General features: G+C 41.2%; 2 protein-coding genes across 2 annotated transcripts; both read right to left on the bottom strand.

The window, feature by feature from the left end:
- Nucleotides 1–42,693: 42,693 nt before the first annotated feature.
- FMO4 (flavin containing dimethylaniline monoxygenase 4) lies at nt 42,694–74,245 on the bottom strand. The gene is made up of 9 exons (XM_052653900.1): nt 74,114–74,245; nt 68,731–68,919; nt 67,943–68,105; nt 54,647–54,789; nt 53,327–53,526; nt 53,051–53,059; nt 51,850–52,202; nt 49,160–49,229; nt 42,694–43,096 (listed from the first exon to the last, which is right to left on the bottom strand). The coding sequence occupies exons 1-9, from the start codon at nt 74,243–74,245 to the stop codon at nt 42,694–42,696; spliced, it is 1,662 nt and encodes a 553-aa protein (XP_052509860.1).
- A 23,854-nt stretch (nt 74,246–98,099) lies between these two features.
- Nucleotides 98,100–136,978, bottom strand: FMO1 (flavin containing dimethylaniline monoxygenase 1). Its single transcript, XM_052653758.1, has 9 exons — nt 136,908–136,978; nt 126,814–126,951; nt 114,452–114,640; nt 111,271–111,433; nt 106,731–106,873; nt 103,472–103,671; nt 101,361–101,716; nt 100,619–100,691; nt 98,100–98,836 (listed from the first exon to the last, which is right to left on the bottom strand). The coding sequence occupies exons 2-9, from the start codon at nt 126,943–126,945 to the stop codon at nt 98,494–98,496; spliced, it is 1,599 nt and encodes a 532-aa protein (XP_052509718.1). The 5' UTR covers nt 126,946–126,951; nt 136,908–136,978; the 3' UTR covers nt 98,100–98,493.
- Between the last annotated feature and the right edge of the window lie 7,201 nt (nt 136,979–144,179).

Below are 144,179 nucleotides of genomic sequence, written 5' to 3'. Positions count from 1 at the left end.
GATATCACTACTATCATATAGAAAGTTTTCATATACATGTGGGTCTATTTCTGTATTTCTGTATTATTCCATTGATCCATTTGTCTGTTCTTATGCCAGTATTAAATTATTTTTGTTGCTGTGGCTTTGTAGTATGTCAGTATCTGGTAAGAGAAGTCCTCCATCTTTGTTCTTTTTCAAAATTGCCGTAGCTACTTGTGCCTTAGCTGTTCATTGTACTTTTTTTGAATCAATTTGTCACATTCCCCTCAGAATTGGGCTGGAAATTTTGACTGAAAATATATGAAATGTATGTTATTTTTAGAAGAACTTACACATTTTTACTGGTGAACTGTTCTTTATAAACGTTGTATTCTTTCTTTTCTGGCCTTTTATGCTTTAACAGGATTTGTAAGACATTTTTAGAAGTCTTGAGTATGGAATTCATTAGAGATGTATTTAAAGATACACAAGTGTGGCTGTGGTTTTTCCAATGGTCATGTATGGATGTGAGAGTTGGACTGTGAAGGAAGCTGAGCACCGAAGAATTGATGCTTTTGAACTGTGGTGTTGGAGAAGACTCTTGAAAGTCCCTTGGACTGCATGGAGATCCAACCAGTCCATTCTAAAGGAGATCAGCCCTGGATGTTCTTTGGAAGGAATGATGCTAAAGCTGAAACTCCAGTACTTTGGGCACCTCATGCGAAGAGTTGACTCATTGGAAAAGACTCTGATGCTGTGAGGGATTGGGGGCAGGAGCAAAAGGGGACGACAGAGGATGGGATGGCTGGATGGCATCACTGACTCGATGAACATGAGTTTGAGTGAACTCCAGGAGCTGGTGATGGACAGGGAGGCCTGGCGTGCTGTGATTCATGCGGTCGCATAGAGTTGGCCACAACTGAGAGACTGAACTGAACTGAGTATTTAAAAACTACATATTCTATTTGCAATTTTTTAAGGAATCTCCACACTGTTCTCCATAGTGGCTGTACTAGTTTGCATTCCCACCAACAGTGTAAGAGGGTTCCCTTTTCTCCACACCCTCTCCAGCATTTATTGCTTGCAGATTTGTGGATTACAGCCATTCTGACTGGTGTGAAGTGGTACCTCATTGTGGTCTTGATTTGCATTTCTCTAATAATGAGTGATGTTGAGCATCTTTTCATGTGTTTGTTAGCCATCCGTATATCTTCTTTGGAGAAATGTCTGTTTAGTTCTTTGGCCCATTTACTCAGCCATGAAAAAGAATACATTTGAATCAGTTCTAATGAGATGAATGAAACTGGAGCCGATGATACAGAGTGAAGTAAGCAAGAAAGAAAAACACCAATACAGTATACTGACACATATATATGGAATTTAGAAAGATGGTAATGATGACCCTGTATGCGAGACAGCAAAAGAGACACAGATGTGTAGAGCGGACTTTTGGACTCTGAGGGAGAGGGAGAGGGTGGGATGATTTGGGAGAATGGCATTGAAACATGTATACTATCATGTAAGTAACGAATCGCCAATCTATGTTCGATGCAGGATACAGGATGCTTGGGGCTGGTGCATGGGGATGATCCAGAGAGATGATATGGGGTGGGAGGTGGGGGGGTGGTTCATGTTTGGGAACTCATGTACGCTCGTGGCGGATTCATGTCAATGTATGGCAAAACCAATACAGTATTGTAAAGTAAAATAAAATAAAAATTAACATTAAAAAAATAAATATATAAATAAATAATGCCCCAAGGCAGAGTGGGTGGCGGGGGTGGGGTGGGGGAGAACTACATGTTCAGTAATAGAGGAATGGTTAAATAAATTGAAAAGAGTTTAATGTGTTCATTCATAGAAAATTACATCAATAAAAACCATACTTTACAGAATTTTGCTGTTTTCTGTAATGCAATTATCCTTCAATAAAAATAAATTAATTAAAAAAAACTGCTACTGGTTGACAATTGAATAAAAAGATTGTGTTGTAAAAACAAGAAAACATACTTTCAAAGAATCTTTAATGACATGAGAAAATGTTCTTGCTAAATACTACATCATTAGTAAATGACATTATAGGGATTTAAATTGTCTTTATTATGTGTTTCTGAGTATGTCCCAAATTTTCTAAAATGAACAGGCTTTATTTTTGCACTGTTTTCTTTTTTTCCTTTTGAAAGTTGAAAGCAAATAAGGTTTGCATTTGCCATCTGACTGTACAGGAACATTGGGAAAATGGCTTCTGACTCATCTGATGAGCTCATCAAGTAAGAAAGGATAACTCATATGCAAACTTCCTAGCTCGACTGTCAGCTTGCTCCATCTGCTGGGACTTCTCATACTTTGTCAGACCATCTGACTCAGCTATGTGTGAGTAAATATAATTTCACACATTTGCTTTTTCATGTAGCAAATATTTAATAATCTGCTGCTGTGTGCAGAGCACTCTATTAGAACCATTGAAGAAAAGGGATGCATTAAATAGCTTTAGCCCTGAAGGGACTTAGCATGGCATATAAAGATCAAGAATTTGCCAGAGTTTCAGGTCTACCTTTTGTGTTAACTCATAATTCTTTGCTCCAGGCATCCCAGACTTTTTTCACTTTTCTCCTACTGTTCCCTGACTTAGGATGCTTTCCTCTCCTTGCCCACCTATAAAAATTATTCCTACTTATTTCTCACTGATCTGAAAGGACTTCCATGATCCTCTTACTTCCTCTAACATTCCACCAGCACTTTAATAAAGCACAGACTTGGCACACTCTTTGTGTGTTTTTTAAAGCAAAAGTTTAAAATATTATATGTTTATTTTTGGCTGCACTGTGTCTTTGTTGCTGCATGTGGGCTTTCTCTCATTGCAGTGAGTGGGGGCTACTCTCTAATTGTGGTGCACGGGCTTCTCACTGTGGTGTCTTGTCTTGTTGCAGAGCACAGGCTCTAGGGCTCAGGGGCTCAGTAGTTCTGGTGCACGGGCTTAGTTGCCCCATGGCATGTGGGATCTTCCTGGACCAGGGATCAAACCCGTGTGCCCTGCATTGGCAGGAGGATTCTTAACCACTGGGCCACCATCGAAGTGCAAGTGAAGTGAAGTCGCTCAGTCGTGTCTGACTCTTTGCGACCCCATGGACTGTAGCCTACCAGGCTTCTCCGTCCATGGGATTCTCCAGGCAAGAATACTGGAGTGGGTTACCATTTCCTTCTCCAGATCAAAGTCCAAAGCAAAAGTTTTTCCAAAAGCAAAGATAGAGGCAAGATTGTTGTTTGCATTAAGTACTATATTTCTGGTCTTAGGGGCCAGGAAAGATGGAAATTTAAGCAGCTGTGTTTTAGAACAACTCCATAACATTTTTTCCCTTGTGATGTTGGTCAGCAGATAGGAAGAGGAGGGAAAATTGTGCTGGTAATCTTGGGCAAGTATAGGACCTCATTAGCAACAGGCCATCTGTGACTATTTTTATTTAAAAATTTCTATCAAAAAAATTGTCTGATGTCACTGAGTCTGAGGAGATATTTATAGAGATTTGAGGGAAGCAACAGATCTTGATAACTTGAGACTAAAAAGAGTGAATCCATCAAGAGCTGAACAGACAGGGCTTGTGGATGTGCCTGGGGACCTTGTCCTGGGCTCCATCCACTTGGAGAAAGTGTCTTATTCTAATTCCCACAGGTCACCTTCCAGTCACCATGCTTTGCTCCCCAGGGCTGTGTTCACCTGTGAAGATGCCTCTTTGGACTTTTCAGACAGGAGATGTATAGGTTCCAGCTGGCCGTTGAGCAGAGTGGACTCTGCTCAGTCTCATCCAGCAATGTACCCTCCTCTTCCACAGGGAGGAGTGAGTGAGGGGAGTGTTTCTTCCACACTTCTCTCTACTGGGATGTGAAGTTGAAGTCCTTTTCACCTTCCTCCACTATGGAAATATGGAATGCCTTCTAACAATCATCTTAAATCGTTCTTGCAACTACTTGGCAGTATTCTCACCATCCATTTATAAATCTGTGAGAAACTGGAGACAATAAGGATTGACTGATCACTTTGAAATTTTGAATGAAAAGAACAAAAAAGAGTTTGAGGTGCAAAGTCAGGGAACTTTTTTTTGTTTTTTTTGGAAAGTAGAGACTTGTTTACATAAACAGAGAGAGCTTGTTTCTCTTGAGTGTCTATCAGAGTCACCTGGAGGGCTTGTTAAAACAGATTGCTGATTATACTCACAGTTTCTGATTCAGTAGGTCTAGGATGGAGCAGGAAAATTTGCATTTTCAACAAATTCCCATGTGATGCTCTTTCTGTTGGGCCCACACTCCAAGAACCACTCCTATGTAGGCTAAGGCAGAGGTTGGCAAAATATGGCCCATCACCTGTTTTTGTATCACTCATGAGCTAACAGTGGTTTTTACATTTATAAATGGTTGAAAAAAATCCAAGGAATAGTACTGCATGTGAAATACGAAATTCAGATTTCATTGTCCATAAATAAAGTTTTATTGAAACACAGCTCTGCTTATGCATTTTGAATTGTTGAAGGCTCCTTTCATGCTAAAAGAGCAGAGTTGAGTAGTTGTGACAGAGACCATATAGCCTGCAAAACAGAATATTTGCTATCTAGTCCTTTATAGAAAAAGTTTGTTCTCCCATCCTGGCCAGGAGTCCATTGTGATGAAGAGGTTAGTAATAAAAGAAAGAGGTAGCTGATTGAAGGGGCAGCATCCTGCTTGAGGCAAGAGGGAATGCAGTTAAGAAACAAGGATGTCTCATCTGAAACTGGAAGGAAGTGAGGATTAGAGTGAATTTCAGTAAAACTGTAGATGTGCCAATTGGTTGAATTTGATAAACATCAATTGCTGGAAGTGAGGGGGAAGGAGAATTGATAAAATTTGTCAAGGTTTAGAATAACGTTTAAGGGGAAATAATAAAAATCACATGAGACCCAGTTGAGAATGAAGATTAATTTTTAGTGGTCCACTCATATATTGTGTATCATTCTATCCAATTTTGCCTATTGTCCCAATATATTAGTAGCAGAGAAGATAATCCAGAGTGTAAAGATGTGTGCCTTGAAATTAATGATTTCATGAAAGAATTGTGCATATGATAAATTACATGAGTATCACTTCAGGGCAAATAGATAAGGAAAAAAATGGAAACAGTGACAGACTTTATTTTTTTGGGCTCCAAAATCACTGCAGACAGTGACTGCATCCATGAAATTAAAAGATGCTTGCTCCTTGGAAGAAAAGCTATGACAAACCTAGCATATTAAAAAGCTGAGACATTACTTTGCTGCCAAGGGTCCATGTAGTCAAAGCTATGGTTTTTACAGTAGTCATGTACAGATGTGAGAGTTGGACCATAAAGAAGGTTGAGAGCTGAAGGATTTATGCTTTCAAACTGTGGTGCTAGAGAAGACTCTTAAGAATCCCTTGGACTGCAATGAGATCAAACCAGTCCATCCTAAAGGAAATCAGTCCTAAATATTCATTGGAAGGACTGATGCTGAAGCTGAAACCCCAATACTTTGGCCACCTCATGTGAACAGCTGACTCATGGAAAAGACCCTGATGCTGGGAAGGATTGAAGGCAGGAGGAGAAGGGGATGACAGAGGATGAGATGGTTGAATGGCATCACTGACTTAATGGACATGAGCTCCAGGAGATGGTGCAGTACAGGGGAGCCTGGCACGCTGCAGCCCATGGGGTCACAAAGAGTTGGCCATGACTTAGCATCCGAACAACAAGGGGTGCCAGGTTTTTGTGGAGCAGTAACTGTTGAGGGAGGGAGGTGATCCAAGTGTATGAAGACGAGTCAGGAGGTTGAGATCATTCTATAGTGACTGGGAAGCTGCAGGATTGTCTTGGGAGAACACAAGGTAGGTGCTATCACTATTCCCTAAAGGTGCTGAGAGAGAGCAAGGGGCTTGGACTAGGTTGGAAGTTCCCAGTGTGGGAGGAAGGATTCAGTGAATAAATGCAGGGTAGGGAACAGGAGTGGCAGTGATAGCAGAAACCCTGTCCTCCCCACTGTATTAACAAGTTGTTGTGGCCCAGAGGAAAATACATTTTTACACAGTCACAAACTAGAACAGTAGAGAATTATGATTATTGTTTTATTTATATCTAATTTGTATCTAAAATTCTATCATGGCTAATAGAAAAATATGAGGTTTGTGCTCACTCTCATATGGGAGAGGGTAGAAAGGAGGTTTACTTCTAGCTTTTAGAATTAATAATACTAATAGCCAACATTTTAGTGAATCATAAAGAATTTATCGAAGGCCTAGTGCTTTGTGATAAAAAGTAATTTTTTTGCTACTATATTCCCTAGACATAAGGTATTGTACAATATTGGATTGCACACATTAGACCAAAATGCTCTCTTCTTCAAACTTTTATAATTCTGGAGACTTTCTGCAGATTTTATGTAAGTGAAGGAATTTGCTTACAAGTCATTACAAACAACTTGTTCTTTTTCTTCATGAGAAGTATAAAGGGACTATTACTGAAATGCAATAGGATAAATATGAGGAAAAAAGAAGTTGAAAATGTTGATTATTTTACTCAGATGCTAAAATTAGAATATTGAGAAGGCTGAACTTTTCTGCCATAGTATTTTTTGAACACAGTGGTTTATGAAGCAGTTTACTTAAAATGTTATGTGTAGTCATAATTGAACATCTTAATTCATTTTGCTAAATGCATGCATCAGTGTACCCATAACCTGGTCAAGGTATGGAACATTGTACTGGGAAAGATTCTTGTCTGCACTTTTCATTTAGTTTATCTAAAAAGCAATCATTATTCTGATTTCCAGATCGTTGATTAGCTTTGCTCGTTCTTGAACTTTATAATTGACAACCTGCAATAGGTCAAAATAATAATATCCAACATTTATTGAGCCATCACTATTGTCAGGTGCCGCATTTAATTATTAATATTACAGAACTCAAATAGGTACTTCTATATCCTTTTAGAGATGAGAATCTGAGGTTTAGTAAAATATTAACAGCTTGGAAGTGGTTAAGTCAACACTCCAACATTGACCTATGGGTTTCCAAAGACCATGCTCCTAACCACTAGGCTCTGTTGCTTCCTTATGGCTTGTACATCAAGGGCTTCTGTACACATCCTGCTTCAGGTGAGCTCTCATAGAAGGCACTCTGGCTAGGGACACAAGTTTTTGTTGAGGTGGGAAAGAAGAGGAGCTGGGACTGACTCAACACAAGTTCTAGTTAGCTTTGCCCTGAGAAGACCAAGTCCCCTTGCGCATGACAAATGAGCCGGGAGGAAGAAATGTGAGGATTTTGAGAGGACATGAGAAAACCCCAGGTTGTAATTTGGTGAGGGGTGTTTTGTCCTCCCTGCAAATAGTGTTCCTATAAACCCATCTATCTCTAGGGACCCTCTACCTTCATCATGTCAGATTCTTTCCCCCATATACACATTCCAAAATATTGGTCCATGGCATTATGTGAAACGGGAAGGCATTGAAGGATTTTAAGCAGGAGTTTAAATTTTCATTTAAAAGCAATTACTCTGGCAGGCTGAGAGAGAAGCACCTCAACATTTCTTGTAATGAACTGCTTTCCGATCCTCTGTGACCCAGGGGTAAGGAGGGAGAGGAAGAAAGAGTTCGCCACCTCTTCCCTTCCACCAACCCCTTCATTAAAGTTTCAAGATTTCCCAGAAAGCTTCTCTTTTTGCTCACTTCAGCAACTTAACCTGACCCATCCTGGAATGCCAGTCAACTTACCTTCACTGTGCCTCATCAGGGCCCTTTGGACCTTACCAGAAACCTCAGTGCAAAGATAAGTTGTACCTGTGTTTTAAGTCATTTCAGTCATGTCTGACTCTCTGTGACCCATGGCCTGTAGCCCGCCAGGCTCCTCCATCCTTGAGAGTCTCCAGGGAAGAATACTGGAGTGGGTTGCCATTTCCTCCTCCAGGGGATCTTTCTGACCTAGGGATTGAACCCCCATCTGCATTGGCACACAGATTCTTTATCTCTAGCACCACCTGGGAAGCCTGCAAAGAAAAGTCATGCCTTTGTAATGATGTATCACTGAGTAATATCCAGTATCAGTAATTCTAATAAGGGCACAGGCGCACTGGAAGTGGTGCATAGTGCTACAGTTCAGTTCAGTCGCTCAGTCGTGTCCGACTCTGCGACCCCATGAATCGCAGCACGCCAGGCCTCCCTGTCCATCACCAACTCCCAGAGTTCACTCAGACTCACGTCCATCGGGTCCATGATGCCATCCAGCCATCTCATCCTCTGTCGTCCCCTTCTCCTCCTGCCCCCAATACCTCCCAGCATTAGGGTCTTTTCCAATGAGTCAACTCTTTGCATGAGGTGGCCAAAGTACTGGAGTTTCAGCTTCAGCATCATTCCTTCCAAAGAACACCCAGGACTGATCTCCTTTAGAATGGACTGGTTGGATCTCCTTGCAGTCCAAGGGATTCTCAAGAGTCTTCTCCAACACCACAGTTCAAAAGCATCAATTCTTCGATGCTCAGCCTTCTTCACAGTCCAACTCTCACATCCATAGATGACCACTGGAAAACCATAGCCTTGACTAGACGGACCTTAGTCGGTAAAGTAATGTCTCTGCTTTTGAATATGCTATCTAGGTTGGTCATAACTTTTCTTCCAAGGAGTAAGCGTCTTTTAATTTCATGGCTGCAGTCACCATCTGCAGTGATTTTGGAGCCCCAAAAAATAAAGTCTGGCACTGTTTCCACTGTTTCCCCATCTGTTTGCCATGAAGTGATGGGACCGGATGCCATGATCTTCGTTTTCTGAATGTTGAGCTTTAAGCCAACTTTTTCACTCTCCTCTTTCACTTTCATTAAGAGGCTTTTTAGTTCCTCTTCACTTTCTGCCATAAGGCTGGTGTCATCTGCATATCTGAGGTTATTGATATTTCTCCCAGCAATCTTCATTCCAGCTTGTGTTTCTTCCAGCCCAGCATTTCTCATGATGTACTCTGCATAGAAGTTAAATAAGCAGGGTGACAATATACAGCCTTGACATACTCCTTTTCCTATTTGGAACCAGTCTGTTGTTCCATGTCCAGTTCTAACTGTTGCTTCCTGACTTGCATACAGGTCAGGTGATCTGGTATTCCCATCTCTCTCAGAATTTTCCTCAGTTTATTGTGACCCACACAGTCAAAGGCTTTGGTATAGTCAATAAAGCAGAAGTGGATGTTTTTCTGGAACTCTCTTTCTTTTTCAGTGGAGACAAAAGTGGGAATTTTGCTCACAGGCAGTTGGGAGAAGTTTTTTTATTTTTTTGGAGATGTTTCTTTATCTTAGTAATGACTCCTCCGGGTAAACTCAGCAATAACAATGAAAGCTAACACACATATGTACTCCTTATCTCATGATCTTCACTATTTCAGGCACTTAATCTCATTTAGGCACTATTATTGCCCTATTTTATAGATAAAGAAATGGAGGCACAGGTAGGTTTTATAACTTGCCCAGGGTCCAAAGATTATAAATACTCTTGATCACTATGTCATTCAAAGAATATGCCAATATCAAGCAAGTTTAAAAATATATGTGTGTATATATATTTATGGGCTTCCCTGTGGCTCAGCTGGTAAAGAATCCGCCTGCAATGTGGTCTATCCCTGGGTTGGGAATATCCCCTGGAGAAGGGAAAGGCTACTCACTCCAGTATTCTGGCCTGGAGAATTCCATGGACTGTATAGTCTATGGGGTCGCAAAGAGTCAGACACAACTGAGCAACTTTCACTCACTCACTCATATATGTTTATATGGGAATAGATTCTTAAAAAGCGGATATATGTATATATGTAACTAGTTCACTTTGCTGTACAGCAGAAACTAATGCACATTGTAAATCAACTGCACTCCAATAAAAATTAATTATAAATATATACTGCATAATTTAATGTATTATATATATATAGTGATAAGAACACTTAACATGTCATCTTCCTCTTAACAGATTTTTAGTGTACAGTACAGTATCGCTACCTATTAGGCACAGTGTTGTACACAGATCTTTAGAACTCATTCCTCATGTATAACTGAAATTTTATACCCATTGACCGGCAACTCATTTCCCCTTCCCCTAGCTCCTGGTAATCACAGTTTTTTCACTTTATAAGTTTAACTATTTTAGATACCTCATGTAAATGAAATTGCACAGTATTTGTACCCTTGTAGCTGACTTATTTCACTTAGCAAAATGTCTTCAGGGTTCATCCATGTTGTTGCATATGGCAAGATTCTTTCCTTTTTAAGGCTGTATAATATTCTGTTGTGTGTGTGTATCACATTTTAGAAAATCGTTGTCTGTCAATGGTCATTTTACTTGTCTCCACAATTTGGCTGTTGTGGATAGTGCTGCAGTGAACATAGAGTGCTAATATCTCCTCAAGATCCTGATTTGGTCAAGAGCTACATGAGAAGATCCTCAGCATCTCTAATCATCTGGGAAATGCAGTCAAAACCACAATGAGATAGCACCTCACACCTGTTAAAATGGCTGTTATCAAAACTAACAAATAGGACTTCCCTGATGGTACAGTGGATAGGAATACACCTGTCAATGCAGGGGAACGAGTTTGATCCCTGGTCTGGGAAGGTTCCACATGCCTTGGAGCAACTAAGCCCATGCACCACAACTACTGAGCCCAAGTGCAACTACTGAAGCCCATGCTCCTAGAGCCTGTGCTCCATCAGTGAGAGAAGCCACTGCAATGAGAAGCCCGGGCACTGCAAGGGACGGTAGCCACCATTCACTGAAACTAGAGAAAGGTTCCTGGACAGTAATGAAGGTCCAGTGCAATCAAAAGTAACAAATAGATAAACAGTGTTAAAAAACTAAGCTGAGTTATCCAAAGCCCATAAACAACCAGAAAAAACAAAACTCCCAAACCCCCTTAAGTGCTGGCCAGGCTCTGGAGAAATTGGGACACTTGTGCACTGTTGGTAAAAATGCAAAATGATACAGCCACTGTGCAAAACAGCATGGAGGGTCCTCAAAAAATTGAAAATAGGACTACCATATGATCCAGCAACCTCACTTCCAGGATTTTGTTCAAGAGAGTTATTTTAAGGTGAGTGTAATTCTGTCCAACTCTGTATTGCTTTAACCATCTGGGTGGAGCTATTTGAGCATTTCTCACCCCATTTCCTTTTATGGGAAACAGCAGAAACAGAGGAGTCAGAAGTTCTTTAGTCACATAATAAGAACAGATCACGCCAGAGTAAAACGTTGGGTTAAAATACTGGATGAACTGGAAAGTGATGCAGTGTCTTTAGGAGAAATTAATGTCCTGGACAGGAAGTTGGCTTGTTTTCAGGCAACTGTCTCTAGCTCTCACCATAGGTACTTCCTGTTTCTCTTTCATTCTCAGTTACCTGAGGTGAGTCACTCAGATAACTTAGGATTTGGCCTTTACTACCAGAAGGCTCAAGTCAGGAATGAAAGAAACTGAAAGCTGAAAGAGCCTTCAAAAGGAGATCAGCTGCTGAAACTGAAAGCTTTATTCCAAGGAAAGATAAGTAAGAAAATACCATTGAAGTAATCAGTGTGGCATTGTCTGAGCAATCCCACTTTGGGTTTTCTCCTACTAGTCACATACAAAGGTTCCTTAGTCAGTGACCACTGCTATACTGATAGTGATTATGGTCACAACAAAACCCACTCCGTCTTTCTGCTGGCTGTTGCTGTGAGGTGGTAGAGTTGGACTAATGCCACTTGTACGAGTCAACAATTTTAACTTCTTGACATAACTTTAAAGCTGAAATGAAAGGAGTTTTATAAGTCACCTAGGTAAATGATTGTCTTAGCTTGGGCTGCTATAAAATGACTGTAGTTTGGGAAGTTTAGGCAACATTTACTTCTCACAGCTTTGAAGAAAGACACCTGTCAGTGATCTGATGATGACCCTCTTTCTGGTTTGGAGACCACCATCTTCTTGTATCAGAGAGAGGGAGGGGAAGAGGGGGAAGAACAAGAGGGAGAGAGAGAAGAATCTCTTTTTATAAAGGCATTAATCCCATTATGAGGGCACCACCTTCATGACCTAATTACCTCCCCAATTAAAAAGATTTTTAAAAGTTTATTAGTGGATTCCTGTTTTTGTTTAATTTGCCATGCAGCTTGTGGGATCTTAGTTCCCTGACCAAGGACTGAACTGGGCCCTCTACAGTGAGAGCATGGAGTCCTGACCACTGGACTGCTAGGGAACTCCCCAGATTGCTGTTTTAAATAAGACCTTAAATAGACCCTTAATATACAAAGCCCACAATTCATTTTGCCTGGCTTTCCTCCCATCTCCTGAACAGCCTACTGAGGTACATGCACCAAACAGTAGGAGGACTTCTACTTTAGTTTAAATCTCTCATAGTTTGTCTAAAATTATTTAGATTATTAGTGGCAAAGTTGAGGCCATGCACTTGAATGTTTCAGTTCAATTCAGTCACCCAGTTGTGTCCATCTCTGCGACCTCATGGACTGCAGCATGCCAGGCTTCCCTGTCCATCGCCAACATCCGGAGGTTTCTCAAACTCATGTCCACTGAGTAGGTGATGCCGTCCAACGATCTCATCCTCTATCATCCCCTTCTCCTCCTGCCTTCAATCTTTCCCAGCATCAGAGTCTTTTCCAATGAGTCTGTTCTTCGTAACAGGTGGCCAAAGTATTGGATTTTCAGCTTCAGCATCAGTCCTTCCAATGAATATTCAGGACTGATTTCCTTTAATATTGACTGGTTGGATTTCCTTGCAGTCCAGGGGACTCTCAAGAGTCTTCTCCAACACCACAGTTCAAAAGCATAAATTCTTCAGCACTCAGCTTTCTTTATAGTCTCAACTCTCACATCCATACATGACTGGAAAAACCATAGCTTTGACTAGATGGACCTTTATTGGCAAAGTAATGTCTCTGCTTTTTAATGCTTTCTAAGTTGGTCATAGCTTTTCTTCCAAGAAGGAGGCATCTTTTAATTTCATGGCTGCAGTCACCATCTGCAGTGATTTTGGAGCCCCCCAAAATAAAGTCAGCCACTGTTTCCATTGTTTGCCCATCTGTTTGCCATGAAGTGGTGGGGACCAGATGTCATGATCTTAGTTGTTTGAATGTTGAGTTTTAAGACAGCTTTTCACTTTCCTCTTTCACTTTCATCAAGAGGCTCTTCAGTTCCTCTTCACTTTTTGCCAGAAGAGTGGTGTCACCTGCATATGTGAGGTTATTGATATTTCTTCTGGCAATCTTGAGTCCAGCTTGTGCTTCATCCAGCCTGGCATTTCACATGATGTACTCTGCATTTAATTTAAATAAGCATAGTGACAATATATACCCTTGACATACTCCTTTCACAATTTGGAACCAGTCTGTTCCATTTCCAGTTCTAACTGTTGCTTCTTGACCTGCATACAGATTTCTCAGGAGGCAGGTCAGGTGGTCTGGTATTCCCATATCTTTCAGAATTTTCCACAGTTTGTTGTGATCTACACAGTCAAAGGCTTTGGCATAATCAATAAAGCAAAAATAGATGTTTTTCTGGGAGTCTCTTGCTTTTTCTATGATCCAACAGATGTTGACAATTTGATCTCTGGTTCCTCTGGCTTTTCTAAATCCAGCTTGTATATCTCAAAGTTTACGTTTCACTTACTATTGAAGCCTGGCTTGGAGAATTTTGAATATTACTTTGCTATCATGTGAGATGAGTGCAATTGTGCAGTAGTTTGAACATTCTTTAGCATTGCCTTTCTTTGGGATTGAAATGAAAACTGACCTTTTCCAGTCCTGTGGCCACTGCTGAGTTTTCCAAATTTGCTGGCATATTGAGTGTAGCACTTTCACAGCATCATCTTTTAGGATTTGAAATCGCTCAACTGGAATTCTATCACTTCCACTAGTTTTGTTTGTAGTGATGCTTCCTAAAGCCCACTTGACTTTGTATTCCAGGATGTCTGACTCTAAGTGAGTGATCACATCATTGTGGTTATCTGAGTCACAAAGACCTTTTTTGTATATTTCTTCTGTGTATTCTTGCCACTTCTTTTTTTTTTAATTTTTATTTTTACTTTATTTTGCTTTACAATACTGTATTGGTTTTGCCATACATTGACATGAATCCGCCACGAGCGTACATGAGTTCCCAATCCTGAACCCCCTTCTCACCTCCCACCCCATATCATCTCTCTGGATCATCCCCATGCACCAGCCCCAAGCATCCTGTATCCTGTATCGAACATAGACTGGTGATTCGTTTCTTACATGATAGTATACATGTTTCAATGCTATTCTCCCAAATCATCCCACCCTCTCCCTCTCCCACAGAGTCCAAACGTCCATTCTACACATCTGTGTCTCTTTTGCTGTCTTGCATACAGGGTCATCATTACCATCTTTCTAAATTCCATATATATGTGTTAATATACTGTATTGGTGTTTTTCTTTCTTGCTTACTTCACTCTGTATAATCAGCTCCAATTTTTCCACCTCATTAGAATTGATTCAAATGTATTCTTTAATGGCTGAGTAATACTCCATTGTGTATATGTACCACAGCTTTCTTATCCATTCATCTGCTGATGGACATCTAGGTTGTTTCCATGTCCTGGCTATTAAAACAGTGCTGCAATGAACATTGGGGTACACGTGTCTCTTTCAGTTCTGGTTTCCTTGGTGTGTATGCCCAGCAGTGGGATTTCTGGGTCATAATCTTGCCACTTCTTAATATCTTCTGCTTCTGTTAGTTCCATACCATCTCCCTTGAATGTTTAGGGAATGGTATTTATAATCTAGTTATCATGGTCAACAATATTGGAATCATCCTGTATTCTTTTCCTTCTTTCACACTGCACATCATCAAGTGCCTTCAAAATATATCCAGAATCAGCAAATCTCTCCCTTCCTCTGGGCTGCGACTTTGGTCCTAGTTATTATCATTTCTCTTCTGCAGTGGCATCTGGGAGATGGAATTGTTGTTGTTGTTCAGTTGCTAAGTCACGTCAGACTCTTCGTGACCTCATGGACTGCAGCAAATCAGGCTCCTCTGTCCTCCACTATCTCCCAGAGTTTGGTCCAATTCGTGTCCATTGAGTCAGTAATGAGAAATGGAATATTTCCTGCCATATCGGTAAGCAAGGATGTCACCATTATCAGTGATTGCAGCCCTTCAATGTGAGCTGGTGAGCCCTAAGGGAACTCAAGAAGGAGAATACCTGCTTTCTACCAATCACCAGACTATAATCACTCTCTACAGTGAGCCCTGAGGAAGGGAAGTTCAGGATGTGAAAACACAGGATACTGACCCCAGATAGCTGAGGTTCATATGAAAGGAATGATTTCAGTGAGCCCAGGCTCTTGCATCCTTCCATACATAGAAAAGTGCTAATAAATTCCTTAACTTGAGATATCTGGTTTTCTTTAATTCACAATAATCTTTGGAAAAGGAGAAGGAGGTGGCAGAGGATATGATGGTTAGAAAACATCATTGACTCAATAAGACATAAATTTGAGCAAACTCCAGGGAATAGTGGAGGACAGAGGAGCCTTCATTGCAAAAGAGCTGGACTCAATTTAGCGACTGAAGGACAACAGCAACACAACAACCGATCTTTTGATGTTCAGACTACCTGTTCTTGCAAAACTTCTATGTAACCCGGTTCCTCCCCTTGCCTCCTTGGAGCAGTTCTCTTACGGTTATTTGAGATGCTGTCTCTCATGCTTGAAGTCCTAAAAATTCCCTCTGAATAAAACAAAACTCTCAGGTTGTGAATGTTTAAGTCAACATATCCTAACTCATCTCTCTGCTTCTGTTTCTATCCATTGTTGACACTCCATCCCACACTTTACTGGCTTTACTTAACACAGCAACTAAATTGATCTTTTTAAAAACACTGTATTTAGATGGCCAGTGGGCATATGAAAAGATGCTCAATATCAGTAATTACTAGAGAAAAACTACAGTGAAGTATCACCTCACATTGGTCAGAAAGGCCATGTATGTGTGGTATGTAAAAAGTTCACAGAAAATAAATGCTGAGAAGGAGGTGGAGAAAAGGGAAACTTCCTACACTGTTGGTAGGAATGTAAATTGGTTGGCTCTTGGCTTGGTTGTGGAATCAACCAAGAGCGATGACAACAGTTTGGCTAAAAAGAGCATAGAAAAGCCAAGGCTTCCGATCTTCGGAGAACGAGGGTGGGAGATGGGAGGTTGATGGATGGTTGTAAACTAAAGAGTTAATAGACTCTGGAGTCTAACGGTGTGCTCTTTAAAGGGCTGAATTTTTGTTGGCACAGGGAGGGGAATTGGTTTTTACATGAGAAAGAAGAACAAGGATATTTATACCATCTCCAGACATTGTGATATGTTGAATGTGGGAAAAAATATTCACTTGGGAAGGATGCAGAGGCAGCAGTATATTCACAGAGGCTATTGGGAAGCACGGAGTAGGGCATACTCAGAGAATTATTTCAGAAAAAGGAGTTTTATGGGAGTTCCATAGGACAGAACGGGTTGGGAGCCTCAGGAAAACTGGGCCAGTCAGGTACGTACAGTGTCCTATGAGAAGACCCAATGATGATGGGTGATCTGGAAGCTTGGGCTTTTGTGGGTGACTAGGGTAAACAGAGAGGTGAGGCATGTGGACATTTGTCCAGGTGAACTCTAGGGAGAAGGTGAGCTCTCTCAGTTCATTTATAACCTCTTGCTCTGGTTTGGATTCCTAGATGGTTTCCAGTGGTAAGGCTGTAGGAGGAACAATCTTTCCAGGAGCTGGAAACAAATATTCCATAAGCCTCCAGCTTCCTCCTGGTATTATTTCTAGCCTGGATATCCTGATGCCTTACCATCCTGATCACCATCTACTGGTTACATTTTAATTTACCAGCATCATTGTTAGAATGTGTTGTTTAGAACTGAATGTGAGAATTGGACTGTGAAGAAAGCTGAGAGCCGAAGAATTGATGCTTTTGAACTGTGGTGTTGGAGAAGACTCTTGAGAGTCCCTTGGACTGCAAGGAGATCCAACCAGTCCATCCTAAAGGATGGGTGTTCAGTCCTGGGTGTTCTTTGGAAGGACTGATGCTAAAGCTGAAACTTCAGTACTTTGGCCACCTGTTACGAAGAACAGACTCATTGGAAAAGACTCTGATGCTGGAAGAGATTAGGGGCAGGAGGAGAAGGGGACAACAGAGGATGAGATGGCTGGATGGCATCACCAACTGATGGATGTGAGTTTGAGTGAACTGTGGGAGTTGGTGATGGACAGGGAGGCCTGGTGTGCTGCGATTCATGGGGTCACAGAGTTGGACATGATTGAGCGACTGAACTGAACTGATGATATTCTGAAAGTGGGCTGGGAGGTACAGAGTGCTCTTAACTTGTAACCTCCTTTGATTTAGGTGCTATTGTTACATTCATCCACTTGTTTGCATTTCTCAGCTCATAGTGAATAATCATTCTGGGACAGTTTTTCTTCCCCCTCAGAAACTGCTGTTGTGCCTATTCTTCCTACAACTCTATACTTGTAGAATCATATAGTTCTTACGCAAGATGAGTACAAGGTATCATTGACTCTAACATATTTGATACACGAGAAACAGAGTTGTAGTTAGAATAAGTGATGAGCATGATTTCATACATTTTAATCAAATACCGGACTGGTTTAGAAAAATAAAGGATTAATGAAATCATGTGCAACTAGTCTTAGTTTATTAATAGGAGTGTGAGTCCAAATCTCCTCCTCTTAGACAAGTTTAGACTGTTCTTTAGGGGGAAAAGGGTGTTCTCATGGTGTAGGGATTTACCTTTGCAGTATTTCTTTTTTTGCCTGCAGTATTTCTTTCTTTACCTGCAGTATTTCTTTTTTAAAAAATCTTTTGGCCATACTACATCGCATGTGGGATCTTAGTTCCCCAACCAAGGATTGAACCCACAAGTCCCCTGCATTGGCAGCTCAGAATCTTAACTGCTGGACCACCAGGGATGTCCCTACCTTTAGTCTTGATAGCTCAGTTATGTGACTTGGAATCAGGACAACTGATCCAGCTACTTTATGGAAGCTGAACTGCCTTGACATTTTGATTTATTTCCTTTACCCTCTTAGCCCTTTTATTTGAAAGATGAAATGGTCAATTAGACATCCTGAATTTCATCCTGTCTTTTAAAAATTACCCCACTCAACAAAGTACTGCTCTTTTCACTTATTGTGACTTCTAGATTATATTTTTATCGGGGACACTGAGTATTTTTCCTGTGGCCTACTCTGACCCACCTAATCTGACTTGATCTATTCAGCAGATTTGGCTAAAGCCTGCTGCTTATATTAATAATTGCTGCTTATGTAATAACAACCAACTTACACACTGCACTATAGATGTCACCTATCTATAATAACACAAAATAAGAAAACATGCATAAAATGGACTTATTTGGAGCCTATGCCAGCAATAAATAATAATTATTAAAAAGTAACACTTTCTAATTCCAGTTTGAAATTAAATTGAACATTTGATTGTGGTAGGAGGATGAAAATTTTCGCCCAATTGTTGGCAGTGCAGGCTGGCTTAGTGAGCCTGCCTTTTGTTGCACAAGATGAACAACAACAAATTAAAAGTTGTCTAAATTATTAAAGATCAACTTCTTAAACACCACAGCTGTAGGATAATGCATGTACTTTGGTTTATTGAGAATCAACATTGCTTCCTCTATTTTCTCTCTAGAGAAATCAGATAAAATCTCTCTAATAGTCTCCTTGCTACACAAGGATGACAACATACTTATCTCACACCTGTAGCCCTGTTCCTTCCATCTGTTCCCTTTGGGCTGGTATGGTACAATGGTTGAGAACTTACACTCTGGAATCAGCTGGACTGGATTGGAACCATGTCCACGCCATATACTAGTTTTAAGTTACTTAGCTTCTTTGAACTTCAGTTTTCTATAAAAGGGGGACAGTGAGACTTATTTAATGGTGGTGGTGGTTTAGTCACTATGTTGTGTCCGACTCTTGTGTGACCCGATGGACTGTAACCCACCAGGCACCTTTGTCCATCAGATTTCCCAGGCAAGAATACCGGAGTGGGTTGCCATTTCCTTCTCCAGGGGAATCTTCCTGACCCAGGGATCAAACCTGCAACTCCTGCATTGCAGGTGGATTCTTTTACTGCTGAGCCACCAGGGAAGCCCACTTATTTAATAGGATTGTTCTAAATATTAGTGAGAATTAATGTATAACAGGATGCTGACTGGTACATGCAAAGAAATTGCTCAATAAATACTATTTTGATTTCATGGAGTTTGAGAAGCAGGTATCTAGTAAATTGCTCTTGTTTTAATGAGAACATTAGAAGGACAAACTAAAAATCCTCGCTCTTATTTTCTTAGGATTATATCCATAGAGGAAGACCAAGTCAGGAAATCAACTCTGAGTCTTTTCCTGATTGATCACACGTTCACACAGCACAGCCACAAGTAAGCAAAATGTGAGGTGTAAATCTCCTTCCTCTAGGATATTCAAGCCTTGTGGAATAATAGTTTCTCATTTGTAGCAGTTATTTGTATTTTAGCCCTATTTGGAGGTCCCATCTGGTAGGCCTTAAAATGTCTATTCCATTTTTTAAAGGTCATTTCTTCATTCCTCACAGATTATAGACCTTTAATTCATCAGTTGTTAAATCTAAAATGCTTGCCAGTAAGTCTATTCCTGGACAACTCCATTTGAAATCTCTTAGGCAAATAGTTTATAGGACAAGCAGGAGAAAATTTTGCACTGCTCTTCCATTATTGACCATTGTCCTACTCAAGTATCACCTTGTGATGAAATCTCTTAAAAACAGCATAAAATTATGTGCAGCTCTTATTGATCTTTCTTTGGCCTTTGTCTCTGTGGTCAGGAATCTATTCTGAACTTAACTACTTAGCTGCATATAGTCCCCAGAATTGCTGAAGCTAATATAGAACTTGTACTTTAAGAGCATCAAGAGAATCTAGGTCAATAGATATTTAATTCAGTTGGAAGTAAAATGTAGTGTGATGTAGTTTATATTGTGATATAGCCTGATGATTTGTATTGAAAGAAATACAAATGAAGGAAGAAAAAAAGAAAGTGAAAGTTGCTCAGTCATGTCTGAATCGTTGTGACCCCATGGACTAAACAATCCATGGAGTTCTCCAGGCCAGAATACTGGAGCCTTACTCTCCTCCAGGGAACCTTCCCAACCCAGGGATCAAACTCAGGTCTCCCGTACTGCAGGCTGATTCTTTACCAGCTGAGCCACCAAGGAAGCCCATATACCCTCCTTTTAAAGTAGCTCTTCCATAATGTCTTAATATCCTGTCCCTTTGAGCTGGGTACATGATCCCTTGCTTGCTAAGGTGTGCTAAGCACACCTATATGCTGATACTATGATTTTATTATCAGGAATAACTGTAATTCTTATTGTGAAAAAAAAAAAAAACTTAGATCAACTTTGGAGAATCTGGCTTCACTTGTGTATTTATGAAAACTTAGTATATTAAAGGTAATATTTCAAATCAAAGGGGAATAATGCAGTATTGAATAAATGCCATTGACAATATCAGTCATTATTTAGAAAAAGAAAAAGTTTATTTTTATCTGACAGCATATCATAAAATAGTTTCAAATTGTTTAGAGGATTAAGCTTAAGAAACTCTACTATGATGCACTCAAATAAAGCAAAGATTATTTTAGTAATTTGGGAGAGAGAAACACACAAGCAAGACCCCAAGCCCAGAAGCTACAAAGAAACAGAGAAACAAAAGTTCTCTTGTAAAATTAAATGTTTTCATGATGAAAGTTATCATAAACTAAAGATAGAAAAATTGGGAGAAAAAAAGATATGTGCAACATATGTAACAAGCAAGAGGATAATCATAAAAGAGTTCCTATAACCATTAATTATTAAGCAAACAGGAAATAATAGGAATTATGAAACCACAAAGGAAGAAATACAAATGGCTTCTTTACTTAAAAAGTTGCCAAAGTTTCTGCACCCAGTTCCAATGTATGGGACCAATTCCAATATGTATGGAAAGGGGCTTTTTCACACCAGCACCAACTAGCAATTCTCTGACACCAGCTAGGTATAAAATTCGATTCAACCTGACACTGTCTACACAGAGACAGCAGCAGATTCTACAGGTAAGAACTCAGTCCCACAAGACTGCCCCCAATTTCAGATGCCAATCACAAGTCCCAGGTTGTTGCCTGTCTGACCTATTGGTTATAAATAATAGATATCAGAGGTTCCCATAGTCCCTCTCCTTCGGTTAGATTAATTTGCTAGAATGGCACCTTTTACCTACTAGACTATAAGTTTATTATATAAAAGGATATAGTTCAGGAACAGTCAGATGGAAAAGAATCATAGGGCAAGATGTGGGCGAAGAGTGTGGAGCATCATGTCTTCTCCAGGTGAACTACTCTCCCTGAATCTCCACATGCTCATCAACCTGGAAGCTCTCTAAACCACCTCCTTCTGGGTTTTATGGAGGCCTTATTATAGAGGCCATGAAATTAAAAGACGCTTACTCCTTGGAAGAAAAGTTATGACCAACCTAGGTAGCATATTCAAAAGCAGAGACATTACTTTGCCGACTAAGGTCTGTCTAGTCAAGGCTATGATTTTTCCAGTGGTCATATATGGATGTGAGAGTTGGACTGTGAAGAAGGCTGAGAGCCGAAGAATTGATGCTTTTGAACTGTGGTGTTGGAGAAGACTCTTGAGAGTCCCTTGGACTGCAAGGAGATCCAACCAGTCCATTCTGAAGGAGATCAGCCCTGGGATTTCTTTGGAAGGAATGATACTAAAGCTGAAGCTCCAGTACTTGGGCCACCTCATGCAAAGAGTTGACTCATTGGAAAAGACTCTGATGCTGGGAGGGATTGGGGGCAGGAGGAGAAGGGGACGACAGAGGATGAGATGGCTGGATGGCATCACTGACTCAATGGATGTGAATCTGAGTGAACTCTGGGAGTTGGTGATGGACAGGGAGGCCTGGTGTGCTGCGAGTCATGGGGTTGCAAAGAGTTGGACAGGACTGAGCGACTGAACTGAGCGGAACTGAATGCCATAAAGAACAATCTTGTCTGTGTTTCGATGCTAGTTTCTTTTACAGTACATAGATGGGTGGAGGGGTGAGGAAGTAAAGTGAAAAAGCAGTAAGCTGCTGCAGATATTTCCTGGTTCTGACCATACTCCAGAGGAGATGTGCTAGTCTTTCCTGCAGCTATTTACAGGTGGGCCTGGTCAGGATGTTTTTTGTGAGCTAAGCAAAAGTGTTTTAGTATAACACTCAGATTTGGCAGCAGGGTTCCCAGAGATGGATCTTAATGTATGTTTTAAGCTATAGGCAATCTTCCTTTGGTGATTCAGTTCAGTTCAGTCGCTCAGTCGTGTCTGACTCTTTGCGACCCCATGAATTGCAGCACGCCAGGCTTCCCTGTCCATCACCATCTCCCGGAGTTCACTCAGACTCACGTCCATCGAGTCCGTGATGCCATCCAGCCATCTCATCCTATGTCATCTCTTCTCCTCCTGCCCCCAATCCCTCCCAGCATCAGAGTCTTTTCCAATGAGTCAACTCTTTGCATGAGGTGGCCCAAGTACTGGAGCTTCAGCTTTAGTATCATTCCTTCCAAAGAAATCCTAGGGTTGATCTCCTTCAGAATGGACTGGTTGGAACTCCTTGCAGTCCAAGGGACTCTCAAGAGTCTTCTCCAACACCACAGTTCAAAAGCATCAATTCTTCGGCGCTCAGCCTTCTTCGCAGTCCAACTCTCACATCCATACATGACCACAGGAAAAACCATAGCCTTGACTAGAGGGACCTTAGTCGGCAAAGTAATGTCTCTGCTTTTTTAGCTTGCAGTAAAGGCAGTAGAGTATAGTGGTCAAGGTAAAAGAAACATCCAATATGGAGTCAGACTTGTTCTTCCCTATTATAAGAAAATTATCTGATGACCAGCATGCACATGAAAAGGTGCTCAACATCACTAACAGAGAAATGCAAATCTAAACTACAGTGAGGGCTTCCCTGGTGGCTCAGTGGTAAAGAATCTGCCTGCCAATGCAGGAGAACACGGGTTCCATCCCTGATCAGGGAAGATCTCACATGCTGCAGAGCAACTAAGCCCATGTGCCCCAACTGTTAAAACCTCTGCTCTGGAGCCTGGGAGCCACAACTGCTGAAGCCCTCATGCCCTAGAGCCCTTGCTCCCCAACAAGAGAAGCCACTGCAATGAGAAGCCTGAGCGCTGAAAACTAAAGAGTAGCCTCCACTCACCACAACTAGAGAAAAGGCTGTGCAGCAACAAAGACCCAGCACAACCAGAAATAAAACAAATGAGTAAATTTTGAAAAAAAAAAAAACACCACAATGAGATATCACCTCACACCCATCAGATTGGCCATTATTAAAAAGTCTACAAATAACAAATGCTGGAGAGTGTGTAGAGAAAAGGGAACTCTCCTGCACTGTTGGTGAAAGTGTAAATTGGTATAGCCACTATGGAAAACAATATGAAGTTCCCTCAGAAAGCTAAGAAAGCTAAGTTGCCAAGATGGTAAAGAATCTGCCTACAGTGCGGGAGACCTGGGTTTGATCCCTGGGCCGGGAAGATCCCCTGGAGAGGAGGATAGCAACCCACTCCAGTATTCTTGCCTGGAGAATCCCATGGACAGAGAAACCTGGTGGGCTACAGTCCTTGGGACTGCACAGAGTTCAACATGACTGAAGTGACTTACTTGAACTTTACTATGATCCAGCATTTCCGCTCCTGGGCATATATCCAGACAAAACTATAATTAAAAATGAGACGTGCACCCCAGTGTTCGTAGCAACACTATTCATAATAGCCAAGATATGGAAGCAACCTGTCAAAGCTGACCTATTGACAGATGAATGGCTAAAGAAAATTAAATGTTAGATAAATATTATACTGCTTACATGTGGAATCTAAAAATACACAAATTTACAAAACAGAAGAGATTCACAGACATAGAAAGTTATGGTTAGCACAGGGAAAAGGAAAGGGGGAAGGATAAATTAGGAGTATGGGATTCACAGATATACAGTACTATATATACTATATATAAAACAGAAAAACAGCAAGGGTTTACTGTAAAGCCCAGGGAACTGTATTCAGTATCTTGTGATAACCAGTAATGGAAAAGAATCTGAAGCTCTGTGCCTGAAACTTACATGATATTTTAAATCAACTACAGTTACACTGAAAATAAATGAGATATTAAACATCATTATTCATTAGGGACACACAAATTAAAACCACAAGTGATATTAATAGTATTACACACCCACTAGAATGAGTAAGAAGAAAAAGGTCAGACTGTCCACAAAAAAATTAATCAGTCAATTTAAGAAAGAAATGGAAAATTTATTCTAACCAAATTGAGAATGATAACCCAGGAAGAAGTCTTTCAGAAAGCTGAGGACTGTTCTGCCCATTAAAGGTCAAAGCACAGTTATATAGGTTTTTGAGACAGAGGGCTGTACCTTAAAGGATATATTCTTGACAGATTACACAGTCTGGATCTACAGGTACAAAGTAATGGGTCATGGGTCACTGTGGCCTCTTAAAATCAAGGAAGGTTATCTCCTAAGTGGTTGTGACCCTTGAGATTAAGAAGGGATGTTATCTCCTAAGGAGGTCTGTTTAATGCAGAGGCAGGATACCTATGAAATGGGAGGAAGGTGGTTGAAACAGCAAAGAAAATTTTTATATTTCAATTTTTCTTATCTTGCCGTAAAATATGAACTTTATTTCATCAAACAATGGCAAGTGTTGATGAAGATACAGAGAAACTGAAAGTCACATGTATTTCTGATGGGATGGAAAATCATGCAGCCGCTTGGCAGCTTCTTAAAATAGTTAAACAGAACCTTGCCTTAGGACCATGCAGTTCTGCTTCTCTACTTCAGAGAAATAAAACATATTACAAGACCAAGATTAATGAATTTTCACAGCATTCTTATTCATAATAGACACCGCCTGCAGATAATCCAAATGTCCATTGACTGTGAATTGATAAACCTGTTTTATGTACACATTTGAATGCTACTCAGTAATAAAAAGGGACAAACTACAATGACATTGCTGAATCTCAAAAACTGTGCTAGATGAAATAAGCCAGACACAAAAGTCTACATATCATATGATTCTATTTAATAAATCTTCCAGAAAAGAGAAAACTATGGCGACAGTCACTGAAGCTGAACAGGATCCTTTGGGGGCCCTCCTGGGTACAAAAGCCCCTCTGTGTCCCCCATTTCTTATTTGTAGAAGAAGGCTTTAGTCTCTTAGGCCTTCCCTGAGTTCCAAAGAGCATACTCTTTAGAGCAGTTACTAATTAGAGAAATGAGTGAACGTAAAAACAAAAGCAGTCAAGCAAGAAAAGTAATGATAGTTTAAACAATAGTTCAGAGATAAAGCAGAGTCTAGTTTTTCCTCAGGGGATATACATAACAACCTGACACGTGTCTTTGAGTTGTTCTGCAGAAACTAAAGTAGGTGGAAGATAAAGCAGGTAGATCCCAGACTGGTTGGAACCAGAAGGTAAATGATTAAGATTTCTGAGACATCACCCTGTTACTTCACCACCAGCCAATCAGAAACCTATAAGGTGCTCCTGTACCCTACCACCCTCAACCGCAGTGTTGCCTTTAGAAACGCTTCCCTGAAAGCCTCTCGGGAGTTTGGGTCTTTTGAGCATGAACTACCCATTCTCCTTACTTGGTCCCCTGCCTTACACTGTGCTTTCCTTCACCATGATTCAGCATCAGCAAATTGGCTTTGCTGTGCATAAGTTAGGTTCAGTAACAACATCAGATTAGTAGTGGCCTCAGGTAAGGGTGGGAATGAATGGGTGCAAATGGGCACAACTGAACTTTTGGATGATTGCAATAATGGTTGCACAACTGTATAAATGTAATAAAACTCACCAAACTATATGCTTACAGTGGATTAATTGTATGTATGGTGGATCAATTATACCTTAATACATCTGTTGTTCATTGTTTAGTTGCTAAGTCGTGTCCAACTCTTTGCAGTTCCAAGGACTGCAGCACACCAGGCTTCCCTGTCCTTCACCAGCTCCTGGAGCTTGCTCAAACTCATGTCCATCAAGTCGGTGATGCCATCCAACCAGCTCATCCTCTGTCATCCCCTTCTCCTCTTGCCTTCAATCTTTCCCAGCATCAGGGTCTTTTCCAGTGAGTTGGCTCTTCGTATCAGATGGCCAAAGTATTGGAGCTTCAACTTCAGCATCAGTCCTTCCAATGAATATCAGGGTTGATTTCCTTTAGGATTGACTGGTTTAATCTCCTGGCTGTCCAAGGGACTCTCAAGAGTCTTCTCACCACAGTTGAACACCACAGTTCAAAAGCATCAATTCTTTGGCACTCAACCTTCTTTTTGGTCCAGCTGTCACATCTGTACATGACTACTGGAAAACCATAGCTTTGACTAGATGGACTTTGTCGGAAAAGTAAAAAAACCTTTTTGGTACTTAAAATTTTTATTTACTTATTTATTTTTGGCTGTGCTGGGTCTTCGTTGCTTTGAGAGGACTTTCTCTAGTTGACTTTCTCACGGCTACTCTTCATTGCCATGCATGGGCTTCTCATTGTGGTAGCTCCTCTTGTTGCAGCACACAGGCTGTAGACATGCGGGCTTCAGTAGTTGCAGCAGGCAGGCTCAGTAGTTGTGGCACATGGGCTTAGTTGCTCTACAGCATGTGGAATCTTCTCAGACCTGTGCCCCCTGCATTGGCCGGTGGATTCTTATCCACTGCACCATCAAAGAAGTCCAGTAGTACTTTTGTTTACAACACTTATCTGCTGCTGCTCGCACTGCTGCTGCTAAGTCTTGTCAGTCGTGTCCGACTCTGTGCGACCCCATAGATGGCAGCCCACCAGGCTCCGCCATCCCTGGGATTCTCCAGGCAAGAACACCGGAGTGGGTTGCCATTTCCTTCTCCAATGCATGAAAGTGAAAAGTGAAAGTGAAGTCACTCAGTTGTGTCCTACTGTTAGCAGCCCCATGGACTGCAGCCTATCAGGCTCCTCCGTCCATGGGATTTTCCAGGCAAGAGTACTGGAGTGGGGTACCATTGCCTTCTCCGAACACTTACCTAGGTAAAAGCAAATATCCTTCCCATGACCTGTAAGGTCTTGCTTTGTTTGGTTTGTTTAGTTTTACCTCCTGGCCAGTTACCTTGCTTACTGATTTCCAGCAGCACTATGCCATCTTCTGCCTCAAGGACTTCCTGCCTGCTGGCCTTTGCCTGAGATGCCCTTAATCCTCCAGTCTTTAGCTGGAAAGTTATTACTAATTTTTTACATTTTAGTTTAAATGTCACTTCCTTAGATAGCTTCCCTGATAACATTCCTTCACAGTTTAAATTAGGTCACTCTGTCATTTTCCTTTTATTAGGCTGCTCCTTCAAAACTTCTTTCAGTCTATAGTCACATATTTACTTATGATTTGTTTAATTTCTATCTCTCCACTTGAATGTAAGCTCGAAAAGGGCAGGAACTACACCTATTTTGTATATCACTTTATATATCATTTTTAGGAAGTATGTTCTAGTGTTAATTCATATGAAATGAACAGATTAATTCATTTAATTACCCAGGATTACATATCGCAACTGTAATATCTTGAAGGGTTCACTGCAAAATGCACTGCTAAATTTAAAATAAAAACATTTCATTGAAATATTCTTTTCCTTTTTTTACCAGTTGGGCAATTGGTAATATGAGCAAGAAGGTTTTTTTGTTTTTTTTTTTTGGCTAAAGTTATTGCAGGTATAGAGGACTGAGTTCTCAGAGTTGTGTAAATGTTTCTGTATACATTGGTAGAGTTGATTGTCAAAGTGCAGAGAATTACTCCCTTAATTTGCCACATATCTGTAAGGAGCTAAACCCTTGCCAAAAGCTCATTTGAGGGGAAAATAATATTCAAGGAAGATTTCTAAAGGATAGGTAGTCCTTCCAGACTGTCTGGTGCCTCTTACTCGTACTTGGCTCTTTTGGTCCCTCCTAAAATTACTTTTAGTGACTTATGCCATCAACTAATATAACAGCATTATAAGAAATGCTCCTCCTGAATTTATCACAGAAATGCAGTGTTCTATATTATTCAGTGCTTTTCTTTGAATGAGAACCCACTGTCTTTTGGGGGCTTCAAACTTGAATATCCACCTACTTCCTGGGCATCTCCACTTGGATCCAGGACTAGGGATGAGAGTAAGCTGACTGAGTATAATGTTTTTACACAGAATCCTTTTCTGTGTAATCCTTTGAATTAGTAGGAATGAGTGGCCTCTAAATTTTTTGCTGTTGTTCAGGTGCTAAGTGGTATCTGACTCTTTGCCACCCCATGGACCACAGCACACCAGGCTTCTCTGTCCTCTGTTATCTCCTGGAGTTTGGGGAAATTCATGTCCATTAAGCAATATAACCATCTCAGCCTCTGCTGTCACCTTTTCCTTTTGTCCTTCTCCTGCTGTCACCTTCAGTCTTTCCCAGCATCAGGGTCTTTTCCAAAGAGTCGACTCTTTGCATCAGGTGGCTAAAGTATTGGAGCTTCAGCTTCAATAACAGCCCTTCCAACGAATATTCAGGGTTGATTTCCTTTAGGACTGACTGATTCGATCTCGTTGCAGTCTAAGAGACTCTCAAGAGTCTTCTCCAGGGTATAATAGTCCCTCAAAAAATATTACTGTGTACCCCAATATATAAAGCAGATGAAAAAGCAGGGGTGTGGGTTGAGTTGAGGGCAAGCCATGTTTTAATTTTGCCTCCCACCCAGTTATCTTTGATCTCCCGGAGGAGATAACAGGAAAGTTAAAAACCACTGACCTAGTCGAATCCCTTCATTTGGGACAGTTGTGACTCTCACTGAAAAACAGGCATATAATTCATTTAATGGAATGCAAACATAGTAAGTGACTTCTCAGAAAGCTATAGGGGAGAATTTCCTCAAATATTTAGCAGACATTAATACAGTATACAGTGACAGGAGGCTATCCAGGGTTAGCAGTATGTGAGCTGGACCCAACAATGGTCCAGGGGATTCACCAAATGTGCCCTGGCTTGTCAGCAATCTTGTCTCCTGAAGCGTGACTTTTGTTTCTTTTTTTCAAAAACCTGACTTTTCATATTTCACCCCAAATGCTTTTTTTTAATTTTTATTTTATATTGGAGCATGCTTGATTAGCAATATTGTGTCAGTTTCAGGTGTACAGCACATAATTGAAATATAAATACATATTTATCTATTCTTTTTCAAATTCTCTTCCTATTCAGGTTATTACAGAATATTGATCAGTGTTCTCTGTGCTATACAATAGATTCTTGTTGATTATCTGTTGATATTTTCAATATAACAGTGTCACTTTTGAAGGCTTCTCTAAAAATTGAGTCACCAGTAGGAGTCATTTGTTAATGCATTCATGTTTTGGGTGGGGCTTCTCAAACTTTCCCATAGAATTATTTTATTTATTTATTTTTGACCTCAGTGGATCTTTGTTGCCAGGCATGGGCTTTCTCTAGTTGTGGCCAGTTGGGGCTACTCTTCCTTTGGTTTGTGGCTTTCTCACTGCAGTGGCTTCTCTTGTTGCAGAGCATGGATTCTAGGTGAGTGGGCTCAGGAGTTGTGGCTCACAGGCTCAGTTACCCCAACGCATGTGGGATCTTAGTTCACCCCTGACCAGGGATCAAACCCATGTCCCCTGCATTGGCAGACAGGTTCTTAACCACTGGACCAGCAGGGAAGTCCTCCCATAGAAGTATTAACATATTAATATTACTAGGTCTGGGCATCCCTGGGTGCTGAGCAAAATACTTCTGTGAGGTTTGGGAGAGAAGGACCATATGGCAGCAAAGCCCTCACATGGCCCAGTTTCTCTGAAGTCTCCTAATTTATTTCAGAAATTAATGTAAATACTGTATTCTGTTCCATAAATTGTCCACATTTATTTTAATATCTAAACAATGTTTTATATTATTTGGCACTTAAATTGTTAATATCCTACATCTTTCCCTATCCTACCATGTTGTTGTTGAGTTGCTAGGTTGTGTCTGACTCTTTGAGACCCTATGGACTATAGCCTGCCAGGCTCCTCTGTGGGATTTCCCAGGCAGGAATACTGGAGTGGGTTGCCATTTCCTTCTCCATTATCCCACCATACTCTGACTGTAATCTTTGAAAAAATCAATGCTTCTAAAAGATGTGCAGTTCTTACTAAGATGACTGGTGCTCTCCAATCAGTAAATACAAGAATTAAATCTCCTCTGTTTCCCTCCATTGTGGTTGCCTATGATACAGTTGATTTTGCTCATCATCTGAAGTACTCTTTTCTCTGGTTCTCTGAGACATTGTATTTATCTCCTCTGCAGGACTTTGCTCTGAGCTCTAGTCTCTTCCCTTCTCTCTTTTCTGTTTCTCCTTTCTATTTAACTCTCTGTAGGTTATCTAATCCAATATTTTGGCTTCAAATACTTGTTTTTTAACAAGCTAATGGATTCCTATTTGTATCTCTAAACTTGATTTCTCCCCTAAGCTCTGGGTTCCTATATTGAACTATTTATGTGATATCTTTTCACTATTATTTGTAACAGCAGCTCAAAACTCCCATGTCTAAAACAACTCCACCATGCTTTTTTCATTCATTATGCTGAATGAAATGAGTGGGCTTTTCCACTGGGTCTTCAGTTGAGGGAGGGGAGGTTGTATTATTTCTTTAATCATGTTGGGGAGGAAAAATTTCCTCTACTCCTTTAGGTTCTTCTGGCTGGTATGAGAATTACACTGACATGAGACAGATAGAAGAAAATTGAACAGAAGTTTAATAACATAGATACATGGGAGAGACCCAGGAAAACTGAGTAACTCATCAAAATGGCTGAAGCCCTCACATTAAATACCATCTTCAGCTGAAAACCAAACAGGATTGAAGTAGTAGTTTGAGGAGGCAATTGAGTAGTTGAAGGTAATTGACATGGAGATGGAAAAGACAGTGTTTGGTAAATAGATGTTTGCTGGGCCAGGCAGAGACAACAGGACACTGAGTGGGCTCTGATATCTGGGCCCTGCCAAGTCTCCCCCACCAGCCCAGCCCATGTTTTATGTGGATGTCTTTGGTTGGAGAAGGAAATGGCAACCCACTCCAGTACTCATGCCTGGAAAATTCAATGGATGGAGAAGCCTGGTGGGCTACAGTCCATGGGGTCACAAAGAGTCAGACACAACTGAGCGACTTCACTCACTTCACTGGTGATAGCTCAGTTCCAGGAACAGACCCTTTATCTATTTTTTAAGCAACTAAAGGGAGAGAGAAAAACAAAAACTTCTTGAGACTTCTGTTTCTTAAAAATAATCAGCCTAAAATAATCTTCATGCCAAAGAGACCCATTTTGGGTGGCAAACTTTACTTCTCCACAATAATTTAATCATGCTTAATCTCTTCTGAAAGTCCTATTATTCAGATGTTAAATTTCCTAGATGGGTCCTTACATTTTCTTTGCTTTTGTATTGTCCATCATTTTATTTGTCAGCCCCACTTTCTGTGAGAATTCCTGAACTTTATCTTCCATTCTTTTTTTTCTTACAAACTCCTTGTTCTATTGTTCTTCTTACAATAATATTGTGTTCTTGTTTCACGGGCCCAATACTATCTTTTATATCTCCGAGAAGATGGATTATAATTTTTTTTTGGCCATGCCTCACAGCGTGTGGGATGATGGTTCCCTGACCAGGAACTGAACCCAGACCCTCAGCAGTGAGAGTGAGGAATCCTAACCACCGGACTGCCAGGGCATTCCCTGGATTGTAATTCTTTTGATGATAACTCATACATTATTTTTATTCCTCCAAGTTCTTTTCTTCTGTGTTTGTTTTGGCCCCGGCCTTCTGTATTAGATGATTTCCTGAAACGTATATTGGCCCTTGTCTTTTGTTCACATTTCAGAGAACAGAATCAAACTGTTAATTTGTGACTTTGTATGCTTAGGCAACAGTTAGAACTGGACATGAAACAACAGACTGGTTCCAAATAGAAAACGGAGTATGTCAAGGCTGTATATTGTCACCCTGCTTATTTAACTTATATGCAGAGTACATCATGAGAAACGCTGGGCTGGAAGAAGCACAAGCTGGAATCAAGATTGCTGGGAAAAATATCAATAACCTCAGATATGCAGATGACACCACCCTTATGGCAGAAAGTGCAGAGGAACTAAAAAGCCTCTTGATGAAAGTGAAAGAAGAGAGTGAAAAAGTTGGCTTAAAGCTCAACATTCAGAAAACGAAGATCATGGCATCCGGTCCCATCACTTCATGGGAAATAGATGGGGAAAGAGTGGAAACAGTGTCAGCCTTTATTTTTATGGGCTCCAAAATCACTGCAGATGGTGATTGCAGCCATGAAATTAAAAGACACTCCTTGGAAGGAAAGTTATGACCAACCTAGATAGCATATTCAAAAGCAGAGACGTTACTTTGCCAACAAAGGTCCATCTAGTCAAGGCTATGGTTTTTCCAGTGGTCATGTATGGATGTGAGAGTTGGACTGTGAGGAAAGCTGAGCGCTGAAGAATGGATGCTTTTGAACTGTGGTGTTTTGAACTTTTGGGAGTCCCTTGGACTGCAAGGAGATCCAACCAGTCCATTCTGAAGGAGATCAGCCCTGGGTATTCTTTGGAAGGACTGATGCTAAAGCTGAAACTCCAATACTTTGGCCACCTCATGCGAAGAGTTGACTCATTGGAAAAGACTCTGATGCTGGGAGGGATTGGGGGCAGGAGGAGAAGGGAACGACCAAGGATGAGATGGCTGGATGGCATCACTGACTTAATGGACGTGAGTTTGAGTGAACTCCAGGAGTTGGTGATGGACAGAGAAGCCTGGCGTGCTGCAATTCATGGGGTCACAAAGAGTAGGACACGACTGAGCGACTGAACTGAACCGATGCTTGTGCAGGACTTCTTTACTAGTGGGACTGATTAGGATGTGATCAGGCTGGGATTTTAGGCACTCCACTTTTTTTGCTGAGGTCCCCTGAAAGTTAGAATCCAGATATTTTTTGCTAAAGCCATTCCGGAGAAGTGAGTGCCACACTTATGAAGGGCAGGAAGATAGGATCTGGGGCTTCTCCTTTAAAATACAGACTTTACCTCACCTGGTTTTATCTAATTGCCCCATCCCCGTCCTTTGCCACGCTAGATGCCTTTATGTTAATTTAAGCTATAAAGTTCCTCTACTTTGCTAGTCAGTTGCTTACCTTCCATATGCTTTTTGTGTTTTGTGTGTGTGTATGTGTGTTTGTTTTTCTGGTTGCACTGTGCTGCATGTGGGATCTTAGTTCTCCGACCAGGGATCGAACCAATCCCTGCAGTAGAAGCACAGTCTTAACCACTGGACCACCAGGGGAGTCTCTTCCATATGCTTTTTTCTTTTTTTTTTTAATGGATAGTTTTTTAAATTTACATCTTTTTTTTTTTTTGGCTGCCAGACCTTCGTTGCTGTGTGAAGGCCTTCTTTAGTTTGTTGAGTGTGGCTGCCCTCCAGTTGCAGGGCTCTGGCTTCTCATTGGGGTGCATGGGCTTCAGTAGTTGCAGCCTGTGGCTCTAGAGCTCAGGCTCAGTACTTGTGGCATCTGGGCTTAGTTGCCTGGCTGGATGTGGAATCTTTCTGGAACAGGGATCGAACTCATGTCCCCTGCGTTGGCAGGGAGATTCTTTAACCACTGGACCACTAGGGAAGGCCCTTCCATATGCTTTTTATTTGCTGAAAATGTGATGACATCGCCCATCTGCTGTTGTCTTTTTTTCCCCTTTATTGTTGTTTTAAAAAGATGACATAAAAATTATCATGTGTTCTGCCATTAACCAGGAGTTTTAAAAAGACATTTTTTATACAACACTCTAGAAAGTACTTCAAAATAAGTGTTTCTTTTTTGGGGGGGTATACTTAGTTTAACTATGTTGCCTTTGAATAGTGAAGATGATAATTTTGAATATAGAAAAATACTTCTAGTTATGAATGAAAATTATTTCTCTGGAACAAAGTCAAGCTGAGTAAATGTTGATCTTAATCTATAACTTGGATAGAAGGCATTTTGTATGAGTAGTGGTAAGAAATGTTGGACCTAAAGCAAAGAGACTGCCAGATATTTCTGCAGCAGAGATGAATTTGTTTGGGGTCAGTGTGCATGTGTGTGTGCTAAGTCCCTTCAGTCCTGTCTGCCTCTTTGAGACCCTGTGGACTGTAGCCCACTAGATTCCTCTGTCCATGAGATTCTCCAGGCAAGAATATTAGAGTGGGTTTCCATTTCCTTCTCCAGGGGATCTTCCAGACCCAGGGATCAACCATGTCTCTTGTGTCTCCTGCACTGGCCAGCGGATTCTTTACCACTAGCACCACCAGAAACCCAGCAGGAAATGGAAATTCTGGGTCTGCAACCATGGTAAGCCACATGAAGGTTCCCACGTCAAGGGAGGAAGAACATTTTTATAGTGGGGAAAAGGGCAATAGTAAAAGTGAGTCCATGGCTTTTCATCACCAGTCCTTACCAGGGAAGAAGAGAAGTCTTTCTTCCTGTTGAGTTCTGCTATAATCGAAGGACAAGAGAGCTCCCTTTCCTGGTTTTCTGACTCTATTTAATTGAAGGCTCTACTTACTATTATCCTATTTATTAATTTTTTATTTTTACATAAATATATGAAGAAGAGAAGGAAATTGGATGTGGACTCAAGTTCTGAAGTGGACTCTGGAGAACAGTCTCAATCACAGAGACATTACAGGTGACTGCCATTCAGAAAGTTTGCCACTGTCTTGCACTTCTCTAACCATCAGAAAATTCTTTACTTCCTAAGAGGATTTATCTGACCAACTTTGTGCCTAAATATTTAGAGGAGGACTGAGCATCTGTTAGAGGGGAAATAACTACATAAAATTTGGACAAGGGACAAAAAACTCAGTTCTGTCTATCCATCCATCCATGCATCTATCAATGCATTCACCTATCCATCTTCAGTTGTTTGGTTGCTTGATTCATTCAACAGATATTTATTGAGGTGAGTCCCTTTTTTTGGTACCAGCTTTGAACTAGATGCTGAGGAAATAATGGAGAGCAAAACAGATATATTCTCTGTCTTTCTGGCTCTTACAGTCTAATCAATGTGATAGAGGTTAATTAACTAATAGTTATAAATGTGTAATTACAAATTGTGAGAAGAGTTCTGAACTAAAGGCACACAGCACTATGAGGAAAAATAATAGGAGACGTGACTTAACTTGGGAGTCAGGGCATCTCCTCTGATGAAGAAGTGTTTGAATTGAGATATGAAAGAGGAGAAAGAATTGCAGAGGTGGAGAACAGAAGGAGAAAGAGCCAGCTCATATAGCAGTGTGAGGGCCAATTGTATGTTTATTTCCAACTCTGTGTTCAGGCTGATGGGTTGAAACCAGTCATGGTGGGAGTGTTTATACTGTGAGAATCTGCACGCACTACATTTTCTTTAGACATTTGCCAGCATCCCCTTGGGAGAAGGGGAAGGTGATGTGTGTACTAACCATCCACTAGGACTCAGACACTATGTTAAATGCAGGATGGATTATTTCATTTAGCACTAACAGTAACATTCTGTAGGAGAAATATGTATCCTCATTTCATGAACATAGAGTAGAACTAAGAGAAAAAGAGTGAATTTCCCCAAATTGCTGAGCTAGAAAGTGGCAGTTGTTGTTCACTTGCTAAGTCATGTCTGACTCTTTCAACCCCATAGACTGTAGTACGCCAGGCTCCTTCCTCCAATATCTCCCAGAGTTTGCTAAAATTCATGTCCATTGATCATATATGAGCTCAGATCTGACTTTGAAGTTCATGTCCTTTGCCTCATATCATGCTGCTCATGACCTGAGCAGTAGTAGGTGCCAAGAAAGCACTTCCGTACCAGATTTCATTGTGAAAAAGACTTACTTAGATGAGTTCTCATCAGTGGCTCACTCACTTCTACAATGTGAAAGTGTGATTTTCAGAAGTTAAAATCATAACCTTTTTTTTTTTGGAGATGTAAACTGTGAACCCATGTCAGAAATTTAATTATCTCATTAATTGGTGAGGGAATCAGTGTGTAAAGCTGGTTCAAAGAGCATTTAAGGAGCTGAGTATTTATAGGCAGCTTAATAAAGAGAAGTTAGAATAAATTACTTAGATTAGAAACAAGCTGATTCATGTTTAGCAGGGCATTAGACCGTAGCCTTTGGGATTATCTCTTTTGCTAGGGAGGAATCATTTTATCTTTATTAAACATAAATCTACAAATTAACTTTACAGAGTCTGAGTCTCTAATAGTTAATTAGAACATTCAGACTTCTCTTAGAAAATAAAATAATCCTTGAGAGGATTGTTAGACAATGCTTCAGTGTGACATTGAAAGGACAGGCAGGTATCATCTTGGCCTTGTTACCTTCTTTTGTGTGATTTTGCTTAGGAAGTGTGAGCAGGAAATTTTGCTGGATCCTGGGTCCTTGTGGTGGTCTAACTTTTTGTGGTACAAAGTATGATGACAGGGTTCAGGGCATGCTAGCCCAAAATATGGCACTTAGGCATATTGAATGGGCTTCCCTGGTGGCTCAGATGGTAAAAAATCCACCTGCAATGTTGGAGACCTGAGTTCAGTCTCTGGGTTAGGAAGACCCCCTGGAGGAAGGCATGGCAACCCACTCCAGTTTTCTTGCCTGGATTTTGATTTCTTGATTTTCTACTAAAGCCCCGCAGTGCTTAATAATCAAAACAGCAAATATCATGGGATAAAGAAGACTCTAAGTCAGGGAGGGATTTTCTTAACAGCTTCTCAGAGGAAGGAGTTTTTGTGTAGCGAAAGCAGAACTGGCTGGAAGTGAGGAAGCCTGAGGTTTAGGTTTAGTTCTGTGAAAAGCCAGATCTGTGAATCTATAGGACTTACGGCTCTTTAGTTTCCCTCTTGGCTTCAGTTTCCTATCTTACAAAATAACTAATTTTAGAATATTTTACAATTGACAATTATTGAGGACACAACTTTTTAACCTTGTCAAATAAGGACGAAGAAAAGCGAACAAATAAACTGCAAAACCAAAAACTGTCATCAAACTCCATCATCATTTCACAAATGAAATGACACACTAGCACCAAAAATGCAAGGACACAATCTCACATTTTAAAAAATTAGTTTTGTGTAAAAAACTCTCAACATTTGCTCTTGTTTGTTTCTTTCCTCCATGGGCAAGTACACATTTGCCTTGGACTCACTTGGGAACCTCGGCAATAAGCTCTCTCACCTTCCCTTCTTGTGCTATCATGTTTTGGCCCTGAGCCACAGTCCCCATGGACAGAGGAGCCTGGTGGGCTACATTCCACGGGGTTGCAGAGTCGGACATGACTGAGCGACTAAGCATATTGAGTATCTTAAGCTGAAAGAGTTTGAGACAACGGTAGGAGCAGAAAAGTCACTATGACACTCGCTAGTCTCCATGTGAAAGGTACCCTCCCTATACCAGAAGGAAGGAAGATATTCTTATCACCAGAAATAGGAAATTTGGGGCTGAGAAATCTTTACAAACAAACCATGTCAAACTAATCCTTGCCTTCCCAGTTACATTTTCACCATTTATGGTCCCAGCCCAAACCCCCTTGCCTTGTCAGGTCTTTACAAATGTATTGTTTCTTTGTCTAAAAGGTATGAAAGCATCTTGCTCTGGTCACTTCTTTGGATTTTCATTCTTCATTCTTTTGCTCTTTCTCCATTTTTCAGACTTATTGTTTGGAATCACAGAAGCAAATCAACTTTATTATTAATATCATGTTTCATTTTCAATCAAAAGGAAATTTCTCAGTTTGTCTTTACATCTTATACACTCATACTGAGTCCTAAATGATTTTTAGCTGCTTCAGAAACCAGATTTCCTCTCAAAAGATGATTCAGGCTAGGAATTCCCTGGTGGTTTAGTGGTTAGGACTCGTTGCTTTCACTGACAGGGCCAGGGTTTGATCTCTAGTCAGGGAGCTAAGATCCCACAAGTTGTGCACTGCAATCAAAACAAAATAATCCCCCCTCCTCCCTCACACACACAAAGATTGATTTAGGCTTTAGAACAGTACAGGCTGTAATTCAGCACGTTCCTTCTGAACCACTGATGGAGAGACTGGGCGCCCTCTGCTGATTGGGCCCAGAAAACTGTTACTGTGGTTGACTGGTTTTCTGTCTTTCAAGTTAGTGGTGGTCTTAAAGGTTATTGGAAGTGATTTATTTCTCCCACGTGACTCTAAAGAGCTGCTTCTTCCTGTCTTCCTTCTTGGTTACACCTCTTCTCTGCTTTTGTCTGTTACTGTTTGTCTGCTGCCAGTGAACCATTACATCTGATTATTTGCCAACTGTTCACTTGCCAGGTACCTGAAAGTTAACTGAAGGTGGCTGAGGGAGGCTGGATTGCCTGGGTAAAGTGAGGTCAACTGAGTGCAGTGGATTGTGTGAGTGTGAATATAGTTCATTTCTATCCTATGGAGTGAATGGTAGGTGCTCTGATTACTACCTGCATGGAGACTCAGTGTTGACTTCAAGAGCTAGCGTGAGCTCAACGTGGAGAGGGTGTTAGAACTTGTATGCATAAGAGGAGTCCAAGAAAATGTTTTGGGGCTTATTTCCTCTTACGTTGTTATATGTATGTACGTTATGAAACTAGAAAATGCAATCTCTGAAGCTTAATCCTTTCAAAAAAGAGACTTCTACACTTGAAAAATTTCTTTTGGGGGAGATAAATCTTCAGAAATTGTATAACAGAAGTACATTATTGTAATGCTGAGCTTTGAGCACATTTTATTGTTGAACAAGAGACTTTTACAGCTGGCTTATTTTTGATTTCCTTGAAAGAACTTAGGAAATGTGGTTTGCCTCCTAATTCTTCTTTAATATTGTCCATTTCATTTAAATTACACTTTATGTTTAAAAATACGGATTATATGATAAGTGATAAAAATTAAAATGACTTTAATAATATTTCTAAATGTTATGGGACTATGAATCACCCTTGGGACCTGTGTTTCATTGTCAATCGAGGAGGTGGATGGACCCCTAGCTGCTGCTCTGAGGGTTATCATGGGTCTTTACAATTTCTCCCGTCCTTTCATTGACCCTACACAGGACTGTACTGTGCAGCAGATCACTTCTCCATAGTCAAGGGCTTTATAGTTAATAGATATTGTTTAAGAATCATTAAGGCCATAGAGGTGGCCTCTATGCTCTGATAGTCCCCAAACAATGAGGAAAACCTTCCTTGATGTATTCTGGTACACGTGAGACTAGTTAACTTGTTCAAGGTCTTAACTTAGGAATGCATGTCCTGTTTCCAAGGACATATGCTCAGAGCCTAGGTAAACTGTAAAATTGTTCCAAGACCCCTTGGCGGTATGGAGTGCAGCTGTGAACACTTCGGGATCATTGTCTGCTTGATCCAGATCCCACCCGGTGAGTAAGCTGCCTTGTAATATGTGATCCAGTGAGTACATGGAGCTGTCCGCCTCATTTTTCAGTCTCAAGATACCTTCTCGGTTTGGTGGGCACTTTTTGTTCCTTCCATCCTCCAACACCACTGCTCCTATTGGTCAGTTTTAGTTGGTTTTGAAGATCTGGAATTAGGTTGCTTCTTTGACCAGGGCTTGTTGTCAATAAAACCCTAGAGACACAATCAACAAGTTATGTCAGGAGGTCCACTCCTAATGATGGAGAATAATTCTTCCTTTGGTATTGCTGGCTTGCTGCATCCTGGAAGGTCTGTCTGAAAAGCATGGGAGTGGTGCCGTGGCGATGGTAGCAGTGGTGGTGCGGGTGGACTCAGGTCTTGGGGGGAGAGGGGGGCACTGGGACACAAGAGTGATCCTAGCTGGAAGCTGCTCCCAGGTGACCCACAGACAGCAGAGGCCATACTCCCTGATTAGGCAACAGGGAATAGAGCTAGGTCGTAGTCTGCAAATCCTTTAATTCAGAGAATTAAAATGTCCTCAAACTCTTCAGCTATTAATAGTTATAAATTTATTATAACTTATTATAACTTATTATGTAAGTAATACCCTGTATTGTCTCACTTCATGTTTACTTTCGAGGTAGGTGATATTCTTGTCGCCTCATTTTCCAGATGAGGACACTTGAGGCTCACAGAGGCTAAGTAACTTGATCAAAGCTTCACAGTTAATAGCAGAGCTGGGATTATAATCTAGGTGGAATTCTAGAGTTAGCGCTTTCCTTCAGTACCCCTGGCTCCCAGTTGCTGATCAGTTGTATACATTCTGACTGCCACATGCATTGTCTTATAAAATTAGATGTTGGTGGACGGTTCTTGTTCATTTGCAGAGCTGAAGTAGTCTGAAGTAATTTATCAAGTTGGCAGAAGAAAAGAATGTGGGTAGAAGAGAGACAAGGAATGCCAGCCAGTGAAGCCACTGTTTAGTCATCAAATATTTATTTTGCAGTATTTTTATCAGGCAGTGTTTTAGCTAAACAAGATGATGGTTCCTCTCAAAAACCCAGCATTTATTTGGAGACGGACACAAAAAGAAAATTACACTAATGTTATAATAAGAACAGAAAAATGATGGAGTGGTGTGTGAGATGGCAGTCATGAAAAGTGGAAGAAAGTGAAAGTGTTACTCAGTCATGTGCAACTCTTCTGCAACCCCACGATCTGTAGCCCAACAGGTTCCTCTGTCCATGGAATTCTCCAGGCAAGAATACAGGAGTGAGTTGCCATGCCCGTCTCCTGGGAATCTTCCCAATCCAGGAATTGAACCTGGATCCCTTGCATTGTGAGCAGATTCTTCACCAGCTGAGCCACCAGGGAAGCCCAGTCATTATGTAGTGGCAGTCAGCTCTGCTTTGGGGACTCAGAGAAGGCTTCATAAAGGGAGATAATCAAGCTTGCCCTAGAAAGACAGGTGTGAATTTGAGTAGCTGGAAAAGGCAACAGCTTATGCCAAAGTGAGGAGGTATGAGTGCTAGATGGTAGGATTTTGAAGAGGAGGGGTAGCTACAGCCCAGGATTCTGGTTACCTGGGCAAGTGGACTCAGATCAGGAAGAGTCTCCTCTTCAGGGCTAAGGAATTTATTATCTCTAATCCAGGGAGAGACTTTGAAGGATTTTTAAACTGGAAAGCAACACGTCTGCTCTGGATCCTTTCTGGTTGTCCTTCCACATACACCCTCCATCACCTTTGCTCTACCCTGTGGCCTAGGAGGCTGACCTCCACAGGAAACATCAGTTGGTGCATCGTATCCTAGGATTGCCGTAGCAGAGTGGGTGGCTTCTTCTTTCACAGCTCTGGAGGCTAGGATTCTGGAATTGTTGTTGACAGGGCTTTTTTCTTCTGTGGATTTTGAGAGAGAACCTGTTCTGTGTCTCTTTCGGTGTTTGCTTGCTTGGCGCTCCTTAGTGTGTAGATGCATCATTCCAGCTTCTGCCTGTCTTCACATGGTATTCTCTACTATGACTGTGTCTCTGTGTCTTATCCTCTCTCTATAAACATTTTATTTATTTGGCTGCACTGGGTCTTAATTGCAGTATGCGAGATCTTCAGTTGAGGGATATGGAATCTAATTCCCTGACCAGGGATCGAACCTGGGCCCCCTGCATTGGGAGCCTGGAGTCTTAGTCACTAGATTGCCAGGAAGCAGCTTTATCCTCTTTTTATAAGGATCCTTTTTTTATATTGGATCTAGCTCACCCTGTTTCAGTATGATCTCAACTTATGTACATTTGCAAAGATCTTATTTCCAACTTATGTACATTTGCAATGGCAACCCACTCCAGTATTCTTGCCTGGAAAATCCCATGAATGGAGGAACCTGGTAGGCTACACAGTCCATGGGGTCACAAAGTCGGACATGACTGAGCGCCTTCACTTTCGTCCTTTCACTTTCTATTTCCAAGTAAGTTACCTCTGGCACCATTCACAGGTACCAGAGGTTAGAACTTGACTATATTTGGGGGGGAATGAATGCAATTAAATCCACAATAGTCAGTAATGTTGCCTTCTGAATTTTGGTTGGGTTAGGCCATTGAGAAGCATGGGCAGAAGATCAGAGGGAGGGAAGAACGTAAGATTAGGAAATGAATTTCCCTAGCTCTGTACTCTTGGGGTCACCATGGACTGCCTTCAGTGGTGAGCTGGAGATCACAGCTCTTGAGAGGTGGTCCTCTCCACATAATCTCACTCTCTTATTCATATTTGTTCTCCCTTTGCCTCAATAGAAAAACTATGGATGGTAAAAGCATCTCATGGTTACTAGTCTGGAAGTATTTCATTCTACTTCTGATTTCCCTACACTCTGCTCAAACCATTGGACATAATCTTTATATTAAAGTTTCCACAAATTGCCTAATTTGAGTTCTATCTTGTTCCTACCAAGATCTTGATGGAAACGATGACAGTATTTTTTATTTTAGAACAACTGCTTAAGTAAAGGAGGCAAGAAAGGAGGTACTGAGACTTGAGAGGAAGACAGAACAGTAATTCAGGTAAGAGATGATTAGACCTAAACTTGGATGATAACAGCAATGATGGAGAGAGAGGGGGAAAACACAAGATATTTGGGAACAGAATTAATATGACTGGGGACAATCCTCATAACCCATCAGATTTATCCTCACCAAATACTTGTTAATTAAGGGGATAACCTGTCCTGTAGTTTTTCTGGCACCAGTTTCAAAAAAATTGAAGATTTGTAGATCAGTAGAAGGGAAGCAAGCAGTATAGGTGCCACCCAGGCTTTCAAATAATGTGACGTGGAGGCAGGTTTGAAGGAACCAGGAATGGTTCGAGTTTTTAAGGGTTTCAGTGTCCTGTCCCACTGGGTCAAGATGGCATTTCGGGCTCCATCCCATTTCCCGGGGCCCATTAGGCGATACTGGTAAGGAGTACATGGTCCAAAGAAAACTTCCCATGCTAGTTTGGGATCCTTGATGAACAGAAGTGGGATGTTGGGCTTTACGCCTATGAAGGAAGCGAGGTCATCCAGGTAGGAAATGTAGTCAGCTTTGTCTACACCGGGATCTTTCATCAAACCCCTGAGAGGGAAGAAGATGGATCACTTGATTTTCAAGTTATGAGTTTCCCCACCTCCCACCATTTTGTTTCTTTTTACTGGAGTCAAACCATGTTGGGAATGTTTTCCTATGTTGGAGAGAAAAAATAAAAGGAGTTTATTTCCATAGGGTATTTGTGAGTGTAATTAATTTTGTTAAAGGAGATGGCAGAAGAAGACAATGCAAAGAGGAGCTTTAAATAATGTTTCAGGTTCTTGAATTTGATATGAGGGTAAAATCAGATCAGTCCAGATACCACAGTTATTGAACAAATAAAGATCATCAGAAAGCATCACATATATAACCACCTGAATTATTTTTATTGATGTTAATTGTGAGTTGAGAGGGTCATACTGGGTATAACAGAACTGAACATGACACAGATATAAGTACAGTTGACCCTTGAACAATGAGGGGTTAGGGGTATCAGTCCTCTGGATAATTGAAAATCTAAGTGAAACTTGATTCCCCTCAAACCTAACTACTAATAAATTATTAGTAAACTAAAGGCCATACTGATAGCATAAACAGGTTAACGCATATTTTGTATGTTATATGATCCTATGCTGTATTCTTAGAGTAAACTGAGAAAAGAAAATGATATTAAGAAAATCATAAGGAAGAGAAAATATATTTACAGGACTGTACTGTACTCATCAATACCATAAGTTTATGTTGTCTGTTTATAAGATGACTCATCTATCAGTACCTACATCAATATTGTCTTATATGATACAAAACACCGTAGATGTCATTTGTATTCCTAACACTGGACATCAAAAATGAAAAGATAATGTGAAGAAGAAATTCATATTTATTTACAAGGATAATGAATCATACCTTGATAATGAAGAAGCAGTAGCAATATGATTGTTTCATGGAAGCCTAGCCTATATAATAATGAATACTCATTATAAAATTTTTATGGTATATGGTATTATAGTCATATTCATAGTGTATTGGAAACATCGTTACATTAAAAAAATCCCACTTACCTGTGATGATGGACTGTTCTCCAAATATAAAAGAAAGAGGCATATTGTATAGTAATATAATTCTTTGAAAGCAAAGTTAGAAACCAATAAGAAAGCTAACACATTATTAATTTTATATTACTGTAAATGTCACTCACCTTATGCCTAGTAAGGATGGGCTATCCACTCCCTACAAATCTTACACATCAAGTTCTATATGATAAATACTTAAGCAGTGATGACGATGATGACACAAAAACTTCTCATTCAGTTCTTGCTGTGCAGGTTTTAGATTTTCACATCAAGACACATACACAACAGATAAATTATTAACAGTGGGGTATGATGATTATTTACTATTCATTAAGAGGAAGTGGATCATCATAAAGGTCTTTATCCTTGTCGTCTTCACATTGAGTAGGCTGAGGAGGAGGAAGATAAGGGGTTGATCTTGCTGTCTCAGGGTGGCAGAGGGAGAAGAGGTGAGGAGGTGGAAGGGGAGGCTGGAGAGACAAGCACATGTGGTGTAACTTTATGGAAATACTTGTGTAACGTTATGGCAATACACTATAATTTCTGTCTGACTTTTTTGCCTTTTTACTTTTCTTAAAAATGTTTCTGTATGATACCAACTTTTCTTCCATCGCTTGCTGTAGTTTCATTGCCTATATCATAGAAGGGTCCATGCTGTAAAAGAAGTCAAAGTCAGTCTTAAATAACTGGAATCCTTTTGCTGGATTGTCTGATGTCAGTTTGCTTTCTGGCACTGCTTCTCCTATGTCTTCTTCCTCAGCCTCTTGCCCTGGTTTGGAAGCACTCATCCCCCTATCAAATTGTCTTCTGTTAATTCCTCTGGCATGGGGTCTATTAGCTCTCGAATTTCTCTAAAATCCTTATCTTGAAAGCCTTCACTCCCAACCTTTTTTTTTTCCCCTCCCATATCTACATTCTCTTTCAGGATTTCCTTGACTGGCTTTGTTGTAAACCCTGCAAAGTCACACACAACATCTGGACACAGTTTTCTCTAGCAGGAATTCATTGTTTCAGGCCTGGTGGCTTTCATAGCTTTTTCTATAACAATGATGGCATCTTCAAAAGTGTAATCCTTCCAGGCTTTCATGATATTTTCTCTATTGGGATTCTCTTCCATAGCACTGACAATCATTTCCATAGAGCACTTCAGATGCTTTGTGTTCTGGGTGGCCAGGGGATTTTCCAATATCGAAAGAACTTTCAAAGACAGTCACTTATTGGCAAGGTACTTTCTGATTTTAGGGACAGAGTAGTGAAGGAACTAATCCGGAAAAAGGGTTGTCATTGTCCAGGCCTTCTTGTGTACAATGAAAAGACGGGTAGCTGGTATTTATCTTTTCCCTTCAAGGCTGGGGGGTTAGCAGTTTTACAGTTAAGGGAAGTCCTGACTGTGAACCCATCCCCTAGAGAAAGGAATGGCAACCTACTCCAGTATTCTTGTCTGGAGAATTCCATGGATAGAGGAGCCTGGCAGGCGTGTTCAGACACGACTGAACAACTAATATGACCATAAACCCAACTGCATTTACACATGAATGGAGAGTTAGCCTATGCTTTCCTGCCTTAAATTCTCACGCTCAGTTTTCCCCTTTAATAATAAATGTCTTTTGTGGCATTCTGCTATCTGCCATTCCCAGGATAGGGCACTTTTGTCTGCATAAAACACTGTTTCAGGCAGATACCCTTTTTCTCCAGTGACGGTCTTAACGGCATCCTGGAACTCTGTGTGCTTCCTCTTGGTCAACAGAAGCTGCTCCTCCTATTATCTTGACATTTATTTTTAAAGACCCTGCTTTCTAAAATCAGGAAACCATCCTTCTCAAGCATTAAATACTTCACGTTTCTTTTGCTTTCAGTTGTCATATAATGACTTCACTATTTTTCAAATCTATAAAAGTCTATAAGTATGCCTTTCTTATAGCAATCCTGCACACACATAAAAGCTGCATTTTCAACACAAGATGAAAAAGTATTTCACAAAAAGTGCAAGGTTTTCATGCCTGCTGGCACAGGTACAGTGATGGCTTCACAAATTTTCTTTTTCATAATGGTCCTTATGCTGAATTCATTTATTGTGAAATGACAGGCCACTGCAGCTGCAGACCTCAGTCTATAGTACATGTTGAGCAATTCAACTTTTTCTTGTAAATTCAGGACTTTTTTCTGCTTCTTGGGAGCACTTCCAGCATCACTAGTGGCACTCTAATGGGTCCCGTGTTATGATTCAAGGTTTACATTATTGCACTTAATCACGATGGAAAATACATGAGAAATGTGAGAGATCACTTTTTACTGTGATACGAAATTTGCTGGAGAGTCAAGTGTTCATGCGGAGGTGATTAGTGTCATATGACATATTAAGCAGCTATGTGAAACACCTGAGCTCATCACAACAGCAACAGAAGGTAGCTATGAAATTACTGCAGTAGTGCTACAGTTAATTTTATGCTGTTATGATTTAACACTGCATCTTTACCCTGTTTGGGCTTCCCATGTGGCTCAGTGGTAAAGAGTCTACCTGCCAATGCAGAAAACACGGGTTTGATCCCATGGGTTTGAGAAGATCCCCTAGAAGAGGAGATGACAGCCTACTCCAGTATTCTTGCTGGGATAATCCCACGGACAGAGGAGGCTGGAGGGATGCAGTCTATGGGGTCACAAAGAGTCAGACACGACTGAGTGACTGAGCATGCATGCATGCTTTACACTTGCTTATATTTCTCTTGCTTGTGAATGGCACAATGTATGATCTATGTTTATGTGTGTAAGTTTTGATAAATTTTAAGTTTTATAATAGATTTTTGTATACTTGATGGCAGTAAACGATAAAATAGACTAATATCTACCTATATTTTACACATTCATGACATATCTAACTTTTTATTAATTTTTTTAAATATTTCTAGGCTTCATGATTTATCTGCAAGTGTTTTCAAATTGTCACAAACCTCCCTCAATTTTTCCTATATATATATATATATATATAAATCTGCGTATAAGTGGACCCATGCAGTTCAAACCTGTATTGTTCAAGGGTCAAATGTACAGTGTATAGGAATGTTCTATCCCTATCTATTTCTGTTATTCATAAATTTTCATGATGTGCCAATGTCATTCTTTCACTTATTCATTCATTCCTTCAATCAGTCAATCAATCTTAAGTGTCTGTCACATGACAGGCATTATCCTAGGTGTTGGGACTCCAACAGTGAGTAAAACAAAGTCTTTGCTGTCAAGAAACTTACAGTCCAACAGGCAGAGCAGCAGGCTATGAAAAACCCAGCCAGCGACTTTCCTGCTGGTCAGTGGTTAAGAGTCAGTTCTCCCTCTATAGGGGGCACAGGTTCTATTCCTGGTCAGGTAACTAAGATCCCGTATGCCACTTGGCACAGTGAAAAACAAATAAAAAAAGCAACAACAAACCCCCAGCCAAACAGATATAGAATATATCAAGTAGTAAGAGGAATTAGGAAGACATTCAAAGAAGGGGAAAGGGGAAAGACGATGAGAATGGGTGAGTTCCCATTCATGCAGTGTTCCCAGAGAAGGCGTCTCTCTATGAGAGGATATTTGAACAGAGTGAGCCAACAGGTATGGGGTAGGGGGCAGAACATTCCAGGCAGAGTAAGTGCAAAGGTTCCGAGGCGTGCCTGAAGCCCAGGGAGCTGTCTGGAGGGACTGGAGCAGTTTGGGTAAGGGGGGAGAACAGGAGACACTGAGGGCATAGACAGAGCTGTTGCCTGGATGGGTGCAGAGCCGCAGGAAGTTTTGGGGAGTGAAATGGGAAGCAGGGGGTTTTCAACAGAAGAGCAATGTGGCATTGGTCACTCTTATGTGGAGTCAAGAGTAGACCATAGAAGAGAAGAGAGGAGGCACAGAGACCAGGTAAGAGGTGACAGCAAGTGTCCTGGTGAGAGACCACAGTGGCCTGTTCTGGGGTGGTTAGCAGCCAGGGTAGTCAGAGGGGTCTGGATTCTGAATTTATCTGAAGGTAAGAGTTAACAGTATTTGCTGAGGATGTGAAAGAAAAAGAGGAAAAAAGATCACTCCAAGGTTTTTGACTGTTCAACTGGAATAAGTACCCACTGACCAAGAAGGGGAAAGTCTCAGAGTAGCCCATGTGCAGGTGGAGGTTGAGGGTTAGTTTCTAGACATGTTAAATTGGAGATACCAGGACTTTCCTGGTGGTCCAGTGGTTAAGAATCTGCCTTGAAAAGCAGGGGACACAGGTTCAATCCCTGGTCAGGGAACTAAGATACCACAAGTCACAGAGGAACAAAGCCCACGTGCCACAGCGAAAGATCTCATATGATGCAATGAAGATCCTGTGTGCCACGATGAAAACCTGAGGCAGCCAAATACATAAATAAAATGTTTTTTTTTTTTTTTTTTAAATTTTGAGATACCTGTTACATTTCTAAGTGGAGATACCTAGAGGGAGTTGGTTTAGGATTTGGAGTTCCAAGGAGAGATCTGGGTTAGAGACCCAAGTTTGGGAGCCATGAGTACACGATGTCATTTAAAGCCACAGGCTTGGTGAGGTTACCTACTAGTGTTAACAGAAGTAAGAAGAGGTTTGAGGATTAAGGTTGGGGTTCACCAATGTTTAGGAGTGAGGAAGAGGAGACACTTGTAAATATAGAGAAAGAATAGCCTGAGAAGTAGGAGAACAAAGAGAACAGGGTTTGGGGACCAAGTAAACAAAGGATTGCCATTGTCTAGGGCCAGGTTCTGTGTTCTGCTGAGGCGACCTGATGTCCCCACCAGGCACATCATCTAAAGCCAAAAATCAATTTTTTTTTTTTTTTGACTACACTGTGTGGCATGCAGGGATCCCAGTTCCCTGACCAGAGATGGGACTCATGCCCCCTGCAGTGAAAGCACGGAGTCTTAACCACTGGACCACAAATCTAGCTGGTGGAAGAGTTAGCACTAAAATTATATTCTTTTGGCTCATAATGCAATTATTTCTAACCTGCCCCACTGCTTCCCAAATTTATAATGGTAAATTTTCCCTGTAGCAGGGTATATTTCATACCTTTCTAGGAGCTGCTCCTTCTTCATAGCCTCAGCCATCAGTTTTTGAGATGGTGGTATCTTACAGAGTCCTGTGAGAAAAGCCAGAAACAACATCAAAGTCACATGTGGCTCTTCCTTTGAGTTCTCTTCCCCTTCATTTCTGGCCTCCCACTGCTCCAACCTCAGAACATGTGATTGCAATAGCTTAGAATGGGACTGGGGCTTTCCCAAGGTGGTAAAGAATCTGCTTGCAATGCAGGAGCTGCAAGAGATGTGGGTTTGATCCCTGGGTCGGAAGATTCCCTGGAGGAAGGCATGGAAACCCACTCTGGTATTCTTGCCTGGAGAATTTCATGGACAGAGGAGCCTAGCAGGCTATAGTCCCTGGGGTCGCAAGGAGTCACACACGACTGAGTGACTTAGCACAGCACACAGTACAGAGTGGGAATAGAGCACAGAGGATAATTTTCTGGAGGTAAAATTCCTCTCTGAACTCACTTAACCTGGGTACTCACTAATCTACATGAGAAAGCTCTGACTCAGCCCTGGAGTGTACTTGCCACTGGGATCATTGCATCCTGTATAAAGCTATAAAGACTTCACTTGGTGGTACCTGGTCTCTTGCAGGGTCTCTGGAGAGGCGTGCAATCACTACTGTGGTGTGATCTAATCAAGTTTTGTTTTGTCAGCTCTATCATTCTCATAAGCATTTTTGAGCTCACTATAAAATACTTTAAAAACTCAGGTAATATAATTCAAAAAAAGACACATGTACCCATGTACCCCAATGTTCACTGCAGCATATTTACAATAGCTAGGACACAGAAGCAATCTAGATGTCCATTGATAGATGAATGGATAAAGAATTTGTGGTACATATATACAATGGAATATTACTCAGCCATGAAAAGGAATGAATTTGCATCAGCTCTAGTGAGGTGCATGTGTGCATGTCAAGTTGCTTCAGTCATGTCTGACTCTTGTGACCCTTGGACTGTAGCCCACCAGGCTCCTCTATCCATAGGATTCTCCAGGCAGGAATATTGGAGTGGGTTGCCATGCCTTCCTCCAGGGGATCATCCCAGCCCAGGTGGATGAACCTGAAACCTGTTATACAGAGTGAAGGAAGTCAGAAAGAGAGAAACAAATATTGTATATTAACTCATATATATGGAATCTAGAAAATTGGTACTGATGAACCTATTTTTGGAGTAGGAATGGAACACATAGAGAACAGACTTGTGGACACAGCAGGGGAAGAGGGTGGGACGAATTGAGAGAATAGCACTGAAACATATATTATCATATGTAAAACAGATTGCTAGTGGGAATTTGCCAGTGGGAACTGGCACTCATCTTGGTGCTCTGTGACAACCTAGAGGGGTGGGATGGGGTTGAGGGGGTTGGAGGGAGGCTCAAGAGGGAGAGAATATATGTATACTTATGGCTGACTCATAGTGTTGTATGGCAGAAACAAACACAACATTGTAAAGCAATTATTCTCCAATTAAAAAAAATAATTAAACCTCTTCCCCAAACCCAGGTACTTAAGAGTCTTCTGTGTTTTTAATATAATTGGAAAATGCTGTAAAAGCACTTTAATTTGCCTTAAATAATCATTTGGATAGTTTAATAAAAGGCCATGGGATTTTTAGTGTAATACAAATAAATGAGATTCCTAATCACCTTCTCCTCCCTCCACTCCACCCCCCCCACCCCATTAAAATACCATGTCTGTCAATTTAGGAGAACATTTTAAAGTATAGTTGATATACACTACATTTGTGCAGTATGAGAGAAGTCAGTACTACTTAATACTGTATTATATGCTATTTATAAATTATTGATGATTTTTATTCATGAAGGGCAAAATTCTGCTAACGAACAAACTATTGGCTCAACTGTGATTATTATTTATAATTATACAAATGTAATAATACAAACCCAATTCTTTACAATGCTTACGAATCTAAAACTTGCCCTGGAGAGGTATGATAACAATAGAAAAAGTAAGAATAACAGCTATCAGTTAATGAGCATTTACTCTGTGCCAAGTACTGTGTTAACTGCTTTGTAGACATTATTCATTTTACAAAACCCTTATGAAAGAGGTTTTGTTATTCCCATTTTAACAAAGGGGCTGAGATTTAAAGAGGTTCTTGCAAGGCTAATGAGTTGGGATTGGACTGGGATTGGACTCTGGCAGCCCTGACTCTGTCACCTGTGTTCTGACAGTGATAACTGACAGCCATTAGTGCCCAATGTCTACAGTTTTTATGAGCATTTCTTAAAAGTCACTACCTTGTTAGACCCCAACTTTATTCACAGTGTATATTACTCCCAATATCTTTCTTAAGAAGCAATATAAAACTCTACTGCTAGTGATAAATGGGAAGACAGGAGTAAATAGACTAGACTAGATTTGACTACAGCAGAATAAAACGGGATCCTGAGTACTTCCTCAGCAAGTGTGATTATTCTGTTGTCCAGATTTATCCTATCCACAGAGTCAAATCTTTTTCCACTCACATTACTGATATAAGCACAGTCACCATAATATTACATGCATAGAAAATGAATTCTTCATTAAATTTTTTTTTGGATATTTTATGGTACTTTAGCTCACATTTGTTGGATTTTAGATAAATCTCAGGGGACTGATTTCAAGACTCAGTTGTTCACACAGGGCTTTAAGTAGAGTCCAGGTACCTTTGAATACTCTTGTGGCCCATCGTGCTTGGAGCTCTGTGCCTGCTAAGATGGATCCTGTAAGGCTGATGAAGCCAATCATAGCTAATGTTGTCTTCTCTAGGTTTGAGGGGAAGACCAGCTTATATAGGAAGATCTTCTTTGTACAAAGGGTTTTGAGAGGTTCTTCAAAAAAGGGGAAAGAATACGTGTATCCTGTAGTGAAGATCACAACATCAATGTTTTCTTCCACTGTCCCATCTTCAAAGACAGCAGAGGTTTCTGTAAACTCCTTCACGCTGGTTTTAATAGTGACTGTCCCACAGAGGATACAGGTTGGCAGCTCATCATTCACAATCTTTTTTGGTTTTTTCCTTTGACACAGAGGAGAAAATTATTCACTGTAGCTATTTTTATGAGACATTCAGCAAATGATTTATTTAGTCAGTTCAAAATAATTATCTGCCAAGTCAAGGGAGTAAACCGACCAATGTCTAATTCAAAGTTGTCAATTCTCAAGTTGTCACTTGACAGCAAGTGTCAATTCTCAAGTTGTCACTTGCTCTTTCTATAACAAGCTTTGTTTTCCTGCTCCCAGTAGAAGGCATGTAGAAATTGACTAAACCTATTTTTCCCCTGTGGGGTTTAAAATTCTCTCTCTCTTGGAATTAATTTCTGGAGCAATGTCAGGATCAAGTATATGACAATCCATTTGATAATCAGTTTTGGATCTCACATCACCCAGGCCTTAAAAGATTGACATTTGGCAAAGAGGAAATTGCAAAAAACTTTTTGGATTAAAAAAATTGTATCTATTTACTAATGGATTTTCATAGTGAACATATTTTCATTATGAACATTTTCATATTTTCATTATGAGCATCATTCTACCTAACTGCAGCAGACATGATGTCTATAAAATTTATATATTGAATCATTCATTGTTATTCATTTTTTCCATAAGTGAAAGCCATCTTACCAAAGATAAACTATTTGGGTCAAGCATTTAATAAAAATCATAACTTTATATGCATTTCCAAGGTTTTCTTTTTCCTTGCCAATGTGTCTACACAGATGTATATTAAAATATATAATTCTAGGAAGTCCTTTTGGCAATTCATACCTCTAATCATTCAGCCAGTGTGGACATTTATTAAAGGTTAGTGAGAGCTAGCCGTCTGTACTCACTGGTGCTGTCATTTACTTGTGAATGGTAGCCAACCTGAGAATACTCAAGGCCAATTTAATCCTGATTTTCAAACTGGAAATAAAGTTTCCATCCTTCATTTTCTTCATTTACTAGTCTGCTAGCAGACAGAGAATACTCCTATTTCAAGACCTTCTGTGGTACTGATGGACATTGTCTTAAGAAAATAAGCTTAGAAAAGGATAAAAGAAGGCAAAGTCACAATTATTGAACATTTTAAGATCTGAATTAAAGAGAATGAGAAATATTGATTAAACAACTTTACCATTAATTAAAAATATAATTCAATACCCCTTAGTAATATTTAGTCCATAATTCGCATGGTCAAATCTTTTATTGAGGTGCCTCTCTTGAATCCACTTCAGAATACAGGAGGGCAGAACTTGTGCAATAAAATTATGGTGTCTTCTTGTAACCATCATATTAAATGGGTAGCCCCCATCTGAAGAGCGGTTGATAACCCAGGTACCAGTTCTAGTACTGAGAAAGACCTAAAAATAAGGCAAGAACACTAAATACATGTATATCATTTTGTAGTATTTTTCTCCAATATATTTTAAATGGTCTTATAACATTCTGGTCTTATAACAACAGAGGACTAGTGAATTTGTACACAGATCTACAAATGACTGGGCTTCCCTGGTGCTCAGTTGGTAAAGAATCTGCCTGCAATGCAGGAGACCCAGGTTTGATCCCTTGGTCAGGCAGATCCACTGGAGAAGGGAACGGCAGCCTGCTCCAGTGTTCTTGGCTGGAGAATTCCATGGACAAAGGAGCCTGGTGGTCTATAGTCCATGGGGTTGCAAAGAGTAGGACATGACTGAGTGACTAACACTATCTACAAATGACTAGTTATTCCAACCGCTGTTATTGTTTTCATAAATCACTTTGACTAATCTATGTATCAGTTAAATATTCTTATCATGTTTAAAGAATAGTAGATACATACTGTTTATCAGGCAATTTTTTACATAAATAATATGGAATTTAAAGTGAGTTTTGAGATAGCAATTTTAACTGAATTAAATAAAAATCTACTATTTCCACATCTAATCATTGTTCTATAACTTATGATAAAGTGGAAGATTTCTAATTGGTGTACCTCTGCTTGGGATTTCTAAAATCATTATGTATACATCTTGGGCAAAGTAAGAGGTGCTTTTACCACAAAACAAAGTATAAATCTGATTTCTAATTGAAGAGATGTTCAGAAAACAAACTCCCCTTTCTCTTTGTATGTGGGAGTTTTTCCAGAATTACTGAGAGTATGTAAAAGAAAGATAGTTGATGTGGGCAGAGCAATTTGTCCATTTGACCTTGTTTCAGGAGCTCCTCTGAAAAATACCTAGTGGTTTGGCATCCATACAGTTTTCCTTGACCCTTCCTGGAGATGGTTCAGTTGTGTAAAGCATGCATTACGAAAGGCTTTATGGATTTTCAAGGTTTTCTTTTCCCATTTACCCTGTTTCCACATAATTTAGCAAATGTGGAATTCAGCAGTTCCACATAATTTCCACATATTTTGGCCAGTGTGTTTTATACCCTTGAATACCACCTTCCGGACACCAGAAGTCATCTAGGGGCGGGAGTGCAGATTCAGAGATGATGTACCTGAGATGCGGTTCGACTGAGCTCCACTGCAACGTCTCCTCCAGTGTTTCCAAGACCGATCACTAAGACGCGTTTGCCCTGAAAGCCTGCTGGCATCTTGTACTCTTGGCTGTGTAGGATCTGGCCTTTAAACCTATGGATTCCTGAGGGGAAGGAGGGATCAGAAATATCTAGAGTTATGACTCCTTTAGTTGGCAGGCATAGGATCTTTGGGAAAAGGGACATCTCGGAAATATGGCAGCCCTTTGCTTCTGGTGCCAATTGCAGGAAGTAGAATCAGTATACCATCTGCTAGCCCACTGGATTCTGTAAGCCCAGATATTGGTACAGTACAAAATGCCTTGATAAAAACATAGGAGAACTTATATTTCTGTGTGTTCCATTTTAAAGCAATTACTTAGGGAAATCAAGCTTACTGTAGACGATAATAAGAAACATCTCATGCATGACCCTGAACATCCTAGACAAGAAGCATTGGGTTGGCCAAGTTCATTTGGGTTTTTCTGCATGATTGTAGGGAAAAACCCAAACAAACTTACTGGACAACCCAATAAATTGTTGATGCTTTATTTTATCCAACAGTATATTCTATCAGAATGTGATTTATGAATACATTAATAACATATTTACACATTGAATTAAAACTCCTTTTTTGCAAAAAGAAATTTTGTAGCATGTTTTCATGTAAATAATTACTCTTGTTATTTAGGCTTGTTACTTAGTGCTTACTTTACTTTGTGTTTTATCACACACTTATTGAGCTTTCCAGGTGGCTCAGTGGTAAAGAATCTGCCTGCCAACTTGGGTTCAGTCTCTGGGTTGGAAAGATCCCTGGAGTAGGAAATGGCAACCCACTCCAGTATTCTTGCCTGGGAAATCTCATGGAAAGAGGAGCTGGTGTGCTACAGTTCATGGCATTGCAAAGAGTTGGACACAACTGAGCATGCACTCATACACTTGCTGTTTTATTATACTGTATGCTTATTTATACTTTATTCTTTTGTTATTCATATTTGTATTTCTCACTGATCTTTCAAGCTCCAAACATCGTCAATAGAAGTATCACTATTATGATATTTATATACTGTATATGAAAAGGGCTACCAAATATTTCTTCTCTTGATCTTTTTTTTTTTGGTAGTTATCTTATTGGCATCTATAACAGACATAAATTGTGGGTTCATAGAAAACTAAGAATTGTGGTAACAGTGGAAGCAGAGCTATTTACAGTGGTGGCCATCACTGGCAAAGTCCATTAACAATTCCCAAGAAATAAAAGTAGAATCTGAGTAATAAAGTCTAACCTTTTTCTTTTCCTTTGTACTTAGTCTAGTTTCACTTGATTATAGGATATCCTGTTCAGAGGCCTTGTACCCAGCATTTCAGACTAGAGTTCCTAGTGTGAAAAGGCTGTGCCTCATCCTTTAGCTCAGCAGAACATGTGCAGAAGTGCTGTGCAGGATGCCTCAATTCGAGATGGTGGCAGGGTACCATGGGCAGAGATGCTGCACTGGGCACTACGATCTGAAGCCATGAGCAGCACGGCTGTGCCTGACCCTTAAGAACTCCACACTCTTTCCTACTGATGAGGTACCGATAAAGCAGCCCCAGAGCTGGCCTGTTGGGGAAAGATGTTCTTGAGAGCACAGTCTCACACATCTCCATTCTCTGATGAGAGAATAAAACTTACTTTTGCTTTTGATCTAACTTGGTCTCGTTCTTATTGGCTTGAATGATTTGGGGCAGGAATATTGTTGGGGACTGACTCAAAAGGGTCAGTCTAACCCCCAGTTAGATTGGAGTCCAGGCCATATTGACACCTCCCATTTTAGTCTTTTGAGAAATCCATTAACAGTTTGGTGCTGGTTCCAAATTTGCTGAACTGGAAGTCTTAGTAGTAGTTGTAGTCTTTTTATGTCAAATCATGTGGAATTTGTGTGCCAACAAATCACTTCAACTGCTCCCCTTGATAGTTTGAAACAAACCCAAAACAGAACATCTAAGTTATGGGGAACCAAATGTCTGCCATATGGAAGGACAGCTCATTAGGGTGCATCCTGCAGAACTGGAAGTTTCTGAGTATCACCCCCTGACTCAGGAGTGTTTCTGTAGGAAAGAAACCTGTGCTTTGGAATAAGATTAGGGAAATCAGTCAAGAGTCTACAGAAAATCTTTGGCATTCCTTCAGGTGCTTCAGGTAATGCCTCCAAATCTATACTACCACTTATCCTGAGTCATGGGACTGGAATGCCAAACAAAAGAAGAATGATGGGGGCAGGGAGCTGCTAAGCTGGCACTCCAGCTGACCCCCAGGAGCCCCAGTGGACATTTGACAGAGAGAGAAAGCCTGTCAAATTCTTAGTTGACACTGGTGCTACCTACTCAGTTCTGAACATCAAATCAGGAACACTCAGTCACAAGATGTGTAGAATTATGGGGCTATCAGGGAAGGCTCATGAATGGGTATTCATAGGACCATCAGAATGTAAAGTGGGAAAACATAGGCTCACCCACTCCTTTCTGTATGTTCCCACACACCCCATACTCCTACCAGGAAGGAATATCTTAATAAATTGGGGGCTACTATACACCTAATGGGAAACAAATTGGAGATTGGTGTCCCCTTAGACACAGGGCACAAGATGATAGTGTTAATAATGGCTGATGACAAACCTTCCCAGACAGAGCAAGTTAATCTCCTTGAAATAAATCTGAGGTCTGAGCCCAGGGATGGGTGGGATAAGCTGCAGGAGCCAGTTTCATGATAATCCATCTAAAATGTATATATAAATGGCCAAATAGAAAACAGTACCCCCTCCCTTGGGAAATCTTGTTCGGTACTGCCCTGTCACATGGCCTAATTGTCCAGGGCCTTATTAGAACATGCCTAGCAGCATATAATACCTCCATTCTCCTCCTAAAGACACCCAGTGGGAAATAACATATGGTACAGGACCTCAGGGCAATCAGTGAAGCCACCAAGGATATACATCTACTGTGAAGAAAGCTGAGCGCCAAAGAATTGATGCTTTTGAACTGTGGTGTTGGAGAAGACTCTTGAGAGTCCCTTGGACTGCAAGGAGATCCAACCAGTCCATTCTAAAGGATATCAGTCCTGGGTGTTCTTTGGAAGGAGTGATGCTGAAGCTGAAATTCCAGTACTTTGACCACCTCATGTGAAGAGTTGACTCATTGGAAAAGACTCTGATGCTGGGAGGGATTGGGGGCAGGAGGAGAAGGGGACGACAGAGGAGGAGATGACTGGATGGTATCACCAAAATGATGGACATGAGTTTGAGTGAACTCCGGGAGTTGGTGATGGACAGGGAGGCCTGGTGTGCTGTGATTCACGGGGTCACAAAGAGTTGGACAGAACTGAGTGACTGAACTGAACTGAAGTGAACTGAGTCTTTAATACTACACACTGGTGGTTACTCTACTGTCCCCTGGGACCTGGAATTCTGTATCAGATTTAGAAGATGCTTTACATGTATTGAAAACAATAATACTGCTGGGCAGTCCTGCCTTAAAGGGTCAAAAATTCCTCCACCATCTTTGGATAGACTTTAACTAAAGACCTAAAAGATCTACACCAACACTCCTCCCATGTAGACAAAATTCTGATTGTCAGCCCTACTGAGGAGGCCTTTGATAAAAATACTGTAACTGCCTTGAACCACCTGGGGGATAACGAATATAAGGTATCCAAGAAAAAGGCTCAAATACCACACACTAGGGTGACCCCTAGGCTTCATTCCTACAGAAGGTAAGAGAAGTGTAGAAAGCATTGGCAGCCTCGCCCCTCCTAAAACTAGAAGATAGCTTAGGGGTTTGTCCGGGGATGGCTGGGTTTTGCCACGTCTGGATTCCTAACTGTGGTCTAATAGCTGGGACTCTATGAAAACAAAGGATGATTTTTTTGAATGCAATTCAGAATGTGAAAAGATCTTTCAAGAACTGAAAATGTAATTACTTTACGCCCCTGTTCTGGCTCTCTAAAATTTAGCTAAACTCTTTTGACCTTTACATTCATAAGATAAAGGGAATCATCTTTGGGGTATTTGCTCAAAAACTGGGGACCCCTTACTCAGGTGGTTGCTTATATCTCTAAACAATTAGATCAAACTGCTAAGAGGTGGCTTCCTTGCCTCCCAGCAGCAGCAGCTACTATAACCTGGCTAAAGGAAGCTGAAAAGTTAACATTTGGTCAGCTGATCACTATATGAACGCCATACCAGATTTAGACTTTGGCTAGTCCCCAGAAAGTCAATTCAAGTTCAGGCTATGCTTTTAGACAATCCAGTAGTTACCATAAGAAACTGACAGGCTAAATCCTGCTACCCTGCTACCCACAGAAACAGGGCCCTGGAGCATTATTACACAGAAGCCGTAGATGATCTATTCCAGTTGCCCCGACCCAGGAAATGAGCCTCTCCCACATGCCAAAGAGGAATGATTCATGGACAGGAGCAGTTTTATGAGAGACGGAAAAAGCCTGGCAGGATAGGCAGAGACCTCCCAGGCCTATGTCTTAGAGGCGAGAAGCCTACCCCCAGGGACTTCTGTCAAAAAGGCCTTGCTGGAGCCTTTGGGACGGGGAAGATCTTTATGTTCACACAGAATCCCAGGATGTGTATGCCATCCTACACACATGGGGCTATTTGGAAGGAAAGAGGCATGTCTGCTGCAGAGAATAAACAGGTGAAAATGGCTTAAGCATATTGAAGCAGTATAGCTTCCAAAAAACATGGCAGTGACTCACTGTAGAGGTCACCAAGAGAAGAATGCAGAGGTGATAAAGGGAAACAACAAGACGAGTGCAAGTGCCCAAAGTGCGGACCCAGAACCAATAACCTGGCAACTATTCCCCCACATCCCCATTCCTCAGAGGCCAGATCCATCCAATTATTCCTCAGTCTGCACAAAGGAAGAATTAGACGCACCTGGAAATGGGGATTCACTAGAGATCTAGGAGGCCATGGCTGGCTAGGTAATGAACACAGGCAATAGTTCTTTTCCCAAACTGCAGCTTCTCAAACCATCAGGGGGCTCATCAAGGAACTCACTCCGGGTATATAATTGGTTCTCTGAGTTCATGGTCACTTCTGGCACGAGAAGTATAGTCAGTCAGATAGTTGAGACCTGCCCCATCTGCACAATGAACAACCCCAACACCAGACCCCTCAGAGGTCCCCAGATCAGGCCTGTTCAGACCCGAGGAACATGTCCTGGGGAAGACCGGGGGGCTGATTTCACTGTCATGGAGAGAGTACCCAGCAGTTTCAGCTATCTCTTGGTGCGAGTAGCCTCTTTTTCGGGGTGGATAGAAGCATTATTAGGGCTCCCCAGGTGGCACTAGTGGTAAAGAATCCGCCTGCCAATGCAGGAGGCAAGAGACGTGGGTTCAATCACTGGGTCAGGAAGGTCCCCTGGAGTAGGAAATGGCAACCTGCTCCAGTATTCTTATCTGGAAAATTCCATGGACAGAAGAGCCTGGCGGGCTTCAGTCCCTGGGCCTGCAAAGAGTCAGACATGACTGAGCAACTGAGCATACACACACAGAAGCGTTATTAACAGAAATAATTCCCAGGTTTGGGCTCCCAGGGTCCTTGTGTCTCAAATGATGAAAGGGATAATGAGTGCAATGGGCAAATCCTGCTTTTAGCTTGGAGGCCTTAACTGTTGGAGAGAGTAGAAAGATCTAAACAGAGCTTGAAATGGGCCTTAGCCAAGCTGTGTCAGGAAGCTCAAGAAAACTGGATTAGGTAGCTTCCAATTGCCCACTCCCTATGTGGTTAGCCCCAAGGGATAAGTTAGAGTTAAGTGCATTTGAACTCAAGTGTGGTAGACCCACCCAGTACCCGCCACCACCGCCCCCACCCCTGCCCCAGCCCCAAAGAAGGGAAACCTTAACTTGAAATGGAACAACTCTAGTATGCCCTCCAGGTAGGTAACCAGGTGATTACCCCACCCACCGGCCTGGCTCTCTACCCATTCTGGTTAAGAGACTGGGTGCACCTAAAAACCTGGAAAACCAGCAGCCTGCAAGACCAGCTCAGTCCTAAGTGGAAGAGACCCCACTTGGTGATCCTAACACCCACACTCTGCCCTGAAGTTGCAGGGGACCACCCCATGGGCACATCACCCTTGAGTGAAGAGGTTCCCGAGCCCCAATCTGTGGAAGGACACCCCGGGGCAACAGACCCCCCCCCCCCTCCCCACCCCGCCCCCAGCCTACTCAATTGAACCTCTCTCTGAACTGAAGCTTCTCTTCCAGAAAACAACAGACTATGGCCAGGAAAACTGAGGCCACAGCAATGAGCCTCCACATTGGGGGATGCTTGCCTACAGGCAAAAGACCTAGACACTTGCATTATTAGGAAAAATTTGCTCTTGCTAATACTTGGGCCATGTATGTTAAATTGTCTGGTGTCCTCTGTCTCCAAAAGGTTAGACAAATGGTCGCTCAGTGATATGAACAGTTAGGGTTGAGGCCTGGTGACCATCAACACATCTAAAGGCAGCTGGAAAGAAGCTCTGGTCCTTTACTCGGGGTTGTGAGGATGCCTGGAATTAACAGGAAGCAATCACAGAAGACAGACCTGAGCCCCTAATACCTCTCAAGGATGAGGAACAGGACAAAAGACAGAGGAGGGATGTGTGGTTGGCAGAGCCCATTCTGGGTGATAAAGTCTAATCTTGTTTTTTTCTCCTTTATGCTTAGTCTAGTGTCACTTGCTCACAGGATGCCACATGCAGAGGCCTCAAACCTGGCCCTTTAGACCTGAGCTCCTAGTATGAAAAGGGTTTCCCCAGTGGCTCAGATGGTAAAGAATCTGCCTGCAATGTGGGAGACCCCTGGGTCTGGAAGATCTCCTGGAGGAGGGCATGGTACCCCACTCCAGTATTCTTGCCTGGAGAATCCCATGGCCAGAGGAGCCTGGTAGGCTACAGTCCAGGGGGTCACACAGAGTTGGACATGAGTGAGCGACTAACACACTCCTAAACTGTGCAGATTCCTCAGCGCCAGGGTGTATGCAGAAGCATGTGCACATCACTGAATTCAAAATGGTGGCGGTGGTGGGCCTCGTGCAGAAGTGCTGCTGTGCCCTGCAATCTGGAGCTGGAGCGTGAACATCACGCCTGTACCTGTCTGGGGAGAACTCCACCCCCTCCCCACTACAGAACTCTACAAAGCAGCCCCGCCCACGATCGATCCTTCCTGGAGAGCTATTCTCTACAGCCAGATCGCACTCCTTTCCATTCTGCAATCAAAGAGTAAAGCCTCCTGTGCTTCTGAACCGAATTTGGTCTCTAGGCTCCAAGCCACACCAGGCAGGAGGACCCTTCTTGGGGACCAGTTAGAAAGGGTCAGTGGTCACAGAGGCAGCAATGGAAATTATGAGAGGTGGCAGAGGGAACAAGAGCCATGGGGCCAGCGATCTTCAGACCCACTGATTGGTGAGAGGACAAAGAATCAGAAAGGGGGGCTCTGCACTTTAGAGGACTCCTCAGCCTCTCACCCTAATACTTCAAGTACTTCTGCAATTTTCATGTAAAAAGATAAGACTGTCTCACCTTATCATTCTCCAGTCACTGATTCATTCATTTACTCAATTACATTTATTGAAGAGCTACTATATAAAACATAGTATTTTAATTGGGAGTCTTTGCCTGCTGAGGACCCCAAAGCTGAAAACAAAATGCAATAGTTGCCACATTTCTAGGGCCCTGCTAAACCAGCTAGGCAGAATTTGCACAGGTGTATGCAGACCAGTTCTGTCATCCTTAGCCCCTTACTCACTTTCAAGGATTGAGTCGAAGTGGCCAGGGGTTGGAAACAGGAGACTTTCAGGAAAGGATTTAAAGCGCTGTTGCATCTTCGGTCCCCTTGACATGAAGCCAGATTTGAGGGGCTTCCGGGAGACCCCTGTATGACCTCGACCCTTGGAATCTATGGAGCACAGAGACTGGTGTGTGGCCCATGCTTGACAGGTTGTGACAGCAGTTGCCTGCAAGGGGTGGTGGAAAAACTTGCTGCACTGGTAACAAGTTTTTCTTTTAAATGCTGACAGTGTGGAATGCATGTTTCGTGTGGACCAGATGAAAGTTATGTAGGAGAGAGCCTGTGTGATGGCAGTTTAAAGGGACTTTGCACATGGTAGCCATCTGGACTGACAATGAGACCTTAACCTAGTTTGTATGGAGATGACCTGGGGAGAAGCTAGGATTGAAGGACTTGTCAACTGGGCAGCCCCAGAGTGCTTGGTCTATTAACAGGGGCTGCACTGAGAGATCCTTAGTAGTGGGGCTGGCTAGTCTCTGGAGCAGAGCCTTGGAGAGAACCCCACAAAGCATGGATCTTAAACACCCCCGAGGGCTGAGAGAACTAGCACCTCATTGGTGCCAGTCAATAAAGAACTTTCCTGCCCCTGTACTTCTTCATGTCCTTCCCCTGACTTCAATTCTGGAAGTGCCAGAGACTGGAGCAGGTGGGCAAAGGACTTGCAGGAGGAAGAGAGTCAGAGAGGAACAGACAGGAACAGTCAGAGGAAGAGAGTAGGCAAGCACACCATCTCTTTCCCACGGCCACAGTCAGCACAAAGCAGGCACCGGCTGAGGAAGGGGAGAAACCTCACCATTACAGGTAACTGCAAGTTTTTACTATTACACAACATAGAATATTTCAGTTATAAAAATGAGAAGTTGGGGGAATTCCCTGGAGGTCCAGTGGTTAGGACTCTGCTTTCACTACAGGGGGCATGGGTTTGATCCCTGTCCCTGGTTAAGGAACTAAGATTCTGCATGCTATGTGGCAAAGACAAAAAATAAAAATTAAAAAAAAAAAAGATGACAGAGGACTTTTTATTATTTGAGAGTGAGGAGAAAATTGGTGGGAATAGCCTGCAATTGCAACCAAGGGCAGGAGAAGGACAAGCCCCACAGATGAGTCCTGCAGGCACGTTACAAGACAAAACACAATTGGTTAATAACTACCTTACATGACCTTTACTTTCAACATTGTACAACTCAAGGCACTGTTTCCTGTTTTAGGCTTAGGAGATGTGAGGATAAAAGGCAGTCTCTAAACTCAAGGAGTTCATCCTTGAGCAAGAAATAGGTAAATAGACAATAGATAACTAGTATTTATTCAGCCCTTACTAGCAAGTCCCAGACACTCTGCTAAGGACTTTATATATGTTAATTAATTTAAACTTCACAACAACCCTACAAAGTGAACAATATTATGATTCAGTTTTACTAATGCTGAGAAAATGACACAGAGAGGTTAAGCAACTTGCCCAAGGCCATACAGTAAGTAGCAGTGCCTGGAGAAGTCAGGTCATCTGCCCCTGGGGCTCAGCTGACAAGAATGCTTCTATACTGCTTCACAGAACAAGAGGTGTTACAATGGCTCCCATGGGGCATCAGCCTGGACTGAACCAGGGCAGGCATCCTGGAGGAGGTGAATTTTTTTTCCCAAAGAATGCCATTAGAAAGATGATTAGGAATTTGAAAAGGGGAGCACTAGAGAGTTTCAAGAAGAGGGAAAAGCCTGTGCCTCAAACGCATTAGAGAGTGGGGCTTCAAGCCATTTACTGGGGTTTGGCTGGAGAGAAGCTTGCTGAAGGCTCGACCTTGGTTCATAGATTTTGTATGTATCTAACACAATGCTTTTCAAATAATAGATTCTCCATAACTGCCTACTTGAGTAGGGCACCCAAGAAAAAGTGTAGAATGCATAGATAATTCTAAATCAATGATTATGTCAATAATGCAATACCCTTCCCTTCAAAGGAATCTATTTGGTAAATCAAAGCAACTAATTCAGAAAAAGGGGTTCTGCTGAGGGGTATAAGGCTTGGTTTGCCTTGTCACCAAATATCTCTGGAGTACTTGGCTGCTGTGGTTTATTCATCTTAGACTTATCACCCTAATGTTATGTATTGGAAAATGCTTAGCGACTACCTTAGGAGAAGGAAGACCAGGCATTTGAAGTCCATGTACACCGCTGACAAAGTTCAATGACCTTTGTTAATACTTGATTAAATATAACTAGGCATTTGTGATCATTAATCTGTAACTAATGATTACAACTGATGTGTTTAAAGAGTCACTCTTACACAACTTCTGAGTGTGAGAGAGAGAAGAATGATGAGAGGTGACCTGCAGAGCTGGACTTTGTGCTGCCTGTCCTGTGATTCCTGTGTGGGCTCTGGGAGGGTCCAGCTCTCTGAGGTTATAACTGAGGCCAGGGTTATAACTTAACTAAGAGGGAGAAACACTTCTTAATCTGGGGAATCACATGTTTCTTTCAAGCAGTTTTCAGATAGTGGATAATAACTTACCAAAAAGGACATGATTCATAACAGTAGTAGCTGTTGTTTACAGAGAGTTTATTGTAGGCTCCGTATTATACTGTTTTATTTTTAAATTTTGTTTTATAAAACTTTTTATTGGAGTATAGTTGCTTTACAATGTTGTTAGCTTCTACCTTACAGCAAAGTGAATCAGCTATGTCATGTCATGTGAAAGTCGCTCAGTTGTCCCATGAACTGTAGCCTGCCAGGCTCCTCAGTCCGTGGAACTTCCCAGGCAAGAATACTGGAGTGGGTTGCCATGCCTTCCTCCAGGGATCTTCCTGACCCAGGGATAGAACCCATGTCTCTTATGTCTCCTGCATTGGCAGGTGGGTTCTTTACCACTAGTGTAACCTGGGAAGCCCAAATCAACTATACACATACATATACCCCTCCTTTTTGGATTTCCTTCCCATTTAAGTCACGACAGAGCACAGAGTAAGAGGAGAGTTCCCTGAGCTATGCAGTAGGTTCTCATTAGTTATCTATTTAATATATAGTATCAATAGTGTATATATGTCAATTTCAATCTCCCAGTTCATCCCACCCCCTTTTTCCCCCTTGGTATTTTAAGATATCTAAAACAAGAGCAACAACAGTAATAAAGCAAGCCAATGTTCTGGGAAACAATCATGTTTGTCATATAATGTTTTGAAGGACCCAAGAAGGAGCCAAAATTATTTATTAGATTTTAGGGTCTCATTGTTGTATTGGTCTAGCCCAGGTATGAAGAGGCCCTGTTGTATCAGTGTCAAATCATAGAATCTGCATACAGGAAACAGATTTACATTCTGTTTCTGCCTGCCATTCACCAACTAGGTGCAATATTTTGGGTTATTTTTTCCTTTGGGGTTAAATTTCATAGTATTTCACATTTAATCCTCATCAATATTCTGAAATGGGAATTTGTATTTCCACTTTGCTGAGGCTTAGGCAGGTTATGTTTATCCAAGATTATGCAAATAGCACCACAGTCTGGATCCAGAACTTTGTTCATAACCATCATGCTAAATGCTGCTTATCCAGGGCCATTGTCTGCAGGGAACCATTGTTGTTATTGTTTGGTCGTTGAGTTGTGTCTGACTCAGCAAACCGGAACTTCCCAGAAACCTTACACCATATCCACTCACCAAGGTACCTCACTCTGGAAACATGGAGGAAATTGGGATTATCTGTCCTGCTGTTCCATGTAACAGACTCTTCCAAAGTCTGGACATAAACCAAAACCCCTCTCAGGACAAGTCTCTAAAATCTGTATGTGAGAGTTTCTTCCTTCACCAATATCTGGGTTTTAGGGCAAAATAGAGGGGACCTCAGAGAAGGCAATGGCACCCCACTCCAGTACTCTTGCCTGGAAAATCCATGGACAGAGGAGCCTGGTGGGCTGCAGTCCATGGGGCCGCTAAGAGTCAGACACAACTGAGCGACTTCACTTTCACTTTTCACCTTCATGTATTGGAGAAGGCAATGGCACCCCACTCCAGTACTCTTGCCTGGAGAATCCCAGGGACGGGGGAGCCTGGTGGGCTGCCATCTATGGGGTTGCACAGAGTCAGACACGACTGAAGCGACTTAGCAGCAGCAGCAGCAGCAGAGGTGGACCTCAATATTTCTATTACGATAATTCCTCCCCTACCTCTCTGATTAAAGTTTTCCCCATAGAAACATTGTTATGAGTCAGCAGTTAGATATTCCTTTAGTACCAGGTGATTGTCTGTTTAGCCCCTAGATTAACAGCAAGCCTGAAGCTGGCCCACTATTTACAACATTGCTTCATTGCAAAATTATATATTGAAGTCTCCCTCGATCCCTAACACATTTAAAAAATAGAATATCTTGTTAATTTGAGATTATGTTCATCAGATTTATTTCATATTTTATTGGCTAAGGCTTGCAAACTTTGTTCTTTACATCTTCTTTTCTTAAAAGTTCTTTTCATTCCTCAGAGAAGTTTCAAAAATTCATACTCCACTGCCTTTAGGGCCACTTATAAGTAACAGAAGAAGAGTAGCTTTGCTACATTTTAGTAATCCTCATTTGACCTCAAACGATGGAGTTTTGCCAATTGTGAGTATATTAAAAAGAATGTGCTATTGAATCAAAAGCATTTACAAAGGGGAATTTCTAAAACTGCTTTGTGTGGATAGTTTAGGAGGTGGATGAATTCTTATTGTGATGATTTTTAAAAAAAACTAATTAATTTTATTTTTGGCTGTGCTGGATCTTCATTGCTGCAGGTGGGCTTTCTCTAGTTGCGGTGAGAATGGCTACTATCTGGATGCAGTGCGCAGGCTTCTCATTGCAGTGGCTTCACTTGTTGTGGAGCCTGGGCTCTAGATGCGCGGGCTTCAGTAGTTGTGATGTGTGGGCTTTTAGTTGCCCCGCAGCACATGGGATATTCCCGGAGCGGGGATCAAATCCATTCCCCTGCTTTGGCAGGCAGATTCCCAACCACTGGACCACTTGGGAAGTCTGAAATGACTACCTTGAAGGGTGACAATATTTCCTTATATGTATAATTTCTGGGCTAGTTCCTTAAAAAAATTCTGTCAAATTTCCTTATACTGTCACTTCCTTTAAGTTATTGAATTTCAGTTCACTTCTGATTCAAATGACCTGTAATTTAATGATAAAATTCAGAGCCTATCCTTTTTCATGACAGATCTGATGGTTTTGAGCCCTATGTGATCACTAAACTTGAATCAGACAGGCATGATAAAACTTAAATGATAACATTAGCATTTATATTTATAAGTACATAGTAAACCCTGACACCTGCATAGTACTTCAGCCTTTCAAAGTTATTTGGTACATAGTATTTCTGAGGGTGAACATAAAGTTGTCTAGAATCACGAGAAAATATTTCCAATTACAAATCAGTAACTTCTAGTAGAACCTGGAAGAGCAGGCATGGTTTCAAGTAGAAATGACTCACCAGGAAATGACTCCAGAGGTAAATGGGGATTCAGGAAATGTCCAGTGCAAACCATGACAGCATCAAAGACAGCTCTGTCCTGCCTCCCCTCTGTCTCTGTGACAACATCCCACTGACCAGTTTCGGAGAAGTCAGGACGCTTTGTTATGCTGCACACGGTGGTCTGAAAGCAAAAGACAGACACTTGTTTTCTACCAGTCATCTTGGGACTTCATGCAATGACTGTATGGTAACCATGTTTGTTATTTCAAGTGGGTCAAGTGAGTCTCATGTTAGAAGGCCTTTCAATATTGGTTTATCTTCTCCCTAGAGAAGTTAAATAACTTGTGCAAAGTCTCAAAAGTGGTCATAAAGATTAGGACCCAAAACATCTGAATGAATTCACTGCAAGGAAGAAACATTCAGTTTTTATTTCTGGTGAGAAGAAGATGAGTTAAAATACTGAATGTTGGAAAAAATTTAGGAAAATGAGTTTTGACCCATTATAAATTCTGTGGTTCAGACTTCTAGTTATTTCTTTCCAATGGGTTTCATGAACAAAATCCAGTTTTCCTTTCCTCTGAAAAAAATTCTAAATTTCATCCTGAATGAGACTTTGGATTTAGAAAAGGAACCAGGAAATTCAGTATTTTAGTGACTTCAGTAAAACATGAACAGCAGGATTATTATCTGCCTTATTCGTATAGAGAGAAAATTAGGAAGAAGTTTTCTTAGGCATCCCATTTCAATTATATTGGTGAATGGGCCAGTCCCTATTCATTAACCTTCCATAACCCAAGCCATCTTACCTTAAATTGAATGTATTTCAGAAGGTCAAAGTGCTCAGCAAACTCTTTGAGGTAGTTCCAAAATTTTTCTTGGTTCATGAAATTAGGATAATCTTCCTGGAAAGGGAAGTCGCTGTAACATGACATTTCTTTGCAGACATTCGTCACTAGTGACTTGTAGACCCTAGTCATCCCATCTTTAGAAGTTTCCTGTGTAAAAGCACAGTTAACTTGATGGAGTGGGCTGAGGGGCTAGGAGGAAGAGAACAGAGATCACCAGCAGCTAGCATTCCATATGTCATTCCAAAGAGTTTCTGGAAAATTTAGCATTGGATCCCCTTGCTATAGATATAAAAAATCACTGGTGGGGTTGGAATTGTTAAATATAATATCTTCATCAAACTACAAAGAAGCTAACAACATTTAACAGGGCTCTGAAGGACTAACACTGTCTTTAAACAGATCCATGAACATGGGCCCGTGGTCCATTTTGCTTATCTTTTCCTTCTCCCCTTGTCATGATTACTCCCTCCTCTCAGGTTCTGAGCCTCTTCTTCTTGCCTTTGCTTAAGGAATGCCTCACAAATTTTCTAGTTATTGTATATGTATATATTCAACCACTCTCTCTTTATCAAGTCTTTCCCATCCACACTTAAAATACTGAAGACTCAAATTTTCAAAACAACACCCCCCCCCCCCCCCCCGCCCCTTTCAACTTATATTGAAGGAGGAAACAGAACAGGCTCCATCTCGAAGGAAGGACTCCATCTTGGGACAGACTGTGGACTTGAGCTATATGCCCAGTATCTATGGAAACGACATACCAACTGGAAAACCAGATCCCTGGATGGAAGACTCTCAGGGCTCATATCTAGACTCTCCATGCCTAAAAGAATACCCTAATTATCTGTGTAAATGAATAGAATCATACATTCTATTATGCTTACTGGGCTATGACCACAGGCCTATTGATAATTGTCCACTGTTAACTGCCTAGGCTTAAGGCTTATGAATCACAGGTTAACTTTGATTGTATCTTTCTTTTCCTTTGTTCAGACTAGTTTCAGGGAATTTGGGGAGGTGGGTTTGGGCACGGACACTTAGGGTATATAAGGTTTTCACAAAAACTGGTCGGAGTCCTTGGCTAAGAGGAGACTCTGCCTTGGGCCTGCCAGTGTGATAAACTGCACTCCACTATTGCGTTGTCCTTCTGAGTGAGTTTGTTTCCCGGAATGTGTGGCTACAACAATAGCCTCTTACACCCATGTCTCTCTCTGTCTCATCTCAATTTTCATGAAGGGGTCATCACACACTGACTCTGTTTTCTCCTGGACTCCTCAACTTCTTATCTTGGTCTTTGCCATCCAAAAACAAAGCAAAACGACCTGTATTAAGGACACCAATGAACTTGTTCAAAGCTAATCTCTTATTTCTTCTTCAAGTCTCTTTCTTTGCTATCACATTCTCTAAGAAGCCTTCCATAACCCTATAGATCTTCACAAGGCAGCTATCGTACTTGCTGCCCCAACCTAGTACCCTGAACTTTGAGCACAGAATTGATTACACTGCATTGCAATGATCTGTTTACGGTTTCTGTTGCCCACTAGATTCTAAGGAGGGTTGGGGCCCTGTCTCTCTTGTTCCCTGTGTGTCCTGGGAGAGGGACATCACAAATACTTGAATGAATGAAAATGAATATTATCATTGCATTTTTGAAAAAAAAATGTATATGACGGCAAGAAATTACATCAAAATTTAAATAGTGCTAATTTATTTAGTGCTCATGAGTATTGATATTATATTTAATTTATATATATATTTTTTCTTTTTTTTTGGCCCTGCCTCATGGCATATGGGATCTTAGTTTCCCAACCCGGGAATGAACTCATGCCCCTTGCAGTGGAGGTATGAAGTCTGAATCATTGGACTGTCAGGGAAGTCCTGTATTTTTTCTTTTGTTTAACTCAATATTATTTTTTATTTTTAAATTTATTTTTTATTGGAGTATATTTGCTTTACAATGTTGGGTCAGTTTCTGCTGTACAGCAAACTGGATCAGTCATATATACACATACACCCACTCTTCTCTCGATTTCCTTCCCGTTTAGGTCACTACAGAACATTGAGTGGAGTTCTCTGTGCTATACAATAGCAATATTATTTTCTAAAATTAGTTTATATCACTTTATAATAGGAGAAGGAAACCAAGCCAACCAGTGTTAGGGGAAGCACACTGATTGAAACTGCCCACCCTGGCCAGGCACCATAGTAACCATTTGCATGAGTTGTTTTATGACAGGAGATCCTGATAAGGAATACGGAACTAATAAGCCACCACCAACCGGAAGAGTTGCCTAGTTGCTGAGTCGTGTCAGGCTTGGATGCCACCATTCTCAAAACAATGTCTGCTGGAAGCTAGTAACTGCAACCTTGCTTTTTATAAAACTAGGCAACCGGCTACCTGGCTACAAGTCTCCCTGAAATCTTTCTCCCGAAAGGAGACACTGCGTGTCCGTCCACTTCCCAGGATCCCTCTCGTTAGCATCCATCTTGGTTGAGCGATGCATGCGCCACCAGGAAAGACTCTGAATTAGAGTGATTGGCCAAAGACCACCCGGAAACTAATCCCATCACCATAAAACCTGAGACTGCCAGCCACGCGGCAGAGCTGTTCTCCTGGGTTCTCTTACCCTACAGCTCTCCACCCGGGTGCCCTTTCCCAATAAAATCTCTTGCTTTGTCAGCAGATGTGTCTCCTTGGACAATTGATTTCCGAGTGTTAGACAAGAGCCCAGTTTCGGGCCCTGGAAGGGGTCGCCCTTCCTGCAACAATAGGGTAAAATAGCAGAAAAGTACACAAACCAGACTGAATATTTTCTTCCATACTGACATTTGGTGGCTTGATGAGGCCCACAGTACACAAGAAAAAAAAATACTAAATTTTTTTTCCTAATGGCAAGCCACTCCAGTACTCTTGCCTAAAAAATCTCATGGACGGAGGAGCCTGGTAGGCTGCAGCCCGTGGGGTATCTACGAGTCGAACACGACTGAGCAACTTCACTTTCACTTTTCACTTTCACACACTGGAGAAGGAAATAGCAACCCACTCCAGTGTTCTTGCCTGGAGAATCCCAGGGATGGGGAAGCCTGGTGGTCTGCCGTCTATGGGGTCGTAAGATTCGGACATGACTGAAGCGACTTAGCAGCAGCAGCAGTATACTATGGGTTTCCCTGGTGGCTCAGAAAATTCTTTCCCTGGTGGTAAAGAATCTGCCTGCAATGTGGGAGACCTGAGTTCGATCCCTGGGTTGGAAAGATCCCCTGGAGGAGGGCATGGCAATCCACTCCAGTAATCTTGACTGGAGAATCCCCATGGACAGAGGAGCCTGGCGTGCTACAGTCGACAGTGTCACAAAGAGCCGGACATGACTGAGCGACTAAGCACGGCACAGTACACTATAATCCTAGAGTTGTGATCATTTACATACATTTGCTTATTCTGTTTTCTTCACCATCCATCCAAGACTGGCAAATGCCACTTCCTCCATGCAGGCTTCCCTCATTCGTACCAGTGTAAAGTACCTCCCCAGCCCGAGCTCCTGCCAAATGCTGTTCTTCTCTTCCCCTGAAGCACTTACTACTTGGGCCTCCATCTTTTGACAACTTATACCCTACCAGAGGCAGATCCCTTTATTCCCACTGAAGACCCTGATATTCCCAGTAACCAGGACCAATTCTGGCCAGAGGCATGTGTGAGAGGGTAGCAGGTAGGAAGGCTAGGGGTCTCCAAATGGAGGAAATAGGCTGCAAATGTCAAACGTCTTTTATCTCTCTCTTAAGTGGCAGGAGGAAACAAACTACGCAAGTAAGATTTTTTTCCTTTCTCTATACAAAATAGAAAGATTTCCTTTAAAATTCTGTGTTGCCATGACGACACCTGTTTCCACCTGAACTTAACTTTTTTCAAACCTTGAGCTAACCAATGTGTTTTTCTTATGGAAATATTTTTCTTAAGTTATGTTAATGAACTATATTTACCCTAGACTCTCTTTCTTCAAGTAGGTTTGCCTAAGTAAGGCTCAGAACCAGTATGTTTTATTGATGTAAATATTCTCTTAAGCTATGTTAATGAAACTATGTATTTGCTTAGAATTTGCTATATATTTGCTTGCCTTTCTTCAAGATTCATGCCAAGCATTTTATGGCCTGGGACATCTCACCTTGTGCCAGTGTTATCTGAAAATGCATGTTGTGGGTAAAGGGCCTGGTGCCAGTCTCTGAGTTTTGAGACATTTCCTTTCTCTAACTAGCAACCTGCTAGTAGCTATATAACTTCCTGCTAAAGACTAGCAGGGGGCACGCTTTCTTCCCCCTTCTGCTGTCTATGTCAGAAGCTTTCTCTCTCTCTTTTATACTTTAATAAAACTTTATCACACAAAAGCTCTGAGCAATCAAGCCTCATCGCTGGCCCCGGATGAATTCCTCTCCGCTGAAGGCCAAGAATCTCAGTGTCTTTCATGACTCAGCAACAACCTTTCATGTGTCATTTAGCCATTTCCAGCCCTACTTCCTGATGCTCAAGTCATCTAATGGCTGACCGAACCTTGAGCATACACCCTGGGCTGCACATTCCACTCTTAAGAAGAGAAACAGTGCCTGGGTTCTTCTTCTGATAATGTAAAAACTACCCCCTAGACCTAACAAGGTCTAGATTCTTGCCTTTCCCTTGGCAATTCTCTTCCAAAAGACATGAACAACGCCTTGGGGCTGGGGCTCCACCCCCTGATGCCAACTTCTGTCCTTCTTAAGGTGCCATCTGCTTCACATTCACCAATGAGATTCAGCTTACCCAATGTGATACTCTACTACTTTGTCTTAGAATGTTCATGGTCCAGAAATCATCGTAACGTTCAATCCTATGTTTGTGTATCAGACTTAACTGTTTCTTCCTCTTTCCTCCAAATTCTCTTGCCCCTACCCCGCCGATTCTCCAAGTTCATCACCAATCAGACTGCATCCTGCGTGGGGTCAGCACAACTCCATACACAAAGCCGTGATGCTGCGATGCTGCGATGAGCGGCTCCCTTAACGATCACCATGCATGTGTGTTCAGTCATGTCTGTCACTTCTGAGACCCCATGGACTACAGCCCACCAGGCTCCTCTGTCCATGGGATTTCCCAGGCAGAATACTGGCGTGGATTGCCATTTCCTTCTCTGGGGGATCTTCCCTGACCCAGGGATCGAACCCTCATCTCTCTCTTTGGCAAGCGGATTCTTTACCACTGAGCAACCTGGGGAGCTCTTAATGATCACCAAATAGACTACAGCCACCATGCCTGGGCAGGGACAAAGCAAATGGCCAGATTATGGTTGGTGGAGGGGGGAGGGTATGAACTACGCACAGTAAACTTCCATAGTCCGCCGATGTCATTACTTCTTTCAAAGCAGATGGGCTCCAGGTGTTCATCTAAGCAGCATTTGATGGAGGACAGGCCACTCACTCCAGCTCCGATCACCGCAACTCGCTTGGCCATGGTGTGTTCTGAATGATACAGATTAAGCAGAGCTTCTTCATATGACAAGGCTAGAAGGGAGCCCTCGTCACAGAATTCAACTTTCACAATGGTATAGATACCCTCCTTTTGTCTCTGAGCTGAGGCAGAATCATATTTTGGCTAAATATGAGGGCTCTGAAATCAGACTGTTTCAGTTTGGATGCTGGTTTCATTTATTTGCAGGATGATCTTGGGCTAATTGTTTATCCTTTCTGTGCCTCAGTTTTCTCATCAGTACAATGAGAGTGGAAATAATAATGCCTATCTAAAATAGGCATTGTCCTGAAATTAAATGACCGAGATATGTTGGAAAGGTTGTAGAAGTGTGTCTGCTACACAGTAAGTACTCAGTTAAATTTTGCTCTTATTCTTAGCTAGTTAAGCCAAGACCTACAACCAAATATTTAGTCAGCTTTCGTTTACCACTTCCCTAATGACTCCTTCCTTTCCTCTCTTCTTTCTGGAAAAGGCAGCTCACCCAGATAAAATTTATCAACGTTTGGGAACACATAGGTAGACACATCTGTTGCTTCCTTTGGACTGAGGAGTAAAAGGTCTTGATCCCCTTAAGATTTTATATTCCCTCAGTATTAAAAACACTTTGCTATCACCTAACCCTCCCAAAATCCTAGAAACTGCAACCAGCAAAAATGTTCATTCTTATTCAAAGCATCTAAAGTCCTAAAGAGTAGCTAGTCATGGGTCATGCCCTGCCAGCAAAAAAGATACTACATGAATTGAGGGGAAGTTCTTAACTTTGAACAATGAAAGCTTGACTGACCGTAATACAGAACTGGGAGGGTGAATTTTTGAATGCAAACCAACCAATCCAGAGCCCATTTCCCCCAATCACCTCCTTTACTGACACTCACTCTTCTTGTGCCTGAGGATTCTGATTTGGCTAGAGAGAAACTGCAAAGCCCTGAGGACAAACCCCCCACCACAAACCCAACCAGAAAGCATGGCAGCAAACCTGAGCTCAAATTAGGGGAGAGGCTCAGTAGCAGGAATCATGGGACACTTCAGACTCTCATCCCAGTGAGATGTGCACATCCAGACTCATACTCAGATACCTAGAGTCTCTCTCGACTCAGCCTCTTACTAGCAGACTGGCCTTAAGTCATGTTCAAAGACTTAGCAGTTACACCTGAGTCCACTTGACACTTCAAAGCCCTCCATGTGACATAAACCTGATTCGCTGGAATTAACTTAGTGTTAACCCATCTGATCAAAGAAAAATGTATGTTGATATCGCATATGCCCAAAACTACAATTTTAAAAACCTGCTATAAATTGTCATGACACCATGCTTCCTCCAATCTTTCCTGACAAGGATAACATCCCCATTTCCATGTGATCTCATCTTGGTCTCTAGAATCTGCTATATGGATTTCCATGGAGGGCTTTGAAGTGTCAGGTGGACTCAGGTGTAACTTCTGAGTCTTTGAACATGACTTAAGGCCAGTCTGCTAGTAAGAGGCTGAGTCGAGAGAGACTCTAGGTATCTGAGTATGAGTCTGGATGTGCACATCTCACTGGGATGAGAGTCTGAAGTGTCCTATGATTCCTGCTACTGAGCCTCTTCCCTAATTTGAGCTCAGGTTTGCTGCCATGCTTTCTGGTTGGGTTTGTGGTGGGGGGTTTGTCCTCAGGGCTTTGCAGTTTCTCTCTAGACAAATCAGAATCCTTAGGCACAAGAAGAGTGAGTGTCAGTAAAGGAGGTGATTGGGGGAAATGGGCTCTGGATTGGTTGGTTTGCATTCAAAAAGTCACCCTCCCAGGAGGGCTGTTTACTACCTCAAGGAACTGTCTAAGCCTGGGAGCAGCAGTCCCATTGGCATCAGCAAGGCCTTAACTGTCAAAGCATCAAAATTTAGAAAATAAAGAGGTATGGTTAATACAAGTGAGAAAGGGGAAAGCTCTGGGAAAATTCAAAATAACCCCTCGGCACAAAGACAAAGGGAGTTAATGACTTTACAGAGGGCAGAAGACTTCTGAGCCCTTGGACCCCTCAGACTTACCTGGTTCCAGAGGAGGACACAGGGACTTGCAGCATCAGAGGGCTTTTCCAGGCTTGCCTGTTTCAAAATCTTACTTGCCATCCCGCCCTTTGTAAGGTTGAGAACTTCTTGCCTGGCTTCATTATTTACAGCAAAATTAACACTCTTCCCCCTCGAGACTTTTGGTTTATTTAGGAGTCTCTTTTTGATTTTGAAAGAGTTGAGTAGTCTGCAGTAAGAATGGACTCTGGAGGCAGCAGAAATGGGTTTGAACTCTGTCTCTGCAACTGACGAGCCATGTGCCCCCCAAACAACCCACTTACACACTTTAAGATTTACTGTTTGCAAATAAGACACAAAGTCACACGGAAGGATTGTTTGAGTCTGAAACTGTGATAATAATTACACAAAACTGTCTAGCACCAAATATTTACTTAGGATTCATTTCCCACTTCCCTAACTCTTCCCTCCTTTCTTCTCTTCTTTCTGGAGAAGATATCTCACACAGATAAAATTTATCAACAAGTTTGGAAACACATAGGCAAACACACCTATGGCTTCCTTTGGGCTGTGGAGTAAAAGGTCTAGATAGCTTTTAATCAGAAATAAATGGCCTCCACCGATAACACATACATTTCTAGGGCAAGAGGGAGAAGTCTGGAATTGGCAGATCTTGCTGTGCTGTGCTTTTGCAATAATAAGATGAAAGAAATAGTTGTTAAGTGATCTGGTTAAAATGCAAAAGGTGCTGCAGTGAAGAGACTGCAAATTAATTCACTCCACACGTGCACTCTGTGTAACTCTAAGGGCAGATACCAAGTTTGGGGGCCCCCAGAATGATTAAGAATCAGTGACTAAATAACAGTAATAAATACAGACCCAGCGACTGTCCACAAGAAGATGCTACTCTGTAGACAGGGGCTGACACACATGATATCAGGCAATATGTCCTATAATAGCAGCATGCTCTGGGTACAAATGCATACAGACACTCTTGGGCTGCTTATCTATGCCTGGAGACCTAGCTAGAGACACGTACTAGGCTGTGTTTTTCCTGAGCAAAAACACCCAAGTGCCAAATAATTGATGCCCCAAATAGATGTAAATTGAAAGGCAGGGGAAAATACTGCGGGTTTGACGGGCCGGGAGGACACAGTACTGCTAAGCTCTTTGTAAACTATAAGAGTGTGCTATAATCGTAAGGTCCATTGTAGGTCAAAGGTTGCTGATATTTATTTCCTTAATAGAAGAAGCCCTAATCAACTGAGTTGGATTTTTGAACAACAGGAAAACCCTATCCCATACCTGACACACCATAAAATGTAGCAGTCATTTTTGAGAGATGGAGAGACTTGGATGATTAGCAAATCATACAGCTGATTATGATTTATATAAATACAGAGGAAGAGGGGAACAATAGTACAGAAGGTGGCAAACACTAACAGCTGGCGAATACGGACAAAATGTTCTCTGAATTTGGGTCCTTTGATGCATTTGTGAAACGTCTGTGTATAAATTTGAAATTATATCAAATTTAAAACTTACAAAGAAGCAAAGGCAGGGGTTAGGGTTGGATTCTGCTAGAATCTAAACTCAGGGTGAGAATAAACTCAACTTTGTGAAGGGAGCAACTGAACCAAAGTTGGGTTTTTTGCTTTCTTTAGAATCATTCTTTGCAAAAGACTGACTTAAATGTGTTCTTCAGATGTTATTAATAACAATTATCGACCATTGAGCTTCCCTTATAGCTCAGCTGGTAAAGAATCTGCCTGCAATGCAGGAGACCTGGATTTGATTCCTGGGTTGGGAAGATCCCTTGGAGAAGGAAATGGCAACCCACTCCAGTATTCTTGCCTGGAGAGTTCTGTGGACAGAGGAGCCTGCTGGGCTGCTGTCCATGGGGTCGCAGAGTCGGGCACGACTGAAGCGACTTAGCATGCATAGCATAGCATGGACTTAGACCTGTTTATATTTCTTATTATATCACTCTACCAGTGTTCTTCCTTTGGTACCGTCTTTCCGAACGTGACACTTGTGGAATAGTTTGTGTTTCTCAGTGACAGGCAATTCCATCTCATCCAAAAGATGAAATCAGAAAGGAGCCTGGGATCACAGACAGTCCCACAATTCTGTTATTCTCACCACATCTTCCTTCCGGGTGGCTTCTCCCTACAGCATAACTTTGTTTCTTTAAGAAGTTCCTTTGCTTCCTGGTTTTTTCCCTAATTGCTGCCTTAACCCTAATCAAGAGACTCTCCAAAGAGAGGATCACACTTAGCTCTAAGGAGTGCACTCACCAAGGGGAATATTTACCCTCTGTGAAAGCAGCTTCTGGGAACATTTCCCCATTAAAAGAAAAAAATCCAGGACACTTACCTTGTTGGCACAGAGAGGTACTTTTACAAATTATTTCTCAAAGCCAATAGCCAAAGACAGTGTTTGTCTTTAAAAAAAAAAAAAAAATTCCAAACGCAAACTGTTTGCTCTAAAAGAAGATAAAAAATATAAAGGAATGCTGACTTTACTCAAAGTGCTCTCGGTTTAAAACAAAACCTGCCGTTTTTCCTGTCATGCTGATGACAGGAAATATACTCGCTGAGGGAAAGAAAAGTTGTGTAGGGCACCAGTTGAAACTTCCGTGATCTCGACGGAGAGCTCAATGACGAATTAGAATACAGCTGTCGGATTGGAAAGCCACAAGCGACTTCTGCCCCTTTCGCCCACCCTCCTAAACGTCACAGTTCCGACGGAGCTCTAAACTTAAAGGGGAGCACATGGTAAGCGACTGCTCTTCTCACGGTAGCCTTTAGAGGGCGCCAAATCACCCCAAACCACAATCCCCAGTGATTTGGGCGTTCTGCTTAACTAAATTGTGACTCTTGAGAATTAGTCTCTTGAACTATTATAGGAACTGTGCATAGGAGAAGGCAATGGCACCCCACTCCAGTACTCTTGCCTGGAAAATCCCATGGATGGAGGAGCCTGGTAGGCTGTAGTCCATGGGATCGCGAAGAGTCAGACACGACTGAGAGACTTGACTTTCACTTTTCACTTTAATGCATTGGAGAAGGCAATGGCAAGCCACTCCATTGTTCTTGCCTGGAGAATCCCAGGGACGGGGGAGCCTGGTGGGCTGCCGTCTATGGAGTCGCACAGAGTCGGACACGACTGAAGCGACTTAGCAGCAGCAGCTGCAGTGCATAGGAGAAGGCCAATTAGGTGACTACTGTGTCATCAAGTTCTCCCAAGTAGGGTTAGTTCCCTAACCCCAAAAGTGTGATTTCAAAATTCAGAATTTATAAGGAATTTAAGCAGCTTCATCTTTTCAGAAAAGGTCAGCAGAGGGAGCTGGTAAACCATGTTTGAAAAAGCTTAAAATTGGTTTTAGATGTTAGCCTAGGGCACAAGAAGAGAAATAATTACATAAGCACAGGCAATAATAGAATAATAGAATACAGCCATGAAATTAAAAGACGCTTACTCCTTGGAAGGAAAGTTATGACCAACCTAGGTAGCATATTCAAAAGCAGAGACATTACTTTGCCAACTAAGGTCCGTCTAGTCAAGGCTATGGTTTTTCCAGTAGTCGTGTATGGATGTGAGGGTTGGACTGCGAAGAAGGCTGAGCGCCGAAGAATTGATGCTTTTGAACTGTGGTGTTGGAGAAGGCTCTTGAGAGTCCCTTGGACTGCAAGGAGATCCAACCAGTCCATTCTAAAGGAGATTGGTCCTGGGATTTCTTTGGAAGGAATGATGCTAAAGCTGAAACTCCAGTACTTTGGGCACCTTATGCGAAGAGTTGACTCATTGGAAAAGACTCTGATGCTGGGAGGGATTGAGGGCAGGAGGAGAAGGGGGTGACAGAGGATGAGATGGCTGGATGGCATCATGGACTCGATGGACGTGAGTTTGAGTGAACTCCGGGAGATGGTGATGGACAGGGAGGCCTGGGGTGCTGCAATTCATGGGGCCTCAGAGTCGGACATGACTGAGCGACTGAACTGAACTGAACTGAACTAAAACACCTTCCACTGAGTGCTTGGAATTCAGTGTCAAAGACCATCTTAGTCTCACTGAACATTTTCTAGCCCAGTGGCGTAAATGCAAATACTCTCAGGAGTCAGGAAGGTAACCTAAATGAGGGAGGAGGGCCTGGGCAAGATCTGACTGGAAAGCACTTCCCGCATGTATTAGGTTTAACACAATAAACTGTGGAAAATTCCGAAAGAGATGGGAATACCAGACCACCTGACCTGCCTCTTGGGAAACCTATATGCAGGTCAGGAAGCAACAGTTAGAACTGCACATGTAACAACAGACTGGTTCCAAATAGGAAAAGGAGTACGTCAAGGCTGTATATTGTCATCCTGCTTATTTAACTTCTATGCAGAGTACATCATGAGAAACACTGGGCTGGAAGAAGCACAAGCTGGAATCAAGATTGCCAGGAGAAATATCAGTAACCTCAGATATGCAGATGATACCACCCTTATGGCAGAAAATGAAGAGGAACTAAAAAGCCTGTTGATGAAAGTGAAAGAGGAGAGTGAAAAAGTTGGCTTAAAGCTCAACATTCCGAAAACGAAGATCATGGCATCACTTCATGGGAAATAGATGGGGAAACAGTAGAAACAGTGTCAGACTTTATTTTTTCAGGCTCCAAAATCACTGCAGATGGTGATTGCAGCCATGAAATTAAAAGATGCTTACTCCTTGGAAGGAAAGTTATGACCAACCTAGATAGCATATTCAAAAGCAGAGACATTACTTTACCAACAAAGGTCTGTCTAGTCAAGGCTATGGTTTTTCCAGTAGTCATGTATGGATGTGAGAGTTGGACTGTGAAGAAAGCTGAGCACCGAAGAATTGATGCTTTTGAACTGTGGTGTTGGAGAAGACTCTTGAGAGTCTCTTGGACTGCGAGGAGATCCAACCAGTACATTCTAAAGGAGATCAGCCCTGGGATTTCTTTGGAAGGAATGATGCTAAAGCTGAAACCCCAGCACTTTGGCCACCTCATGCGAAGAGTTGACTCATCGGAAAAGACTCTGATGCTGGGAGGGATTGGGGGCAGGAGGAGAAGGGGACGACAGAGGATGAAATGGCTGGATGGCATCACTTACTCGATGGACATGAGTTTGAGTGAACTCTGGGAGTTGGTGATGGAAAGGGAGGCCTGGTGTGCTGCAATTCATGGGGCCTCAAAGAGTCGGACATGACTGAGCGACTGAACTGAACTGAAATGAACTGAACTGAACTGAAATGGCGTTATTTGAGAGCATAAGTTCCAAATTGCAAGGTTTGAGTGAAAGAGGAGAGTGAAAAAGTTGGCTTAAAGCTCAACATTCAGAAAACTAAGATCATGGTATCTGGTCCCATCACTTCATGGGGATTAGATGGGGAAACAATGGAAACAGTGTCAGACTTCATTTTTGGGGGCTTCAAAATCACTGCAGATGGTGACTGAAGCCTTGAAATGAAAAGACACTTACTCTTTGGAAGGAAAGTTATGACCAACCTAGACAGCATATTCAAAAGCAGAGACATTACTTTGCCAACAAAGGTCTGTCTAGTCAAGGCTATGGTTTTTCCAGTGGTCATGTATGGATGTGAGAGTTGAACTGAGGATGAGATGGCTGGATGGCATCACTGACTCAATGGATGTGAGTTAGGGTAGACTCCGGGAGTTGGTAATGGACAGGGAGGCCTGGCGTGCTGAGGTTAATGGGGTGGCAAAGAGTTGGACACGACTGAGCGACTGAACTGAACTGAACATGTCATCCAACAGTGTGAACACCCAATCATCCTGCTTATGAACTTCAAAAGGATCATAGCTTCTTAATTGTATAGCCTGGAATCTATACCTCCTGGGTCCCAAGCTCCTCTTATTTAAACTGAGCACATTGGCTCCATTGCTTTCAAGCTATACTTTATCCTAATCTGACCTGACTTGAGTAGCATCTGCAGGGCAGGTCCAGGACCATTTCAAGTACATGAATTTGTTGTAAAGTGAGTATAGCTGTCATTACAGGTCATATGTAGACTGCAATTCCTCCACTGGACCCCTATAAATCTCTTTTCTTTCCTTTCATGCAGGCTATGTGTTGTCTCATCCACTTCTGCTGCGGTTCATGGGGCCTCAAAGAGTCGGACATGACTGAGCAACTGAACTGAACTGAGATTCCTTTTACTAGAAACTACAACCTCAAATTTTTATATAAAATCTTCTGTTAGCAACAAACTAATTTTTATTTTGAAAAATATTAAGCCCAGAGGAAAGTTGAAGAAACAATCTGATTAATGTGCATCAACATATCCCTCACCCATTTCATCAACTAGCAACCTCTTGACACATTGGCATTTTCTTCATCTCTCTTCCTCTTTCTCCACACACATGTACCCAGAGACACAGACACATATACACCTAAATACACAGATCTGAATGTAGTCTTCAAACATCAGGATGCCATCAGAATATTTCAGCATCTATTTCACAAAAGTAAGGGCATTTCCCCACAGAATCGTTATCATTACTACATCCAAGTCAATATAATTTCAGTATCATCCAACATACAGTTCACTTTCAAATTTCTCCAGTTGTCCCCAAAAATGTTCTCATCCACTGGTGTACTGAAGCTGGTCTGCACAAAGGGAATATGTATGTCTTCCAAGTTCAGTGATAGCTTGGCATTACTCATAGCAGTGCTTGACACAGTAGCTGGACATTGTTCATGGTGGGGATGTTTACATCATGGAAACTGGCAAACACTACAAATTTGTGATGTCCCCCACCCCAGCCATTTGTTAAATATTTACCCTCTTATTTTTGGCAAATGGCTTTATTGAGGCCTAACTGATATACAAAAAAAACCCTGTGTATATTTAATGTATATAATTTGATGAATTTGGACATATGCCTGCATCTGTGAAACCATCACCGCTCAAGGTAATAAACACATTCATCACCTCCAGAAGTTTCCTTATGGACCTTTGTTTGTTTTTGGTTAAGAATATTTGACATGAGATATATCTACTTGCTGCTGTGCTGTGTGCAGTTGCAAAGTAGTGTTCAACTCTTTGTAACTCCATGGACTGTCGCCTACCAGGCTTCTCTATCTATAGGATTTTCCAGGCAAGAATACTGAAGTGGGTTGTCATTTCCTTCTACAGGGGATCTTCTCAACCCAGGGATTGAAACCAAGTCTCCTGCGCTGGCAGGCAGATTCTTTACTACTGTATGGGAAGCCATACACTCTTTTAACAAATCTTTAACAAAATTTTAAAATCCACAATACACTATTGTTAACTATTGGCACTACATTGAACGGCAGATCTCCAGAATTTATTCATCTTGCATAACTGGAAGTTTATGTCCATTGAACAACTCTCCATTTCCCTCTCCCTCCATTCTCTGGCAAACGCCGTTCCACTGTTTCCTTCTATAAATTTAACTATTTTGAATACCACATATAAATAGAATAATACGGATTTATATTTTTGTGACTGGCTTATTTCACTTACAATAATGTCTCCAGGTTCATCAATGCTGTCCCATATTGCACAATTACTTTTCTTTTTTAAGAGCTGAATAATAGTATGCTGCTGCTGCTACTGCTAAGTCGCTTCAGTCGTGTCCGACTCTGTGCGACCCCAGAGATGGCAGCCCACCAGGCTCCTCCGTCCCTGGGATTCTCCAGGCAAGAACAATGGAGTGGGTTGCCATTTCCTTCTCCAATGCATGAAAGTGAAAAGTGAAAGTTAAGTCACTCAGTTATGTCTGACTCTTCACAACCCCATGGACTGACTACAGCCTACCAGCCTCCTCCATCCATGGGATTTTCCAGGCAAGAGTACTGCAGTGGGGTGCCATTGCATTCTCTGTATACTGTATGTATATAGCACATCTCTTTATTCATTCATCTGTCCATGGACATTTAGGTTGTTCCCCTATCTTGGCTATTGTCAATAATGCTGCAATGAACCTGGTAATGCAAATACCTTTTTGAGATCCTGATTTCAATTCTTTTGTACAAATACCCAGAAGTAGGATTGCTGGATCATATGGTACTTCTAGTTTTAATTTTTTTGAGGAACCTCCATACCATTTTCCATAGCAGCACTATTTTACATCCCCATCTACTGTGTAGAAGGGTTCTGATTTCTTCACATCCTAACACTTGTTATCTTTTATTTTGCTTTTGATAACAACAGTGTTAACAGATGTGATGTGATATCTCATGTGGTTTTGATTCACATTTCCTTGATAATTAGTGAAACTGAATACTTTTAAATATACCCATTGATTATTTGTATATCTTCTTTAGAGAAATGTCCATTCAAGTTCTTTGCCCATTTGTGAATTTATTTATTTATTTATTTATTTTTTAGCTGTAGAAGTCCCTTATATATTTTGGATGTTAACCCCTTATCAGATGTATGGTTTGCAAACACTTTTTCATTTTGTAGTTGTAGAAAAGACAACTTTTCTACAACTACAAAATGTTGTTTATTTTGCTGTACAGAGACTTTTAGTTTGATGAAATCTTCCTTGTCTATTTTGTTTTTGTGTCTTTGGTGTCATATTCATTGCTAAGAACAATGTCAAGAAGTTTTTTCAATATGTTATCTCTTAAGAGTTTTTTTTTAAAAAAGATCTTGCTGCAAATTATGTTAAAGAATGTTCTGCCGACAAAAAATAAAAGAGTTTTATAGTTTCAGTTCTTATATTTAGGAATTTCATACATTTTGAATTGATTTTTTAGCATGGTGTAAGAGAATGGTCCAGTTTTATTAGCACGTGAATATCCAATTTTCCCAGCACCATCTGTTGAAGAGACTGTCCTTTACCCTTTCTGTGATCTTGGCAGTTTTATCGAAGATCTACTAACTAGATATATGTGGGTTTATTTCTGGGCTGTCTATTCTGTTACATTCCTCTGTATGTCTGTCTTCATGCTAGTATCATACTGTTCTAATCACTATTGCTCTGTTTATTATTAATAGTTCTAACTTTTTTTTGCGGAGTATTTAAAGGTTTTCTATATGCAAATCATGTCATTTGCAAACAGAGATAACTTACTTCTTCCTTTATGATTTGAATACTTTATTTTTGTTGTTTAATTGCTCCAGCTAGAACATTGAATCTAAGTGGCAAGAGTGAACATTCTTGTCTTGTTTTTCATAACTGAGCATGATGTTAGCTGTGGACTTGTTATATATGACCTTTACTATGTTGAAGTAAATTCCTTCTACATCTAGTTTGTTGAGAGTTTTAATCATGAAACTGTTGAATTTTGTCAAATGATTTTTCTTTATCTGTTAAGGTGATCATGTGATTTTTATCCTTCATTTTGTTAATGTGATATATCACATTAATTGACTTGTATACATTGAACCATATACCACTCTTTATGGTTATATTTCTCCTGATTAAAGAGTCAGTCAAAGTTTATAAGTTATGTTTAACTGTTATATATCTTTAGTTTGTCCTATTCCATAACAGTTTTCCATCCTCCAAAGGGTCTAGTTTAAGAATGATCAACATTATCGAGTTTGCTACTACTGGAACTAATCTCCTAAAATAGCCTTTTACTTAGTTTTCTTACTTCCACTTGCTCTCCTACAAACTGTTCTTCAGAACTATCTTTCTAAATCATAAATCAGATCATTTTTTTTTTTTCCTGTTAGTCACTCAGTTGTGTCTGACTCTTTGTGATCCCATGGACTGTAGCCTGCCAGGCTCCTCTGTCCATGGAATTCTCCAGGCAAGAATATTGGAGTGGGTAGCCATTCCCTTGTTCAAGGGATCTTCCCGACCCAGGGATCAAACCTGGGTCTTATGCATTCCAGGCAGATTCTTTACCATAGTTTGACTGAGCGACTTCCTTTCACTTTTCACTTTCATGCATTGGAGAAGGAAGTGGCAACCCACTCAAGTATTCTTGCCTGGAGAATCCCAGGGATGGGGGAGCCTGGTGGGCTGCCGTCTATGGGGTCGCACAGAGTTGGACACGACTGAAGCGACTTAGCAGTAGCAGCAGCAGAGCCACCAGGGAAGCCCTCTGATGTATAAAAGTGTTTGCTGAAAGAGTTGAGTGGTTTGGGAGGGTTTTTAAAATCAGGAATAGTAAGGCATGTTTATGTACTGTGGCAAATAACCAAGTAGAGAGGAAAACTCAACAATTTGGGAGAGAAGTTGGTGGAAATCTGTCAAAGTTATCTGCTAATTGCTACTATTTTTTCTCTGAGAGTGAGATGAGAAGGAAGTGGTAGAGATTTGTGGTAAGAGCAGATGATATAAAATAGTCATCTAGGACATGAGATTGAGAAGTGAAGGAATTAAAGAAATCTACCAGGGTTTAGGGGGCGGTAGGATAGGCAGGAGTTGAAGAGTGATCAGTTAGGAAGCTGAACATTTTTCCTCTATCTAAGATGAAGTGCTCAGAGAAGAGTTGGATTTTGGCCAGAGTTCGAGTCCTGCCATGCGAGTGTGAATGAATGAGAGAAGACAATGGAGCTGAGAAGGAGACAGTGGAGCTGGTAAGGTGGCTTTCTGGCCTGAGTCACTCTTGTTATTCTGTCATCTTTGAGGACTTTGCATGATTGAAACTGGCTTGCTGCCATGACCACGATACAGCTCTCAGAAAGGAGAGACTAAGGAAGTCCAGAGTAAGCAATTCCCTTTTAAGTATGCAAATGTGATGTTATAGAATCATGAACTCTAAACTGGGTAATGAAGGAGATGAGAAAATAAACAGAGGCTGGACAGTGAAAGATGGTGGAATGTTTGGATTGGAAGTCCCAGGAGTTTTAAGGGAATATCACATTAGGAGAGTAAACCAGAAGAATACAATGATGTTGGTGGAGAGTGGGATGTTTGTAATTCAGATTGTGGAAAATTACACTTGTTGAGAATAGTATAGTCAAGACCAGCACTGTCTAATACAATAGCCACTAGCCATATATAGCTTTCTAAGTGTGTTCCTAATTTCTGCAAATGTTAATCATGCAGTTGTGTCCAACTCTTTGCAGCTCCATGGACTATAGCCCACTAGGCTCCACTGTTCATGGAATTCTCCAGGCAAGAATACTGGGGTAGGCTGCCATTCCCTTCTCCAGGGGATCTTCCTGACCCAGGGATCGAACCCAGGTCGCCTGCATTGCAGGCAGATTCTTCACTGTTTGAGACACCAAGGAAGCCTATAGCTTTCTAAATTTACATATAAATCAACATTAAGTTAAAAATTCATTTTTCTTTGGCACTAGCCATATTTCAAGTGCTTAACAGGCACACGTGGCTAGTGGCTACTGCACTAAAGAGTGAAAATTGAATTTTTCCATCATGGCAGAAAATGCAATTGGACAGCACTGGTTTGGCATATGAACATAGTACTATGTGGGCCTCCCTGGTGGCTCAGTGGTAAAGAATCTGCCTGCAGTGCAGGAGCTGCAGCTGAACCAGCAGTTTCAATCCCTGGGTTGGGAAGATCCCCTGGAGGAGGGCACGGCAACTCCTCCAGTATTCTTGCCTGGAGAATCCCATGGACAGAGGAGCCTAGCAGACTGTAGTCCATAGGGTCGCAAAGACTGAAGTGACTTAGCATGCCTCCAGGTATAGTAATAGGTGATTGAGACAGGTGGAGGATAAGATTGTTGGAGGGAGCTAGGTTAAGGAGCTGACTGGACATGATGTGGAAGGATGGTATATCTGATTTTGAAATCACTGAGAATTATGACAGGCGTCACAGGAAAGAGAGAGACGTTGAGTCAGAGGTTGATTCACAGCTTCTCCATGCTGCTCTGAGCCTCTTGGAGACAGCTGACCTCATCCCCAGCTCTGTGTGTGGGTCTTTTAACCAAAGGAGAATCCCATCCCCCTAGCACATGATTAGAAGGAGGCTTTGATGCAGTTTATATGTGAGGACTTGAAACATGAGGAGAGATGCACTGGAGATTTTAATTTGTTTCTATAGTGCAAAGGGAAGCTGATGTAGCAGAGACTCTTAAATACAATGGAACAAATAAGACATTTTATTTGTCTGCCATGCAACCATTTGCCCACTCTAGGCTGGTAAGGCAGCTTTCTTGCCTGGGTCACTCTTGTTATTCTGTCATCTCTGAGGCCTTTGCATGGTTGAAACTGGGTTGCTGCCATGACCATGATACAGTTCTCAGAAAGGAGAGAGTAAGGAAGTCCAGAGTAAGCAATTCCCTTTTAAGTAATTGAAGGAGAAACCACACACATAATTTCCATTCACAAGAAAATGATCACATGGCCATACCAGCTGCAAGAAAGACAGGGAAATGTTGTCCTTAGTTAGGCAGCCATGTGACCAGGAAGAAGAGGTAAACAGACTTTTAAAGTACAAGTTGCTGTCTGCCATATTCTGCTTCTGAAGGAATTCTGGAGGCAATTCTCTCTTTTTCTTCAGGTTGTAGTCTGGAATTGCAGCAGCTGTTTTCTTAGCATGCTGAGGATGAGCTGAGTAAAGGCAGAAGGGCAAAGCCAAGGAAACTGTGGAGAAATGGCACTAGAGCCACTGGTTTGCAAAGCCCACGTTACCTCTGGATTCCAGTTAGATGAGCCATGATGTTTTCTTGTTATGCCGGTTGGAGTTGAGTTTCTGTTTCTTGCAGTTAGGATGCACCCCAATTTATTTAACCACTCCACTGTTGACACTATCTCTCTTTGTCATTGTTACAAGCAATGCACTAAACGTCTTTGTACACATGACCATTTCTATAGATAGAGTCTAAGATGAATCATTGCTGTGCCAAAGAATATGTGCATTTAACATTTTGTAAACACTACCAAGTTGCCCCAACCTATGTTTAATATCATTAACATTTCACAATCACCACCCTCCTCTAATGTTCTGAGATGTCTCCTTTTGTCTAGATTTTGTAGGATAGCTTTTACAGGAGAGAATTTTGGTGATGTATCCTCCTCTGCTGATGTTGAGGCTTAGATTCTTTTAAAATTTATTTTATTTTATTCTTTTATTTTTGGCTGTGTGGGTCTTTGTTGCTTTTGTTGTGTGAGCTTTCTCTGGTTGTGATGAGCAGGGGCTACTCTTTGTTGTGGTGCACAGGGGTTAATAGCCGCCTGTTGCTCTGGCTAAGCCATGAGAAAATCACCATGGGAACAGAATAAAAGCAAAATTAATAGCAATAGAGCATAACCCAAATAAAAGTACATTGGGTTGATCAGTTGAAGTGGTCATGCCCTGCTAAGCTAAGGAAGAACATAGTGTGGACCTTGGAACACCAGGTCAGCACCAGTTCAGAACACTGCCTGTGCACACACTAAGATGTTTCCCCAAGGCATTGCGGGCCTATGACCTACAGCTAGGTGATAGCCCTTGTACAAGAAAATAACAAAGATAGTTTAAAGTAATTAATAAAATGGGAGTCCTGACTGGGGACATCATCGTAACTGCTGACTTCATCGTAACACAACAGACGCTTTCTGCTTGCCAAGACACTAAGTAAAAGTGATGTGGCTCTGAGGAACAGGGCTCTTGACCCAAGAGGTCTTGAGTCGCTCGGTCCCATCTTTAAAACTTTAATTCTGTCACTAGTTTCTTTTTCCTATACTGTGCGTTGACCACTTTCAATCCCTAGCTGCTGTGCTGGACACAGCAAAGGTGCATGGACTTCTCATTGCAGTAGCTTCTGTTGTTGTGGAGCTCAGGCTCTAGGTGTGCAGGCTCGGTAGTGGTGGCTTGTGGATTTAGTTTCTCTGGGGCACATGGAATCTTCCTGGAGCAGGGAGTGAACCTGTGATCCCTGCATTGGCAGGCAGATTTTTATCCACTGAGCCACCAGGAAAATCCGAGGCTTAGTTTCTTTCTCCATTCACATACTGTTCTTGCTCCTTCACTATTTACTAATCTAGCTATGACTGAGAAAAATCCCATGGATGGAGGAGCCTGGTAGGCTGCAGTCCATGGGGTCGCTAAGAGTCGGACACGACTGAGCAAGTTGACTTTCACTTTTCACTTTCATGCATTGGAGAAGGAAATGGTAACCCACTCCAGTGTTCTTGCCTGAAGAATCCCAGGGATGGGAGAGCCTGGTGGGCTGCCATCTATGGGGTCGCACAGAGTTGGACACGACTGAAGCGACTTAGCAGCAGCAGCAGCAGCAGCTATGACTGATCATAGTTACACTCTTTATAAGTCTGCTGGCACTTCCATGAAAACAGATGTCAAAAATAAAAATATGACATAGTTAGATAGTATAACTTTTACTCTGTAGGAAAATGTGCTCAGTAGTCTTATCCTATTGATACAAGCTAGTTGTCTCATTATATTTTCCCTTTTGCCCTAAAATTTTGATATCTATTTTTAATTATCTAGCAAGTTTTTTTTTTTTTTAAAGAAAGGACCAAGTGTAGACTTTTTTAAAAAATCAAAATGCTCTGAAGTTAGAGACTGTTTTAAAATAATGATATATCGTGTTAAGGACAGGACAACTGTGGAGGGTGTTGTTTTTCTCAGTTGTCACAGTTTTCATGTGAAACTGTCAGTGATTGGGAGTGGGCACTAAGACTGGGCTTCCCTGGTACCTCAGATGGTAAAGAATCTGCCTGCAATGCAGGAAACCTGGGTTCAGTCCCTGGGTTGGGAAGATCCCCTGGAGAAGGGAATGGCTACCCACTCCAGTAATCTTGCCTGGGAAATCCCATGGACAGAGGAGCCTGGTGGGCTACAGTCCATGGGGTCACAAAGAGGCGGACACGACAGAGCGACTTTCACTAGGACTGGGAGAACACAGAAGTTCTTTAATTGATATCCTCTTACAAAGATCACTACAGGGAATGGGGAGACCCTCACATTATTCTATGGTAGGGCATGGGGAGATGGGGCCAGGGGGACCAATGGAACAGGAATCAGTAACCTAGACAGGAAATGAAATGGGCCTGAACTAGGCAGTGAGGAAAGGGGGAAGATAAGGAACAGAGTCTGTGAGTTTAATAATAGTTACCTTTGTGTGAGTATTTACTGTACGTTAGGTACAGTAAATAAGCTCTATTTCTTTGCATTGGTCACGGAAGAAGGCTTTCTTATCTCTTCTTGCTATTCTTTGGAACTCTGCATTCAGATGCTTATATCTTTCCTTTGCTCCTTTGCCTTTCACTTCTCTTCTTTTCATAGCGGTTTGTAAGGACTCCTCAGACAACCATTTTGCCTTTTTGCATTCTTTTTCTTGGGGATGGTCTTGATCCCTGCCTCCTGTACAATGTCACGAACCTCCATCCATAGTTCATCAGGCACTCTGTCTATCAGATCTAATCCCTTGAATCTATTTGTCACTTCTACTGTATAAGTGTAAGGGATTTGATTTAGGTTATACCTGAATGGTCTAGTGGTTTTCCCCACTTTGTTCAATTTAAGTCTGAATTTGGCAATAAGGAGTTCATGATCTGAGCCACAGTCAGCTCCCAGTATTGTTTTTGCTGACTGTATAGAGCTTCTCCATCTTTGGCTGCAAAGAATATAATCAATCTGATTTCAGTGTTGACCATCTGGTAAAGTCCATGTGTAGAATCTTCTCTTGTGTTGTTGGAAGAGGGTGTTTGCTGTGACCAATGCATTCTCTTGGCAAAACTCTATTAGCCTTTGCCCTGCTTCATTCTGTACTCCAAAGCCAAATTTGCCTGTTATTCCAGGTGTTTCTTGACTTCCTACTTTTGCATTCCAGTCCCCTATAATAAAAAGGACATCTTTTGGGGGTGTTAGTTCTAGAAGGTCTTATAGGTCTTCATAGAACTGTTCAACTTCAGCTTCTTCAGCATTATTGGTTGGGTCATAGACTTGGATTACTGTGATATTGAATGGCTTGCCTTGGAAACCGACAGAGATCATTCTGTTGTTTTTGAGATTGCATTCAAGTACTGCATTTCGGACTCTTTTGTTGACTATGATGGCTACTCCATTTCTTTTAAGGGATTCTTGCCCACGGTAGTAGATATAATGGTCATCTGAGTTAAATTCACCTATTCCAGTCCATTGTAGTTCACTGATTCCTAAAATGTCGATGTCACTCTTGCCATCTCCTGTTTGACTGGTTACAATTTGCCTTGATTCATGGACCTAACATTCCACATTCTTATGCAATATTGCTCTTCACAGCATCAGACTTTGCTTCTATCATCAGTCACATCCACAACTGTGTGTTGTTTTTGCTTTGACTCCATCTCTTCATTCTTTCTGGAATGGTGGATTACACTGTTTAATCCTTATGAGACTCTACAGTGTAGGATGTGTTACAACTTCTATGCAATAGGAAAGAAAACTGTAACTTCAGAAAAGTACATTGCTTGCTCAGGTTCACACAGCTAGTAAATGGCAGGACTTCTGCACTAATTTCAGTTCTCTAAGCAGCCCCTACAGCGGGGTGTATTAAAAGATCTGGAGTGTTGGACAGTAAAAAAAAGATAAGTGCAGTAGGGGGTACTATTTGTATACACTAAAAAGAATTTCTGACAATGTAAAATTACCCTTGAGTTGAAATGCCTTACCAGTCTTTCTGATTTAAAGGATGTGCTGGAGGCCAAAGTGTTTAATATGTTTTCCCTTTTGGTAGGTTTCTGGGACCTAACTTATAGTGGGAATTCCTAATAATGTACTTTCACAGCCTTGAGAAATTTCACAGAAATAGCACCTGGCAAAACAGCATATATTAAGAGATTATGTTAATGATTATCTTTCATGTTTTTCTTAAGGATAATCGCCTTGCTGCAAACCCCAAGGCCAGATCCAGAAGGGAGTATGACTAGGGTCCTGAAAGCACGGGCGCTGGAACACCGGGTTGCTGCCAGACATGAACACTGTCTGCTTTCTAATTGTTCCCAAGACTAGCCCAGGAGGGAACGGCCTGGGGTAAACACAAGCAGATCTGGACTCTGTCAGTGTAGTCCAGGACACTTAGGAGTAGGTGATCAACAGCACAGCATGCATCTTGAGAAAGAGAAGTTCTGAGAAAATCTTGTAGTCAGCAATTAGGAATAAAAGCTGGAATCAGAGTGGACTCTGCACATCAGTCTAATAGAAGCTACAGGTCCCCTGACCCATTGCACCAGATTTCGTGTTATGTCTTCATTCTCCTTGCTCGCTCCTGGACTATTAGGGCAACAGTAACTAAATTCATTTGTTTTTATGCCTGGGTTGTATTTCAATCAGTAATTGAAAAAAATGTATTTCAATAGGTAATTATGTAGAATTAAATTGGCAATTATGTAGAATTTTGGGGGGCTCCAAAATCACTGCGGATGGTGACTGCAGCCATGAAATTAAAAGATGCTTACTCCTTGGAAGGAAAGCTATGACCAACCTAGACAGTATATTAAAAAGCAGAGACATCACTTTGTCAACAGAGGTCCATCTAGTCAAGGCTATGGTTTTTCCATTGGTCATGTATGGATGTGAGAGTTGGACTATAAAGAAAGCTGAGCTTTTGAACTGTGGTGTTGGAGAAGACTCTTGAGCGTCCCTTGGACTGCAAGGAGATCCAACCAGCCCATCCTAAAGGAGATCAGTTCTGGGTGTTCATAAGAAGGACTGATGTTGAAGCTGAAACTCCAATACTTTGGCCACCTGATGCGAAGAGCTGACTCATTGGAAAAGACCCTGATGTTGGGAGGGATTGAGGGCAGGAGGAGAAGGGGACGACAGAGGATGAGATGGTTGGATGGCATCACTGACTCAATGGACATGGGTTTGTGTGGACTCCAGGAGTTGGTGATGGACAGGGAGGCCTGGCATGCTGCAGTTCATGGGGTCACTAAGAGTTGGGCACGACTGAGTGACTGAACTGAACTGAAGAACTGATGCTTTTGAACTGTGGTGTTGGTGAAGACTCTTGAGAGTCCCTCGGACTGCAAGGAGATTCAACCACTCTATCCTAAAGGAAATCAGTCCTGAATATTCGTTGGAAGGACTGATGCTGAAGCTGAAGTTCCAGTACTTTGGCCACCTGATGTGAAGAACTGACTCACTTGAAAAGACCCTGATGCTGGGAAATATTGAAGGCAGGAGGTGAAAGGGACAACAGAGGATGAGATGGTTGGATGGCATCACTGACTTGATGGACATGAGTTTGAGTAAGCTCCAGGAGTTGGTGATGGACAGGAAAGCCCATGGGGTTGCAAAGAGTTGGACATGACTGAGTGACTAAACTGAACTGATGTAGAATTTCACAGTTTAAAAATAAACAGTACTCAATAAATATTTGTTTTCTTCTTTCACAGTTGAATAAATGAGTAAGCATTGTCAAGAGCACTCCTTTCAAGGTTATCTAATTTTGATTCTGAGACTTGTTTGGAAACTCTGTATAACTATAATTGAGCTGTTTCCCAGTATGATTTATGGACTAATTCCAAGGTGGGGAATGAGACCCCTTCTTCCTATTGAACTTGTTCTACACTATGGCCACAGAATAGGTCTAGAATAGTCATGGTCAGAGAAGAAGAGGGAGGGATGAACAGTGAAAAAGATGCATGTGGAGATTCAGAAACATAGTGGTCTACGTGGAGGAAATTAGCTGCAAAATCCAAGACACAGCAGGGCAGATGTGCTTGGACAGAGAGGCAGGTCTGTACACATACTCAGGCAGAGTGAGAAAGGGAGACATATGGATGCTTTCATGGAGCAATATCCTTGTAATATGACTTTCATGTTATCACTATTAAGAATTCTGAAGTCATTTGTACATTGGAAACCACAGGCTTAATTGCTGGAGTTAAGAAGATCCCTGGATGTATGTTTTGCAGATCCATGTCTTCACTCAGCCACTTATTAGCTCTGTTGCCTTGGACTAGGGGCTTCCCAGGTGACTCAGTGGTAAAGAATCCGCCTGCCAATGTAGGATATATGGGTTCAATCCCTGGGTTGGGAAGATCCCCTGGAGAAGGAAATGGCAACCCACTTGGGTGTTCTTGCCTGGGAAATCTCATAGACAAAGGAGCCTGGCAGGCTACAGTCCAGGGGGTTGCAAAAGAGCTGGACAAGACTTAGCAACTAAACCACAAACAACAACAACCTTGGAGTAATCAACTGATATTTCCTTGTCTGTTTCTTGGTAAATTGTGTAGTACTGACCTCCCCATGAAGACAGAGCTTGCCATAGTAAGAAACTCAGCTACCGTCATTACATTTAGCAGAGATTCAGAGGCAGGAAGGGGAATTTTTTTAAAAAAATTAGAAAATGGGAGGGATTCAGACATACTCTTATTGGAGATTGTTAGCATGGGAAAGGTGGAGGTGTGTTGGGGTTTACGAGTGAAATGACACAAAACAAGACACACACACACAAGAGACAGACGATACACACACTCCAGCCGGAGAAACAGAACTGCGCAAACTATTTGCGCTTTATTATTATAAAGCCCCTCTATGTGCTGCTTACAAACAAGATGTTCTGCCAAGGAGACGGACACAGCCTTGAGACTAATGGTTCCTTGCAAACGAGGGAACATTTCCTTCTTGTGATGAGGGCTCTGGACAGACTCTGCAGTAGGCCGAAATTTCACTCCCTCTTGCTGTACGATAACATGTATGCACCTGCGCTGTACTGAAAAGGCTTATTCATGCAGTGTGGAATTCTGCCAAGGGGGCTTTATAATAATAAAGCACAAATAGTTTGCGCAGTTCTGTTCCTCTGGCCAGAGTGTGTGTATCATCTGTCTCTTGTGTGTGTGTGTCTTGTTTTGTGTCATTTCACTCATAATCTCCAACAGAGGTGGGTTAATGAGAAGCAAGGCATCACATGTGCCTGTGTTTGGGGATTATATTTGATTTTCTTTGTTGTTCCTGAGTTGGAACTAGGGCAAGAGTTAGAGAAGCTGGCACTTATTGACAAAGTCTTGGTCCTGAATGTTCTAATCTGATTGTTGCAGAGGTTATGGGTCAGAGTTCTATTGTTGTAGATGGTTTGGCAATAATCTATTTGGGTATTCAGTCTCTTGGCACAGTGTGTGCAGCAGATGAGATTAGATTCAGGCTCCAGCTTGTGTTCCCATAGTTTGCCCCATGGTTGCCTGGATAGTTTACCTTGCCATGCTTCATCCTGGGTACCCAACTTTCCCAGCCAACTTTATGAGGAATGCTAAAGTGTCAGCTCTGCTTCACAGGAGAGAAAAGCATTTCCCAAAGTCATTTCTATTATATTCAGCAGAGCAATTTTTCGCTATGAGTTCCTATATTAAATGCTCTGCTTCCAATTCCAATGTGTGTGTGTGGGTTTCCCTCCACACCATTGAGCAGTTCTTGGAGACCAGCTGGGTTTCCTACAGTTGAACTCGATTCTGACACTATCTACCTAGAGATAGTATCAGGTTCTACACATTAAAGGCTTGGTCCTACAAGATCGCTTTCTCTTCAGATGTCAGTCATGAGCCCAGGTTGTCACCTGTGTGTCTGAGAACCAGTTGTAGGTAGGAAGTTTCAATGAGGCCCTAATTGGGTTCAACCAATTTGCTAAAATAATCAGTGCTTTTGTGAACTAGTTTGGCTCCCAGAACTCAGAGAAGCATTCTATTTACTAGATTACTAGTTTATTATAAAAGGATGATATAATTTAGGAATAGCCAGATAGAAGAGAAACACAGGGCAAGATAGGTGGGAAGGGAATGGAATTTCTATGTCCTCTCAAGGGCACCACTCTGCCTGAATCTCTGTGTGTTCACCAACTCAGAAGCTCTCTGAACCTCATCCTTTTTGGTTTTTACAGAGGTTTCATTACATAGACATGATTGATTAAGTCACTAACCATTGGTTATTGATTCAGCCTCCAGCCTGCCTCTCCCCTCCCCACAGATCAAAGGGGTGGGAAGGAAAGTTCCAATCCTCTAATCACATGTATGGTTCTTCTGGTGATTGGCCCCCATCTTTAGGTGTTTTCCAAAAGTCACCTCATTAACAAAAGATATCTTTATGTTCTCATTGCTTAGGAGATTTCAAGAGTCTTAGGAGTTCTGTGCTGGAAATGAGGAAGACCAAATATACAGTTGTTATTACATATCACAATATCACATATGTTAAGAAGTGAAATAGGTTAGAAGTGTTAAAAAATGGAACAAAGAAGAGGAGCTGCAAGAGCAGACCAGAGTGGAAGAGCCACAAACTAGATCTTTTCTTACCTACACAACTTCCTGATTCTGTAGGTTTTGAATTTCCTCAAGTGTGCAAACCATGGGCCTCTCTGTGAGGTGAAGTTTGCCATCTAAGCCCCTCAGTGAGATGATGCGAAGGCAACACCTTTTCTGGCTGAGTCACATTCTCAGATGTTTAACTGTGAGAGAGGATCCAGGGTTGGTATAGCTTGGTCAAAAACTGCTTTTGACATGGTGTTTGCCTTTGCTCTTCTTTTGCTAGCTTTTCTTCTATTATCTCTCTGTTAAAGACGTCTCAGCTCTGTCTTTTCCAACTGGATTTGGTTGACTCATAGAAGAGGCAGCCGTTTGCCTCTTTAAGCAGAGTTATAAAGGTGTATGTGAGTGGAAGGTGTTTTTCCTTTGGGTGCTGGAGGCCGGTTCCAAGAGTGGGTGGTGGAGGTGGTTGCTTTCTGTGGAATAGATCTGATTGGGTTTGTTCTTATGTCAGCTGGAGACTCTGTTTGGTTGAAGAGTGCATTCTAGGGGGATGGGGACTTCTAGGCTGGTACATTCCTTTAGAAACACTCCAACCAAGTCGTTGACACCTCCCATCCTTTTATGGTCTTTATTAATGGACTTCTCATCCCCTTCTCTCTTTTCCCCAACTCTCAAAAAGAGAATTAAAGACCACTCAAAAATAATTCTAGGCTTTTTCTTTCTTTTTATTTTTAATCAGCTGATACCATAAGCGTGCCATTTTAGTACAACCATTTAGTATTTCTTTCATGAAATACTGAGTTTTAACTGAGATCTATGAACATAGGAAAGAGGTCTAATTGCTCAGAGTGGTGTCTGAGGCAGTTCTCTCCTCTAAAATGAACCTTGAACCTTCCAGCATCCTTCAAATGCACAGAAATCTTGGTTATCTTTCTATAGCGTTAGAAGCAGGTGGAGCTGGGAGACACTCAGGAATACTAGTGGGCCCTCGAGCCAGCCAGGGAAGGGGAAGGGGTGGCTTTCATTGCTCAGATATATATTATAGTCATGAAGGCAAAGCTGTTGCAGTGGGGGAACCAGATTGCTGTCCATCTACTCTGTGCATTTGATAGTTTATTTAGGTAATTTTTTATTTATAGGAAAATCAGGAAAATGGCCACAAGCAAAGCTAGAAAGCTGAAGAGTTTAAGTAAGCTTGCAAAGAGAGATGGGGATTCTTGTACAATTCGAGTTTTGGTGGCCTTGAATGTTCGGTCCCACTGGGTCATGATAGCATTTCGGGCTCCTTCCCATTTCCCTGGACCAGTCAAACGGAACTGGTATGGTGTGCATGGGCCAAAGAAGATGGCCAAAGCCAGGCGTGGATCCGTCAGGAGCAGAGAGAACAAGTTGGGCTTTGCATTGATAGCGGTCAGGAGTTCATCTACATATGTGATATAATCGGTTTCCAAAGCTTTGCAGTAATACAAGCCAAACCTTTATAAAAGGAAGATTGGGATAAAGGGGAAAACAAGAAGATTAAGTAATGGTAACCGTAGAACAAGTAAAAGTGCCAGAAGTAAACAATGAGGCTACACAATTTGAACTGGTTTCTCTATTCTTCCCTCCATGCCCATAGCTGTCTAATGGTCTCATGGTATTGTTTAAATACAAGACAGATCCTTTGAAAAAACACTCTGTACACATGGTTCGTCAAATGCTGATAATGAATCTAGTATTACTTTAGTCCTATTGTCAAATGATAAGCAATTTCTAGAAAAAAAGGTTTTACATAATTTTACTATTTCTACATCTTCCTGAAACTCAATTATTGCTTGATTTGTATAATGTGAAAAATCACAAAACTCAGTAGGGTGAAATTCTGTGTAATGCTGGTATTAATCCTTAATTAATTAATCCCTTGACTGACCAAAGTGACAAAAGCTTTTGCTTCATGTAGTTCTAATTAGTGATTTATGTTATACTAGAATTGCATAATGGAGACCAAATCATATCCCAGGTTGGGAGACACTGAAAGTGCTTTTATAATTTTGGGATTTAGGACTTTGACAAGGATACAACAACATTTGAAGTTTGGAAATATATATGAAGGAGAAAATGCAGTGATTTTAAGACTTTTTTCTCGGCTACAAACCCCTTCTTTTTCCCAAGTGAAAAATATATGTCAAAGTCTGAAACGTAAACAGTAAAACAGAGAAAATCAGAGGTGCTTTAGGATTAGGAGTTGGGGAAAGCAAGAGTCCCCCCTAGCTGGCCATCTGCCTTCCACTGTCCTGGCCCTTCGTGGTAGCCAAAAAGCGGAGCACAAGTGGAGACCTCTCTCTGGAGAAGGGCCGACAAAGTTTTTCTGCAGAAGACTAGATGCTAAATACTTAAGGTTTACGAGGGCCATGTTACAGTCTCTACCTCAGCTGGTCAACTTTACTGTCCTAACACGAAAACAGTCTTAAACAATACGTAAATTGAGTCTGCTCAGTCAGTCAAAGAGTGTCTGACAAAGAGTGTCTGACTCTTTGTAACCCGATGGACTACCTGCCAGGCTCCTCTGTCCATTGGATTTCCCAGACAAGAATTCTGGAGTGGGTGGCCATTTCCTTCTCCAGGGGATCTTCCCCACCCAGGGATCAAACCTGTGTCTTCCATAATGGCAGGCAGATTCTTTACCAGTGAGCCACCAGGGAAGCCCAAACTTGAGTGGGGCTGTGTGCTAATAAAGCTTTACTTATGGCCACAGTGATCTGAATTGTACATAATTTGCACATATCATAAAATCTTCTTTCCAATGATTTAAAATAGGAAAATAGGTGGTTGGCCGATTTGGTCCATTGGCCCTGTTTTGACTCCTGTTCTAGAGTGGCCGTCTGAATAAAAACAGGAGAGCTGAACATAGATTTGCTGAAATGAGTGAATGAGCAGACCCTTTGGTGTCAGAGTGGATAAACACAACAGTTTGCCTCCTGATTATGGATAGAAGTATAGAGTAATATCTGGTAGATGAGGATTAATTACATTTGGTTTAGAATATAAACTCCATGTCTCCAAGTCGTGCTAGATGACCATGGTCTAAAGTGATGGTTTAGGACAGTAAAACCTCAGTTTCCTTTTCCTTTCTTTCCTTAAACAGGCTAGCTTAGTCTTTTTTCCCCTCTTTTGAGTCCTAGCCCCTTCTTTTTTCTCCAGTGTAACTCGCACCATTCTTTGCTCTTGCTTTACCGGTTTTAGTTATGATTCAAAAAGAATGCATAGCATTTAACTTACCCACTGGGCTTGTTTTTTTTCCTTTCATTAACTTCCTCGATCATTATGCTTGATGGTGGTAACTTAATCACACCTATAAAGCAAACAAATAAACAAAAATGCAATGTAACTTCAGTGCTTATTTAGCAGGCAAAGCTGCTTTACTACTGCGCATCTTTTATTTCTAGTACCCAGCTAGTCATCTATTCTTTTGGCAGAAATGTCAGCAGAGTAATGTTAACTCCTGGTGATTATGCCACCAGTTGAAGAGACAAGAATCAAATCCCCTCACTACTTATTTGATGTTGCAGAACCTCACAACTGGCTTGGCTGAATTTGTCATTCAGTTGATTGAGCTTTTAAAATGTTAAAATGTTAATTGAACCAGTTGATTCAGTCAGAATAGCAGCTGATATTTTTTGATCCATGATTTACCTTCTGTGCTTGTACTGGCACAAATTCATTATGATATTGTAATTCAGTGAACAATAGATGGATTTGCTTTAAAAATTCTATTATTTTAGATGGGAGGTGGGAAAAGTCAAAATTTCCAGTATCTAAAATAACATGGTAAACTGAACACATATATTCTATTATTTCTTTTTTAAAAATTAATTTATTTTACTTTGGCCACACCATGTGGCTTGTGAGATGTTAGTTTCCCAACCAGGGATTGAACCTGAGCCCTCCACTGTGAAATGTGGAGTCATAACCTCTGGACTGCCAGGGAATTCCCATGTTCTCCTATTTCTTATACACTTACCTTTCAGGACCCGAACAGCCCATCGAGCTTGCGTATCCCCTGTGGGTAGTAAGGAGCCCAAGGGTTTGATGAGACCAATGACAGCCAGGGTTGGCTTTGGCAGATGTGCAGGAAAGATGTACTTGTATAGCGATGCCTGGCCATCTTCGACTTTCACTACAGTCTCGTCAAGGAAGGGGAAAGCAAAAGTGTATCCAGTGGCAAAAACAATGATATCGATGGGCTCTTCCTTTGGGGTGTTGCTAAATACGACAGAGTTTTCCTTCACTTCCTTAATTCTTGGCTTGATGAGTACTTTCCCAGTGATGATACGGCCTGGGAGCTCGTCATTTAGCACAGGCTCTCTTAGCTGTACCCTAGACATTAAAATGGACAAGGAAGAGATCTGCCAGGGACTGATGCAGCCAGCCCTCTCTCCTCCTCCCCTTCTCCTCTTCATTCTGTGTCTCGCCCCTCAGCTAGGCAGGAGGTAACAGTACTGTGGGAAATTACCTCTGTGGGAGTGGATTCATGAATGACCAAGAGGGATGATGGAACCATGCTTACTATTTACAAGAATTTAGAAGCCTGGGGAGAAGGAGGTCAGAGTTTTCTCTAACTCTCCTTCTCCTGCTGAATTCTAGCAGTCAGCTATCCCTGTCATTTTAGAGATAGCTGAATGCTGAAGAACCACAAGGGAAACCAGGGACTTTTCTATCTGCTGAGAAATGCTAGAAACTCTTTCCTCCTCAGAAGCAATTGTACAAGGAAAACATGCATGTGTTTAAAAGGAACCAGGGCAGAATTAGCTTTTTCTGGCTATGCCTTTGGAATCACCCTTTTCTGGCTGTGTCTTTGGAATCACAAAGCAAATGCTATGCAAGATGATTTTAAGTAAGCTGAGTCATTTTGGGCTTATGGCGAATGCACAGAAACAGACAATGTGATAAAATGGAGGGAGCTCTGGAGCAGGAGGTAGCTAGGGTGGCTTTGTGTCCAAATGTTTATACTTAACAGAGCTTGGGAAAACCATTTCATCTTTGTAGGCTTTCTTTTATTCACCTGTAAAATAGGGATGCTAATACTTGCCATCCTTGTTAGTTGATTGGGTAGGATGAAGAACATATGAAATAGTGTATTTCTAAGAACTTTGGAAATGAAAAAGGATTAGCTAAATCTACCAGGGAAGATATTATAATTCCTCAGCTTCTTTTACATTTTCTAGGCTTTGTGGGATTAAATAAAGTCTTTTGACTGGCCATTTAGGCTAAATCAAGCTTATGGTAGGAAAGGCTCTGGTGAAGTTTAAAACTCCTAGGGGACCTGGAGTTAGGCAACAGAAGAGGGTAGGTAAGAAAGGAAAAAATGGAGACAATAGCAGGACTAGAAGAGCAGGGAGAGAGGAAGGTACATAAGAGAAAGATGAAGAGACCAGAGGAATGGAGCACATGTAGCAGGAAGGGGGCTGCCTACCAACCCTGGCGGCTTGGGTGCCACCTGATCCATCCTGGTCCAGCGTGGAATCTGGGGGAAGATCAGACAGGATCTCCAGGCTGTGGTACTACCCAGGCAATGGAATATCAATGTACAGAGTCAATGAATGAGGAAGTAAAATAAAACCACTGGTTCTCATTAATGGGCTAAGCAACGTGTTGTAACTGAAAGGACAAGAATGAAATCAAGGTGATCTTGACAAGGGGAAGAAGGCACTGTCCTTTGAAAGATGGTGAAGGATTAAATTTTTCCCACACTGTGAAATAGGCAAATGTGTTGCTTTTGTTGGAAGAGTCATAGACAAATTTTTCTCTTTTGATTGATGCAACTAAGGTTTATGTAACTTGCCAAGGTCACAGAGTCTGCTTGGTACTAGATTAACTTGGGCAAGTGACTGAACTTCCCTAAGTCTTAGTATACCCACTCTGAAAGGGAGGTTATATGGCTTTCTTTAAAGGGTTGTTGACAGTTATGTATCACATAATTCTACTTACCAAGCACTAAAAACAGTTAGCCATTATGACTAAGTAATTCATATGACGTTTTCCTTCATACTCAGTCTTGTTGCTGTATTATGGTTGCTGGAAGGACCAACACCCCTTCTCCCTAACAGCCTTCTGCAGACCCTCCGTATTTACCTGTCTTCTGGTATTAAGCCGTAATTTGCATGATTGAACCAGCTGTTCATCCTTCTTGCTATCAACCAATTCACAATAGGAGTTGGAAGAGAATTTCTGAATGTATTCTGAAATCGTGTCATGAAAACCATGTCCCATGGGTACCCTGAGTCAAAGACACGGCTGATCACCCATGCCCCTCTGGTGGTGCTGAGGAACACCTAGAAGCAATCAAAGAGGTCACTCAGTTTGACACAGTGAACAGGGCTGGTTCTGTCAGAGATGAGAAGTTTCATGAATTGAAAGGCACCAAATAGCCAGCCACCCCCAAAATACCTCCCTGACAAGACAGTTTTGGCTTCTCTAACTCCCACTTTAAAGTTATTCTTTTGAGATAATGGTTTGAGTATCTAGAGTATTAAAATGCCTTAGCACATATTAATGAGCACTTTTTATCTGCCAGGCTCAGTGCTAGACACCATGGTGAATTATATATTGTGGTTGGCCATAGGAACTTGGAATCTCATGTGAGAAGATAGTGAACAGGTGATAACAACTTTGTATGCTAGTGACTGTAAACAAGAGCAGGGCAAGGATGCAACTGAAACTTGTCTGCAGGGACTTCCCTGGTGGTCCAGTGCTTAAGACTCTGCCTTTCTGGATCAAACCCATGCAGGAAGCATGAGATTTATCCAGGGAACTAAGATACCACATGCTGTGCAGTGCAGCTTAAAAAAAAAAAGATGTCTGCAAAGAGTTTCAACATAAACATTGTTAGAACTGACAGTAAAATTCAGTAATACAACTAGTTTTAGTGGATTTTTAAAAAACAGATTATTTAACTATTTGAGTTTACCAGCTGACATAGTTCATTAAGCTAATAGTTGCTTTGGAACCTATACAACAAGGAGTTGTCTGTATAACTTATTAAAAGTTGAAAAATTTAGTCAACTGATCTGTTGCTTTGCAAATACAAAACAACTGGTTTAATGCCTGGTTTTCTTCCAATAAACTGGGGCATGGTGGCCATAGCTGGAGTGTTAGTGTTTTTATGATACGTTTTGTTTGACTTGATAATACTGGAGTGGGTAGCCATTCCCTTCTCCAGGGGATTTTCCCCACCCAGAGACAGAACCTGCATCTCCTGCATCGCAGGCAGATTGTTTACTATCTGAGCCACCAGGGAAGCCTAATAATATGATGGAGCCTTATGGTGGCAAGAATTATGAGCACATCAGTAATTCTGACATTAGACATATTTGCACCTGCCTTTCTTCATCATGATGCAGAATCAGATATGATATTTTGGTAGAAATGAATTATATTCTGAAACAAGGGGAGTTTCTTTGTCAATATAGAAATGGTGTGTGCCAAAGCATGTTTTCAGATTGAAGAAATTTCCAGTGGTTAGAGAAATAGAAGTAGTAATGTATGACTCACATGTGGTGGTCATTGTGAATGGGCCTGTGCTGATTTTTGCTTCAGAACCTCCTTTCCCTTCCTTTGGCATAACTACCAAATTGCTAAGTTTCTCCAAATCAGTCAACCAATCATCGAGTTCTTTCCTTTAAGTTCCAGAAAGGAACACACTCCCAATTGTTTTTCCTCATACCAATTTCCTCATACCTCATTCTTGCAATTATTGATCTAATTATTTACACTGATTTACTTGGCATCTGTTTTCCCCATGACTATACCATCTATGACAGCAGGAATCCTGTTTGATTATTCTGTTCTCCCGTGTAGCCTCCATGCCTGGCACAACATTTGGTATAGCAGAATTCAACAACTAATATTGATTTGTTGCCTGAATGGCTTTCAATGAGTTTATAGCATAGTTGGAAAGAAAATACATACTATAAATAATACATACTATATATTTTACCTATATATAAAAGGTAATTGCTGTGCTGCGCTAAGTTGCTTCAATCATGTCTGACTCTGTGTGGCCCTATGGACTGTAGCCCGCCAGGCTCCTCCATCCATGTGGATTCTCCAGGGAAGAATACTTGAGGGGATTGCCATTCCCTCCTCCAGGGGATTTTCCCAACTCAGAGACTGAACCTGTGTTTCATAAGTCTTTGCATTTGGCAGGCAGGTTCTTTACCACTAGCGCCAACTGAGAAACCTCATAAAAGGTAATGAGCAACACCAAGAAATAAAAGTGCCATCTGAGGAGTGTAAATTTCAATTATTACATAAATTCATACTGGAGAGATGATTTTGTGTTGGGTAGAGGTATCTGGGAACATAAGTGTAAATTGTAATAAAAGAGAAAAGGGCACTGCAGAAGGGAGGGCTATGGTGTGGATGAAGGGGAAAATAGAAGCTTGGGGGTGGGAAAGGTCACAGAGGAGACCAGTCAGCTTTCAGTTGATGATCATGTGGGAAAGTAGCGCAGGATAAAGTTAAAATGGCAGATCTGGACCAGGTGATGGAGAGCCCTGTAATTTATGATTTTTTCTTTTTTTTAGGTAAGGAGGAGTTGTTAGTTTTTTAACATGAGTGCCATAAGGAGAGCAGTCTTTTCAGAGGATTTGTTTGTTGGTGGTTGGGGATCTGGATGGACTGTCGTGTTTTAGGGGGATGGACTGGGATAGGAGTACAGGCACTTAAGGCAGAATTAGGAGCAGGGGCTTTGAATGGAAGAGACTTGGGCTTGAGGACTGGCTCTACCAGCTGCTGGTGGTGTGCCTTTAGGCAGCTTGTTTAACTCTGGGTTTCAGCTTCTTCACTGGTGGTTAAGGAGTCTTGTACCTACTTCGTGGCTTGTTTTCATGATTGGCTGAGGTCATGCAGTAAAGCCTTTAGTGCTGTTCTTGGTACAGAATAAGCAAGCCCCAGTAATAGTAACTCTTTCCATAACTGTTGTGAGGAGGACTGTGTAATAGACCCCACGTGAGGTGGTATGGAACTGATGAGGATGATGGCAATCAATAAGGAAAGGAAGGAGCAAATGGAAGATCCTAGTAAGAAAAACTTAGCCAGAATTTTCTGACCCATGGGACTGAGTAAGAAACAGATGCTTCCTGTAACTCACTTTGGCTGGGAAAATAGCAAAAATAGGAAGTCAGAGAACCCGAATTTTTGAGGAAAAATGACACCTGGAATTTATAGTAACGTTTATGAACATTCAAGAAAAAAGTACCTAAAAATCTGTTTGTGTGTGTGTTTTAGGAATTCTTTTTTCCTTTCATCATTTATCATGATGTCAAACACATTTGTTTGAGGCATGCATCTTAAGATAAAGCCCCTCATTAGGTAACACCAAGAACAATACCTTCTTTGCCAGGTGGCTGGCCTCCACAGCAATGTCTGTGCCAGAATTTCCCATTCCAATAACAAGAACGCTCTTGTCCCTAAATATATCTGGATGTTTATACTCTCGGCTGTGGAAATACTGGCCTTTAAAAGTATTTATACCTATAGAAAAAAAAAAAAGGAAGTCAAATAGAAAGTTTACAAGATCTGTGAATGAAACATATATTATTCAGCTAATAACATTCTTTTGATGGGTGACTTAGGTTGTTTTAATAGCATACTCAATTTAAGAAAATCTGAAACATGGATACATAGTTATGCAAGATACGGATACATGATTATTTTTTGGAGATACCTACTCCATCTCATTAGATGGCCCTCGAGTTTTACCTACTAGATGATTACTAAGTTAAAATATCATGGCACTGTAAAAAAAATCCCCCCGGCCCCAGCCCACTGGGGATTTCAGTTTTTGAGCATGAGCACCCATCCTTGCTTTGCCCTGCAGTAAACAATTTTCTGCTAAAAAAAAAAAAAAAAGGAAAGAAAGAAAAAAAATCATGGTATTAAGACTTATTAAGCTGAAGTACAAGAAGTCGTTACTTATAAAAATTTGATAGAAATGAATGGGACAGAAATACTCTATTTACTAATTTGATTATTTAGAACTTTTCATAAGCAAGGAGAAAGAGCAGAGAAGTTAAATTGAACTATGAGTCAGTGCTTCCACTCTATTCAGCAAAATGTTTGGATATCTTTTATGTGCCAGACACTGTGCTAGATGATATGGGAAATAAGAAATAAAAATATGGGACTTTCCTGGTGATCCAGGGGTTAAGAATCTGCCTTCCAATGCAGAGGATGCAGGTTTGATCCCTGGTCAGGGAACTAAGATCCCACATGCTGCAGGGTTACTAAGCCCATGTGACACAAGAGAAGCTTGAGCGCCACAGCAAAGACCCAGTGCAACCAAACTTTTTTTAAAAAAGGAAATAAAATTATGGTCCCTATGTGAAAGATCCTTGTGTGTTTACTTTGGTGACTGACGGTAACTCAGGCTAGGTTTGCTGAGTCAGCCAGAGTTGGCTCACAGAAAAAGGAGTTACGTTAGTTATACTGGGATCAGAGCTGTTTGAACTAGATAAAACATCTCAGTTGATGCCAAATCTTATTGAAATATCAAATGCTTGTAGAGGGTTTTGGAAAGTACTCTTAGGTTGCATAAAACAATCAAAAGTAATACATCCTGTGCAAAGAACTTTTTTTAAAAAAAGAAAATATGACAGCACATCTAGATTCTCAGTGATTTCTCAGGATATGGACGCTGTGGCACATTAGTGGCACATTATTGGGCCTTAACCAAGGCCAGTAACTCTATTTCACCTTAAATCTTTAGAAGTCTAACGTGAATCTCAGTTAAAACCCAACCACAATCTAGATCAGTTTGAATTTAGCAATGATGCAATCAAATTCAAATATTGACTTAACTCAACATTTGACCCAATATGGATCCAAGAAACTGCCAGGAATGGAGAGCTGGACAAGTTTAATTAGAATAATAAAATTATCTGTGAATGTTAGATTGTCTTAGATTCTCTCTGGATCAGGCTTTTTTGGATCACAAGTGGACAAATATGAGACTCTGTGGCTGAGTCTTCTATCAGATTAATACTTTCCCCACTTATATTACAGGAGAACAGAGCAAGAACTTTTGTTAGGTGAAGGGGCTGTGTTAGCAAACGTAGCTGAATGTATATGGCTTCTGAATTAAAATAAGTTACCTTGGGAAGTTATATATTTATTCCAGCTGTAATACCTATTATATTTATGAAGACTTTTTGGAACACTTTCTTCTAGAATTGCCTCCAGAACTGATGACATGTTTTTTTTGACTAATTTCAATGAATTTAATTTTTGTGACGATTAACAACTACTCCAGGGTGTATGCAAATCTGCTATGGGGCAGAGAGAGAGATGATGAGGTTTAGAGGACTCCATTTCAAGTCTAACGTCATGAAATTTTAGTGCTCAAAGGCTCCTTAATAATAATTTATCCATGGATTTGAAATAACCAATTGGTGGTGGCTGGTAATATGGATATAGAGAAAGATGGCAAATACTGATAGAGTTCTGTTTGCTTGATTTGTGATATATGCTGTTGGGTAAGGTAGGTCAAACCTCAGTTTCTAGGAAGGAAAACAGAGGCTTAGAAAGGTTAAGTGGAAAACCCAAGATTATATAATTTTTTTTTTTTTACGTCTGATGGGTAATGTGCTGGTGTCCTAACAAGGTTTAGGAGAGAGCACATGTCATGCTGGCTGGAAGAAGCACAAGCTGGAATCAAGATTGCCAGGAGAAATATCAATAACCTCAGATATGCAGATGACACCACCCTTATGGCAGAAAGTGAAGAGGAACTAAAAAGCCTCTTGATGAACGTGAGAGAGGAGAGTGAAAAAGTTGGCTTAAAGCTCAACATTCAGAAAACTAAGGTCATGGCATCTGGTCCCATCACTTCATGGGAAATAGATGGGGAAACAGTGGAAACAGTGTCAGACTTTATTTTGGGGGGCTCCAAAATCACTGCAGATGGTGATTGCAGCCATGAAATTAAAAGATGCTTACTCCTTGGAAGGAAAGTTATGACCAACATAGATAGCATATTCAAAAGCAGAAACATTACTTTGCCAACAAAGGTCTGTCTAGTCAAGGCTATGGTTTTTCCAGTAGTCATGTATGGATGTGAGAGTTGGACTGTGAAGAAAGCTGAGTGCTTAAGAATGGATGCTTTTGAACTGTGGTGCTGGAGAAGACTCTTGAGAGTCCCTTGGACTGCAAGGAGATCCAACCAGTCCATCCTAAAGGAGACCAGTCCTGGGTATTCACTGGAAGGACTGATGCTGAAGCTGAAACTCCAATACTTTGGCCACCTCATGCGAAGAGTTGACTCATTGGAAAAGACTCTGATGCTGGGAGGGATTGGGGGCAGGAGGAGAAGGGGATGACAGAGGATGAGATGGCTGGATGGGATGGACATGAGTTTGGGTAGACTCCGGGAGTTGGTGATGGACAGGGAGGCCTGGCGTGCTGAGGTTAATGGGGTGGCAAAGAGTCGGACACGACTGAGCGACTGAACTGAACATGTCATGCAACAGTGTGAACACCCAATCATCCTGCTTATGAACTTCAAAAGAATCATAGCTTCTTAATTGTATAGCCTGGAATCTATACCTCCTGGGTCCCAAGCTCCTCTTATTTAAACTGAGCACATTGGCTCCATTGCTTTCAAGCTATACTTTATCCTAATCTGATCTGACTTGAGTAGCATCTGCAGGGCAGGTCCAGGACCATTTCAGGTACATGAATTTGTTGTAAAGTGAGTATTGCTGTCATTACAGGTCATATGTAGACTGCAATTCCTCCACTGGACCCCTGTAAATCTCTTTTCTTTCCTTTTGTGCAGGCTATGTGTTGTCTCATCCACTTCTGTATTCTTAGCAATAAACACAGTGTACTCTCTATGTCGTGAAATTTTCTGGATTCTTGGAGTGATCCTGTACCAGGCACTCCTACCTGGGAGTTGGAGTAACTTGCCTACTCAGGGATTTTCTCTGTAGGCAAGAAATGGGTGAAGTGGAAAGAATTCATAGTTGAATGCATTTAAGCCGAGGCTGTTGAGTCTTTCTCAGGGATGCTGAAGAGTTTCCTCCACCAGGAAGAAGGCTGGACTGCTTTCCAATTCAATGATTATAGTCTATGACAGTTTTCAGGATATGTTTTATCTTAACATGGCCTGACTTCAGTAACTGCTGGGGGCAGACCAAGTATCACTGGAGGTAGATGAGTTAATTGTGAACTGAGTCTTGTGATCACTACAAGTGATATTTAGATGATTCAGAGAAAAATTTGCTAAAGTTTGAACCTTTTGAATCCTTTGTTGCAGACTGAATAAACCAAACCACTGGATTTCCTATTCCCTCTGAGTTGTAATCCAATTGAAATTTGACATAAGGGAACCATGGTTGCAAAAGCCAGGTGAAGAAACTGAGGCCCAAAGATGTCTTAATTTGCCTCCCAAGACTTATGCCCCTGGTGACTATTAACCAGTGCCATAAACCTTCGATCTAGTTAACTGCCATGACCCATAGACATAACAAACAAAAATCAAGTTATTTTTCCCTTTATTCATGGATTGACGCTTGTGACCTCTATTCTCACCTTTGTCAATGCACGACTGCTGAGGCTAGCAAACTGTCTAGGCCTCCTATGTCTTAGAAGGCTTTCTGGTGCTGCCAGTTACTTAGAGATGGACACTGAACTTCAGTGAAGCATAAAACTGCTTCATAGTTATTCATTCTGCTCTTTGGTACTCATAACTTGTTTGAAACTGATGAAAACCAAAATCTGCCCAAATAGCACTGGTCAGGGGAATAAACCCTCTTACCTCACTACTTTAACTATTTAATGGAGGAAATCAATAGGAATGTATTTCCAGAACAATCCAGTATCAGGGTGGCTCACATAAGACAAATTAAAGTCAGTTGTAGAAAGGGCTATACCTGGAAAGGAGTCCAGTGGTAAATACGGATTAGTAAAAAACCCAGTGCAGACCATGACAGCATCAAAGATGGCTGACTCTTGCTTCCCTTCGTACAGAGTGACTACCTCCCATTGGCCTGTGGCAGTAAAATCTGGGCATTTTCTCACACTGCAGACTTTTGTCTGAAAAAAGAATCATAGACAGGGTTAATAGTTTTCAAGATTCCAGAAAGGGCTTGCTGGCTGACATGCCAATTATTTCAAATATTCTCGAGCACATATATATTTATTATACTATAAATATAATAAGCATAACTCTAGATATTGAACTGGGCTCTCAGGTTAATCACAATTTTCTGGATGGAAGTATTCTAAACTTAGAATTGTAGAGGGGTATTGAAGAGAGGTGATAAGGTCCAAAAATTTTAAGTGATTTGCTCCAGTTCTCACAATGAGTAATAGAACCAAGATTATAACCTAGGTATTTCTGTATTTTTGAAATTCTTTATCTGCCATGTCTAGTTCTCATAGAAACAACTCTTTTTTTTAAACTTTAACCTTTTTATTTTGTATTGGAGTATAGCCAATTAAAAATGGTGTGGTAGTTTCAGGTGAACAGCAAAGGGACTCAAGAGACAGTTCTTTTCAACAGTTCCTTTAATAGAAACATGGATAGTATATAATTGAAAATATAAATCTGGTCACAAGTGCTTATGAAAGGCCTTATAGGCTATGGTACTGAGATTTGCCCTGACTGGGGGAACTGTGCAAAAGTGCTCGTTTTATGCGTGAATTTCCGTGGAGTTGTCTGAATTTCAAATACAGCTGATTCTTGAACAACATGGGTTTGAACTGTGCAGGTCCACTTATATGTAGATTTTTAAAAAACAGTAAATATTACAGTAAACAGGATTCATAAGTGTTTGATTCCATGGATGTGGAACTGTGGATACAGAGACAGCACAGAAATGGAGGAAATGGGAGATTTCCATTGTGCAGAGTTGGCACCTCTAATCAGCCATGTTGCTCCAGGGTCAACTGTAGTCTATTTTTGTTCTCTTCGAGTACATGTATATCCATGGTGTGAGGTTCTGATTCAGAATATATATAAAAGAAATTTACAAGTCAAATTTAAAAGCATGAAAGAGACTTTGCTGCCTCATTTTCCTCTTCAGGTTTCAAAGAAGACAGACTTCTCAAGTCCCACTTAATGGTTCACTGTCTGGTTTATCATACTTGAAGTGCTTGTTGGGGTCTACATTTGTATTAGCAATCATCTTTTTAAAACGTAAATTTTCAGGTAATTAAAAAATCATTCAAGATAAAATTTATTTTTATCTTGAAAATACTGAATTTATCATTGAAAATTTGGAATGTATAGAGAGGAAGGAAAAACAAAACCTCTCACAGACAGCTGCTTGTGTGTACTTTCTTAAAACTTTGGTGAACATCCAGTTTTATATATATTTTTTAAAACAGGCTTGGAAAGCATGTAGCAAAGGAAATACTTCAGGTTCAGAAATTCTGATACATTAAAAATATTTTTGTGGATTATATCCATCAATTATAGTACTGTTTTATTTTTACTCTGTCTCATGGGAAATAAGGAAGTAGGATGAAATATTCTTTGGACAACTAGAGTACTTTTAATTTTCTCCAGTTTTATTGAGATATAATTGACATATAACACTGTAAAAGTTTAAAGTGTACAACCTAATGATTTGACATGTGTGCATATTGTAACATGATTACCACAATAAATTTAGTTAACATTTATCACCCCACATAGTTACAATTTTTTTCTTCTGATAAGAACTTTTATGATCTATTCTCTTAGCAACTTTTAAATATACAGTATGGTATAATTACCAATACATCTCCAGAATTGATTTACACAATATAGAATGTATCTCCAGAACTAATTTGTCTTATAACTGGAAGTTTATACCTTTTGACCACCTTCCCTTACTCCCTAGCCTACTTCTGGCAGCCATCAGTATGTTCTCTATTTCTATGAGTTTGGATTTGTTTGTTTGTTTGTTTTGACCATGCCTCAGGGGCATGAGGAATCTTTAGTTTCCCAACTGGGGATTGAACGCATGCCCCCTGCATTGGGAGTTCAGAGTCTTAGCTGCTGGACTGCCAGGGAAGGTCCCTTTTTATTTTTTGGATTCTACATATAAATGAGATCATACAAATTTGTCTTTCTCTGTCTGAGTTATTTCATTTAGTATAATGCCCTCAAGGTTCATCCATGTGTTTGCAAGTGACAGAATTTTTTTTTTAACCATGGCTAATAATATTCCATTGTCTGTCTATCTATCTATTAATCATCTATCACATTTCTTTATCCACTTATCCATCAATGGACACAAGTTATTTCTATAGTTTGGCCTTTGTAAATAATGCTGTAATGAATATGGAGGTACAGATAGTGATTTCATTTTGATCAGGAACACTTTAAAGGTTGTGCATGTGAATCTTACATGGTACTTGTTTTGGCCAATCTTTCCACTCATGTTACTTTTTCTGTGTAATTCTCCATGAATTCCTAACCATCCCTACCTCTTATAGGGAGGGTAATGGGAGAAGAGAATCACATGAATTTTCATGTGTTTCTTGCAGAGAAAGGAAAAACAGGAAGAAAGAAAGAGGATATATTTATTTGCTTCTGTCTTTCTACGTACCTCCTGTCTCTTCCCCTAAAATGGGAAAGGAGATGGGTATGGTCAATGAGAAGAACAATGTCAAAGATTTTTCTAATTCCAAAGATATCTAGAAAGGTTTTCCTTCAAACAGTGAGATTCTCTTGTGTATGAGCCAGTGCACACATCCATTTCTATAAATGGACAGTAAAAAGGGAGAGCCCTGGAGCTGGTAGGAAGTTCTCAATGTCCTTGTGTATAGGCATTTGGCCCAAACTGAAAATGCAGTTTGACATTTTTAAGGTCCATTTGGATACTTGGATGGAAGCATTGCAAACTGAAAAAATTCTACACGTGAATCCTTAAACCAAGTATTCACTTCTACCTCCAGATTTACTTAGGGTGATTGTAAGTAAAAGGGGAAAAGAATCCAACCGGGTGTTGTTGGTCTTGCCAGTTCTTTCTCTTATTTATAGAACCCCAGGTAGAGAGAGATAACACAAAATAGGTAGGAAATACTTCCTGACTGCTAACTGATGTTTTGTGCCTTTCTTACCTTGAATTGAATGCATTCCAGGAGGTTGAACCGGTTTGCATACATTTTGAGATAATCCAGGAGTAGAGAATTTGGCAAATAGTTTGGATAATCTTCTGGGAATGGAAAGTCCGGGTAACAAGACATCTCCTTGCAGCTGTTGGAAACCACAGACTTGTAGAGGCTGGCTCTGCCTTCTTCAACATGTTCCTGTACAAGCAGTGCATGCGCGTGAGTGTGTATGCATGTGTGCATATTGCGTGCACACACATGAAATGAATACTAATTTTTAGACATTTGAAACATTGACTAAGATTAAGGTGACCCAGACAATTTATGCATGCAACCTTCTACTTTCTAATGGGATTTGGTAACCTGCACTTAACCTGAAAAATGATGAATATCATGATCAGAATTACAATTTCATCATTATGTGCTAACAAACATAGGATAAGCTTACCTGTCTAGATTTACACAGTATTACTGCAAAATAAAGGAGAATATGGAAATACACCAGACTCAGGAAGTAGTTTCTAGATGATGAATGGTTGCTAGGTATGTTGATTTCATGAGTATTGTCAAAAGGATTATGGAGAAAGGGCATTCAGATTATGAAGGATTTTGTATCTAAAATTAAGAAATTTGAATTTGTAGAAATCGATGGAAGTGATTCATATTAAATTTTGAAAAGATAATTCTGGTTTTATAAAAGATAAAGGGATCTGGAAAGGAAGGGAATGAGGCTAGTTAAGAACTTGAAATACAAATCCACACAATTGCCAATGAGAACCTGAGCAAAAGCAATGACAGTTGAAAGTGAAAGAGATGGGATTTGTTAGGTAGCAGAAAGGTAGAATGCATAGGATTGTGAAACTGATTAGATTTAAGGTTTGGGAGAAGAAGCAGGTCAAGGGTTTCCAGACTGGACAACTGCAAGCATGGCAAAATGCTAAAGAATTTCCCATTCCAGTTTGAACTTAAATAACTAGCAAATAACAACATCTCAGACAACTAATACCACAAGGCTGAATAGTGGGCAGTTTTAGTTACTCATTTAGGTGTATACATTGTCTCTGTTTTTTTGGATGTATTATAAAGGATTGTTCTAATTTCAGTGGGAAAGTTCTTAGCATTTTAATATTATTTGCCATCTTGGATATGTATAGTTCCTTTTTCCTGTGAAATAAAAATCATTTTTATAATCAAGTAGAAATGTGAACATAAACCTCACATATGGAGAGGACATACTTTGTTCCCTCGAAAGGTATGAATCTAGAGCTGTATGAAATGGGACATGTGTTGTGATAACAGAAAATAAAATTATAACATATCTTTGTAGTTTGAATTAATGATACAGATCCCATCAACTGATGAGTTCACCTTATCTTGCTTATCTGTGGCTCCACATCTGACAGTCTTATTTATCCAGAACACATCTAGAAAACTAAAATCTAAATGGCTTCCGAGAAAGATGACTGTTTAAATCCTGACCTTTTATTCTGTCGGAAGATCTAAAGCAGTGCTGTTCAAAGAGCCAGACTGGTATGAACTCTTTGCTACCAGTTTATGACAATTTAGGTACAGAAATTGAGGGTAAGCATCTTAAAACTTTTATAGCAATAATTCGACATTGTTCAGTATTCACACATGCGGACCCCTTAGTGATGAACGGGATCCATCTTGTCTTTGTCTAAGTCATGTGATGAGTTGTGTGGGATTTGAACTGTGTAGTAGTCATGTGAGTAGGACTCCGTTACAGTGTGTGACATTTCAAGGTTTGAAAACAGTTACCCAAAAGTGCATAAAAGCTATAAGCTATTTTCTTTGACTGGAGGATAATTGATATTTGATTACAACTTTACAGAATAAATGGTCAGAACTGACTACTACTGATAAAGGACTGAAGATAAGTTTTAAAAATACAGTGCCACTTGCTTCACTTTAGATAGCAGTTAAGAAAATGAATATCCTGAGCTTGCTGAGGTTGCTTTGAATTTTCTTCTTCCATTCCATTCTTTTTTTAAAAATTTTTTTATTTTACTTTATTTTACTTTACAATACTGTATTGGTTTTGCTATACATCAACATGAATCCGCCACGGGTGTACATGTGTTCCCAATCCTGAACCCCCTTCCTACCTCCCTCCCCATACCATCTCTCTGGGTCATCCCAGTACACCAGCCCCAAGCATCCTGTGTCCTGCATCAAACCTAGACTGGGGATTCGTTTCTTACATGATATTATATGTGTTTCAATGCCATTCTCCCAAATCATCCCACCCTCTTCCTCTCCCACAGAGTCCAAGAGACACAGATGTATAGAACAGACTTTTGGACATTCCATTCTTATATTCTGTGAGCCTCATTTCTCTATGTGTGCTGTTAAACAAAACTTAGAAATGGTTTAGATATATGTCAGGTCTTGGGAGGAGTGTTGTCACCCATCCAATCCAGATTAGATAAAATGACAAACAAGAAGCAAGCTTAATTACCACATTATAAGCCTTAAGTATTAATATGTACAATGCATAGAGAAAGTGTGGCTATAGGTGTTTAATGGAGAACTGGTATTTCACACATAATGTTTTGTTCGGCAAAAAATCACAAGTATAATAGTGATTCTCTACAGTAATTGTCTTGTACATACTTTCAAAGAAATTTGAATTTATGTTTTGTTTCATTTTCACCTTATTATAGCTCTTTTTATTGTATTTCACAAATATAAGTGTCTATACTTCCTTAGAAATTAAAACAAACAAATCTGATTCTTTTCCACAGCTTGAGAATCACAGCTCTCTAGATGAGCGCTTCTAAATCTTATTAAGAATTGCTTGGGGAATCTTATTAATGTGTACATGTGGACTTAGTAGGTCTGGGTGAGCCTGAGATTCTGTATTTCTAACAAGTTCACACGCAGATGCTACTGGTCATGGACCATGCTTTGAGTAACAAGACTTTCGAGCAGTCCTACCTGGTAAGAGTGGGAAGTAGGCCACACATGCACTTTAAAAATTTCCAATAGCCACATTAACAAAGGTAAAGAGGATACTCAATAGTTCCAAAACTTTATAATTTCAATATGTAATCAATCAAAATTATTAATGAAGTATGAACTTTTTTTTCTCATATGAAGTCTTTTAGGTCTAGTGTATATTTTACAAATCTGAATCCAAATGCTAAATTTTCACTGGAAAAAGTGGGTTTGCATACCCAAATTGTTAACAAATGTTTAAAGATTCACCAATAACTGAATTGAGTATTGGCTTTAAAATTTAATCAAGATTAAATGAAATAAAAAAAATTCAGTTCCTTAGTCAAATCAACTGCATTCCACAGTTACACATGGCTGGTGGCTACCTTACTGGACAGCACAGCTTTAGACCATCCTTAAACTTGAAGCCAGGTATTAGAATTAAATTTAGTGTTGGTTTTACATAGTTAAACATGATCAAGTTTCTTCTGGGTTATAGGAATGAAGAGAATGTGAATAGCTCTAAAGAGCTGTAACATTGAGAAGTGAGAGCAAATAGCAAGGGAAACAATTAGAGAGTAAGGATAAAAACATCGTTATAAACATTTTGGGATCAGTCAGTGTGTGACCAAAGCTCATTCACTTTTCTCTGGCATCTGAGAGCATCATATTGTAAACAATACTTTGTTAATACTGCTGATTTCTAGTTAGCAGTAATAAAAGGCTAAATTTGGAATATACACTGTTAAAGAAGGGTAGGGATGTATATAATATCTTGTAAAGATTTTCATAAAAATAGTTCAAGAAACTTTAAAGCATTTATTAATGGCATGTTTAAAAATCAAAGAGCAGTGGCGACTCACTGAAACTGGATAAGTCATGAAACCATGGAGACCTTAAAACAATTGAACCCACAAACAAAAACAGAAAATAAAGAGACCAAAACCAACTTTGTTTTGCAAAATTTTGGAAGATAATTGTAAAAGCAGGAAGAAGAAAACTTTACAGGAAACACTGAAGCCTATTGTGAAAGAATGTATCACAGATGTCAGCCTATAGGGTGGAATCCAGCATGCTCTGTCTCTTTCCTCTTCTGCTTGTTTCTCTTGGTAAAAACACAAGGTCTGGTGTGTTTAAGGTATATACAGAGATTACAGGTCCATGGCACTTCTGAATGAGGTCTGCAAGTCCTAAGCCTCCCCTCCAGGTTTTGCCTTGGTGAAAAAAATGTCCCAGTGATTCCCAGGCCCCACTGGGACCCCTGGCTGTGGGCACTCTTGGCATTCTCTCCATGTTAGTCTGCCAGTTGTCATGGTATGCTGTGTGTGGATGCATGTTTTTCCTGAGAGTTGATGAGGGCACTTAGGGAAAACATTTTTGTCTTGAAGGGGCAACTGAATGAGAGATGTGTGTATGTGAAAGTCGCTCAGTCATGTCAAATTCTTTGTGACCCTGTGGACTGTAGCCTTCTCTGTCCATGGAATTCTCTAGGCCAGAATACTGGAGTGGGTAGCTTTTCCAGTGGGTCCCCTTTTCCAGGGGATCTTCCCAACCCAGGGGTCGAACTCAGGTCTCCCACATTGCGGGTATATTATTTACTGTCTGAGCCACCAGGGAAGCCCGAATGAGAGGAGGGAAAAGGGGAAATAATAAGGGCAAGAATGGAGGAGTTTTTGGCTTCTTGGTCCACTTGGTGCTGCAATACAATAGTAAGGACATTATATTCAGTAGAACACTGCATGGGATTTCATGAACAGTCCAGGATTTGCATGCCCTTATTCCTGAGCTATGGCACAGACTCTGGAAATGAATGGAGTATAGTTCTTGACAGCACAGGTCCTGGAGTCAGACAGCCTGGGTTCATATTTAAGCAGAACATTTTTAGCTGGGTGACCTTGGGAATTTTCTTAAGTTCTCTGTGTCTCAGTTTTCTCCTCTCGAAATAGGAATAACAATAGTACGTATAACCCTAGGATAAAATGAAATGATAGCTCTAATTGCAAAGAGTCGGAGATGACTGTGCGACTGAACTGAACTGAAAGCATTTAGAACAGTGCCTGATAAGCTCTCAAAAAATATTAACTGTTTTGTATTATTTTTCTATAATTATCATGGAGATTTACTTTCTCAACTTCTGTGTCCTCCAGAGAAGATTGTTGGCAATGGGAAGAAAGCTTTGTCAGGTCAGAGGTCTCTCCTTTCTCATTTAAAAAATGGATATAAAATGATAATTAAAGTGACTACTATATAGACACATTAGAGACTTTCTCTCAATGCTGAGTGTGGGGAACCCTGAGCTAGGTTGTTCATAGCTCTTGTTCTCAAGAACAACTGTTTCCTTCTTTTCCTCTCCTTTGAAGAGTCAGAGCCCATTTTACTTTGTCACTTCCTTTCCCTGTAGTCACACTGCCTATATATAGTCTGTCCACAATCTGTAGATCTGTCTTCAAATCTACAGCACAAGTGGGCTGTGGAAACCTCAGAGAAGGCTTGAGGAACCCCATGAGAGGGTAGGGGCCTATCAGGTGGATCTATTCCAAGATGATATGAATTCAATAAATGTTTGTTTAATATATGAATAAAATGAAACCTACTAAGATTACTGAACTTAAAAAATAAATTTTTAAGAAGAAGTAAAAAGGTATCCATTTAACGGATCATTTTGGCCCCCGTAAGGGTTAGGCTGAACACACCTAAAGAAACCTTCAATGATTTAAGGGGTAAAGTATTATACTTAATCATTGCCCTCACTGAATCCAAAAATATATGATACATAAGGTGCCTCGTGGGTTTGCTGGGTTGCTCAGCTGGTAAAGAGTCCACCTGCAATGCAGGAGATCTCGGTTCAATTCCTGGGTCGGGAAGTTCTCCTGGAGAAGGGATGGGCTACCCACTCCAGTATTCTTGGGCTTCGCTGCTGGCTCAGCTGATAAAGAATCTGCCTGCAATGCAGGAGACCTGGATTTGATCCCTGGGTTGGGAAGATTCCCCTGGAGGAGGGCATGGCAACCCACTCCAGTGTTCTTGCTTGGAGAATCCCCATGAACAGAGGAGCCTGGCAGACTACAGTCCATGGAATTGCAAAGAGTCTGATACAACTGAGTGACTAAGTACAGCACAGCACAAAGCACATAGTGGGTGCTCAATAACTGGAGTAAGCAAAAGGGTACATGTGTGGAGGGAAAGACCTTGGTGCACAGAGGAAGAATGTCATTCCAGGGGAGGATTATTGTTACAGAGATGTGAAGGGTGAAGCAGAATGTGTTTCTGTCAGCATAGCATAATTACCTCTAGATGATGTCAGTGTGGTTCTACATGAAGGCTGTTTCTCAAGGCTCCTTCCTAACCTAAAACACTCTAAGAGTAATATCAGTTATGAGCGACAGGATAATTCCTGGCATGTTTTTCTTCAATTATTCCTCTACAGTTGAACAATCAGCCTTTAGCATTACTGTTCTAAGCCCCCTTTCCCCCTCCAGAGCCTGAGAGAGTTGGTTGTAGAACAGATGTTCCACACTTGCCTCCTGCTGCCACTGGATTTGGTGCTCACAAGTGGGTTCTTTTCTTTTGAAATATTGCCAACTCCTCCCCCGTCCCGGAAAAGAAACGGGCTTTCTTTTCCATTGCAACCTTTGTCTGCTTCCTCTTTAGGAACTGTGGTCTGGCCCACATGAATATTGAATTAAACTGCAGTAGTCCATAATCTCTATAATGTTGAGGGCATCTCTCCATTTGTAAATGGAAACCTTCTCCATATTTGTTTTATTAGGTTTCTGCAGTTTGCCTGTTTATTTTTGCTTTGTGGCCCCTTTCACCCAGAACAGGTCCTAAAGATAACCCTTGTACATTTTGTGGCAAGGGCAGCCCTTGCCTGGGCAGACTCTAATTCTACAGGTTTTGAATGTGCCACTTGCTTTGATTGCAAAGACATCTCTAACCATCTTGTGTGTGTGTGTGTGTGTGTGTGTGTGTGTGTGTGTGTGTGTGTGTGTATGTATCTGTTGAGGTAGGAGCTGGAAGGGATTTCTCTAGAAAGACTCAGGAGACTCATAGCATGTTAGAGCTGAAAGTCCCCTATAAGGTCACTTAGTTTAGAGATTTTCAATCAGGCTTTAGAGGAATCTCCAGGTAGTACAGATGTGCCTTAAAGACGCTTCTGTATCAAGAGAGAGCTGCTGAATGAAGGTGGAGGTGATTTTTCCTGCCTCCCAAGACCCTAGTAATTTAGTTTTTATCTATTTTTTAAACTGACTCCATGTTCTCATTTTACAGATGAGATAATGGGGACTGAAAGGAAATGTTAATAGGGTACCGTTTTACTTAGGCTACTGCTGGGTCGCCCTCTTTTTTATCCTTTTGATGTGCTATCACGTGCCTCACAGTGACCTCTTTTTTCCTTCATTCTCCACCCTGACTTCTTCAGCCTCCACAGATGCCTTGTTTTCCTGAAAGAATTGAGGCCTCCATTGCGCTTGCTCGTGTGTCTTCTTTCCCCCACCTCAACATCTCTCGTCCATGTCCCTTTTTCCTTCCTTTCCTGTCTCTGAGGAAAGTGTGCCTCTGCACTTTCCCAAGGCAAATCCTTCCACTTGGATCTGCAATTCTGCTTCTTCCTTTTACTGCTAGGATTTTGTCTCAATTTGGGCTAATGTATCCAGTCATTTCCTGTTATCCCGGTATTTTCTCTTTACCTGAGAGAAACATATATGGGTCTTCCTATCATGCAAACAAAACAAACGCAGTAGCAACAAGGAAAGACATTCATTCTGCTTATTATCCATTGCTTTCTAAATGGAGCGCGTGCGTGTGTGCTCAGTTGCTTCAGTTGTGTCCAGCTCTTTGTGACCCTAAGGACTGTAGCCCTCCAGGCTCCTCTCTCTATGGGATTCTCCAGGTAAGAATACTGGGTGGGTTGCCATGCCCTCCACCAGGGTATCTTCCCCACCTGAGGATCAGACCAGCATCTCCTTCATCTCCTGCATTGCAGGCAGATTATTTACCAGCTGAGCCACCAGGGAAGCTCCTTCTAAATGGAGTGTGAATCCTCAAACATTCCACCACTGTCCTCTTCTTCCATGTTTTCGTACTCCACGTACCAATAAACTATTTTTATTTTCCAACAAGGACAGTACATTTTCTTTACAATCTCCTCCCTGGTATTTCCCACTCAATCTCATTTGCCTGTTGAAATCTTCCAGAGTCTATCACACACTCTCTCCTCCATGAAGTCTTCCTTGGCTTCCCTCAAGTGAATGTCATTCTGACTTCATTTAAATGCCCATAGTACTGCTCCTGAATTACAAGATCCTGCCCTTTTCTATCAGTCTCATAGTAGCTCCAGAGGGCAGGATGACTGTTTCTCATTTTTGTGTCGCTCACAGTGCTTTGTGCATAAGTGTTTGACCTGTCCAATTACATAGCCAGCTGGGCACACATGGATCTAGAACACATTTCTCTTGATTCTTCATCAATTTTTTTTTTTTTTAGTGTGTTAATAATTGGGTATATATGATTGACATAAGGGGCATTTTTTCTCTGGTAGCCCAAGGTCTCTGGGCTTACATTTTGCTATGACTGAGATTACTTTAACCAAACAACTCTACTAATTGTCCCTCTATTCTGGCAACTTATTCTGCAAGCCAGCTCTCAACTCTGATGGATTAATGCTAACCCATCAGATTAATTAGTGGTAATCTGGGTTATTGTGTTAAGAAGGATTCTGAGGTTAATTAGGTGAAGGGCATAGTGTTTGACTGGGTTTCCCTGATGTCTCAGAGATAAAGAATCTCCTGCAATGCAGGATACATGGGAGACATGGGTTTGATCCCTGAGTTGGGAAGATCCTCTAGAGGAGGAAATAGCAACCCACTCCAGTATTCTTGCCTGGAAAATCCCATGAACAGAGGAGATTGGCAGGCTATAAAGGGTCGCAAATGTCTGAGTATGAGTCCCTGAGTCCTAATAGTGTTTGATTAGCAGTGTCTTCAAAGGCCATGAGAGGCTAGAATTATGGCATACATGTCAGGTTCTGCTTGTCTATTGGAATGTATGTGGTTTGAATCATAGGAACAGAAGTTCTCTTTCCCCTAGGCCCCTTGGGGAGGTCTCTGTGCATTGATGGTCACATTTGGTGTTTGGACACATTTCAAGATATGCAGTTTTTCTTTATGTGACTCAAGCTGATTTATGCTGGGACTAAACTAGCATTATGGAAAAGAAATGCAAAAAAGCAAAATGGCTGTCTGAGGAGGCCTTACAAATAGCTGTGAAAAGAAGAGAAGCGAAAAGCAAAGGAGAAAAGGAAAGATATAAGCATCTGAATGCAGAGTTCCAAAGAATAGCAAGAAGAGATAAGAAAGCCTACCTCAGCAATCAATGCAAAGAAATAGAGGAAAACAACAGAATGGGAAAGACTAGAGATCTCTTCAAGAAAATTAGAGATACCAAGGGAATATTTCATGCAAAGATGGGCTCGATAAAGGACAGACATGGTATGGCCCTAACAGAAGCAGGAGATATTAAGAAGAGGTGGCAAGAATACACAGAAGAACTGTACAAAAAAGATCTTCACGACCCAGATAATCACGATGGTGTGATCACTCACCTAGAGCCAGATGTCCTGGAATGTGAAGTCAAATGGGCCTTAGAAAGCGTCACTACGAACAAAGCTAGTGGAGGTGATGGAATTCCAGTTGAGCTGTTTCAAATCCTGGAAGATGATGCTGTGAAAGTGCTGCACTCAATATGCCAGCAAATTTGGAAAACTCAGCAGTGGCCACAGGACTGGAAAAGGTCAGTTTTCATTCCAATCCCAAAGAAAGGCAATGCCAAAGAATGCTCAAACTACTGCACAATTGCACTTATCTCACACGCTAGTAAAGTAATGCTCAAAATTCTCCAAGCCAGGCTTCAGCAATATGTGAACAGAGAACTTCTGATGTTCAAGCTGGTTTTAGAAAAGGCAGAGGAACCGGAGATCAAATTGCCAACATCCGCTGGATCATCAAAAAAGCAAGAGAGTTCCAGAAAAACATCTATTTCTGCTTCATTGACTATGCCAAAGCCTTTGACTGTGTGGATCACAATAAACTGTGGAAAATTCTGAGAGAGATGGGAATACCAGACCACCTGACCTGCCTCTTGAGAAACCTATATGCAGGTCAGGAAGCAACAGTTAGAACTGGACATGAAACAACAGACTGGTTCCAAATAGGAAAAGGAGTACGTCAAGGCTGTATATTGTCACCCTGCTTATTTAACTTATATGCAGAGTACATCATGAGAAACGCTGGGCTGGAAGAAGCACAAGCTGGAATCCAGATTGCCAGGAGAAATATCAGTAACCTCAGATATGCAGATGACACCACCCTTATGGCAGAAAGTGAAGAGGAACTGAAAAGCCTCTTAATGAAAGTGAAAGAGGATACTGAGAAAGTTGGCTTAAAGCTCAACATTCAGAAAACTAAGATCATGGCATCTGGTCCCATCGCTTCATGGGAAATAGAGGGGGAAACAGTGGAAACAGTGTCAGACTTTATTTTTTTGGGCTCCAAAATCACTGCCGTTGGTGATTACAGCCATGAAATTAAAAGACGCTTACTCCTTGGAAGGAAAGTTATGACCAACCTAGACAGCATATTCAAAAGCAGAGATATTACTTTGCCAACAAAGGTTCATCTAGTTAAGGCTATGGTTTTTCCAGTAGTCATGTATGGATGTGAGAGTTGGACTGTGAAGAAAGCTGAGCACAGAAGAATTGATGGTTTTGAACTGTGGTGTTGGAGAAGACTCTTGGGAGTCCCTTGGACTGCAAGGAGATCCAACCAGTCCATCCTAAAGGAGATCAGTCCTAGGTGTTCATTGGAAGGACTGATGTTGAAGCTGAAACTCCAATACTTTGGCCACCTCATGCGAAGAGTTGACTCTTTGGAAAAGACCCTGATGCTGGGAGGGATTGGGGGCAGGAGGAGAAGGGGGCCACAGAGGATGTGATGGCTGGATGGCATCACCGACTCGATGGAGGTGAGTTTGAGTGAACTCTGGGAGTTGGTGATGGACAGGGAGGCCTGGCATGCTGAGGTTCATGAAGTCACAAAGAGTCGGACATGACTGATTGAACTGAACTGAAACTAGCACCCTTGGTCTCTCCAGAGCTTTGCTCACTGAATTAGAAAATGAGTGCTTTATTCCTGTTCCAAGTTCTACCCTACTATAATAGATAGCTAGGTCTTTCTCTTAATCTCTTGGGAGCTCTGAGGCCAGGATATCTGACAGCATGCTCCTTTTCATTCTTTTGACATCTTTCATTAGCACATTTAAAGCTCATGGGAAATGTTCTTGTTCTCCTGACAAGAAGGAAAAATAGAAGGTTTGAGGAAATCTGGTGTAAAAAAACTGTCTGGCTGAGCTGTGGAGTTCACAGAGTTTCAGTGACCTCCAGCAGGGCCCCTCTGATTCTCCTGGGTCCCAGGCCAGTCAAGGATGAGCTTTATAGTTGCCTCTCCTCCCTCCTCCCTTCTCCAATCCATACTGTAGTCTTGAGAATATTACTTTTATTTTCCTCCAGCAACAAAAAAGTCTCCAAACTCACATCCTTTACTTGTGATTGTTCTTGGCATGGGTGGGAACTGCCTGGACCACAAGACCTTGAGTACAGAACTCCCCCTACACTGAGTCTTATGCTGCTTTACTTCAGATAGAGCAGGGCTGGAAAAAGAAGTTGGTATAAGCGGCTCAGTCTTGCAGGCAGAGGCAGAAATTCCTGAACTGTATTCATACTGTTCCCCCACACTGCAGTTTCTTGCTTCAGACCCCCAGAGTTCTGCTGTTAGCCCCCCTTGTCTTGAGCTTTCCTGGCTTGTCTCAGCCACTTCATACTCTTCTACCCTTCGTGGGCATCTTTCCTCCTCTTGGCTTTGGGTGTAGTTTATAAGGCAGCTGATGCACTTCCCACCCAAATTCAGGCGGTGCCCTGCTTAGAGGGAGAGGGTGGGATGATTTGGGAGAATGGCATTGAAACATGTATAATATCATATATGAAACGAATTGCCAGTCCAGGTTCGATGCAGGATACTGGATGCTTGGGGCTGGTGCACTGAGATGACCCAGAGGGATGGTACGGGGAGGGAGGTGGGAGGGGGGTTCAGGATGGGGAACACGTGTATACTTGTGGTGGATTCATGTTGATGTATGGCAAAACCAATACAAAATTGTAAAGTAATTAGCCTCCAGTTAAAATAAATAAATTTATATTAAAAAATTTTTTTCAATGGCCCTTTCTGTCTCCCTGTTCAGCAGATGTTTCTATCTCTTCCTCATGGGTGCCAGCCCTTGTGGAAGAAATTCAGTCTTTTTTTGCACCAGTCAACCATTTTCCAACAGACACACAACAAAGTCATGGAAACCCTACTTACGGTGAATCTCCACAGCCCGCCAAGGTCATCACTCCTCTCGAAGCAGGTGGGCTTTAGCCCTTCCTCCAGACAGCACTTGATGGAAGCCAGGCCAGTGACCCCAGCGCCCACAATCGCAACTCGTTTGGCCATGTTGTCCTGTGTGGGGACAATGAAGCAGAACCATTTATTCATAAATGAAAGCCCCACCCCATCCTTGGCTGCTCTAGTGAACCAGGAAAAAGAATCAGAGAGATTAAGAGATTTGCTCCTTTTGAATCCTCTGTAGCTGGTTTCTGGTGTTGTGAATGCTAGGAGGGCAATGTTCAGGTCACTGGTTTAACCCTGTGCTTCGTATGTTCCCACCCCCTCACTCAGAACTCGTGCTAAATAACAGTACGGTTGTCAAGACTGTAGCTTTTGGCAGAACATCTGGAATCAGATCCTTCAGTACACGGAGTTTCGCGTTCTGCACTGTGCTGCTGCCTCCAGCCTTCCTCCACAAACCTTCGAGTGAAATAACAGAGCAGCAGCCCAGGAAAGGATCACCTTGGCAAACTCAGATTTTTATAAACACACGAAATCGAATCTCAGATTGGTGTGATGTGATACGAGGTCACCCAGAAGCTGGTGGAGTGGGGATGAGATGCAGAGCCAAGACACTGGCCACCATGAGCGCTGTTACAACACTGCCCTGGGCTGGTCCCTGTCCCTGGCCAGCTGCCAGCATTCCAGCTGTGCTGTTGTCCTTCTCCTGACTGCTGCCAGTGGATGGTCATCAGTGGGAAAGGGAAAGTGTGGGGTGGAAAGGTAGGCATGGGGAATTCTCCTCCTGTCTCCACAGGGTCCTGATTCACCTCTAGGACCATCGTGTCACCACTGGCACTGATGGAGGGGTATCTGACCTTGGCCATGAGTTAACATGAACTTGTAAGAATGATGAGAGGCAAGATAATGTATTGGTTAAGCCAGTGGTCTCCATCTTTTACGGCACCAGGGAATGATTTCGTGGAAGACAGTTTTTCCAGGGATTAGGGTGGCTGTGTGGATGGTTCAGGTGGTAATGAAAGCAATGGGGGGAGCGAAGGCCAGGGCCAGATGAAGCGTCACTGCCCTTGCTTGCCCACCCACCCTCCGCTCACCTCCTGCTGTGTGGCAGGGTTCTTAACAGGCCACAGGGGGTTGGAAACCTCTGGGTTAAGCAATCAGACTCTGGACCACATTGTGACATTGGCAAATTATTCTACTCCTCTGTGTATCATAAAAAATGAAGAGAATGGTAGTGTTTTCCTTGTGGGTTTTGTTAGAATCAAGTGAGTCAACAACACATGACAGTTGGCTTAGAAGTGCTCCTAGGACATAGAAAATTTGTATGGAAATACAAAAAAACTTGAATAGCCAAAGCAATCTTGAGAAAGAAGAATGGAACTGGAGGAATCAACTTGCCTGACTTCAGGCTATACTACAAAGCCACAGTCATCAAGACAGTATGGTACTGGCACAAAGACAGAAGTATAGATCAATGGAACAAAATAGAAAGCCCAGAGATAAATCCACATACCTATGGACATCTTATCTTCGACAAAGGAGGCAAGAATATACAATGGATTAAAGACAATCTCTTTAACAAGTGGTGCTGGGAAAACTGGTCAACCACTTGTAAAAGAATGAAACTAGATCACTTTCTAACACCATACACAAAAATAAACTCAAAATGGATTAAAGATCTAAACGTAAGACCAGAAACTAGAAAACTCCTAGAGGAGAACATAGGCAAAACACTCTCCAACATAAATCACAGCAGGATCCTCTATGATCCACCTCCAAGAATACTGGAAATAAAAGCAAAAATAAACAAATGGGATCTAATTAAAATTAAAAGCTTCTGCACAACAAAGGAAACTATAAGCAAGGTGAAAAGACAGCCTTTGGAATGGGAGAAAATAATAGCAAATGAAGCAACTGACAAACAACTAATCTCAAAAATTTACAAGCAACTCCTGCAGCTCAATTCCAGAAAAATAAATGACCTAATCAAAAAATGGGCCAAAGAACTAAATAGACATTTCTCCAAAGAAGACATATGGATGGCTAACAAACACATGACAAGATGCTCAACATCACTCATTATCAGAGAAATGCAAATCAAAACCACAATGAGGTACCATTTCACACCAGTCAGAATGGCTGGGATCCAAGTCTACAAGCAATAAATGCTGGAGAGGGTGTGGAGAAAAGGGAACCCTCCTACACTGTTGGTGGGAATGCAAACTAGTACAGCCACTATGGAGAACAGTATGGAGATTCCTTAAAAAATTGCAAATAGAACTGCCTTATGATCCAGCAATCCCACTGCTGGGCATACACACCGAGGAAACCAGAATTGAAAGAAACACGTGTACCCCAATGTTCATCACAGCACTGTTTATAATAGCCAGGATATGGAAGCAACCTAGATGTCCATCAGCAGACGAATGGATAAGAAAGCTGTGGTACATATACACAATGGAGTATTACTCAGCCATTAAAAAGAATACATTTGAATCAGTTCTAATGAGGTGGATGAAACTGGAGCCGATTATACAGAGTGAAGTAAGCCAGAAAGAAAAACACCAATACAGTATACTAACACATATATATGGAATTTAGAAAGATGGTAATGATAACCCTGTATGTGAGACAGCAAAAGAGACACAGATGTGTAGAATGGACTTTTAGACTCTGTGGGAGAGGGAGAGGGTGGGATGATTTGGGAGAATGGCATTGAAACGTGTATACTATCAGGTAAGAAATGAATCATCAGTCTATGTTCGATACAGGATACAGGATGCTTGGGGCTGGTGCACGGGGATGATCCAGAGAGATGATATGGGGTGGGAGGAGGGAGGGGGTTCAGGATTGGGAACTCATGTACACCTGTGGCTGATTCATGTCAATGTATGGCAAAACCAATACAGTATTGTAAAGCAAAATAAAGTAAAAAAAAATACAATAAAAAAATAAATAAAATCTACAGTAGAGATTTGCCATAAAAAAAAAGAAAATGCTCAATAAATAGAAGCTATTGTAAGTATAAAAACATTTCCCTAAATCAGCTTCCTCTTTGCCTTTCCCATCACTGAGCCTCTGTTCTTTAAATTCCTGTAGCATTTTGGTCAATACATACAAGCTCAACTCTTTATCATGTGATTTTAGCTGTTGTTCCCCCCAATTTTGGGGGGACATTTTTCTCTCCCCAAGTTAGTAAATTTTAAACCGGATGGATCAAAGAGTAGATGCAAAATTACCTCAAAGATACTATCTTCCTGAACATTTGCATTTCCTTGTCTCACAGATGAGCTTGTTCCACAAAACTGAATATACATTTTTGTTTTTCAGGATTGAGACACAGAGTAGTTCAAGTTCAGAGACTTCATCTGATTCGTACTCTGCTGTAACCCCAACTCTGCGCTTGGAACATAGTAATTGATGCTTCAGTTCAGTTCAGTTCAGTCGCTCAGTTGTGTCCAACTCTTTGCAATCCCAAAAATTGTAGCACGCCAGGCCTCCCTGTCCATCACCAACTCCTGGAGCTTACTCAAACCCATGTCCATTGAGTCGGTGATGCCATCCAGCCATCTCATCCTCTGTCATCCCCTTCTCCTCCTGCTCCCAGTCCCTCCCAGCATCAGGGTCTTTTCCAATGAGACAACTCTTCGCATGAGGTGGCCAAAGTATTGGAGTTTCAGCTTCAACATCAGTCCTTCCAATGAACACCCAGGACTGATCTCCTTTAGGATGGACTGGTTGGATCTCCTTGCAGTCCAAGGGACTTTCAAGAGTCTTCTCCAATACCACAGTTCAAAAGCCTCAATTCTTTGGCGCTCAGCTTTCTTCACAGTCCAGCTCTCTCATCCATACATGACTACTGGAAAAATCATAGCCTTGACTAGATGGACCTTTGTTGGCAAAGTAATGTCTCTGCTTTTTAATATGCTATCTAGGTTGGTCATAACTTTCCTTCCAAGGAGTAAGCGTCTTTTAATTTCATGGCTGCAATCACCATCTGCAGTGATTTTGGAGCCCAAAAAAATAAAGTCTGACACTGTTTCCACTGTTTCCCCCTCTATTTCCCATGAAGTGATGGGACCAGATGCCATGATCTTCGTTTTCTGAATGTTGAGCTTTAAGGCAACTTTTTCACTCTCCTCTTTCACTTTCATCAAGAGGCTCTTTAGTTCTTCTTCACTTTCTGCCATAAGGGTGGTGTTATCTGCATATCTGAGGTTACTGATATTTCTCCTGGTAATCTTGATTCCAGCTTCTGCTTCTTCCAGCCCAGCGTTTCTCATGATGTACTCTGCATATAAGTTAAATAAGCAGGGTGACAATATACAGGCTTGATGTACTCCTTTTCCTATTTGGAACCAATCTGTTGTTCCATGTCCAGTTCTAACTGTTGCTTCCTGACCTGCATATAGGTTTCTCAAGCGGCAGGTCAGGTGATCTGGTATTCCCATCTCTTTCAGAATTTTCCACAGCTTGTTGGATCCACACAGTCAAAGGCTTTGGCATAGTCAATGAAGCAGAAATAGATGTTTTTCTGGAACTCTCTTGCTTTTTTGATGATCCAGCGGATGTTGGCAATTTGATCTCCGGTTCCTCTGCCTTTTCTAAAACAAGTTTGAACATCTGGAAGTTCATGATTCACGTATTGCTGAAGCCTGGCTTGGAGAATTGTGAGCATTACTTTACTAGTGTGTGAGATGAGTGCAGTTGATGCTTAGTACCCCCAAATATTTCTCTTTTTATATATATATGTTTTTAAAATTTTTATTTTTTTGGCTACTCCGTGTGCATGTGGGGTCTTCATTCTCCAACCAGGGATCGAATCCTTGCCCCCATGCAGTGGAAGTGCAGTCTTAACCACTGGACTGCCAAGTAAGTCCCCACAAATATTTCTTGAATGAAATGAAAAGGCCCATTTGTTTAGGTATCATATGAAAGTGTTATAGAGCCAATTTGCTTCAGCTGGATTTGATTTACTGGGGAAAGTTAGTAGATTCCCTTTGGGGGAAGTCATGCTCTAGCTGCTAATGGAATGGCCTTGAGCTCACTTTATAAAAGAGAGTATCTGTACTGACTCTTATTCCAAGGGCCTGACACAGTACTTTAAGTATTTGCCTTTAAACATTTGAAGAATCATCATGGACAGATTAGAATTATGGCCAATTATGCATTTGAAGATGTTATAGGGAGGCAAATTTTAGGTCACTATAAGCACTTTCCAGCATTTGAAGCTCTGATATTTATTTTGTTCATTCAGAGTCTGTATGATGGTTTTGGGGGGAGATTTCATAAGTAGGAAATTAGTAGGTAATGTGGAGGGTGGAATCTAAGTCCCTAGAGGATCTTATCAAGCCAGATTCTATGATTCCTCTTCTGATTACCCTTCAAACACTCAACGAGGGGCTTCTACGCTGCTAAGCCCTAGGCAAGGTATTCAGGGGTACAAAAAAATCAATAAGGCATGATGCCTTCTTTAGCTGTCATTCAGTGGGAAAGTAAGATTTGAAAATAAATACCACATTCTGTGTCAAGTACTAACACAGAGATATGTTTCACGTATGCTTTGCAATAAGCACATGATGAAGGAGGTGGTAATACTGACTTTGGGTAAGTAGGAAAGCAACACAGAAGTGTACTGTTGCTCCAGGATTTGAATGATGAAAAGAACTCCAGTGGGCAGAGGAGTGGAGGAAGTACCCTCCAGAGAGAGGCAGCAGTGAGAGTAAGGGCCAGAGATTGGCCATAGAGGCATCATGACCACTTGACTCTATGGAGGCTGGGCTCTAAGAAGGGCTATTTTTTTGACTCCTGTTAGAAACAGCATGTTCCCCACATGAGAGGACTATGTTATTGTGTTGCTTTACTGGATTGTATGTGTTTAGTCTTCTTTCTGCATAAGCCTATATGTTTCTTCACAGAAGGCCATTTTCTCTGTCTAGTCTCTTATTTTCTCATAGCATCTAGCTGCGTGCTTGGCCTGGACTAGTAGTTGCATAAATATTTGGCAATGGGTTGATTTCCTGACAGGTACAATGAATTAATTCATCACCTTATATCTTTTTAATTAAAAAAATAGTTGAGTAAATATCTTCTGGGAGCTAATATCCTGGGTCAGACAGTCTGTCCTCAAAATGACTTTCTATCAAATGTACAATCCATAGACATTCCCTCCCCAGGTCATCACTGCTACTCAGTGTGGGCCAGATGCAGCCAGCCTTTTTGGAGGAGTAAACATCCCTGTGGATTCCTGATGGGAAAGCAGGATACTTGGGAGGCAGACCTGAGCTGGGAGTTTAGTGTTGGCTAATTGCCAGCAGTGTGATATTATACAAGTAATTTGTTTCTGGGTCTCAGTTTCCTTCTAAAATGAAGCTGGTTGCGATTGACATATATATACTTGGTTGGTGTGTTGCTGTGTGCGTGTGCGATTTTTTTCTGACTCTTTGTGACTCCATGGACTGTAGCCTGCCAGGCTCCTCTGTTCTGGCAAGAACATATATACACTGCTGCTGCTGCTGCTAAGTCGCTTCAGTCGTGTCCGACTCTGCGATCCCATAGACGGCAGCCCACCATGCTCCCCTGTCCCTGGGATTCTCTAGGCAAGAATACTGGAGTAGGTTGCCATTTCCTTCTCCAATGCATGAAAGTGAAAAGTGAAAGTGAAGTCGCTCAGTCATGTCAGGCTCTTAGCAACCCCATGGACTGCAGCCTACCAGGCTCCTCCATCCATGGGATTTTCCAGGCAAGAGTACATTAGATATGTTAAAATACACTAGATATATGGAAAATAGATAACTAGCAAAAACTTGCTGTATAGCACAGGGCACTCAGTTTGGTGCTTTGTGGTGACCTAGATGGATGGGATGTGGGGGAGGGCAGGGAGGGAGGCCCTAGAGGGAAGTGATATATGTATACATATAACTGATTCATTTCACTGTACAGCAGAGACTAACACAACATTGTAAAGCAATTATATTCCAATAAAAATAAATAAAAAATATAGCTATAAGTTGAACCTGTTGTAGGAATGAATCAACAGATGTGTAAAACACTTTAGCACAGTACTTGGGACATTCTTATCTCAGAACAGAAGTTGCTATGTTATTTTTACATATTCAGGAGCATTTTCTTGAATCTGATATTTTTGTAGATATCTGCCTTGACAATTTTGGGTTTATTTATTTGGAATAAGAGAGTATTGGGGCAACTAGAAATATATAGCTAAAGGTTGTGTTCTAGCAAGTGAAGGAAATGAGTAGGGAAATAAAAGAATTGGTGATAAGAGAAGGAAAGAGAGAAAAAGATAAAAGGAGAAAAAATAGGTTCCAAATCACCCTTCAGGACTTTTCTTTTATTTCTTTCCATTTTCATTTCAGATCTACTTGATGTGTTTCCATATTCTCACATGAATTGTTCTCATGTCTGGAAAAACGAACATGAGCATACATGAGCACATATGCCCTCAAGGTGAATACCGCATTCGCATGCTGATGAAAATTAATGCTTCCAATCATTCCTTCAAGTATTGATACTTCTATGAAACCAAAGTGATTAAAAAAATTAATAAGTGCTTTTTAGAAAAAGTATTGCCTGCCTTCATTATTTCTTTTAACTAAAAATCATTTCTAGTCACTGACTGCTGTAGGTTAGACAAAGTGACTGATAACAGAGTAGGAAATTTTGTTAAGGTGAAAAATACTCTAATGCCACTGATTAGTGTTATTTCACATGCTAACGCAAAATGAATATTAAAAATACTATTGCTTCTAATGTGAATATACAATAAGAATTTGGCCATTCCTTTGCCGGAGATTTTAAAAGCAGTGTATCATCACCATCATCATTATTATTTCAATGAAGAAAGCCTCATCAAAGCTGACTAAATATGAAAGAAGTAATAAAAAGTATGACCAAATTGGTGAAGTGTCCACTGGATGAAAGTGAGTTTATAAAAAACATCAAGCAAAATAACTTAAGCAACACAAAATTGCTAAATGAGTTGAGAAATTACTGTCGGTTACATCAAAGTTACCGATTTTTAACCATGGGGGTTACAAGCAAACCACTGGTATTTTCCTAAGCATTTTACATCACTGCCTCTACTTCAAAAGAAGTAAGATGCAAAAATATAATGTACCAGCCAGACTTTTTGGAGAAGTAAACATCCCTGTGGATTTCTTATGGGAAAGTAGGGTACTTGGGAGTCAGACCTGAGCTGGAAGTTTAGTGTTGGCTAATTGCCAGCAGTGTGATGTTATACAAGTAATTTGTTTCTGGGTCTCAGTTTCCTTCTAAAATGAAGCTGGTTGCGATTGACATATATACACTTGGTTGGCGTGTTGCTGTGTGCGTGTGCGAGACTGAGTGCCTCTGTTGGTTTATTAGGATGATATAGGGGGTTAGAACATGAGGCTAGGGCTGTCATTCCCAGAATTGTGTGCAGAGGTACTGAGTTATTTCAAAAATTTGAGGAAAGTGTAGTAATACTCCATGTCTGTTGAATACCAAAGTATTACCTGGAGGTAGTTCACAATTTTTATATCAGATAGGGATGTGTTCTAATCCATGATGTAATGTCTTTGCAAAGCTAGGTTTCTGACTGTTGCAATGTTAAAAAGTGAACAGTTGAGGTAGAACAGAAAATGATCTGATTCCAAGAGTTGAGCAGTGCTGTGTGTACCTCATTATTAAGTAACTGCGATTATTCAAATATAAAATAAAAATACCACTTTCCTTTAAATTTGTGTATTATTATGTCAAACAACTACAAGGTTGATTGAAAAAGAACAAAAGTATAAATAGAGAACAGAATAAAAATACAAATACAAAGAACAGAAATACATAAGTTGTTTGGATGTGACTATTTAATAAGAGAAACTATAGCTTGGGGGCCCTGTGACAAAATTACTTGCACACTAAAGAGCCCCTTGAACCTAGGAGGTTTGGGAATCTTTGGGTTATAGTCTTTCCTTCTGAATATATTTTAATTGATCAGGAGACCTTATCTACTGGTGTCAAGAAATGCAAGCTATCCTATACCTAGTCCAGCAGTTAACCAGTGTTAAAGGTTTCTGGTGTGACTCATCTATGTATTTCAAAGGAAGCCATCTTCACTGGTGCTGACAGGCTTCTTGTTTAGTCACTAAGTCATGTTTAGTCACTAAGTCGTGACTCTTTTGCGACCCCATAGACTGTAGCCCGCCAGTCTCCTCTGTCCATGGGATTTCCCAGGCAAGAGTACTGGAGAGGGTTGCCATTGCCTTCTCCAGGGTATCTTCCCAACCCAGGGATCAAACTCTCATCTCCTGCACTGGCAGGCAGATTCTTTACCTCTGAGCCTCCAGGGAAGCCAGACAGGCTTGTAACCAGTCCTTCATTTGTACATTACGCACCCGCACCTTCCCCTTTCTCTCTTTCTGTCTCTCTGTCCTATGTTGTGTCTCTCGTCCCCTCTCTCACACATGGACATATACACACATTTCTTATCAGGTGGTTGTTTTGGAAGAGGCTGGAGGAGGGGGGAACAGCTGCTGGAGGTTAGAAATCCCAGAGGATGGCCCTGGCCCTGCTCTGGGATTTCTAACCTCCAGCAGCTGTTTCTCCCTCCTCCAGCCTCTTCCGAAACACAACCACTTGATAAGAAAAGTTCTGCCAGGTACTAAATTCACCATACCAGTTACAAGGCCACAGATATTCCCTCGGCTGGAGGGGAAACTAGCAAATAACAAAGGACAGACAGTCCCTCCATCTGTAAATCAGATGGCATTCAACCGGATATCTACAAGAGAGTTTTGAAACTCTTGAAATTAATGCTCCTGTGAATTTAACTGAGTGAAAAAAAGACAACATGCAACATAAATTGGTCAGATTCAAAAGGGAGGGGTCATTGCCTCTGTCTCCAAGCTCATGCCAATATTTGGTAGACAAACCCCCAAAGCATTGTCTGACACCAAGTTAGAAGCTATTAATGGAAGCTGTTAAGAAAAAGTACTGATTTCCCTTTGCATTAGGAATACATGTTTTCCCCTTGATTAACCACTTAGTAGTCTACCCAGCAATGTACTTACCAGTGTATACAGAAGACTTGGTACTATCTGACTTTACCGTCCCGTTACAAGAACTCAAGCACATACCCCTCTTTGTCCTTTGGGATGGGGAGTGGCTTTATAGCTCTCCACAGATCAAGGGAGTGGCATTCTGCTGAGGGGACTCTGTCCTGAAGCACAATAACAAAACAGGAAAAATCTGGGCCCCACCTCCCTAAAGCAAAAGAATCAGAGGTTATATCTGGTTGTTTACTTCATGTACTTGAAATTCCTGATGCCAAGTCCTGGCCGCAGTTAAGAGTTTGCAGAAATGAAACTGAATGATCCAGAGCCAGTATTGTCCTAGGCATCCCGGGTATACCGGATGAACCCTGTCTAAGATAAGGAATGTTATGCAGAATTTGCAGTCTAAGTTTAGCCATTATTTATATTTTAACTTGAGTAATTGCAACAGTGAAATGCTAAGATAAATACTGGTGATATGTACTTTAGACTCACTCTTTTCCCTGCAAAAGAGAAATTATTTTAGGGAGTAACAGCAGCATATTCATTGTTCCTAGATTTCATTCTTAGAAGAGGAGGGAATAAATAAAATAAGGCAATTATGACAACAGCTGCTACACTGAAGAGTCACTTTTAAACATTTTGATCCATTTCTCACTTAGAGAAAATGCTTATTGTTTCCAAGTTATGCTTCACCCATATTAGTATTCAGTTTTTTCTGTTAATTTATTTATATATTTTTATTATTTTTTAAAATTAATTTATATTGGAGTACAGTTGATATACAATGTTGTGTCAGTTTCAGGTGTACAGCAAAGGGAATCAGTTATACATTTACATATATCCACTCTTTTTTAGATTCTTTTTCCATATAGGGCAGTACAGAGTATTGAGTAGAGTTCCCTTCATTATACAGTAAGTCCCCATTAGTTATCTGTTTTATATGTAGTAGTATGTTTATGTCCATCCCAGCTTCCCATCTTTAAGGACTTGACTGCAGATGATTGCCAAAGCACTTGGGAAATATAACAAATGTATGGAAAGAGCACAGTCTTTGGCATCAGAAGTCCTGGGTTTAAGTAAAGTTTCACCAGGCACTATTAGAGTAACCTTGGGAAAATTATTTAACTTTTTAAACCTTTAATTTCCTCAGTTTAAGATAAGCATAATAATACTTGCTTCACATAGTTGTGGTGGGGACTGGATGAGACATCTGTATAGAGTCTTGTACACAGTACACACGTTGCGGATGGCTGTGATGGTGATGATGGTGATGCTACTGCTAGACCAGATAAGGTGTCTTGATTTTTGATTTACAATATTGAAATGACTTTCACAGGTACAGAGACTACACTCCAAGACTGATTGGTAAGACTGAAGCATGGAGAAGGTTCTGGAAAGACAAATCTTCCCCCCCCCCCCTTGATTTTCAATGTAGTTTCACTACACCCTTTAGCCCTATATTCAGAGGGCCTTCTGTATCATTGGGTCTGTTGCTGGCTCACAACACTTACCCTTTGCCTTGTTTCTGGTTTATTGAAGACTTGGCACCGAAATAGCATTGTTGGCTTTGTTGAGCCCAGCTGCCTTCCTGTAGCTATGAAGATGATAGTATTTGGATGATTTCAAAGTTTAATTTTTACCCTGAAATTAAGGCTTCAGGACGACTGTTAGTTCAAGTGTTTTTAAAAATCGTGAGTCATGGATACCTTGAGAGCCAGGGCCACGATTAATGTCCCAAACCGCAGTGCTTAGGCACTTACCTTGATTGTACATGCGCCCTTGGTGCCCACCAAGGAGGTCCCAAGGCCTTACCAGGCAAGCTGCTAACATTAGTGGAAACAAAAATTTTATAGTGTTGGTTGTGTATAAACCTAGCCATTGATCATAGCACCTCATTTTCCATAATTATCAAGAAACTTAAGTAATTAAAAATGAAAACACTGGCCTTCAACAGCACCTTCCTCTTTTTTCTTCCTTCTAATTTTAGGGTTTATTGGCAATTAGTTGTACTTGTGGCCTTGGGATGGTGAAATCTGTCCAGGCCCTCTTTTGAAACAAACCTAGACCCTAAGAAACTGAACTGGTGGATGGCGATGATCTTTAGGAAGCAACTTGGAATTTCTGCCCTTTAGGTATATGGTAGGATTGAACTTCATGGTCCCTTAGTGGTTGGTTGGGAACATGTGACTAGTTCTGGTCAGTGAACTGTGAATCAAAGTAGCAACTGTCTTTTCTGGGCTCAGAGGATTTAATTGCTGGTATGAGATCCCATAGAACTTTCATTTCCTTCAGTGTGGTAAGGAGAAACTTTCAACATGGCTGTTCCATTAACCTGGATGCTTTGAGTAACTATGATGAGCAGAGCTTAACTCCCAATGGATATATAGCATGAAAGAGAAACAGTCTTTGTCTTATTTCAAAGTTTTGAGATTTAAGGATTTGTTGTTAATGCATCACACCTTGCTTGTAATGACTGATGCACTAGAGGGATGTCTGTTTGCTCCTTCATTGCATTTTTAAGTAATCTTCTGAAGTCTCACTTCCCTTCCTTTCTTCCCCTGTTCTGTTCATATTTAAAGCCAAAGAACTTCAAAGTTAAAAGAGAGCATAGAATTCACTCAGTTTTAGTCCCAGTTGTAAATTGGACCTACCCATTGCAATTCTTTTCTTTCTCCCTCTAAAAAGTTAAAACAGTCACAACTCCTTACTCTTCAACTCCCCCACACCAAAAGCATCAAGAAGCTCCCTGTGCCATTGTATATATATATATATATATATATATACACACGTGTTCTTAAGTGGAGTTAATTCCCTAAGTGCCTTTCATGTTGAGGTTGTTTTTCTTTTTGTGAGAATACACCTACAGAACAGTAGCATTGAAAGGGGAGGTGGAAATAGTACCATGCCTACTTAAGGCCAATTATTTTGCTTGAAATGGGTCTTTTCTCTTCAACAGTGGTGAATCAGTGATTCACACCTCTGCCATCTAAGGATGAGAGCAAATAGCAGCCACTTTAAGTTCCCTTAGATGTCTTTGTAGCTTGATGAAAATTTTGTGGGAAAGTCTGCAACAGTGAGTTAGAAACTGTTATAGCACTTAAGGTGCTATTATATTTTGTAACTGCCTAAGAAGTTTGTATGGATGTGAGAGTTGGACTGTGAAGAAGGCTGAGCGCCGAAGAATTGATGCTTTTGAACTGTGGTGTTGGAGAAGACTCTTGAGAGTCCCTTGGACTGCAAGGAGATCCAACCAGTCCATTCTGAAGGAGATCAACCCTGGGATTTCTTTGGAAGGAATGATGCTAAAGCTGAAACTCCAATACTTTGGCCACCTCATGCGAAGAGTTGACTCATCGGAAAAGACTCTGATGCTGGGAGGGATTGGGGGCAGGAGGAGAAGGGGACGACAGAGGATGAGATGGCTGGATGGCATCACTGACTCGATGGACGTGAGTCTGAGTGAACTCCGGGAGTTGGTGATGGACTGGGAGGTCTGGCGTGCAAGGTCATGGGAGGTCATGGGGTCGCAAAGAGTCGGACATGACTGAGCGACTGAACTGAACTGAAGAAGTTTGTAATTAATGGGAAATGTTTACATGGTGACATATGTGGGAACCTTCAATTTGTGAACTTTCAAAGACACAAATGTGCATTTGTGTGTCCAATTATGTAAGGTAGTTCACATGTCTGGTGTACATTGTCATGTGTGCATCTTCTACAAGTGGTTGTGCTTTTGTGTACTTTACTGTGCAAAGTAAGAGTACAGTATCTTTACTTCAAGCTCAGGATATCTGGAAGCAAGCATAAAGCAGTGGTGATATAAGTGGTTCTACTGTGCTTTTCAAGGTACTGTATCATAAGACTAAATTTTAAAATTATTATTATTTTTTTAATGTATTATTTGTGTGAAAAGTATAATAAACCGATTATGGTATGGTACTATATAGCCAGTTGTGTTGGTGGGTTCCTAAGCTAACTTGGTTGGACTTACAAACAAATTGAACTTACCAGTGCACTCTGGTAACGGAACTCATTTGTACCTAGTGGACTTACTGTATTTAGAATAGCAGCGAGGGGTGAAGCAGAAAGAACACTGGTGAGAAATCAGGGTTCGTTGGTATTCTGTGCAGAGTAGAACAGTCATCCTTGTTTTGCCTAACACCTGAGGCCGTGGTAAGGATTAGGTTAGATAATAATTGTGGAAGTGCTTTGTAAGTACTACAGAATGCAGTTATCTAAATCTTTAAAGTGTGCATCTGGCTTTTCTTGCTCATCATGGTATTCCCAGCTATAGCACAGTCCTCTCTATGTCTGCATTGGACTCTGTGCTATTACTTTTTTGTCCCAAGCCAATGTAAGTGCAGGGCTTAGCTCCTCCTCTATTCCACAAAATGTCTAGCTCCACTCAGTATTTGTGTGTGTGTGTGTGTGTGTGTGTGTATGTGTGTGTGTGTGTGTATTTAATAGCTCTACTGACTAGCTGAAGAATCACAAGGAGAGGTTGCATGGGCTCCTACCCAACATTCTGCTATCCTGCTGGTTCTTTTCTTTCTTTTTGTTCTTATATTCTTTCCTTCCATCCTCTTTTAAAAAGCCTGAACCTTTCTCTCTTCTGAAGAATTTCATTTTGTTCCAAACTCAAGTCTCTCTTTTTTGCCCCCAGGCACTTGTAAGAATATTTTTTTCAAACAAATGTTGTCTCCATTCTTATTTAGATACCTTAATACCTAAGTTAACATACTTATGACTGTAGATATTCATACAATTTTATGTGATTTTATTAGACACACAAATATATTAAAACTATTTTTGAACCTTCTTTGACAACTTGCATTACATCAACTTCTTAGTTCTCTTGTGGATCAGCCCCATTCTTGGTGTGTAGAGAGGGGATAAAATTGATTAACATGATATTTTACCTTGGATATAAGATGGACAATGGAAAATGAAGAAATAATAAATGGTTCTTTTGTTGATTCATCATCCTTCAAATCATCATTTAGCACAGGCTGCAGAGTCAGACAGTTCTGGCAGTAAAACCCAGATGGGCTTGCTTATAACCCACATAACTTGGAAAAGCCCTTTTGCCACTATGTCTCAATTTCCAGGTATATAAAATAGGTTATGAGGATTAAATATGATGAAATTAAATTGAATTCTTCATAATACTTAGAACATAATAAATGATCACTATATGACTTTTTATTATTTTCTCCAGTTTCTTTAGGTTGCTAAACTTGAAGTAGGTCCACAATAAGAGAAATTAGTGATCCTATAGAATCAATTACTTTCTACTGGCTAGTAGCCCAAAGTATAGGAAAGTCTAACAATTAAAGCTCTGTTTAATAGTTATAATTAAAATTCCTCTCCCAGAATATGTGACAGATATAGATGGATATCTGGGTGTGAAAACACAAATTTTAGGTGTATACTTCTCACCCACAAGATACAGCAGCCCGTCTTTATTGCAGTTTATTTGAACTGATAGAGGAAGCAATACCAGCTGGTATTCAGGAGACATGACTATTCACGTGGCCCCGGATGGTGACCTGAGTTCTTTGAATCTCTGTTTTCATATCTGAGAGCATTCTCTTTAGTCTCTTCCATCCTTAAAATGACCCAGTGACTTGCAGCGATCCTTTGGTTCCAAAATATGATTCCTATTACTGCTTTACCCTGAGGAGTGCCAAAGCAGCCTTTTCTGTGTGTTTTCTGGAAGTTGGGTTTGGTAGCTTCTAGGCACAAAATTGTTACCTTTGCTGTTTGTGCTGCTGCTGCTGCTGCTAAGTCGCTTCAGTCGTGTCTGACTCTGTGCGACCCCATAGACGGCAGCCCAACAGGCTCCTCTGTCCCTGGGATTCTCCAGGCAAGAATACTGGAGTGGGTTGCCATTTCCTTCTCCAATGCATGAAAGTGAAAAGTGAAAGTGAAGTCGCTCAGTCGCGTCCGACTCTTAGCGACCCCATGGACTGCAGCCCACCAGGCTCCTCCATCCATGGGATTCTCCAGGCAAGAGTACTGGAGTGGGGTGCCATGCTGTTAGTGCTAGTGAACTACAAAAGGCATTTTATTTAACCATTATTAAAAAATTGACAGTTAACGAATTATGTTAAAACCATAGAATATTATACTTACTGGGAATTAGTGATCATCTGACCCCTTTTCTCTGCTCAGTTGAGAAAACTCAGTCTCAGAACACTGAGGTGACTTCTTTAGGAGCTACAGAAGTAACCTAATAGAAGGCAGGAGTGTAAACACTATTGCAAGATTGAAACAAAGTGGTTTGGGAACACAGAGGGGGAGGAGATATATTTTGGCTGGAGGGACTGGGGAAAGCATTTGACCTGGCACTGTAGGAAGGATGGGATCTTATTAGAGTATTGGGGAGGCAAGAGTAGATAGCGTGAAGAAAGGGCAGCAAGTGAGGCAAGGTGTGAAGGAAGGTGTGAAGGCATCACAGTGGGAGGAATGCTGGGAAGGGAAGTGACAGCTGGTGTGGAGAATTTTGAATAATAAATGATGGAGAGCCACTGAAGGTTTCTGAGGAAAGGAGTAAGGTGTCAGCAGGAAAGGAGAACTCCATAGCATCTCCTTGTTGGTACTCTCACAAATACCTTTGAGTCTGGGCTTTTAGGGACTGGAAGTTTTGGGGCAAGGGGAAGGGACACTAATATCTCAGAATTGGTTGTGGAAGAAACTGATGACTAACTAGGTAAGTTAATCTAAAAATGCTGATTCCACCAAGTGAAGAATATAAAAATAATATTATGAAACTATGGTAACCATGAGAATGCGTTTTATAGATATTTCACAATAGGGAGTGTGATTAACCAAGGGCGTTAGCTACTGTACTTGAGATGCATTGCTGCACTCATGCTCAGGTCACTTTCCCCATGAGCTGCTTTCAGTCAGTGATGACAGCACAGAGACTGAAGCATTTCATTCACAGGAGAGTCAGGGCTTCTCTGATGGCTTGAAGTGTCCCCAGTGGCTCCGCCAATTCTTCTTTAAACTGCACAACAGTCTATGATGTTTCTATCCACCCATCTTCCCTCTCTCCTTCATTCAGGGTCAGACTTGCATTGCTGTTCAGTGACTCTTTCAGCCTTTTCTTGCACAGCTCTCTCTCCTTCCTCTCATGCAGTCATGTTCCTTAATAAAACCCTTGCATATTTAATCTCATTCTAGCACCCAACCTGAATTAAGTAGAATCTAATCTCAGGATTAGAGATTAGAATCTTAAAATCAATCTTAAAGGAAATCAACCCTGAGTATTCGTTGGAAGGA

This window comes from Budorcas taxicolor, chromosome 16, assembly GCF_023091745.1.
Source record: "Budorcas taxicolor isolate Tak-1 chromosome 16, Takin1.1, whole genome shotgun sequence".
Lineage (NCBI taxonomy): Eukaryota > Metazoa > Chordata > Mammalia > Artiodactyla > Bovidae > Budorcas > Budorcas taxicolor.
Note: the sequence above shows the minus strand (reverse complement) of the source record. Positions and strands in the feature narration are given on the sequence as shown.

Coding starts and splice junctions, on each gene's coding strand:
- FMO4 (XM_052653900.1), bottom strand. CDS start 74,245: ATGGCCAAGCGAGTTGCGGTGATCGGAGCTGGAGTGAGTGGCCTGTCC. Junction 54,790..67,942: donor ACCTCTGGAGTCATTTCCTG/GTGAGTCATTTC, acceptor CCTTCCCCTCAG/GAATCCATAGGTTTAAAGGC. Junction 53,527..54,646: donor TCAGTCGAACCGCATCTCAG/GTACATCATCTC, acceptor CCTTATTTTTAG/GTCTTTCTCAGTACTAGAAC.
- FMO1 (XM_052653758.1), bottom strand. CDS start 126,945: ATGGCCAAACGAGTTGCGATTGTGGGCGCTGGGGTCACTGGCCTGGCT. Junction 111,434..114,451: donor TGGAATGCATTCAATTCAAG/GTAAGAAAGGCA, acceptor TTCTTTTTTCAG/ACAAAAGTCTGCAGTGTGAG. Junction 100,692..101,360: donor GGCTGTTCGGGTCCTGAAAG/GTAAGTGTATAA, acceptor TTTGCTTTATAG/GTGTGATTAAGTTACCACCA.